General features: G+C 39.9%; 2 protein-coding genes and 1 long non-coding RNA gene across 6 annotated transcripts; 2 read left to right on the top strand and 1 right to left on the bottom strand.

Annotated features, from left to right (window-relative positions):
• Positions 1–2826: 2826 nt before the first annotated feature.
• On the top strand, positions 2827–52601 carry SYDE2 (synapse defective Rho GTPase homolog 2). Of its 4 annotated transcripts, none has more exons than XM_037163954.2 (8): positions 2829–4383; positions 12193–12615; positions 12733–12885; positions 20264–21366; positions 30114–30240; positions 42188–42369; positions 45357–45588; positions 50567–52601. In XM_037163954.2, the coding sequence occupies exons 1-8, from the start codon at positions 2880–2882 to the stop codon at positions 51043–51045; spliced, it is 4203 nt and encodes a 1400-aa protein (XP_037019849.2). In that variant the 5' UTR covers positions 2829–2879; the 3' UTR covers positions 51046–52601. The 4 variants fall into 4 exon arrangements, with proteins under 4 accessions (XP_053511491.1, XP_037019849.2, XP_037019850.2 ...); XM_037163955.2 differs by adding an exon at positions 49955–50002 and having other exon boundaries at positions 12193–12885; positions 50567–50652; XM_037163953.2 differs by having other exon boundaries at positions 12193–12885.
• Positions 52602–68407: 15806 nt separating this feature from the next.
• DNAI3 (dynein axonemal intermediate chain 3) lies at positions 68408–141597 on the bottom strand. Its single transcript, XM_037163965.2, has 23 exons — positions 141519–141597; positions 132137–132232; positions 131695–131733; positions 122384–122565; positions 121022–121126; positions 118444–118602; positions 117231–117430; positions 111702–111818; positions 108291–108481; positions 107369–107493; positions 105360–105449; positions 103193–103279; positions 102233–102361; positions 99505–99578; positions 96017–96161; positions 94649–94736; positions 86303–86433; positions 81704–81767; positions 77062–77207; positions 75055–75259; positions 73886–73977; positions 72680–72802; positions 68408–68639 (listed from the first exon to the last, which is right to left on the bottom strand). Exons 2-23 carry the CDS (start codon positions 132216–132218, stop codon positions 68496–68498), a joined length of 2718 nt encoding a protein of 905 aa, XP_037019860.2. The 5' UTR covers positions 132219–132232; positions 141519–141597; the 3' UTR covers positions 68408–68495.
• Positions 103239–109810, top strand: LOC119062895 (uncharacterized). The gene is made up of 3 exons (XR_005085069.2): positions 103239–103404; positions 109408–109514; positions 109730–109810. It is a non-coding gene; the product is annotated as an uncharacterized LOC119062895 (long non-coding RNA).
• Positions 141598–144179: the final 2582 nt, after the last annotated feature.

Raw genomic sequence — 144179 nt, 5'->3', positions numbered from 1 at the left:
TAAGCAGCAGTGAGACAGAAATGCGCTCTAATTGCCTAGAAAATAACCGTAACATACCTAGACATTTTCTTCCTATTACTTTTAAACTTAGTTCTGTGCCTCAACATGCCCTCCCTCCCCCACCGCCTCTCCCAGATTGTCAGTCCTGCCCGGTGTCTAGTTTGGCTCTCTGCTGTACTGGAGCTCTATTATCCCACAGCTGTTTCAGCTTTTGTGACAGTGCCGATGCATAGCTGTTAATTCGTGGGGCATCCAAATGATTTCTAAGTCGATGAGAAAGAAGTACAAACACTGGAAAATGAATCCCTCCACCCACTTCAGTCTTCATAGGGATCCATTGATTAGACATATATGAAAATTGAGCTAACAAAAAGGGAGAGTAATGCACACATATATAAGTGGGATTTGCATTTTAAGGTTATTAAATGGTTTCTCATTGTTGTGGCTGCCGTAACTTCTGTTGTGACCCAAATACTTGTTAATTTATGTCACAGAACATTCTCGGCTTTAGTGTCATTAAATTCAGTTGTGCTGTGCAGTAGCATCAGACTAGTTTAAGTAATGCTAGAACAATGCATAATATGTTTTATTGGCTGTGTTCTTTAACTCCCAATGTGGAAGTTGTCAAGTTGAATTAAGAATATTTTTCTATTCATACATTACGTAGATATATAGATAAAACTTGTGTTAGTCTCAACAACTATGTTAACCACAAAGAATAAAAAGGACTTGCAACTAGGAGGTGAAATGGAAATAATTTCTGAGCTAGAGATAAAATTGTGTTTATAGACACCATTTTTGGCAGCTTTACTATCAGTCCTTTCCTGTGGGAATATTTCACTGGGACATAATTTTATGCCTTCGCTGTTCATTAAATAGCCTTGGTTCCATGGAATAAAAAATACGGTGGAACTAAAAATAGTAATGTATGCAAATTACAATGTAACATTTCATGGTATTTTCCTAGATCAGAATTAAGATAATTTAACAAACTGTGTTCCTCTCCATCACTGAGAGAATTTTAAAACAACACTGCTGCAGTATGGTCTAGTGGAGAGTTAGTCAACAGACTGGAAATTAAAGCCTTTTATTTCTTTCAAATTAAAGTTGACATTAATTTAAAAATATTTACTTATCATGTCTACTATATATTACATTAAAAAGGGGGAACAGTTTTCAGAAACATATATAAAGAACACATGGACAAAACCAAAGGGGGGTGGGATCACGGTTGGGAGGTGGGGATGGCTGGGGCGGGGTGGACTAGAGGGGAAAAATGGAGACAACTGAACTTAAACAATAAAATGTGAAAAAGTTATTTATACTGTGCAAACAATACAAAAGTCTAATTTTGTCTCTGCCCTTCAGGAGTTTATGAATTTTGCTCTACAGGAGAGAGTATGTTTTGAATAATTCAAAAACCCCAATAAATACACTTTGTGTGGGTACAAATAAAGTACTGTTGAAGTTTGGAAGGATGGGGGATTATGTCTATTTGGGAGATCAGAGATGACTTTATAAATAAGGCAGTTGGATGGAATCTGGTTTTTAAAGATTTTATTTATTTATTTTTAGAGAGAGGGGAAAGGAGGGAGAAAGAGAAAGAAACCTGGTTGCTTCTGACACCCCTCTCAGGGACATGCCCTGATGGGGAATCAAATTGGCGACCCCTTGGTTCCCAGGCCGGCACTCAGTCCACTGTGCCACATCAGTCCACTGTGCCACATCAGCCAGGGCTAAGTGGAATCTTAAAGGATGAAAATCTTTTCAGAAATCTTAAAGATTTAAGGACTTGCAGAATCTTGAAGATTTCTGAAAATAGAGATGCCGGTAAAAATATTCCGAGGCAGAGACCAAGTACTAACAAAGTTAGTATAGATCAAAGCATATTTAGAGATGAGACTTCGGCGGGGGGGGGGTGGGGGTGGGAATCTCACATAGAGAAAATATAGATGGAAATGATAGAGATAAATTCTCTTATTCAGTTATGTAAGCTTTTATTCAACAAATTTCCTTGAGTACTTACTATGTGCAAGTACTGTGCTAAAAGTACATTCATGAGCTATGCAGACAAAGGCCCTTTCTAATATGTAAACAATGAAAAATGTTGCTGAAATCAGGGATGATGCAACACACTGATTCGATCAGAACATACTTCAGTTTATAACTGTTACAGAGAACATGTTTTTGAGCGTTGGTATTTCCAATTGGCATTGTTTCTCAATTTCAATCCAATAGTTCCTCGACCCAGCTTTAATAAAAATGAAGTGTTATTTAGGTGATGGAGGGGACATTTGTGGCTCCATTTTACAAGTTCTGGCTCATGTCAGAATTAATGGTTTTAGCATTAACTGATTGGAAAAAAAAAAAAAAGACTTGAAAGAGAGATACCGAAGGTGATTTTCTTACTTTTAAAAGGATTTATCCTGATTGAAAAGGAATCGCTGCAAATATCCTTTAGGTAGCTATCTCTCTGTGCAAATAAAATGATTTGGAACGTTTCTAGAACACATGGCAATGAGTTACACCTGTCTTAATACTTTGTCAGTCACAGCAATCTTTGTTTGCTCTTGAGCTAGGGCTTGCTTGTGCAATGGTGGCAATGGGAAGGGTGGTGAAAATGATGCGTGGCGGCCAGGAAGGCACTTTCCCTTTCTGTCTTCCTAACCAAAACTTTGCAGCCTCCAGTCCAGACAGACTCACTTCGTCTCTTCCTGCCTCCCCATTACACTCCCACGCTCCGCCAGCTGGCCCTCCCTCCTTCGGTGTACTTAAGCTCACCCTCACCCACGCCCCGCTCGCCCTCCTCCCGGCTCAGCGCCACAGAACTACCCGGGTCCGCAGCCGGCTCGCCCCGTCGCGGCCCGGGACCCTGGGGCATGCGCTCTGCGGCCCGCCGCCGCCCTCCCCCACCCCTCCCAGCGGCAGAGTTATGCCAAGTATGTGAGGAGCTCGCGAGGGCCCGTGCCGGCCATGGGGAGCCGCGGCCGCCTCCGCGAAGGCCGCTTTCTCCCAGAGCGGGGCTCCGACCTCTCCCCGAGGCGGGAGCGAGCCTGGCTCCTGAGGACGAGGGGATGGCGGACCCTCTGAGGAGGACGCTGTCCAGGCTCCGAGGAAGGCGAGGGCCCCGCGCCGCCGGGGTACTCGGACTCCGGGCGGCCGCTGCAGCTACTGTGGCGGCCTCCTCCGCTGCCCAGGGAGACGCTGGGGGTGCTGCGGCCGGAGCCCCAAGCGAGCACGCCGAAGGAGCCCCGCAGAGCTTGGAGCCGTCCTTGCGGTCGCTACAGGCGTGGGGTCCGCAGACGCGGGTCCCGGGACGGCGTCCGGAGCAGTCGGGGGCGCTCGGGCCTCGGCCGCGCGGCGGAACGGAGGCCACCCCTGGGAATCGCGGGCTCAGTCCCGCTCCTTTGCACGCCGCGCCGGGCTCCGAGGGCAGCGGAGAGGACGCCGACGAGGACGCCGCGGACTACTACGAGAACCTGCCCGGCGGCTCCCAGTCAGCGCTGGAGCCTAAGGGGGCGGAGGCGGAGCGGTGGCCCCCGCCTCTCCCGGCGGCGGGCTCCTCCCCGCGGGCGGAGGGCGGCCGCCGGGAGACGGGCAGGCTGCAGACCCAGTTGCGAGAGGCCTATTATCTGCTGATCCAGGCTATGCACGACCTGGTCCCTGACTCGGGCGCGCGGCAGGGCTGGGCGGATCGCGACCGCCCTGGGGGAGTCCGGGCTCGGGGCCAGCCGCCTTCCGGCTGCGGCGCTGCGGACCGCCGAGCCTGCCCCAGAGACTGGGAGCGGAGCGGCGGGGGCCGCCCTTGGCAGCAGGTGTTCCCGCCCTGGTCGCCTCCGAGGGAGTCTGGGGGAGGCCGCCCGCGGACTCCTCGGAAGCGTCTCCCCTGCAGCAGAAGCCTCGAGAGCCTCCGGGTAGGCGCCGAGTCCACTCCTTTCCAGCGGTGGCCGAGCGACAGCTGGATCAGGTGCGGCGCGAGGGAGGACCGGGACGAGCCCCCGCCACGTGGAGGCGGGATGGACGGCTGGAGCGGAGGCAGCGCCCGGGTCGCCGAACCCTCTGGCCTCCTGAGTCCGCGCTCCAAGGACCCTGGCCATACCCCGGAAATCACTTTCGGGGATCCTGCGGGGTCCCCTGAGATATGCAGCAAAGGAGACGGCCAGGAGGGGCTCCCCTTCCTCAAGCCGCCCGCGGTGACAGTCAAGAAGCTGCAGAAGTGGATGTATAAAGGACGTCTGCTGTCCCTGGGAATGAAGGGTCGCGCCGGTGGGACACCCCCGAAAGTCACGGGAGCGCAGGGCACCTCTCCACGTCTGGCCGCTTTGAAAATGTGTGAAAGCCAAGTCCTCTCGGTGCCTCCAGACGAAAGAATTACGCTGACAGGTAGAATAGTTTGCAATAAAAATGCTAACACTTCGAGCCTTAATGTTAATTAACTGGGCTTCTGCGTTTAGAGGGATTTTGCAGACTGGTACGTGCCCGTGCCAAAGTAAGTGTCATGTAAGTGGCAGCTTAATGCAATTTCGAGGTTACTTAGTATAATGAATCCACTCGTTTTGCTTTTTTCCCCCCAAGACAGTGGCATGAGGAACTTGTTTCGTTGTTGTTGTTGTTGTTATTTCTTCTCTATGAACCAGTCAGTGTGCCTACTTCTTAAGTACAACAGTGAGTAAAGGTTAAGTTCACCACACGCTTTTACTAGGTTTGGAGTTGGGCGGTGCCGCCTTGATTTTTATTCTTTGTAGCTGTAGGCAAATCCGTAGACTTGTGGAGTTTGTACATTTGAATTTGATCCAAGGTAGGCTTTACAGACTTCATAAACTGTCATTTTACTCATTATACATCCCCCCTCCCAGCTGCGTGTGCACGCAGACAGACACACATACACCAAAAACCAAAACCCCAGCAAAACAAGAAAAAATTGCCATAGTAAAATTTATTTTTAATCAGGTAGGATTTCACGTACTTCTCTCCACCTTTCCCTCCCCTCCTAACAAAGTTAAGTAATTTTGTTTATTGTGGAAAAATAATGGCACTAATATTTTAATCAAAAGAAAAATGCCCCTTACGCACTTAAGAAACTGCAGACATAAACGCATTTGTAAACTTAAGTATACTTGTTCTCATAATAGGATTTTGATACCAGTTCTAGAAATCTCTTGTTGTAAATAGCAAAAATTCTCTTCTGAAAGAACTATAAAACCTTCAGACTGAGCCAAAAACAACACGGCCTTTTGAATCTCACTCTTAAATATGAGGACTTTTAGTGAAAAATGACTTACATATCAGTAATAACTTTTAAAACATGAAATGCTGAAAGAGAAAATATATTTACAGCATTTGGCAGTTGCTGTGGTAAGAATTACAAATTCCACAGGACTGGGTTTGTACACATTAACTTTGTTTAACCAATAAACACAAAACAGTGAGGAGAAACAAAGTTCCCAAGACTTCTAATCTCACAATGAGGGATTATTGATTTAAGGTGTATAGAAACAGGAAAAGTTTCTTTGGATCTATAAATCTGTAATTCATGCCTGTCAAAAATCTCCCTCAAATGTATTCCATTACACTGCAATAACAGGGTAGTAGTAGAATGTGATTTTTTGTCGCTGTTGTGAAGAGAGGTGTACCTTATGTTAAGTTCAAATTAAAATATGTATTTCAGGAATAAAGTATTTATAATCATTTATTACATTTTATTGCCATTGTGGCTGTACCTCCCCTGATTTTGGTTCAGTTAACTCTTTTGTAGCACAGTTAAATTTGAGCCACAACAAAAACTGTATAGAACTTCAAGTATTCTTTTATTCTTTGTTGCAAAGGTTAAACTTTTACCATCTGATGGCTTTTAATGCCCTCTGTTGTAGTGTAACATTCAAGGATTTTAAAAGTAATAATAGATGTAATCTTTACAAATAAATTCATTGATTTTTTAAATTGAGAAACGAATTAAATGAAACTAAATATTTTAATTTAATTAAAAGAAATTAAAATGAAACATTAGAATTACTATGTTGTGGTATTGTAGATATTTTACAAGAATTCTAAGCAAAAGCTTAATCTCTGGCTTAAGAAACTTTCTCAGATGTCACTTCTTTGCATATCATTAATTCATCTTTTTACAAAAGATAAAAGTATTTTGTGCAGTGTTTACATATCTAGTATAGATTTGGAGAGTTTATTTTTTGAATAACTTTTTCATGGAGGTTAAAGTTATCAAAACATCCTGGATACTTTATGTGGTTCCCATATAATCTTTATCTGCACCCCCCTCCCCCATCTTTGGTGGTCGTTTACTGTCATGTCACTGTTAAGAAACAGAGAGGTTGAGTAGTTTGCCAAAGGTCACTGCTGGATTCAAACTCAAGTCTTTACGACTCTAAAATCCCTATTTGTATAAAGGTCAAAGAAACTAAAGTTCTTTTGAGGTTTGATTCAATTAATTCTATTAAATTATTTGGATTGAGGAGATGGATGAAGTTTCAACAGTTTACAAGGGTCAGCAACTTCCTCAAAGTTGCGAAGAAGATGGGGGAATTCTAGAATAGGTTTTAAGATATTTTTTTTGATCAACCGCTATATCCATTTTAAACATTTACCTTTAAATGTTTACTTAGTTCAAATTGATGTTACTTGGATTCTACTTTCAAATATGTTTTCTGAAAAATTAATTGGGCAGTCCAGATGAATCAATACATTCTTGATGATATAAAGATGTTAAATAGCTAAAAGGTTTATATTCATTTTTCTACACAGTATTTTTATGAGTATATTTCCTTTAGAGCAGTTACACTTAGAATGTGTAACACAGAATGTGATGAGATAAGATACCTAATCTATGTAGGTATTTTGGAAATGTTTGACCCATATGATATATGGTAGCCAAAATGATACTGTTTTGGTTTTTGTCTCTTATTAAGAACCACTGAAATTTATGGTAATATCGTAATGCCAATGATTTGTTGCAGTTGGGGATGTAGGATTCACAGATTGGCCAATTTGTTCCTAATTGAGATGATTATTTAAGAAATCTAAAGCCATTACACATAGTAAATATTGTCAAGTTCCTGCAAGTCTCACGACTATGAAGGAATTTTAACCTATTTGCCAACTGTACTTCATTATGTGTTTATAAATAAGTTTTCATTAGTATATAGTACACAGAAATAAATTTGAAGGCTCCACTCTGAGACACGTTGTCCTTTTACCACTTTAAAAAATAATTAGCCTTACTTCGACTCTATTTTTCTTGCTCCATAATCTGTGGAAAAAAATTTAGGACATGTAACTTGTTAATATTTTGTCTATAATCTTTAAAGAATTCTTTAAAACTAGTATTAATTAGTAGGTATGATCTTGTGCATTATATCTTGAAGTGCAGTTGATACTTAAATGCAGTTCTTTTCTATTTCCTCTCTTTCCTCACCTAATTTCTTACATTTGTGGGATACAGTTTTTATGTATTTTTCTAAGAAGTTCTTTCATGCATCCACCCTTTGAGATTAGTAGCTATAGGCATATAGTTTATGACTGTGTTCTAGCAGTAGTTTTAAATCCCTCTCAGAGAAATTCTGCCATTGCGGCCCTAGAAGCAAGTCCAATTTTTGTTTTCATTGTGTGTGTGTGTGTGTGTGTGTTTGGGGAAGGGTACCATAGAATACTGGAGTTTCTGGTGGTAGAAAAACTCTCTCCCTCCCTCCCCACCTCACCCAAGGGGTTTGTTCACTGATTCTAGAGACATAGGAAGGGAAAGAGAAACATCAGTGTGAGAAAAACATTGATTGGCTGCCTTCCACATGCATCCCAACTGGGGATCAAAGTGCAACCCAGGCATGTGCCCCGACAGGGAATCAAACCCACATCTTTTTGGTTCAGGGAAAGATGCTGCAACCAACTGATTCACCTGGCCAGGGCTGGAAGTCCCACATTTCTAAGTAGTGTTTTTATTTTGAGAATCACTAAGGATATTTTCTAGACCTTTGCCACTCACTGTGTGTGTGTTTCACAGTTATAGAGCAGTGCTTTTCAAGTTTAATGCGCAAATGAATTCCCTGAAACTCTTGTTAAAATGCAGACCTGAGAGTCTGCATTTTCACTCCTAGTGAGGATGCTACTGTTTCATACTCATTTTAAGTAGAAAGTTTCTAGAATTCTCAATCCTTCCAATCACTTCTTTTAATACATTGGTTAAACTTTTGAAAAACCATTATACTTTATTCTGATAATTAACACTGACTCCTATTAGAGAAAAGCACTTGAGCTCTTTCTGCTTTAATTTTGTGTGTATGAATTTATACTTACTACTTATATATAACAAGTTTAAGCAATTCTCTCCATATAGGTCTGATCTTGCACCAATAAAAATGGGAATTTGGAATCTACAAGCCATATAGTATGGTAGTAAACAGAATAGAGGTTCTGGGTTTCCGATTAGATCCACCACTTACTAGGCTTGTGAACTTGGACAAGTTACTCAATACTGCATAGCCTCAGTCTTCAGGTTGCTATAAGGATTAAAAAAGATAATCCATTTGGTACAATGCCTGGTGCTTAGCTGTTATCAAGAGAAAGGCAGGCAGGCTTTGTGAGAATACTGCCTTGCCAAAGATCATTGGAATTCTGGATGGATAGTGAAATAATCAGAGATTGAGGAGTAGTCCCTTGCCGGGAGTGTAGGGAATTATTGAACTAGAGTAAATCCCTTTAGGAGCACTTACTTATTTTACTCATCTTTTCTTTTGTCCTTCTTTTTTTCTTGTTCCTCCTCATTACTTTTGTGGAACTGAAGATAGTCTCAGTGTTTTCTTCTCTACTTTCCTGTCACAAAAGCTAACACAGCTTTTTTCTTAAGGGTTTTTATTGCTAATCACAAGGGAGGAAAAGTAAAAGATAGAAAAAGCACTTCTTTCCTTTTCAGTGTACTTCTCTCCCCATTTAGATTTATCTGGAAAAGACCATATATATACTTGTATATACACCTAAGGTAAAACTTAAGCTTATTCTAGTCATTTCTTTTTGGCTGCCTGACTTGACTCTATAAGCGGGGCTGCTAGTATTTATTTGAACTTGAATACAGTATGCATGAGAACACTTATATTTAGATTTTTAAGAGAAGTAAGCAAAAGCAACCATTTGTTTATGTAGTAGAAATATTAAAATGATGAAAAGATATCTGTAGACATTGTACACTTTCAATGAAGGTTGGAATACATTATTTCTCAAAGTGTTTGCTGATGATTTGGGGCACTAATTAGGTGTTCAGTAAAAATGAGTCATATAGATTTATTATGCAGTAGAAGTTGAGAACACAAAGTTGGCTTGAGTAGTTCACCACTATGTAAATATTTTTCTGAGTAAAATATTTTAATTACCACTTCTGGATTTTCTTATAGGTATTTAAAGTAAAAATGATTTTAATTAGAACCTGATAATTATAACATGTCATTGTAAAAGAATAAAAACTTTTTTGCCTTGTAACTTTGCATACTTTATATATTTTACTTGTGCTTTATATATTTTTTACTTTTACTTTATATATATGTATAAAATCTGAAGCTAAAGGTAAGTTTTAAGTTTATATAAATAAGGCTTAAGATTAATTTTAGCATAAAAAGGGAATGAAGGGAAGATTGCAACTAGCTTTCCATTTCTATATAATGTACATTTATACACATCCATTTAACTAACTGTGGTACAAGTGAAATAATTTAAATTATTTGTAAATAGTTGCTCAAATAAAATTTATTGCCCTGAATATGTAGCTTATATTAAGCTTTTCAAAAAATTATATTTTATTGATTATGCTATTTCAGTTGTCCTGATTTTTCCCCCCTCACCCCCCTCCACCCAGCACCCCCACTCCCTCAGGCCATCCCCAGACCATTATTCATGTCCATGGGTCATGAGTGTAAGTTCTTTGGCTACTCCATTTCCCATACTCTACTTTACATCCCCATGGCTACCTAGTTGTACTTCTTAATCCCCTCACCTCCTCACCCATTCCCTTATATTCAGTTTTAATAACTGAATAAATTTGGGCCTTATCAGAAATTATAGTAATATACTTATTTATCTAAATTTAAGCTCCACCATCATGCATTTTGAAATATTAAGCAATAGCAATGCAACCTTGGTTTCAAGTTTTTGAAGTTTGTAGTCTAAGGAAAAATAATGTGTCTCATGAGACTACAAAAGGTGTAATTATTCCTTTTACTATTTATTACACATTCATTAATGCTTATGTGAAGTATTAAATTTGCTTAAATATGGGATAGTAGTAGCTTTATATTTCTCATTGTAGTTCCTTATAGTAGTTAGTAGTACAAGTAGCAGTATGTTGATAGTGTATGTCAAAAAACTCCAAATATGTCAAGTTGTTTAAATTTTTTTGCATGTTTTTAGAGATATTGAGAGAAAAGAAAGTAAGATGTGGCTCATAGCAGTTGTGAATAGTATAATTTTATACTTCATGCTTCAAATTTATAATATGTGTTAAAACTACATATAATATCCTAGAAGGTCTGAAATACTATTAAATGATATGGGATTTGGGTGTACCGTAAATGTGAACTAAATCTAGACTGCAGTTCATTCGGCAAAAGGATGTAGTCTCTAAAAACCTGGAAGCTCCAGTGATTCTTCCAGTGATTGTATACGTGCTGATTTTCAGTTCCGAATTTTAAGTGTAAGGGAGACAGAACCAAAGAAATACCTTCTAATCCTCAGAGTTTTGTTAATTAAATTAAACTGGATCAATTCAAGATATTGAACATCTGTTACATGTTTGCATATTAAGTCCTGGAACGTGGAGGCAAGTATCCCAGGTGTACTACGACAGACTTTGAAGTAACAAAAGGGTTTGAGTGCTGCCTCTTCCATTTTCCTATTGGGTGATCTTGGGCAAGTTACTTGACTTTTCTTAGTAGTATTATATAGTTTTTTTTCTTTAAAAAGTTTTTATTGTGTTTTTTTACAATTATATAGTTTCCTAATATTATTTTCCTTAATCCTTACCAGCAGCCAACACCCTGTAAGGTTAGCTGGGTTGATAGCTCACCATGTTCAGAGAGGGTTGCCTATCTCTACTTTTAGTGAGTAGCATGATGTTGGAAAGACTGGTAAGAGCATGGATTTTAGGGTTAGACAGGCTTAAATTTGCATTCAGGGCTAGTATCTTAACTGTATTTCTCATATTTTTTGAGGCTTGTGAAAGTAATTATACTTGTCTCATAGGATTATTATGAGGGTTAAATGAGGTTAAGGTCTTTCTTATTGCTCTATCTGTTGTACCTGACACAAATAGGCACTCAATGAATGTGTTGCGAAAAATGTCTGGCCATAGTAAGCATTCATGGGAGCTTTCTTCCCTTCTGATTTGCCAGTCTCTTCATGCCTCTGGGACTAATTGAACTCGAAACCCAATTGTTTAAGGTTTAAAAATATTTTATCTGTTCATTAATTTTTAATCTGATTTGGTAATGCTTATAATTTAAAGAAAAATTTACATTTTTTAAGGATTTTCTTAATTTTGTGCCTGGCCAGTAATAATGGCTGTTTTGTATTTACTGTGTGACAGTTTTTGGGTTCTAATACGGGGCCTTCTTAAGAGATTTTTTTTTTGCCTTAGATATTTAGAACTTAAACCCTGCATAAGATGCTACTACAACATATGGTTAGGAAACAAAATGTTGAAATTTTAATAATCAGGCATGTTAATAATGAATAAGGTTCACTTATTTTGAAAGATTTATTCAAAGTTAATCTTTGTAAAGGTAGGAATATTACTTGTGTTTTCTAAAGACTTCTGGTCCTTGTAGTTAGTTGAAAATTATTCAAATATTAATTAAAAGTATACTGTGTATAAAGATTTCTGTATAAGCTTTCTTATAGAGTGTGTTTTTCTTAAAGTAAGGCTTTGTTAGCCCTGTTATGTTTACAATGGCAGTCTCATAGTGTGTTTATCCTTTTTTTTTAGAATTCTTATGACACTTATATTCTCAGTCTTTCTAAATAATAGAAATAATTTTTAGGCAGAAAATCCAGCATTTTTCTTGTTCAGTTTTAATTTCTGAATGTGATTAATATTACTTTTCTATCTTTTTAGAAATAATATTTGAATAACTGGTCTCAAGGACCATTTTGTTCTTTGTGTACCAGGAATTATAGTCTACCTTTTTTTTTTTAAAACAGATTTATTTGAAAATGTTTATGGGTCTACAATGAAGAGAAAAGAACTCGATGATTTGAAGGGTAATATTGGACTCAGGGGTCATAAGCCACTTAACAGCATCACTGTGTCAAAGAAACGTAATTGGCTGTATCAGAGTACTCTGAGATCATTTAATTTGGAAGAAGAAGCTAAGAAATGCCAAGATATAAGCCATTTATCCATCTCACCTGCTTCTCTACCTAAACATCAGCTATCACAACCTTTCCTTAAATCATCCGAAGAATATTGTACATATGTGGTGTGTAATGCTACAGATTCTTCGTTATCAAGAAACTGTTCTTTAGACTTCAATGAGGAAAATGATGCAGATGATGAAGGGGAAATATGGTACAACCCCATTCCTGAGGATGATGACTCTGGTATATCAAATGCTTTGAGTTTGGGTGAGGCAAACTCTGCTGTTCTGAAGTTTCCTGCTGTCAGTTTGAGAGTATTATCCAGTAGTGACCTGAAAGCGGAGCAGCGTCCTGAAGACTTGTTTTGCTCTTCTGAATATACAGGCAGTGTTCAGACCACACAATCAAATGAAATGAATCCTGTAGATTCCATCCATTCCATGGACTTTGTGCAGCAGTACAAGCAAAGGCTTGGACACAAGATTCCAGATGGTGTAATGGTGGATGACACTCCTGTGTTGAAATCTCCTTTTGCAGGTAAAGATGATTATATATCTGCCATTTCTTTCTTCTCCCATTTTTGAATTCTTTGGTGGCAGCTAAAACTAAATATAGATGTCTGTTGTAGCTATGTACTTTTCCTTACAAATTGAATGTATTTCCATGAAAATCAAAATCAAAATCATTTATAAACTTTTTATATACATGGTGATTGACTATTTTACCACACACTTGAGTTTGTTAGTGTGTTGATCTTTTGAGATACAATTATCCCTCAGTTGCAAGAATCACATGATGGGAGGTAGAAGAGAAAGATATTATTTTTTTAAAGGTTTTGTTTATTTACTTTTAGAGAGAGGGAAAGGGAGGTAGAAGAAGGAGAGAGGCATCAATGTGTGGTTGCCTCTTGTGTGCTCCCAACTGAGGACCTGGCCTGTGACCAGGGCCCCATGTGCCCTGATTGGGAATAGAACTGGTGACCCTTTGGTCCGCATGCTGGCACTCAATCCACTGAGCCACATCAGACAGGGCGAGAAAGATATTCTTCTTTTTAAAGGAAATAATTGAACTTTGATACATATTGGATTGAAGTATATGAAATTTCTGATATTTACCTGTTTTTGATTTGCAGGAAAACAGTATTTCACATAGCTTAACCTAATGGTTTTAGTCTTCCTTGATTGCTTTTTGTTTTTAAAAAATATTTTATTTATTTATTTCTAGAGGGGGGAAGGGAGGGAGAAAGAGAAGCAGAGAAGCATCAGTTAGTGGCACCCAGGCCTGCGCCCAGCCCAGGATTAGAATTGGCAATGCTTGGGTTTGCAGTTCGGCACCCAGTCCACTGAGTCATACTAGCCAGTGCTGCCTTTAATTTTTTCATGTGCTGCTTTTCAAATTTAGTTACAGACATACCACCCAGGAGGAAACAGAGAATAAGGCATATCTAGTTGTAAATACCAAATATTGGTAAGAAAGCAGTTCTGTTTTACATCATCATTTTAATTTATAGAATTTCAAATGGTACAGAATATTTAAAGATGTGGGGTGTAGTGATGCCATCAGCACCTTGTCCATATCCCTTGGGTTTTATTACTTATTGAAATGGGGGCAGCCTACTTCCAAAGATCAGTGTCTGCATCTCTGCTTGAGGCTTCTTTCAAAGTGTTAGGCAGTCTCTGCAGGGCAGCCTGGGAGCTGCAAGCATTGATGACAGGAGCTGGAGTAGGACCACTCCAGCTCCCTCTTCCTTGGGTGGGATAATTCTGCATGTTTCCCAGAGTTTTCTCCTGAGGTTAAACTCCAGTTGTCCGTAGTGGTAGCAGTCTTCATAATTCACCTTGAACTTTCCCATGAATTTTCTCACTTCCTTGCTGTTGTTTCAGTACTTTATAAGTAAACTACTTGCATTTGAGTCCTTTTCTTAGGGATATGAGGAGGTGGAGTAAATATTATATTGTTAAGAGAAAAATCAAGTTACAAAACTGTAACTATCTGATGCCAATTTTGCAAGAAATGTTAAAAAGTTATACTGGAAATGTTAATGGACCCCCTCCTTCTGTTTTGGGGTTGAAGGTAATAAAAAATTTTTGCGTATGCATTTCTAATTGTATACTGATTTTCCACAGTAAGTTTGTGTTTCTTTTGTAATTTGGGTGGACAGAATAAATACTATATAAAGTAATAGTTAGGGATTTAGGTTGTGATAAAGGTAGACTGAGGGGGAAAGCTTACAGGTGTGTGGCAAACAGTGATGGGTATGGGATGGAGCAGAAAAGGCAAGAGGGCATGGGGTAAGAGCAACGTTAGAAAGCCAGTGTCTATAAAGTGTTACACACTTTAAGTTACTGTATTTAAACTTTAATTTTTTTCTGTCCATGACAAATCTTGAACCTGGGAAGACTAACAGACATTTAAAAAAATATGGTGGTAATGTCATTTATATCTTTTTCCTTAGTGTCATTTTTCCCTTTAACAGTGATTTTCAACCGGTGTGTCATAAGAGTTTTTAAAACATGCAATACCTGACTATTTAGTCAGGGGGCACTGATCTCTTTTCCCTTAAATTGCCAAATTAAAGAATGACAACAGCCAACACAATAGCCATCCAATGTGAATGAATCAAAATTATACCTATTTCTTTGTCAGATTGGCCAAAAATATACTTTTTTTGGTGTGCTGCAGAATTTTAGTAATAGTTTATGCCATGAAGTGAAAAAGGTTGAAAATGTCTACCTTAACATATTAAAATGTAATAAACACATTTCTAAATTTACCAAAGGAAATATTTAGCTTATTTATATTCCACGTTTTTTTGTTTTAGTTTAATCAGAAAGGTTATATAAAGTGACCTGTTTTCTTTAGCAATGTTGCCAGAAAGCTTTTGAGAAATAGGCAAAGAGAATGGTTGAATTTCAAAATAAGTTTTGAATTCTGGCTGGGTAGCTCAGTAGGTTAGAGTGGGTTCAATCACTGGTCAGGGCACAAACAAGAATCAGTTAGTGAAAGCATAGATAAGTGGAACCACAAATCAGTGTTTCCCTCTCTTTTTCTCTTCTCCCTTCCTCTCTTTCTAACATAAAATCAATAGCCCTGTCTAGTGTGGCTCAGTGGATTGAGTGTCAGCCTGTGAACCAAAGGGTCACTGATTTGATTCCCAGTCAGGGTGTTACCAAAGGCTGCACCCTGTTACAAGGGTACACACCTGGGTGGCAGGCCAAGTCCCTTGTAGGGGCCACACGAGAGGCAATGACATATTGATGTTTCTCTCCCTCTCTTTCTCACTCCTGTACCTTCTCTCTAAAGATAAATAAGTAAAATCTTTTAAAAAATCAATAAATAAAAAATTTAAAAAGCAATAAAAATGTTAAATTTTGTTCAAGGAATAGGAAGGCTGAAGTATTTGAATATGAATGACAATTTTTAAATTATTATACTCCAATTATGACTTGTGTTTTTTACTTATTAACTTCTCAATGTATCTTTTACATAGTTGCAATCACAGTGGGCTATTTTTGATTGCTGTTTCCGTGTTATATCTTCATTTTGTACATGTTTAACGTTATTATTAACATTACTGTTTCCCAATCAGTCTAATGTTTAATTGGGTTGATGTGCCCTAATATGTGTGATTGGTTCCTTGATGGGTGTTAATAGATTGTTTTCATTACTATTGCAGTGATTTTTGTCATGATCTTTTTTGCTTCATTAGGATTGATTACTAGTATCACTACCTTTTTTTTTTAATCCTCACTGAGGAAATGTTTATTGCTTTTAGAGAGTAAGGGGAGGGCGAGAGGAGAGGGAAGAGAGAAAGGAAGGGGGAAAGAAAGAAACAGACAGACATCAGTGTGAGAGAGAAACGTGGATTTGCTGCCTCCTGTAGGCAGCCCTGACTGGGGATGGAACTGGAAACCTAGGTGTGTGCCCTGACTGGGGATGGAGCCCACAGTCTTTCCGTGTGTGGATGATGCTCCAGTCAACTGAGCCAACTGTCCAGGACTCATTACTAGTTCTTTATAGCTGGTAACTACTGTAGGTAACTCCTACATTGTTTTTCCTAAAAAGTTTACCAATGTATAGGCAACGAACAATTGGTTGTTGATTTTATTTATTCAGTAAACACTGAATTTCTGCTGTATGCCAGTTACTGAAGGAGTGTGCCAGTTTCACTTGACTTTAGCCTGGTTCATAAATTCATATTTAAATATTTTCATTTTGTATTTTCCCCTTATTGCTAGTCTGATTTGATTAGCATAATTGTGGTTTAGTTTTGAGTGATTGTTGAATTTGGTAATATTTCCACTCTTAGATTTTATTTAAAAAAGCATTTTTGTTTTAGTAAATTCAATGTTGTCTGCAGCAGAAACTGCTAACATCTACAGTATTTTATTTCAGTTAAGGACTTCAGTAGGAAATAGTTAATGCACAATTAAATACCTATACAGTAAAAAAAGTAAGAATGTTAGATTAACTCCTTTATAATTTAATAAAACTAGGGCAATTTAGTATCCTGTGTAGCTTTTTTATGCTGTGACCAACTAGATTGTCGACTAAAGCAGGACTCCAATTACTATAAAATGTTTTAGAACAGTAAACCAGTAGGATTGTACTACGATTTACAGTACAAGGGAATGCTTTGTCTGGTTTATCAAACACTTCATTTCTTATTAGTTGTTTACCAGAAAAGCCTAGCAGGCATACTTAAAATAGTACTTCTTTTATAAAGAAACCACTTCTTTGTCATTGGGAGAAATAAAGAAGGGTGGAGGGAGAATGTTATATTAATACTTTAAAGAAATGTCATTTAATCTATTGATTCTTTAAAAGAATATTTCTTTCCAGAGAAAGGGGAAGGTGGGGAGAAAGAGAGGGAGAGAAACATTGATGTGTCAGAGAAACATTGATTGGTTGCCTCTCATGTGTCCCCAACCAGACTCACCTGCAACCCAGGCATGTGCCCTGACCAGGAAGTTAACTGGCAACCTTTTGGTTCACAGGATGGTGCCCAGTCCATTGAGCTATATCAGTCAGGGTATTGATTTTTTTAAATGAATAAATACTTTTTTCCTCATTTCTAACATTGCACAGAGTAGCTTCTGATATTAGGGTTATCAGGGATTTTTATAAGGAATACTAGGGTCAAGTATGAAAAGTTCATTTAAATTTTAAATAATTGGGATAACAATTGTTTCTTTAGTGGAATAGTTAATGTAATATGTTTTAGAAGATATTTTCATTTGCTTTATTAATTTGAAAATGTACTAAAACCAGGTTCAAATTTAAAAATAAAACTGATTATTCTATACATTTTTTTAAAACTGGGGTATTGAAAATTTAAGGTTAAATAGAGTACTTTAACTTCTTAATAGTTGAGAAAAGCCTTTAAAAGTCAGTTAGAAATATATAGGGTGGTAGGGCAAAAGTAGTTTTATCCTATATAGGGTAGGGCAAATATATAGGGTAGGGCAAAAGTAGTTGTTTGTTTGGAAAATAATACAGTGATTAATAAGTAATAATACAAGATAAATTCTGTATTTTGTGAACTCATAACTGTAAACTTACCTTTGCCTCATCTTGCATATATGGACAGAAAAATTTTTAGAAGGCTGAGAAAGCCTAAAGTATAGAATTGAGGAGCATAGGTTCTGAAGGCCTATGGCTAGGTTTGAGCTGTGGCTCTGCTACTTAAACAGCTGTGTTATCTTAGACAAATTAGTTATCTCTGTGCATGCGGTTTCTTATCTGGAGAGTGCAATGCTAGTGTTGTTATGAGAATTGAATGAGGGTCTATGTATACTATTAAATTAATTTTTTAATTTTGTCTAGCTCAATAAATGTTGGCTGGTGTTATTATTTTAATAATAATTAAATATCCATAGTGTTATATTAAACTACTTTTAAAATTACTTTCACCACAATATTTATACTGATTAATCACTTGCTATAGTGCAGTTTAGGCTGTTATTTATTTTAGTTGTTCATTTTTGTATTGAATATCTTTTTAAAACTTTTATTGTAAACCTGAATAATTCTGACATTCAGAAAAAATTAAAGCTATTTTTGTGGGGGAAAATTTTAAAAAATATTTCAATGTTTTACTCTTTATGAAAAATGAAAATTGTAAGAAAACTTGTTTATATATCTGTGTTGTCTGTTAATATGTTGAATTTCAAGGAAAGGCCCTGATTTAACTTTTGAAGTTCTAGAGTATTGCATAGAAATAATGAAGAAAGAAAATGGCTTTACAGTTTTGAAAATTATTGAGTTAGATTTGATATTCAATATTCAATTCCTTTTTTTATGTTTTATTTTTATTTTTTGACTTTAGAGTTGGGGGAGAGGGAGGGAGCAAGAGAGGAAGAGAAACATCTGTGTGAGAAAGAAACATTGATTGGCTGCCTTCCATACCCCAACTGGAGACTGAACCTGCAATCCAAGCATGTACCCAGACTGGGAATCAAACCAGGGACCTTTCATTTTGCAGGATGCTACCCAAACAACTGAGGCATGCTGGCTGGGGCATTCAGTCATTTTTGATTGACTAGAGTTTATTCTGTATAATCTATATTGATATGTTCTAATAGAATTTTAGCACAGGAGGGGCTGGCTCTTAGTTGTCAAAATTATAAACTTGTTTGGTCCTTAACTTTAACTTCTTTTTTAACTAGCATTACTATGTGAGAAATTTTATTTTATTATTTTAAGAGGAGATTACTTTTATTATAAATTGATTTCTTAAAACACAAAAAGAGGATTTACTAATGGCTCCCTGATACATTTTCTGTTTATTACCATATATGTTTATATATTTACTTAAAATTTTTTATTGAATTTATTGGAATGACATTGGTTAATACAATTATGCAGGTTTCAGGTACACATTTCTATAATATGATCTGCATGTTGCATTGTGTGTTCATCAACCAAAGTCAAGTCTTTTTTTGTCACCATTTATCCCCCCTTTTCCTCTTTTACCTCCCTAACCCACTTTCCCTCTAGTAATCACAATATTGTTGTCTGTGTTTATGATGCTTTTTTCCTTAATCCCTTCACCTTTTCAGCCAGCCCTCCAACCCCCCTTTCCCCTCTGATAGCTGTCAGTCTGTTTTCTGTATCTATGAATTTCTTTCTGTTTTGTTTGTTTGTTTATTTTATTCATGAGTGGAATCATACAGGATTTGTCTTTCTCTGACTGGCTTATTTCGCTTAGCCTAATACTCTCAAGTTCCATCCATACTGTCACAAAAGGTAAGATTTCCTTCTTTTTTATAGCTGAGTAGTATTCCATTGTGTAAATGTACCACAGCTTTTTTATCTACTCATCTACTGATGGACACTTGGGCTGTTTCAAATCTTGGCTGATGTAAATAATGCTGCAGTGAACACAGGGGTGCATACATTCTTTTGAATCAGTGTTCTTCTTGGGATCTAGTCCCAGAAGTGGAATCATTTGGTAAAAATATTTTAGAGGACTGTAAATATAGAGAAAACATTCTTATATTAGAGCAGCATTTCTAAATAAACATTTAAATAAGAAATATGTTAAAATAAATATTTCACTATATTAAAATATGAAACTTTCCTAGTTTCCTCTCATATACGCTATAGTTATAAAATAACATACTCACTGAAGTATATTACAGTGGAAAAGATCTCATAAGAACCTGTATTACCCTCTTCAAACCTTCAGGATAGAAAAGCAGATGCAGAGGGAGATGCTTCTTTCCCTTAGAAGGCATTTGGAGATCCTTCATATTCTGCTTGAACATGGTAATGAAGATTCACCTAAACTTATCACTGAAATGAGGCAAGGGAAGAATTTCTGTTTATGTGAGAGGTTGGTTGTTAAGTTGGTGGTTTATAAAGTAGCGATCAAAATATATAACCTTATGATACTTTTTTTCTTTTTTTAAAGGTCCTGGGATCCTAGCTCCTACAAATAAAACTGAATGGGGAATTATAGAACCATCTTCTCCAAGCCCTAGCCCTGTGAAAAAAGGCAGTTCAATTAACTGGTCTTTCCCAGATAAAATAAAATCTCCACGAACTGTGAGGAAACTTTCCATGAAAATGAAAAGGTTGCCAGAACTTAGCCGGAAACTGAGTGTTAAAGGAAACTTGAATTATATAAACAGCCCAGATAATACTCCTTCCTTGTCTAAATGTAACTGTCAAGAAATTCATCATACAGTTATTCTGCCTTCTGGGAACACAACCACAGCTGCTAAGAGGAATGTTCTAAGTCTGTACCATCTCGATACCAGTGTATCTTCTCAGCACAGCTACCAGAAGAAAACCTCTATGAGTTCTAAGTATTCCTGCAAAGGTGGTTATCTCAGTGATGGAGATTCACCTGAACTTGTAGCTAAATGTAGCAAACTTGGATCTGAAAACAAATTTGGAAAGGGAAAAGAAACAATTCCAAGTAGCTGCAGCAAGAATGAAATTGACATTGATGCTTTTAGACATTACAGTTTTTCTGATCAACCTAAGTGTTCACAGTACATATCTGGGCTCATGAGTGTGCATTTCTATGGTGCTGAGGATTTAAAACCACCTCGGATAGATTCAAAGGATGTCTTTTGTGCAATTCAGGTAGATTCAGTAAATAAAGCGAGAACTGCTTTGCTTACATGTCGGACAACATTTTTAGACATGGATCACACTTTCAACATAGAAATCGAAAATGCTCAGCATTTGAAATTAGTAGTATTCAGTTGGGAACCCACTCCAAGAAAAAATCGAGTGTGTTGTCATGGAACTGTTGTTCTCCCCACCTTATTCAGAGTAACAAAGACACATCAGTTGGCTGTCAAACTCGAACCCAGAGGTCTTATTTATGTGAAACTGACTCTTTTGGAACAGTGGGAGAATTCTCTTCATGGACTAGATATAAATCGAGAACCAGTGGTGTTTGGTGTTGATATTCGAAAAGTTGTAGAGAAAGAAAATACAGGATTGATGGTGCCACTCCTGATACAGAAGTGTATTACGGAAATTGTAAAGAGAGGCTGTCAGGTATTATTTTATTCTGTTTCTCTACTATCCCCTTATCTATCTATCTATCATAATGAATTAATTAGTTAATTAAATTTAATTAGCTAATTAAATTTTGGGGGAAGGAAGTAAAGGTAAAGAAATCTAATTTAGACATTTTTCTTTTCTTTTTTAAAAATATATTTTATTGATTATGCCATTACAGTTGTTCTATTCCCCCTTCATTCCCCTCCACCCTGCACACCCCCCTCCCCCACCATTTCCCTCCTTTAGTTTATGTCCATGTGTCACAAGTTCTTTAGATTCTATATTTCCCATATTATTCTTGCCCTCTCCTGTCTTTTCTTCCTACTGCCTATGCTACTTATTCTCTGTACTTTCTCCCCCCTCTTCTCATCCCACTCCCCTGTTGCTAACCCTCCATGTGATCTTCATTTCTATGGTTCTGCTCCTGATCTAGCTGCCCTCTTAGTTTGCTTTTGTTTTAGGTGTGGTTGTTAATAATTGTGAATTTGCTGTCATTTTACTGTATGTGTTTTTTATCTTCTTTTTCTTAGATAAGTCCCTTTAACATTTCCTATAATAAGGGCTTGGTGATGATAAACTCCTTGAATTTGACTTTATCTGAGAAGCACTTTATCTGCCCTTCCATTCTAAATGAAAGCTTTGCTGGACAGAGTAATCTTGGATGCAGGTCCTTGCCTCTCATGACTTGGAATACTTCTTTCCAGCCCCTTCTTGCCTGTAAAGTCTCTTTTGAGAAATCCACTGACAGTTTGATGGGAACTCCTTTGTAGGTGACTGTCCCCTTATCTCTTGCTGCGTCTAGGATTCTCTCCTTCATTTTAATCTTGGCTAATGTAATGATGATGTGCCTTGGTGTGTTCCTTCTTGGGTCCAACTTCTTTGGGACTCTCTGAGCTTCCTGGATTTCCTGGAAGTCTATTACCTTTGCCAAATTGGGAAAGTTCTCCTTTATTATTAGTTCATATAAGTTTTCCACTTGTTGCTGTTCCTCTACCCTTTCTGGTACCCCTATAATTCGGATGTTGGAGCGTTTAAAGATGTCCTGGAGTTTCCTAAGCCTCTCCTCATTTTTTTGAATTCTTGTTTCTTCATTCTTTTCTGTTTGGTCATTTTTTTCTTCCTTCTGGTCCACTCCCTTGATTTGAGTTCTAGTTTCCTTTCCATCACTCTTGGTTTCCTGTGTATTTCCCTTCATTTCAATTAGTTTAGCCTTCATTTGTTCCTCTAATTTGTGACTAAAATCAACCACTTCTGTGAGCATCCTGATCACCAGTGTTTTGAACTATGCATCTGATAGGTTAGCTATCTCTTGGTCACTTAGAAGTATTGGCTCTGAGGCTTTGAGCTGTTCTTCTTGAACCATAATGTTTTGGTCTGTTCACGCCTGTTACTTATGAGGGGCAGAGACTTAGGTGTTCACCATGGTGGGACGACCCAGTCGCTGGGTTGTGATACTGTATGTGGGGGTGGGGTCAGAGAGGGACAATGGCGTTTGCTGTGCTCTCGCTCAGATTTCAGTCCCCTTTGCTGCTTCCTGCAAGCAAACCGGGCCCCCCTGGTGCCGGCTCCCGGGTGTGTGGGCCTGTGCACCCTCCAGGACCCTGTAGGTCTCTCCAACAAACTCTCTGTGAGCTTCTCCCGTCACCTTGACCCCACAAGTTTTTCCAGGTGATGCTATTAGGCTTTAATTCCCATCACTGGGGACCTAGCCTGCACGGTCTGTCTCACTGCTCGCTCATTTGCCTGGTTTATTGGTCTGGCTGAATGGTTCGTTGTTGTCGGATTTCCGTCCAGTTCAATTTCTGTGTTTTGGTTGCGTTTTTGTTACTAAAACTTTGTTGTCTTTAAACTTGGTTGTACTAGGAGGCAGTGTTTCCACCTATGCCTCCATCTTGGCCGGAAGTCCCCTCTTTTCTTTATTTTTATTACATTACTGTTTAGGGTATAATTCATTCCTTAACCTATGTTGGCAATGATTGAGAGCCTGCTAGATGGTTCTGCATTTCATGTTGTAATCAAGAGCTGATGGGCCTTATACCTAGAGATCAAGATTGCTTTACAGTGGCATTCCTAGAATAAGCCAGAGCTGATAACATAGGCAAGTAATTAATTAATTTAGGCAATGTTTCTCTATGGTTTGGTTCCAACAGAGAATCTAATTACTCTGCCCACTCCTAGAATTAGCTTCTGCCCTATTTCCTTCTCTCCCTTAGTCCCACTCTGTGAAAAGCATAAGCTTTTCTGTCTCATAACTTTGGGATAGCATGGAGGATTAAGAGTGGTTTCTACTAATGAAAACACATCTTGTTCTCTTTTTCTTTTAAATAAGAAGGTAAAAGCAGCCCATTAAAACAAACAAAAAGCCTGGTGCTATTTTTAATAAGATATGCAAATATTAACCAGTTAGTTGAACTTATTTTTCTTTATTTGTATTAATTCATGCAGACTATGACAATGAGAAACAGCATATCACTGAGGATATTATTCTGAGGTGTAGGTAATTGTGTATACTCATTTTTGCAACATAAATTAAGCCTAAAAATCATTACATTTTGAGTATTTCTACTTTAGTGCTATCAGAATTTTTAACATTGATTAAAAATGTCGAGTAGATATCACAAAATCTGAGGTTTCTTTATATATAGAAAGGAATTTAAAATCTTATGAATTTTTGGAAAATATAGAAATAGTATAAGTTAATGGAGTTTTGTGTTAAGATGCAGGAAACAGATTCCAGTTTCTTCTTCATTAATAGCTGTGTTTTAGTGGGTAAGTCATTTCATCTTTGTGTCTTACTTGCTTACTTCTGTGAAAATAGATGCACTAGCTTCCTAAAGCTGAAAGGTAGAACATCTGAACTTTTGAAATCTCTTCTCAGGTATATGATACATCAAGTTGAGTTCATGTTGACTATGTAGGAGTGAGGCCTTTAGTTGCTAATGCAACTTTTGGTCCAATTACTTTTTTCTTAAGGTTCTCAATTTTCCCTCTACTTATTTTTCAGGCAGCATATAAACAGGTCAGAGAGCTTAGGCAGACTTTAAAGCTAATTATTAAACAGAAACTTTTACAGTTGAGTATGAAAGTAAGTAACTCAAATAGCACTGTGCTTTTATAGTCTATATTCTAAAATATTTTATAAAGACCAGGTATATAAGACTGTTGTAACTTATTTTAAATGCCAAGAAACCATTTTTAGCAGTGTCTTTTATTTCTATATTTAAAATTCAGAAAGACTGATTTTAATAAAGACTTACTTTAAATGAACTAAAAAATAAGTTTCAGTTGTACTTTGGAACTGTACTTTTTAAAACTTCTGTTGTCTCTTTTGCTTCTCCTCACACCTCTCCATCCAAAAAGAGGCATATTCTCCCTGTATTTTACAGACTAGTATATTGTTTGAATTTTGTTTACCTTTTTAGCCAGTATTTATTCTTGTTTTTTCACCATGAAAATCAGCTATTGATAGTCATGCAAAAAATATTCCATGGCATCTTAAAAATTCTTGAAGGCTGCCCATCTCTTGCTTTCAATGGAAAGTTTACTACAGAAATAATACTCATGGTCTACCAGTACAGATGGCATCAAGCATGTACTTTAAGTGTTTGACTTAAGAAGTTAACCTCTGAAGTTCAGGATATATTTTGAAATATCCTTTCCTTGAAATATTTATATTAGATTTTTTTTCCTTTAAAAATCTAATAAAAAATATGGTTATAATTTCAGGTTTTGGAATAACACATTCCATTTATTACTATTGAAGTATTACTTTCTTGACTTCCAGTCAAGATGGTGATATAGATAAAAATGGGTCATCTCCTCGCACACCCACATCACAATTACAATTAAAATATAGAACATCCATTGCTCAAAACCATCAGAAATCCAGTTGAATGGAGTCTGACAACTATGGAATTAAAGAAACCACATCCATCCAGACTGGTAGGAGGGGTGGAGATATGGAACGGGCTGGTCTCACATCCATGTGTGGTGGATAAAAATTCAGAAGGGATATCTTGGGAGTGAGGAGTCCCAGCCCCACACCAGGCTCTCTAGCCCAGGGTTCCAGTGCCAAGAAGAAAAGTCCTTGTTACTTCTGGCTGCAAAAACCAGTGGGATTGAGTGGTGGAAGAAACTTCTGGAGACCCAAGCAGTTCCCTTTCAGGAACTCACACAGCGACTTACTCAGCATTCACTCCATCTGAGCTCCAGCGTCTGGGTAGCAGCTCGAAAGGTACCAGTGTCATACAGGGAGGAACCAAAGTGTCTGGCATCAAGGCAGGGGCTAAAGGACAGTTTTCTCTCAGACAGAAAGTTGGTCAGAGTCTGCTGTTGCTTTTCTGTGCCCTCTGTAACCTTCCAGTTTAAGAGACCACCCAAACTTTTGCCTGTGACCGTTCCATATGAATGGCTGGTCTTGGCTTATGCTTTACAACTTCCTAAATCCTATCAAACAGGCAACAGCTGACCTCAGTGAGCCCCGGCCCCTGCACATCTTGCTTAGGGGCAACCCACCCAGCACTAGCAGCAGCCAGCCTGGATTCACAGCTTGGCTTTACCTGGAAATCCCCAAGCCCAGCACAAGTAGCAAGAATCTCAGACTCAGGCAGGATGGCTCTGGACAGAACGTAGGTGGGGGCTGACTTTGGTTGGCCTGCACCACCTCTAAACCACAGAGCCAACACACCCAGTGGCAGCTACAGACTATGTCAGAGTACCACCACCCTGCCACTGCACAACTAATCCTCCACAGAGTGCATTGTTGGTGGCCAGTGGTCACAGCCAGTCCTTACAGCTGCCTGGCCTGGGTAAATCCCATTGACCTGTAGTTGAGCAATCAAGGCCCAGCTACAAGAGGAGAGTGTACTCAGTCCACATGGAGGGTGTACCTTGAATATTCAACTTGGATGATAGTGCCACTGGACCCTACAGGATACCTACTACATAGGCCATGCTGCCAAGACCTGGAGTCATAGCAGCTCTACCTGATACATAGAAACAAACAGAGGGAGCTGCCACAGTGGGGAGACAAAGAAACATGGCCCAAATGAAAGAACAGATCAAAACTCCAAAGAAGAACTGAACAAAATGGAGATAAGAAATCTAGCAGATGCAGAGTTCAAAACACTGGTCATAAAGATGCTCAAGGAACTTAGTGAGGACCTCAACAACATAAAAAAGACCCAGTCAGAAATGCAAGGTACACTAATTGAAATAAAGAATAACTTACAGGGAAACAAGTAGAGTGGATAAAGCTGAGAAAAAAAATCAATGATTTGATTTAACAAACTGCAGAAGATGGGTCTCAATATAGGGTAGGGTCAATAAGAGACACAGAGAAATGTTACCCAAAATATTTGAGGTGATAAGCTATTAAGCAAGCAAACAAACAAACAAACAAAAAACAATCAGAATAACAAGAAGAAAAAAGAATATAAAAAAACAAGGATAGTGTAAGTAGCTGCTGGGACAACTTCAGAAGATCCAACATTTGCATCATAAGGGTGCCGGAAACACGAGAAAGAGCAAGAAATTTGGAATATATTTGAAAAAAATGGTGAAAGAAAACTTCTCTAATTTGGTGAAGGAAAAAGATATGCAAGTTCAGGAAGCATAGAGAGTCCCAAACAAGATGGATGCAAAGAGGCCCATGACAAGACACATTGTAATTAAAAAGCCGAAGGTTATAGATAAAGAGAGAATCTTAAAAGCAGCAAGAGAAAAGAAGTTAGTTACCTACAGGGGAGTTCCCATAAGACTGTCAGCTGATTTCTCAAAAGAAACTGCAGGCTTGAGGGAATTGGCAAGACATATTCAAAGTCATGAAAAGCAATGCTCTACGGTCAAGATTGCTCCACCCAGAAAAGCTATCATTTAGAATCAAAGGGCAGATAAAGTGCTGCCCAGACAAGAAAAAAAGAGCTCATGATCACTAAAGCATTATTATATGAAATACTAAAGGGACTTAAGAAAAATAAGATCGTAACTATGAACAGTAAAGTAGCAATAAATACATATCTATCAATGATTGAATCTAGAAAACAAACTAAGCAAACAGTGCCAGAGGCAAACAGGAAGAACAGAGACAGAATCATGGATATGGAGAGCATTTAGATGGTGCCATATTGGGAGTTGGTTTGGGGCAATGGGTGAAGAGGTGAGAGAATTAGGAACTACAAATTGGTAGTCACAGAATAGCTATAAGGCTGTAAAGTAAGTATAGGAAATGGAGTAGCCAAAGAACTTATGCACATGAGCCAAAGAGCAATGTATACGTGTACACTGTTCATGGACATGAACAATGGTGTGGGGATTGCCTAAGGGAGTGGGGGTGCTGGGTGGAGGGGAGCAAAGGGGTGAAAAGTGGGACAACTGTAATAGCAATAATCAGTATAATTGACAAAAAATGCTGTCAGCGTCTGTCAAAAAAAGAAGCATTACTTTGTTTAATTTGTTCTTGGTTCATCTCCTTAAGTTCAAGGTGATATATCTGTATGGGATTTTGTGGCCCTTATTGTGCCAACACAAGAAGAACTCTTCTTAAATTAGTTTCTTTTAAAGTGGTGGTATTTTCTTTGATTCTGTTTAATATTTTAGTTTTATTTTCTGGACCATCTACAGTTCTACCATGTTTTTCTTGCAATGATGTGATTAGCAGAGCACATGCTATTCTCAGTATGAATGCACTGTGAATGTGGACAAGAGTAGGAAATCTGAATTTTCTTCTCAGTTCATCACTTGGTTTCCCATATTATGCTGATCCTTTTGAATATAATGGCACCTTGCATTACCTTCTTTTAGAAATAAGTGTAGGTTCCTTACTACCTTTCAGTTTATACTTAATAGCTTATCACCTCAAATATTTTGGATAACATTTCTCTGTATCTCTTATTGACCCTGTCCTATACTGAGACTCAACCTCTGCAGTGAGTTCCATCAGTCATTTAATTACTCATAAGAGGTTAGTGCCATAAGGAAACCTGGAAATTTCATTTGTGTCCTTCCTCTAGATCATTTGTAACATTTTTAAAAAAGATTTTATTTATTTATCTTTAGAGGGGAAGAGAAGGAGGGAGAGAGAGAAATATCAATGTATGGTTGCCTCTTGTGTGTCCCCTGCTGGGAACTTGCCTGCAACTCAGGCATATGCCCTGACTGGGAATGGAACTACAATCCTTTGTTTGCAGGACTGTGCTCAATCTACTGAGCTAACACCAGCCAAGGCCATTTGTAACATTTTAAAGTGATTTCTAGTTCAAGTTCTATCAGTTATTTTTACTTTATTTCTGCCTTGACATAATTTCTTTATCCATAACTTTCTTCAATTCAAGGTGATGGAACTTACTAAATAGTCTTTGATGTGGAAGTATAGGTGCCAACCACTTATTTTCCTTAATTTTCTTTTTTCCCGCCTGTTATTTATTTACTTACTTAAAAGATTTTATTTATTTATTTTTAGAGAGAAGGGAAGGGAAGGAGAAAGAGAGGGAGAGAAACATCAGTGTGTGGTTGCCTCTCATGTGCATCCTACTGGGGATGTGGCCTGCAACCCAGGCATTTGCCCTGACTGGGAATTGAACTGGTGACCCTTTGGTTCCCAGCTCACGCTCAATCCACTGAGCTACACCAGCCCAGTCAATTTTCTTGGAGGTTTATTTTTTTAAAGAACTTTGATTGCTTAATCTGGTATGCTTTCTCTATACAGATACCATGTTGACTTTTTTCCTCAGTGAATTTATGGTGATATTCTTAAGACTTAATATTTTAGAACTTGTATGTGCTAGTGGTGTTTAAAAAACAATCCCTTGTAATATAAGTTGAGGGGAGGATGCGTAGTATCTGTGCATCTTATATACATTTTGAACTGGAGGTTTTATTATTACCTTTAATATATTTCATTGAATTTCCTCCATCACTCTGTAGTCAATTAATTTGATAAATTAAAAAAAAAATCCTAGCCCTGGCTGGTATGGCTCAGTGGATTGGGTGCTGGCCTACAAACTGAAAGGTTTTCAGTTTGATTCCCAGTCAGGGCACATCCCTGGGTTGTGGGCCAGGTCCTCAGTTGGGGGCATCTGAGGGGCAACCTATTGATGTATCTCTCACACATCAATGTTTTTCTTCTTCTCTTTTGACCTCCCTTCTTCTCTCTAAAAACAAGTAAATAAAATCTTTTTTTAAAATCCTAGGTTTGTTTTTATTTCTTCCTGAGAATCTTTTTTTTCCCGAAAAGATAATTTTATACAAATAGTGTATTGGAACTTTATTTCTGCTAATTACTGTTTTAAATGGATAAATAAATTGAATTTTGAAGAGATTATATAACTTGCCCAAATTTACCAAGGAAGGAGTGATAAAGTGAGGCTTTATGAATTCAAAACCCTTGTTTAACCACTGCGCTGTCTTTCAGTCCAGAGCAAAGATGTCAAAGGGCACGGTCTTAGCATGGAGATACTGGTTGAACATATAAAACTAAAGGGAATGGATTGCATTTTTGCATAAGATAAGGTAGACAGCACTACAGAAATGAGTATATTGTTTGAATTTAAGTGAAAGAATAGAATGTTTTCATTAAAACTAATCAATGTGGTCTATGGTGAAATTTCAAAAGCTGTATTTGAGGTATTTTTAATGCCATTAGAACATACTTGATTGCCAAACTTGCATGATTTATACATACTGTACTGTTATATTTTCTCTTTGTCAAATTTACCACAATATGGCCATAATTTTATTTCTAGGTAGTCGGCCTGTACCGATTATGTGGTTCGGCAGCAGTCAAGAAAGAACTCCGAGAGGCTTTTGAGAGGGATAGCAAAGCTGTTGTTCTCTGTGAAAACCAGTACCCAGATGTAAATGTGATAACAGGTAATGAATAGGTTTAACTTTATGTACACATTTTGGAAAAACTGTATCTGCAGGAAAGAGAATTGAAATACTATTTTTAGCCTAACCTTAATTTGATTTTATTCTGAAATCTTAACTTATTCTGGGAAAATTAGGGACAACTTCCTGGAGGAGGTGACACCTCAGAATTTAAAAAAAATTTTTTTGAGGTGAATAACCTTTTTTTGGTTATTCTTGTGTATTTAGAAAAAACTTTAAAAATTGTTTCTTTGTGTTATATTGCTAAAGGCGAAAATCTGAAAGATTATTTCTGATTTTTTTTCTCCAAATCAGAGCTGGCATTTTTAACTTAACACTGTATATTTCTGGGTGCTAGCATGATAGTGGTAGTAGATTTTAAAGTGAGAATCCTAAAGGAGAAGGGAAGTCTGTGCATAGGAATGACTAAAATTCACTTAATCACTTACCCATCCATATCTGGAAATTATTTACTTAATAAGTATTTATTGAACATTTATTACATACCAGGCATTCTTCTAGGCACCAGGGACAAATGAACAAGATGAACGGTGTTTCAGTGGGGGAAAATATCAGTAATCAAACCAATGAATAATAAGATGTAGTAACTTATTGGCGATAGTAGGGCAACAGGCATGATGCTGATTGGAGTTAGTAGTCAGCTTGGTGACTCTGGTACCATGGTGGTCAGAGAAGAAACTCTGAGAAATGCATTTCAAGCTGTGATCTATTTATATGATACAGAGTTATAGCCATTGGAAGATTTAGGGACAGAGCTCTCAGCAGAGAGAACAGGGTGAAATTTGTGATGGACTAAAACAAAGGTACTACAGACTAGCCTGCCTCCAGAAGGTAGAAGTAGTGTTAATGATTAGAATGGTTTTATATGTATATAGTGGTGTGTGTGTGTGTGTGTGTGTGTGTGTGTGTATATATACACACACCCCCAATATATATATATATATATATATATATATATATATATATACCCAATGTATATAAAAAGTGGCATATATATAATATATAAAAATTTATATATAGTGGAATATATAAATTATATAACTATATGTGCTTAATATTTATACATATATTCAATATATGTGACATTTATATATTTAAATATATACACAAATATTCATATATATAAATATGTATATTTTTTAGTGCGATGATACCTGTACTCCACCATCGGATGAGTAGAGTTTTCCTGTGTAGCTAGTCTTTGTGTTTGGATGAAGGCGAGAGGCATGTGGTTTCATAGTGTCTTATTACAGAGCAGTTTCAGAGATGTAGTCAGAACCATTTCTTTATTTATTTATAATTGCCTGAATTTTCAAGTACATGATAAAAGTTTACTGTGTTGCACTAAATAAATGGATCATACATTTCTTCCAAGTCTCCCTTAAGTAGCTCCTATAGAGTTAAAGATTGTCATATAGACTTAATTATCTTAAGGTTTTTATGTCCCCAAAGTGTTTGAAAGATATTAAGAAGGAAATATGACTTAAGTTGTTCCTGTCTGTCACTTAATTTTGGGGATAAGGCAGGCCATAGAGCTAATTTCTAGGTTGATGAGTAGTTAAAATTTTTTTGGTCACAACATACATAAATACGTCTTCTCTGTATCATTTTGTAAAATTTTTAAATTTTTCCCTATGAACCCTTTGCTTATAGAAAAGAAACTTTTACTTCATGGAACATAATGTGCATTGAGCATACTTTATGTGCTTAGTATTTGTTAATGATAATTCTCTATTATTTGCCCTTAAATTATAGTGAAGTAAGTAATCTTGAACTTAGATTCATTTAAAATTCCATTTATATTAGTGATTGTTTAAAATATTAATTATATAAAGGATAATGATATTTGAAATGTATGTTTCAATAAGTTATAACATTATCTTTTCTAGAGATCATTTAGGTTTTAATTTAATATAAATGCATGATAGGGCAAGTCTCACACTCCCAGGGAATGTTGAGTTCTGTTAGAACTAACAAGTCTTGTTTTGTTAAGGAACACATGGAATCGTTTTTGTTTTTTAAATTATGGGCTAGAGGGTTAGTAGTTTTTTATGTGGCAGCTACAGAAAATTTTATTTCTACTGATTGTAATTCAGCTGTTTTCTTTACACAGAATGTTGCTATTCATTGTAGATAATTTTCAACTGCAAAACTAATGATGGTAGTAAAGATCAAATGGTACAGATTAAGGAATGGGAATAAATAATTATAGCATGCCTGCTGTTTACAAAGTGTTTTATCTTTATCATCACTGTACATCTAACAGGTATTGATTGCTATGAAATGCCGTATGCTGTTTATATATGTCATATATCTTCATTATGTCAAAGAAGAAGTTTGGTCAATATTTCCTTGGTTCCCCAGTGCTTTTTCCAGATTATTACCTTTCACTGTTTAGTAGAAACTTATACTCTCTTCAGGAATGAAGCTTTCTTTTTTTTAAAATAAACTTTATTTAGTTATTTTTCAAGTACATTTTAGGAATGAAGCTTTCTTGGGGCTAATGGCACATTCCTACGTCACCTTAATCTTCCTTATTTAACATCATCTACAGAACTTCTGGGCATTCCCATTTATTCAGTAAAGACTTTGATAATCTTTTCTACTGTTATATTTTCAACCAAAGTCTTATCATCCTAAGCTGTTTTAATATATAAATGACCAATTCAGAATCCATTTGTTAAGACATCGGTCTTTCACCATTAAATTGTTTTTGCACCTTGTCAAGAAACAATTGACCATCAATGTGAGGCTTTATTTCTGGACTCTAAATTCTATTTCATTGATCTATATTATATGTCTGTCTTTATGCCATTACCATACTGTTTTGATTACTGAAGCTTTGTAGTAAACTTTGAAATTGGGAGGTATTAGTCTTCCAGTAATCTTTTTTTTACAGGGGTGTCCAACCCATGGCCCATGGGCTGCATGCAGCCTGGGATGATTATTAATGCAGCCCAACACAATATCATAAATTTACTTAAAACACTATGAGATTTTTTTTGTGATTACATGTTGTAATGTATTTAATGTGTGGCCCAAGACAACTCTTCTTCCAGTGTGGTGCAGAGACTCCAAAAGGTTCGACACCCCTGTTTTTTGTTTTTGGTTGGGTTTTTTTTTTTGGCTCTTTTTGGTTTCTTGCATTTCCATATGAATTTTAGAATCAGCTTGTAAATTTCTGTGAAAAGCTATCCGGATTTTCATTAAATCTATAATCAATTTAGGAATATTGCTACAATAACAGTATTAAGTCCTCTGATTTATTAACATAAGGTATTGCATTCCATTTATTTAGATCACTTTTTTCATCAGTGCTTTTTAATTTTCAGAGTACAAGTTTTGTACCATTTTGTTAAATTTCTCCAAAAGTAATTATTTTTTATTGTTATTCCATTACAGTTGTCCCAATTTCTCCCTCTTTGCCCTCCTCCACCAGTCCACCCTGAATAAGTATTTCTTTTTGATACTGTTGTAAATGGAATTATCTCATTTTTTTGGACTGTTCATTTTTAGTGATAGAAATACAACTGATTTTTGCATATTGATCTTGTACCTTCTAGATTTGTTTACTAGTTCTATTAGTTTTTTAGTGAATTCCTTAGTATTTGCTCTGTATGAGATTGTCATTGGCAAATAGAGTTTTACTTCTCTCTTTTTGAAATGGATTCTTTTTATTTCTTTTTCTTGCCTAATTGCCTTGCTAGGACCTCTAATATATAGTTGAGTAGCAGTGGTAAGAGTGAACATCCTTATCTTGTTCCTGATTTTAGGAAAAAGCAGTCCATAACTACTAGTTATGACATGAAATGGATTTTTCATAGGTCCCCTTTATCAAGTCAAGGGAGTTCCTTTCTATTGAAATAATGATGTGGTTTTTGTCATTTATTTTATTGATTTAGTATATTACATTAATTGGTTTTCAGATGTTAAACCAGTCTTGTATTCCAAAGATAAATCCCACTTGGTGATAATGTATCCTTTTTTTAAAAAAATATCTTGCTGGATCTAATGTGTTAGTATTTTTTTAGTATATTTTATTGATTATGCTATTACAGTTGTCCCAATTTTTCCCTCTTTATTCTTTCTTCACCCTGCACCCCCAGCCTTCTAGCATCCCCCACCCTTAGTTCATGTCCATGGATTGTACATACAAGTTCTTTCCTATGCCATTTTTTATCTATCCCTGTCTATTTTATGCCTACCAGTTAATGCTGCTTCTTCTTCTCTGTACCTTTTCCCCTCTATACCTCACTTACCTCTCCCCACTGAAATCTTTCCATGGGATGTCCATTTCTCTGATTCTGTTTCTGTTCTAGTTGTTTGCTTAGTTCTTGTTCTCGTTTGTCTTTTCTTTTAGGTTCATTTGTTGATAGTTGTGAATTTGTTGTCATTTTACAGTTCATACTTTTGATCTTCTTTTTCTTAGATAAGTCCCCTTTACCATTTCATATAATAAGGGCTTGGTGTTGATGAACTCCCCTTTAACTTGACCTTATCTCAGAAGCACTTTATCTGCCCTTCCATTCTAAATGATAGCTTTGCTGGACAGAGTAATCTTGGATGGAGGTCCTTGCCTTTCAAGACTTGGAATACTTCTTTCTAGCCGCTTCTTACCTGCAAGGTTTCTTTTGAGAAATCAGCTGCTAGTCTTATGGGCACTCCTTTGTAGGTAACTCTCTCCTTTCCTCATATTGCTGCTTTTAAGATTCTCTCTTTATGTTTAATCTTGGGTAACTTGATGATGTGCCTTGGTGTGTGCTTACTTGGGACTCTCTGGGCTTCCTGGAAGTCTATTTCCTTCACCAGATTGGGGAAGTTTTCCTTCATTATTTGTGCAAATAAGTTTTCAATTTCTTGCTGCTGTTCTTCTCCTTCTGGTACCTCTATAATTAGGATATTGGGACATTTCAGGTTGTTCCAGAGAATCCTCAGCCTCCCTTCATTTTTTTTGAATTCTTGTTTCCTCTTTCTATTCCAGGTGCATGTTTATTTCTTCCTTTTGTTCCAAATTGTTGCTTCGAGTCCTGGTTTCCTTCCTGTCACTGTTGGTTCCCTGAATATTTTGCTTTATTTCATTTTGGGTATCTTTCCTTTTTTTCTTTCATTTTTCAACCAAGCCTAATCAGTTCTGTGAGCATTTTGATCACCAGGGCTTTAAATTCTCCATCACATAGGTTGGCTATCTCCTCATCACTTAGCTCTCTTTCTGAAGCTTTGCTCTGTTTTTTCTTTCTTTTTTTTTTCAAGATTTTATTTATTTGTCTTTAGAGGGGAAGGGAAGGAGAGAGGGAGAGAAATATCAATGTATGGTTGCCTCTCATGCTTCCCTCACTGGGAACTGGCCTGCAACACAGGCATGTGCCCTGACTGGGAATTAAACCGAGATCGTCTGGTTTGCAGGCCCGTGCTCAATCCACTGAGCCACACCAGCCAGGGCTGTTTTTTCATTTTGGCCCTATTTCTTTGTCTGGGTACACCTATTAAGTTGTAAGGGGGCAGGGCAGCCCTTCTTGCTGTGCTGCGGTGCTGCCTATAGGGGAAGGGCTAGAGAGGGAACAGTGCAGCTCACCTGCTCAGCTCTGGCCCACTTTCCAATGATCTCTTGTGTGAGACTGGGAGTTTCTCCCACCGTGGCAACCACTGTAGTCCACAGTCAGCTGAGTCTCCACTCCTGTTCAGCCAGCCGTGCCTGCGCACGCAGTTTCTTTCAGCTGACCCTGCGTGGTTCACGGCCTTGCTGAGGGTTCTTACCAGTCTGTTTGACTGTTCCTTTAATACCTTGGTTGTCAGACCTCCATGCAGTTTGATTTTATGGCACTTCTGGTTGTTTATTGATTTTAGATTGGTTGTTATCCTCCTTTTGGTTGTGTGAGGATTTTCTGTGAAAAGTGAAGGGTTTCTAACTATGCCTCCATCTTGGCTGGAACTCTTAATGTGTTAGTATTTTGTTGAGGAATTTTGTGTCTGTATTCCTGAATATTGGTCTGTAGTTTCCTTGTGATGTCTTTGTCTGGTTTTGGTATGAGGGTAATACTGGCCTTGTAGAATGAGTTGGGAAGTGTTCTTTCCTATTTTGGGAAGACTTTGTGAAGAAATGATACTAATTATTCCTTTAATATTTGGTAATATTCATCAGAAAAACTATATGGGCTTGGCTTTATTTTGTGGAAAGTTTTAAAATTACTAATTCAAAGACTGCCAGCCAAGATAGAGGCGTAGGTAGATACATCTTCCTACCACAACTAAAAGAAGGACTACAGCAAATTTAAAAACAAAAAATAACCAGAACTGCCAGAAAATCGAACTGTATGGAAGTTTGACAGCTAAGGAGTTAGAGAAGAAACATTCATCCACACCCGTAGGAGGGGCGGAGACAGGCAGCCAGGGCAGAGAGGATGTGTGGCAAGGCGGCGGCGGGTGGCCTGGGTAGGTGAGGTGGCAGCTGGCAGACCAGGCAGTCCCACATTTGTGTGTGGATAAATTGGGAGAAATAACTGGAGAGTGAGATAGACCACAGAACCCAGGGGTTCAGCGCAGGAGAATAAAGCCTCAGACCTCTGGCTGTAAAAACCTGTGGGGGTTACAGCAGCAGAGAAATTCCCATTCTCACGGGAGAGTTCGTTGGGGAGACCCACAGAGTCCTAGAATATACACAAACCCACCCACATGGGAATCAGCACAAGAAAGACCCAATTTTCTTGTGGGTAGCTGGGGAAGTGACTGAAAGCTGGCCAAAAGTGGAAAAAGAGGCATCGTTCCCTCTCCGACCCTTCCCCTGCATACAGTGCCACAATGCAGCCACGTGGGTTGCCCCACCCGGCAAATACCTAAGGCTCTGCCCCTTACAATGTAATGGCCCCCTGAGACAAAAAATGTGGCCCAAATGAAAACAGATCAAAGCTCCAAAAACAGAATTAAGCAATGAAGAGGTTGCCAACCTATCAGACACAGAGTTCAAAACACTGGTCAGGATGCTCACAGATATGATTGAGTATGGTTGCAAAATAGAGGAAAAAGTGAAGGCTATGCAAAGTGAAATAAAGAAAAATATATAGGGCCCTGGCTGGCATAGCTCAGTGGATTGAGCACGGGCCTGCGAACCAGAGTATCGCGGTTCGATTCCCAGTCAGGGCACATGCCTGGGTTGCAGGCCAGTTCCCAGCAGGGGACTCATGAGAGGCAACCATACATTGATATTTCTCTCCCACTCTTTCTCCTTCCCTTCCCCTCTCTCAAAAAATAAATAAATAAATAAAATATTTTTAAAAAAAAAGAAAAATATATAGGGAACCAACAGTGAAGGGAAGGAAACCAGGACTCAAATAAACAAACTGGAGCAGAAGAAAGAAATAAACATTCAACCAGAACAGAATGAAGAAACAAGAATTCAAAAAAATGAGGAGAGGCTTAGGAACCTCCAGGACATCTTTAAACGCTCCAACATCTGAATTATTTAGGGGTACCAGAAGGGGAAGAGGAACAGCAACAAGTGGAAAAGGAGAATTTCCCCAATCTGGCAAAGGAAATAGACTTCCAGGAAGTCCAGGAAGCTCAGAGAGTCCCAAAGAAGTTGGACCCAAGAAGGAACACACCGAGGCACTTCATAATTACATTAGCCAAGATTAAAGATAAAGAGAGAATCTTAAAAGCAGCAAGAGATAAGGGGACAGTCACCTACAAAGGAGTTCTCATCAGACCGTCAGCTGATTTCTCAAAAGAGACCTTACAGGCAAGAAGGGGCTGGAAAGAAGTATTCCAAGTCATGAAAGGCAAAGACCTGTATCCAAGATTACTCTGTCCAGTAAAGCTTTCATTTAGAATGGAAGGGCAGATAAAGTGCTTCCCAGATAATGTAGAGATAAAGAAGTTCATCATCACCAAGCTCTTATTAGATAGTGTTATTAAAGGCACTTATCTAAGAAAAAGATCAAAACTATGAACAGTAAAATGACAACAAACTCACAACTATCAACAACTGAACATACAAAACCCCAAAACAAACTAATCAAACAACTAGAACAGTAACAGAATCACAGAAATATGGGTCACGTGGAGGATTATCAGAAGGGAGGGGAGGGGTGGAATGGGGGAGAGAAGGTACAGGGAATAAGAAGCATAAATAAATGGCAGATACAAAATAAGACAGGGGGAGGTTAAGAATAATATAGAAAATGGAAAAGCCGAAGAACTTACATGTATAACCCATGGACATGAACTAAGGTTGGGGGGAGTGCGGGTGGGAGGGGTGGTGCAGGGTGAAGGGGAATAAAGGGGAGAAAAAAATGGGACAACTATAATAGCATAATCAATAAAATATCTTAAGAAAATAAAATTACTAGTTCAGTATTTTGTCTATGCAGGTCTTCTGTTTCTTGCATAACTTGCAGTAGTTTATCGCTCTGAGTTCTATTTGCATGTGAGTTGTCTAATTTATTGGCATAGAGCTGTTCATAGTATTATCTTTAAATTCTTTTTATTTCTGTGAGATGATAATGATTTGTCTTCTCTCTTTTTTTTCATGGTCAGCCTAGTTGAAGATTTGTCATTTTCATTGATCTTTTCAAAGAACCAATTTTTGGTTTTGTCGATTTTCTTTATTGTTCCATTAATTTCTACTCTGATCTTTATATTTTTCTTTCTTCTACTTACTTTGAGTATAATACACACATTTCTTTTTTAGTTTCTTAAGCAAGAAAGCCATTGGTTTAAGGAAGCCATTGGCTTGGTTGAGTTGATCATGCACTGGAGAGTGTTCAGTATGTGCTGGGAACACAGGGGTCAAAAGAGAGAAGATTCCTGTTCTCATGGAGCTACATTCTAGTGGTGGGGGTTGGAGGCATAGAGGGAGGTTGGAAGTGAATATAATAGACAAAAGAAGATAATGAAAACAAAATAGTTAATAATTACTTTTCTTATTCTCTCTCTCTCCCCCTCCCTCCCTCTCTCCTCTCTCTCATTTTTCAGTGTCTTTTTAATATCGTCTCACTCTCCTCTATTCTTATTTCAATGACACCATTCTTACTGATGACCGTGCCTCTAACTTCACAGAGAAAATATAAACTATCAGGTAGGAACTTCCTCTACTTCTTGTCACTCAACCTGCCAACCTGCCTGCTTTTCTATCTTTTCTGCAACATTATACAAATGGTTTTCCTCACATTTTGGATTAATTTTAATTCTTTTATGTGTTCTCAGGAGTCTCTTCTTCCTTCTTCTTTGGGGGCTTTCCTCTTTCCTGGGCAACCCCCTCTTTCCTTCTTTGGGGGTTTACCTTAAAAACAATTTTAATATTTTCTTACATTAGCATTTAAATGTTCAAACCTCTCCCATCCTTAAAAAATAATCCTACTTTACCCTGGCTCTTTCTGCTCCTCTGTGCTTATTACCTCTCAAAGCCAAATTTCTGGAGAGGTTGCCTATCTTTTTCCCTTTTTCTCTGTTTCCTTAATGTCTGTTTACTTCCTAATCCACTCCAGCTTGACGTCTGTGTCCTTTATTGTCCTGAAACTGTGCTTACCAAGGTTGCTGATTTCCTTCTGTAGTGTACATTTTTTGGTCCTTGTCTCATTGTTTCTTATCCCTATTTGTAACACTCTGTTGCCTTAGAACCACAACAGGAATTTGTTAAAAATACAGGACAGGAGCCCTGACCCATGGAGATTCTGATTTAGTAGAACAGACATGGGCCTCTGGAATCTGTTGTTTTAAAAGTTCTTCAGGCTATTTCATTGTGTAGTCAAGTTTTAGAAACACTGTTCCCCATAGTATTTTAACACAGTTCTTATCTAACCTAACTGTTGTTGGGTATCAGTTGATACCTGGACTCTTGAAACATTGTCTCCTTGACTTCCTTGGCAGCCTGTTTTCCAGTCATCCTCCACCCCCTTCTTCACCTCTTCTTGCCACTAATACTTCTTTAGCCATTTATTCTTTAGTCACCTTTTGAAGATGCTCTTCCTGACAGCCCATTAAGAGCTTTCTTCAGGGTCTTCTCTCTTTTTAAAGATCTTATTTATTTATTTTGGGGAAGAGAGGAAGGGAGGGAGAAAAAGAGGGAGAGAAACATCAATGTGAGAGAAACACTGATCATATATGCCCCACCTTTCATATATGCCCCACCTGGGGACTGAGCCCACAGCCCAGGCATGTGCTGTGACTGGGAATTGAACCAGTGGCCTTTGGCTTTGCAGAATGATGCCTAACCAGCTGACACACACCAGTCAGGGACAGGATCTTTGTTTTTCACTAGGCCCTCTTATACCACTCATTATGCCTCCCTGGTAGTCCATCATTCTTAGGCTTCCAGTTACCGTCTTTAGTTGGTCATTCTTAGGTCTGTGTCTCTAGCCATCTCTTTTCTGAGCCTCAAATTTTTATATCCAGCAGCTTTGAATGTTGCATAGATACTGTCATGTGTTCAAAATAAAACTCCTTTTGATCCCTGAAAACATGGTTTTCCTCCTTTTTCCCTGTTTCAAGTAATGGCACTACTATTCACCTAGACACTGCAGCCCCAAATCTAGGAAACAGCCTTACTCCTTTTTCCTCAAAAGTACAAGTGCATTTTCATACTTAGCAGTCCTGTTTTGGGAATTATTCTACAAAGTAATGATGTGCAGGATTATTCATTATAGCATGTTTTAGAATAACAAAAAATTAAAAGCACTCCAAGTGCCCATCTGCAGCAACTGACTCTGGGACATCCATGCACTGAAATAACATGATGTGGCTGTGAAATGTTTGAGGAGTCTATGTGTTAAAAAGACCTCAAGCATATGATGCAAATAAAAAGTCAAGTAACAGAACAGGACATATATGCTATCTTTTATGTAATAAAGAAGAGTGTAATAATATATAATTTATTATATATTATTTCTTGATCACATATGGTAATATATTTTCATAAAACTGGAAGGATGCATAAGAAACTAATGAAACATGGTTACTATTATAATTTAAAAGATTATCATATCAGATGGGGAGTTTTCTATATGATCATGTTTAAGTTCAAACTGAGCTTTCAAACTGAGTTCCAAGCTCAGAGCATGTTCCTCATCAATTTTGTCTATACTTATGTTCTTGGTGTCAGAAATACCTCTTGTTTTTCCTTATGATCACATTCTAGTCTTTGACTAAAAACTTACCTACCTTTCTTATATGTAACAACCCTTTCCTCTACTACAGGTGATATCTCTTAGTTCATAACCACTTATGATGTGTTTGAAATTAACTTCTTTCCTATTAAAATAACAAGTTTGATGTTTTCTGTTTTTGACTTTTGGTTTTGTTTATATTTGATTTTAGGAATGATTTTTTCTCTTCCATAGTGTAGTATTAGAGATAATCCAGCCAGCCACCTGCCTTTACTAATGGCTTCTTAAACAGCATAAATCTAGAAACTGCTTTTTAAACAGAATAAATAAAAGGACATGTGTCAGACATATGTCCTGTATTAAAGAGAAAATATATAGCTCACTCATTTGCAAAGGATTTGGACCATTGGTACTCTTTCACTAGCAAATAAAAATCTAGAAATTCAAAATTCATATAATTGGAATAATTGTGAAATGCCCTGCTTTCTTAGCTTTTACATGTACAGAGAGGAGCTTTTTATGAAGGGTCAGAATCAATAGTGTATATATACCAAAAATGACTTATTTTATGAACAACAGACCTAATGTGTGTGATCATTGGAAATTACATTATGCATTTTTAGCTTGGGTTCAAAACTAAAAGTCAGTTAATGAGGCACTTAATAGATACAAAATGCTAGTGTTTTGTTATAACACATTTTTATATTATTGCTTTTATGATTTTCAGAATATTAAAAGTTAGCTGTAATAATACTTAAATTTTTTTAAAAATCACAGTTTTTTATTTCACTTTGAAAACCAATGGCTAATTGTCTCTGGTTTGTTTTCTAAAGGTGTTCTTAAGGATTATTTAAGAGAACTCCCTTCTCCTCTGATAACAAAGCAGCTTTATGAGGCTGTATTAGATGCCATGGCAAAAAATCCCTTGAAAATGTCATCAAATGGTTGTGAGAATGATACAAGTGACTCCAAGTACACTGTAGACCTACTGGACTGCCTGCCTGATGTTGAGAAGGTAAACATAATTGGCATACATTTTTCTTGAAAACCAGCTAGTGAATTATATACTTAGCTACAGTATAGATAATTTTTTAGCCATTTTAATATTTGTGGCACTCTTGAGTTTTAGCTCTGCCTTTACTAATGGCTTCTTAAACAGCATAAATCTAGAAACTGCTTTTTAAGCAGAATAAATTTAGAAAAAATGGTTATCCTTTCTGTATTATTTTTGCCTGGGCATAAATACTCTCATAAGTTTTAAAAGACTATTATTATCTTATTATTATAGTAATATGTGTTCATTATAGAATAATTGGGAATATATAGAGAAGGATGGAAAAATTACAGTGATCAAAACCCAGAGGCAACTATAATTAATATTTTATTTTATTTCCTTTTAGTATTTTTAAAATATGGCAACTATTTTGGTGTATATGGCTTAGCCTCAACTGTCAAGGAACCCCTGGTAGCATTTCCTTCTTGCTTGCCTTTTCCCATTATTCCCCTCCCCACAATCTCAATCTTGGGTCCCATATCTTCAGGTATGCCTGCAGGAGAGAGAGAAGGATGGCTGGATGTGCAGAACCAGTCTTAACCTAGCTTTAGCTGTTGTTTTTTAGAATAAAAGGAAAAATAAGGGAAAACCATGGGGTTGGGCTTGTCTAGGTAAGGTTGACTGCCTAGATTTCTTATGTGAGGGCAGACTGGTCAAGAGTTAGTGGGTAGACATGTTAAGCTCAATAGCTTCATTCACTAGTTTACTGCAGTCTTCTGATTGCCCCGTACTTTGTCCAATTAGATTAGCAATTACTACTCCTTTTGGTGGAGGGAGGAGAGTAGCTGTAAAGAGGTGAGCAGATGCAGAAGGGTGCAATGAAGGGGTAGAAATATTCCCTCACCAATACAATGTATAACTCTAAGTGTCATTTTACGTGTAAGTTGAAATTTGTGTCAGGGAATTTAAATCACTTGACCAAGGCTAGGCAACTTTTATGAGTATAATAGTTTGTCATGTGAATTTATGTCTTTCTGACCCTAAACCTCTTGCTATTAATATCCTTTCTAAAAAGGCTGCATAATATTCCACTGAGTGGATTTGACATAATATGTCACTATTCTCTTTTGAATGATATTTAGGCTTTGAATCTATTTGTATATAGTCACAGATTTTTTTTTTCAGCTAGAATGATTTATATGAGAATCTCAGAGTGGAATTGTCGATTTAAATGATGTGAACATTTTAAGGCTCTTAATACATGGCTTATATTAGTTTTCAAAAGGGACAAAAGAGTTATATGTTTTTGGCCCACCTTATTTAATAGACAAAATAGATTTCTTATTTTAAGTTGCATTTTTTTGTTTGTTGAGATTGGAGCTAATATTTTTTAAGTATTAAAAAAATTATTTTTACAAAGGGGGAAGAGAAGGGGAAAGAGAGAGAGAGAAAAATGTACATACATGTACATACAAGAAATACATCAAAATGCTTCTCAAAAGCTTGCAGCTGGGGACCTGGCCCCTCCACCCAGGCCTGTTCCCTGACGGGGAATCAAACCAGCAGCCTTTCATTTTGCCGGCTGGCACTCAATCCATACCAGCCAGGTCTGAACCTAATATTCTTAACCAGTTAAAAATGTACTTTGTGTGTGTGTGTGTGACAGAACTTTATTTCAAAATATCAATTTATATTCTTTTCTAGCTTTCATTTTCTCTTCCTTCCTTCCCTTCACAACCAAACACTGAAAGAACATTTATTCTGGCTCTCATTATTCTTTACCACTCATTTGTTACTCAACACTTTGTAATCTGGCTTTCCACCCCATCTCTCTGGACTTGTTCTTGCCAAGATTACTAATGACCTTCTAATCACCAAATCCAAGTGTCACTTATAGCTCTAGGAATAAATATTTCATTTTGTTTGTTCTTGTAATTTTTTAAATGTACAGTTTTAGTTGGGATTCATTTTTTCAGTACAATTATGAAGAAGAAATTATGCACTCATTGTTAAATGATTTATTGTGTATCACTAATTTTTTAAAAATCATTCCTTTTCATAATTACTTAAACCTAAATAATCATTTCATTTCTTGAGCAAATTCCCCTTATTAGTTTCTTTAAAGATTAGTGATTTTGGGGTTAGTTTTTTTTAAGGATTTTTTTCAATAAATTTGCTTTGATTTGTAACTATACTGCTTTTCCCTTTTCCATGGTTTGTCAACTTAAAATATCAATTAGTTAAGAAGCACATTGGTCTTTTTCCTAATGCAGGTCACAGTAGAACCTGGCCATGTTCTGAAATGTTAAGCTTCCTAGATTTAAGGATGGCAGCACCCTACTTTTGACTACAGGATTTATTTGTATTTAAAGACAAGCACATGAGTCCTCTTTCTGTAACAGTCTTTTTCCTCTTGTCATTGTAGAGGAGGGAAGGGAGGGAAATGCCGATGGTATATTTACCTAGGGATTCCAGCTGAAATTTGGGATGCATTATGAACATTTTATAAAAAGTATATATTTTAACCACTTAATAGATCAAATTAATGTTGTTGGAACCTAAGGGTCCTGTGTAACATTTCTATAATAAATTGTTTCAAGTTCTAAATGCCCAACTTATAAGCAGATCTTTGAAATGACCTTTTATTTGGGGGGTTCTGTTTTCTAAATTTTTAAATTAAATTTATTGGAGTGACATTGGTTAATAAAATTACATAGGTTTCAAGTGTACAATTCTATAGAACATCGTCTGTATGTTGTGTTGTGTGTTCACCACCCAAAGTTTAATCTCCTGTCGTCATCAAGTATTTGACCCATGTTGCCTTCCGGTAACCACCGTGCTGTTGTTGTCTGTGTCTCTTAGTTTTGTTTGTTTGTTTGTCTTGATTGTTGGTGAAGTAACTTTTTAAAAGTAACAGAATGCTTATTTATATTTTTTGCTATGAATTGTGCCCTTGAATTTTTTCTTATATAATTATATTAAGTGCAACTTAATTTAATTTAATTTAGGCAACCCTAAAGATGTTGTTGGATCATTTGAAATTGGTGGCTTCTTATCATGAAGTGAATAAGATGACCTGCCAGAATTTGGCCGTGTGCTTCGGACCAGTATTATTAAGCCAGAAGCAAGAGGCTTCCAATCATAACAACAGAGTCTTTACCGATTCAGAAGAACTTGCAAGTGCTTTGGATTTTAAAAAACATATTGAAGTTCTTCATTACTTACTTCAACTCTGGCCAGGTAAATGATTCTGTGGCAGTATTTTTCTCTTTCAATGATAGGGTATTTGAATTAGCTAATCATTAAATATACCGTATGTGATTGAAGAAAATCTTCTCTAGACTTTGCTATCTGATACCTGCCCTGTAGGTTTCTCCAGTTAAACTTTCTACTTTTGCTGATAATATGATGTTTTGGATTTGGTCAGATCTGGATTTGAATCTGGCTGTGTCACTTATTAGCAGTCTGACCCTGGGCAGGTTCCTTAACATCTTAGAGCCTCAGTATCACCCTTTGTCATATGGATTTCGTATGTTTGTGGAACTTAAAGGAGGACTAAGTAAAAAATTATATATATAAGGTGCTCTGCACAGTCCTTGGCACATAATAGGTACTCAATAATTTATTTTTCTCCTTAAATCATTTCTTCTTTCTGACATCCTTATTGTATTTACAGTCATTCTTCAAATTATCCAGGCTTGAGTTGACAGTTATCTCTGACCTTTTTATCTTTCTTATTCCTCCCTGTAATAGACAATAACAAAAGGCTGACTGTTATTTTCCATGTATATCTCTTATATAGTTTCAGAGGTAAAAGAAACATGTATTTAATTAGATGTTCCATAAAGGATCCTGTATTTAAGTTCCAAATTTGTCTTACCCTGAAGTTCCCCTCCTCCCTCCCCAGCAATGCACGGTATTTTACTTAGAGGCCTAGTGGAACACACGGTGATAAAAGTGCCTCGGCCCTGGATTCAGGTTTGGGTTCAGATTTGGATTGTGGCATTCACCAACAGTGTGGGCTCAGACAAATACTTTAGTTCCCCCAGATCTCAGTTTGCTTCTTTGTAAATAGTGCTTTCCTCAGAGTTGTTGTGGAGGTTGAGATAAAGCATCTGAGGCAATGAACAGAATGTTTGGCACAAAGCTAGCTCTCAATAAATATGCTTTGGTATTCTTTTATAGACATATATGAGAAGGAGAGATTAAAGTACAAAGGAATGCCTGATTTAATCTTTTAAAATAAATCTTTTTAGCCCTGGCTTGTGTGGCTTGGTGGATTGAGTGCTGACTGGTGAACTAAAGGGTCACAGTTTCAATTCCCAGTCAGGGTACATACCTGGGTTGCAGACCAGGTCCCCAGTAGGGGGCGCATAAGAGGCAACCACACATTGATGTGTCCTCCAAAAATAAAAACTTTAAAAATTAATCTTTTTAAAAGTGAATTAAAATTTAAGCTAATAAAAATTTTCAACTTTTAAATTTAGAAAGTAAAGTTTTTAAACATCAGCTTAAAAATAATTTCTATTGATATTTTAACCGAATTAGTATGTACTATTAATTATTTTAAAATTCTTAGTCAAGATTCTCTGTATAATTGGTCTGATTTCTGCATTTGGTGCCCCAATAAAAGGAATCACTTAGGTTAAAGTTTTAAATGTGTGTTTCCTAGCTTTTCCTAAAACTGTTTTAATTCCAATAAACATCAGGAATATTAACATCATATTAACCACAAATGAAAACTTGCTTGCCTGGATGTGTCATTAGGTTTACTTTCAGCACCTGAGCCCTTTATCATTAATTCTGTACCAGAGGTTCATGTCACTTCATTATTTTGTAATAGCCACCTTTGTTTTGGGTGTAGAAGCAAAAATTAAATCATATCCTTTGTTATAGAAAAAGCAGGTTTAGATTTCAGATTCACTGTATTTCAATGATAGCCTTAAACAACCAACTCTTAGTGCGTTAATACGTTATTCCAAAGATTTGTGTTGTTGGATTTAAAAATAACTGTCACTTTTTCTATAATCTTTTATTTTTCATTAGTTTTACTTCCTCGGACAAATGACAGAACAGGGCACAAAGATAAGAGGAAACAGCAATTAGTTTTGCCCTCTAACTCATTTGCTGTTGGAGTCAAGAAAAGGCAGAAGTCAAGTAAATAAATGTAAGGCAGTTACTGAGCCTGAGAAAATTCAGGGGATAATAGAGAATGGGCCATAGCTTATCAACTTGGTGAATGCCCATCTCATGAATTCAACAGGTTTTGGCTCTCCTTGCTATGCATATCTTTCTTACTTTTCCTTTTGGAATTTCCTCCGTTGCAGAGGTAAAAAGAGTTAGTTCCACCCTTTCGTTTTGCTTTCTTAGCTTTTTGTTTTGTGTTATTTTTTGTTTTATTCATTTTGAATAAGATTATAACTGGCTTTGAGCTTTCCATTTGATAAATTTTGTCTTCCAAGTGGTCAGTTAGAACTCTAGCCTATTTGCATTGGAAGGAGACATCATCCTGCCAATGTTTTTCAGATTTTCTTCTGCCAAAGCCCTAGGGTTCTTTGGAAGCAGCTTCAGGGCCAGATTGGTAGCTTGTTAAGGAACAAAATATAAACTCACTTCCCTTTTGACCAAAATAGTCTTCTTTTCATATTTTCTTAATGTAGGTTTGTACAAAATCGTTGTTTTTTAAAAATAAGTATGCTGTTTTAAGAAGAATGTTGAAAATTACTAATGGGCCACCCTTTCACTTTACAGATAGGGAAATAGCTTTAGAGAGAGTGTAACTCCAGACTAGCTGTTTGCTCTACCACATTTTCTGTGATGAGTAGATTTGGGGCAGGGTTTTTTGGAAACACTATTGATTTTTTCCCCAATCCTTTTTGTTTAATTTTTCTCACTAGATAAAGCTTCAGGAGGGCAGGGACTTATATTCCCAACTCCTAACAGAATGCTTGGCACTACCAGCCAACATATTCTGTTAAATAAGGCAATTATACTGTAGATAAAAGGCCAATAAAGTGGTTATTAAAGATAGAAACATAGTGGTAGAAAACAAGATAAAAAAATTAAATTTCTTAGTACTTATCATTATATTTTGAAACTTTTCCAGAAACCATAATGACTGCAGTTTTTATTTTATTCTGTTGAAGGTAGGTAGTCAGCAGTGCTGGGAAAACTAGAACTTTTTTTGGAGTGGTTAAAATTAGCCATTTTCTGCCTTGGTTGGGTAGCTCATTTGGTTAGAATGTTGTCCCATACACCAATGGTTGTGGGTTCGATTCCCCTGATACCTAGGTTGCAGGTTCGATCCCCAGTTGGGGTGCATGTGGGAGGCAGCCAATCCACGCTTCTCTCTCCCTCCCTCCCTCTCTCTGCAAAATCCTTGAGTGAGGAGTTTTTTTAAAAAGCCATTTTCTCTGCGTTATTAATAGGAAACCATTCCACCATCAGTAGTTTAGAAAGCCAGTGAGATTGGTTTTTCAGAAATTGAATTTTTAGTCTAAAAGATATAAATGTCACCATAATACATTTCCTAAAAATTTTCCAAGAAAATATACAAAAATAATGGTTGAATAAAGATTTGGTTAAACAACTTAGTAAAATAAACCTGGTTTTTACAGGTAAATGTCAGAAAATGCAGGCGCAGTCCACAAGCTCAAACGCAGAGTCACACATGTTTTAGTGTGGTTGCGTCACAAACCGGATGACCTTCGGGTCAGCAGGAGACCGTGATGGGTTGGTGAAAACAACAAGCATGACACGTAGGCACCAAGAACAGAAATAGCACAGAAAATGCAGAGAGAAAAGGAAGGAGATACAGTGGAGATAAGAAGCTAGAGGAGAAAAAGGAATATGAATAATTAAATAATTAAAAAAATTAGATATACACTGCAATTATATCAGTTAATGGTGTGGGATATTCTTTATTAATACTGTTATTAAAGATCAGTTTAAAATAAATACCAGACATTTATTTTCTAGAAACTTTAAATCAAGAGCTTTTAGCTATTATAATATAAACCACCATAAAAATGCAGATAAACAGAAATGTTAAAAACATATCTATACACAATTATTATTTTAATAAATAAGTAAAAAAATTATGTGATCTCTGGAAAATGCTATAATATCACTAAGTCTGGAAAACTAGAACCATATACATGTTTGTATTATTTTTCAGTTATCTTATTTCATACACTAGGGAACAAGCATTCAGTGTCTGTTGGAGAGTGTCAAGTTGCTGCATTATCACTGATGATATGTTCTCATTACCTTATTAGAGAAGGGCAGTATAAATGGAGAGATACTAACGGAGAATAAATAAGCAGAAAGAGAGAGGTATTATGAAAAGGTTTTTAATAGCTATGCCTCAATATTTAAATTAAGTTTGTTTTATATACAGAAGAATCTTAGACAAATCTTTTGTTCAATATACACAAAAGTAAATGCTGAAGCCTTGGTTCGTTATGAGATACTGTGCGTTTCTGTGGTTATCTGAATAGTCAGCATGATGCATACCCTTAGAAGAAATTAGTCTTCTTATGAAGAATGTTTAGATTGTTAGATACCTAACCAGAATGGGAAAATAAAATATCTGTACTATTTTCAGGCAATAAATGAAGACTATAAGTAGCTAATGCTGTATAATCAAACTCAGGTAACATGTGGTCAAGTCTAGTATGTATTTGTGCATTTTATCAAAGTGAAATTTTGGCTGCTTGGTAAAGTAAATTATGACATTGCTGCTAATAGAATTGCAAAAAATCACAAAGGTCAGAACTTTTAGAGTGAGCATTTTAGATGCCTTTGCCTCATTTCGATATTTGCAGACAAAGGAACTTTTTCTTTTGTTTTGTTTGTATATCAACATGCCTTGCCTGCTTTTTGCTGCAGCTTTTAATTTAGAAGCAGCTACCACCTTAGCTACTGTGTGAATTATGGGTAGATAATTAACAGACATTAATCAACATTGGAAATTTGATTTGTTTGGGGATGTTATGATATAGCATGAATTAGCATCACTGTACATTCTACTAGCTTCTGTCCCTAATCTTGATTATGTCTGGTCATAGAAAAAATAATTACGGAATGCTTTCTTTGATAGTGCGCATGTTTTTGTTTTAATGCATGTTTGTAGTTATTAAATGCCTTATCCTTAGCTCTGTTTTTTAAAGGCCAGTAGGATTATCATCACCAAAGCAAATTTATTATTTGTTTTTAGTGCAACATTTAACTGTCAAAGAATCAACAACAGAGCAGAAATCTTCTCTGAATTATTTGAGGAAGAAGAAGGAACGACCCTACCTGTTAAATTTGAGTGACGCTAACTCATTGAGAGTACTGAGGCCACGGCAAACCAGGTTGGACAGTCCACTTAGCAATCGCTATGCAGGAGACTGGAGCAGCTGTGGACAAAACTACTTTGTAAATACAAAAGAAAACTTAAGTGATGTGGATTATGATGATGTCCCTTCAGAAGATGGAGAAAATTGCAGCAAAATGTATGGATCTGATATAATGATTAAACAGCCAATTTCCTTGTCCAAAGAGTGCACATTTCAGACATATTTGACAATGCAGACAATTGAGTCCACTGTGGATCGAAAAATCAATCTCAAAGATCTACAAGAAAGTATTGATACATTAATTGGAAATCTGGAGCATGAGCTTAACAAAAACAAGCTTAGTGTGAGTGTTTGAGATTAAGAGTTTTATTTGTTTTTTCATAATGTTTTGAAGTTTCAAATCATTCTCACAGCGATGTTTTTATTTTTTTATTCTTGAAGGCTTCAATTAACTTCTAATAAGTTAATGTGATTCGATTAAAAACACTATTCACTAATATAACTTATCCCACTGGAAAATTTTACGTCAGGTAAAGATAACTTGGACTTCTTGGATATATTTTAATAAGTCTTGTCAATTCTGTGGAGATAACTTTAAGTGCACTTAAAGGGTTCGGATAAGTTATTAGCCCCTCAGGGTTTTGTACTTTACAGGAACCGCTCCTCTGCAGCTGACACGGCTGCTGCTTTCGGAGGCCCTTGCGGCTCAGTGCGCTTGCTCTGCTCCATCATTTGATCCCATTCAATTTGCAATGAAAATGCTGCTATAAGAAAACCTTTTTATAAGTGAAAGTAAAATTATACAAATATTAATGTATTCTGTATTAATAGTAATTATTTAAGCTTATAAAATTAAATATTTTTATAATCCTGAAATATGTGTATGTTTATAAGTTCATATATGTGTAGTTATTAGAATGGGGGGAAGGGTTTGGTTGGAAAATCACATGTATCTTTAAAATATATATGTCAAGGGGCCAAAGTCATTAGCTTAAAAATGTCTTTTTCAGGGAGAGAACATTTAAGTTAAAGGAGGTGCATAGAAATACACAAACCAAAACACTAGACACATGTGAATACAAATACTAGACTATTTTTTCACTTACAGAAAGTCACAGTATTCCCAATGAGAAGTCATCTTTTTAATTGAAATTCTCTAATTTAAAGGATTAAGTGCCCAGATTTCTGCACTGATGACTTAGATTATAAAAATTTTCATCTGTTCAGTGCAGTTTGAAGTTCTACTTTTTTTTAAAAAAAGTAATTATAGATAAAACATATTTATTTGTAATAGAACATTTATAACATTGACGTTATAATTACCCTTGTTTCTAAAGAAATCTTGCCAGCATACTATGTTACTGATTTTTAAAAATTAACTTATTTTGGCTAAGTATATTTACAGGGTAGTCATTATAGCAATCATAGCAGTGTTTGAAAATATACATTTAGAAGCCTTTTTAAATTAAATTGGAATGTATTTTAAAATTTTTTATGCCTGCAGAATGTATAATTTTAAAATTATAAGTAAAATTTGAATTACCAAGTTAAAGATGTAGCAACCATTAAAAAACCTGACTTCTTGATTTTTTCTAAATATTAAAATATTTAACTGTTTCTATGCATATACATTGGTAAACAGAAAACCTTTTTATTTAATTTGAATATTCAATTGTCTAAAAAAACAGATAAATAACTATTTTTATGTGAAATTTTCAGTTTTTAAGCCTTCTATAACAATTCAGAAGAATACCAAAAGACTATGTAACAGGTATATATATTGAGTAAACAATCAAAAGAAATGTACTTTAAATAATTTGTAGGAAGACTGTCTCAGGCTTCTTTCTTTTGTTTGCTGTATCATGTATATTGTATTAATTGAATAAGTTGTTCCAGAAATGTAAAATTTTATTAAAATATTATAATCTATTATAATGACTTTAAGGGTCACTTATTTTAATGCCACTCTTTGAAAACAAATGTGTTGAAGTATTGGTCCATTAATATGTTATCCATAAATATATGTAATAACTTTTTGGTCAAAAATTGAATTTCCCAGAATCTGATATATTTTAAGAGTCATATTAATTTTGTTATATTAATACTTTTTTAATTTAAAAAATATTTTATTTAATTATTTTTAGACAGGAGAAGGAGAGAAGGATACATCACTGTGTGGTTGCCCTTTATGCGCCCCCTACTGGGGACCTGGCCTGGAACCCAGACATGTGCCCTGACTGGGAATCGAACCAGCAACCCTTTGGTTTGCAGGCTGTCACTCAATTCACTGAGCCACACCAGCAGGGCTATTTTTTAAAAGATTTTAAGTATTCATTTCTAGAGAGAGGGTGAGGAAGAGAAAGAGGGAGAGAAACATTGATATGTGAGGGAAACAGTGATTGGTTGCTTCTCGCACACACCCCAAACAAGGACCTGGCCTGCAACCTAGGCATGTGACCTGACCAAGAATCAATCTGGTGGCCTTTTGGTTTGTAGGCTGGTACTCCACTGACTGAACCACACCAGCCAGGACATGTTATATTATTGTGGATGGAAATAATTTTCAAGTTAATCTCTGTCATTTTAAATAGAAAATACTAAACATTTTTTGGTGTCTGACTCACCGAGACATAACTATAAATCTCATCAATTGACTTTTGCTGTACTCAGTAGTGCTCAATAAGTATGTACCTTTACTTTTTATAAGATTTCTAATTTATGTTATTTTTAGAGGGGGAGCAAGGGAGAAAGAGAGGGAGAGAAACATCTGCCTTTGGCCTGTCCCTTGCTGGGGACCTGGCCCACAAACCAGGCATTAGCCCTGACTGGGAATCAAACTGACAACCCTGTGGTTCACAGGCCAGCACTCAATCCACTGAGCCACACCAGCCAGAGCTCTTGTATTTTTCTAAATGAGCTCCTTAAAATGGATGTTGCTATTATTAATAGTTATCAAAATGCCCTATAATGCCCTGTTAGCCAAAAGTACTAATGTTTCTATACCTGGTGATGATGCCCTCAAAGTCACTGTAAGAATAAGAACGTGAGAGGACTTCGTGTATATCTAAGCCAAGTCCCACATCATAACCACCTGGAAAATGTCAGGTTGTGTAGCTTCATCTTAGTGCTAAAGAAATGGGTTTTGGCAGTGATATGATTCCTGAAAAGAATTTAATTTCCAGACCGTAGAATGACTTCGAGTCTTAAGATTTTATCATTTAATACTATCAGTTTTTAGATTCTTGGGTAGTGATAACGTCGTAGCATGTTTAATAACAAGTACTTCTTTGAGTCTTTTGGACCTGGGGACTTTGGGACAAAGAAGAGTGCTCCCTCCCTCTTCTCCCTGCCCAGTGTTCCTGTGGGCTTCAGTGAGGCTCACATCCGATACACATCGAAAGCCCAGAAATCAGCGTTCTTCATCGCAGTCTGACTCAGCTAAAAACCGCCTAACCCAGGCAGAAACTGAATTTACTTAAAATACAATACTGCATCTGAGAGAAGGCTGTTTTAGGGCACTACACTATTTTATGCTTTGATCTAGGCAGAAGTTTCACAAGTGTTTACATATCAAGTTGTACATTGAAGAATTGTGTCCTTTACATATATTTATAAATATTTACTTTATTGGGATGACATTGGTTAATAAAATTATACAGGTTTCAGGTATACAGTTCTATAATGTATGTATCCTTTATATATTTTTAAGTAATTTTTTAAATGGGAAAGCTAGGGAAACAGGGCTCAGGCTAGGTGACAAGAATGACAGTCGCCAAGGGTAGGCTTGACTAGGGTGCTGCTGTTGGTGCCACTGCCACTGCCACCAGACTGTGGACACCCCTGGAATTAACTGTAAAACATCCTTGCTCCTCTGCATGGTTCTGGATTGATTCAGAGTCCCTGACAGAAGCATGGCACCGTGTCCCAACTTCCAGGAGTCAGAACAATTAGTTCCCAGAAACTTATTACACCATGGTACATTCTCTGAATGTAAGAAGGGGATTTAGCTATGGAGCAGGAAGAGGCTGAGCAGTGACAAATATCCACAAGCCTCCCCTAGTTTTCATCTCTTCCCGTCGCCCCCCCCAAACTGGAGTCTTTCTCTTGCTCTCCATATCCAACCCATCAACAGTTCGGACTCTGCTGTATCCCGATACCATGCGCTTGTTTGTTACTACTAACACCACAGTCCAAGCTCAACCTGTCTCTTCCTGTTTCATCTCCTTGCTGTTCCTCTCTGTCCACACCCACAGTCTGTTCTATCTATCCACAGAAGCAAGGCGATCTTTTAAAATGATAAACCACACCACTTCCTAGGTCCCTCCCCTTGCTGCCCGTGCTCCAGCATCACCGAGGACGTATTCCTCTCTCTGGATCTTTGCACTTGCCATTTCCTCTGTCTGGAAAGCTGCTTCTCCAGCTCTTACTTGGGTAGCTCTTTTTTGTCATTTCACTTCTCTGCTCAAATGTTACTACAGAGACTGCTCTGAAAACCCAGTCAGCAACCTGCTTTGAGAATTGAGGGAGGAAAAAATGGAGATTTCTATTTCCCCTAACAAGGACCAAATAGTTACGGTACTATTTGATTAAACTCAAAACATGTATACCTTTGGAAAATGTTTACACTTAACTAAATTTGAGAAGGAAAACTTTAAAAAGTCCATTGTCACCCTTCTTATCACCCTGGCTCATTTTCACAGGCTTTTTTGTCACCATCTGAAATTACCCCATTGTATTACCTATGTTGACTCTTCGAGATGTCGGCTCCATGGCAGCAGAAACCTTGTGTTTTTAGTTCATTGCCACGGGCCAAGAAACTGTGAGATGTTGAGTGACTTATTAATACAGGAATAAATATAAAGGGATTCTCAGAGAATGATGGTCTTTTTATCAGAAAAAGACCAAGGATGATGAGATGCCATGTCTACATTATTTTTCAAGTATTCGCTCCTGAGTAATAAATTATCTGTGGTTAGGAAAGTAACATTACCTTAAAAAAAAACTTACGTTTCTTTTGGAACTAGAATGGTATTACAAAAATTAGTGACTTAAAATGTTAGTGGGTTGGTAAATTTTGGGTAACATTTTGTGATTTTTTTTGCTGCAGACTTCAGGAAAAATTATTTAAATAACATGTATGAAAAAGTGCATCTCACCATAAAAAAGGAAGGTCTCTAAAAAAGCTTTTGTTAAAATGTATCATTTATTTCTTTACAGAAATTGCAGGCAAATAATATCCTCTTAATTTTGGCCTGATTGACTTCAGTGTGCACTTTTTGCTAGAACTAGAAAAACCTCTTTTTCATGTTATTAACTTCCTAAAGTTGACTTCCTAAAGTTGAATTAACTCTGTAAATAGAACTTTGATGAGAAAGAAAAGCAGAGACCACTTTGGGAGACAGGCATTATCTTTAATACTTCCATTTTTCTCGATATCAAGTGTTTGTTTCAAGCAAGTGAGAAAAATGCCTAAATATTGACCCCTGAGCTGGGTCAACTTAATCCTCATTGTCTGATAAGACCACTTGCAGGCTTTTAAGTCATTTGAGTTCATCTTTCTCTTTTTGCTTAATGGAGGTATTTATGTAGTGTGAGTTGGCCTTGATATTCCCTGTACTTCTTTGAACGTTGTCTTCAAACTAAACTCTTACAAGGAGAGTTTAAGATGCCAACTTGAGAAAAGCACAGTGGATATTAAATCAAGAAGTTGGAAAGTCCCTCGCCTCCCAAATGTTTTTGTGCAAGTGATGAGACAGCAGAGCCTGCTGCTCACCTTTCACAGCTGCAGTTGCTGAACAGTCACCCCTTGTTCTTGACCTTTGTACATGAAAAGGGAGGCAGGTGGCCAGCCTGTTGTATCTGTATCTGTTCTAACTCTCCCCCCCCCCAGCCATTGTAAAGCCCACATTTTAACTGAAGAGTAAGTTTGAATCATCAGGTAGGTGAAACATGTCTAAACTGGTAGATAAGAAATGTCAGAGAATAAAGTGCTGTCTGTCCAAGGTTATGAATTTTTGTTTGACCTGTACCTGATGTCAAAACTCATCTGTAGCCCTGGCTGCTGTGGCTCAGTGGATCGAGTACCCGCCTGCAAACCAAAGGGTCACTGGTTCGATTCCCAGTCAGGGCACATGCCTGGGTTGCAGGCCAGGTGGTCCCTGGTGAGGGGCGTGCAAAAGGCAACCACACATTGATGTTTCTCTCCCTTTCTTTCTCCCTCCCACTCTGTCTAAAAATAAATAAATAAAATCTTTTTAAAAATTGTAAAAAGCTAACCTTGAGTGTGGCTTTTTTACTTCTACTACCACCTGTTTTAATGTTTTCTGTGTGACCAGCATGTGCAGTAATATTCCACACGACCATCTGAAACAGAAATAAATGTTATTACATATTTTCAGGCTTAAAGATTTTTAAAAAATCTATTTGTATTGGTATGCACTCAGATGAATCAATCACCTTGGGGGATAAATAAAATAATTAAATCTTTAAAACACAGCTTATCTGTAAAGCCAACCAAACCATAAAAGAAGCATTAGTGTCTTTTTCTATCAACATTTTGTTATGAACATTTTAAAATATAAAGATAACTGGAAAATTACACAGTGAATACCCATAAATCTACCAGCTAGATTCTATCATTTTAAACATTTTGCCATATTTATTTGGTCATCTCGCTACCCTCCATTAACTGCCTTAATTTTGGTATATTTTAAAGCAAGTTGAAGACTTAAGTATATTTCACCAAGTGTCATTTCAGAAGCCGGGGGAGAAAAAAACACCTGAATTGGAGCTGAACTTTGTATGAATGTAATTAACCTAAAAGGAGTCACATAATACATACTCACCACAAATCCTAGGTTTCATCATGGTTAGAAAGATCCAACATTGCTATTAATAAACTCTAAAGAGTAACATGTGTTTTGGGTCTCCTGTGATCCTTTCCGCATTACTTGTAGCTCTCCCATCTTCCATCCCCTAACCGGTGTCAGGAGGGCTGTGAATGCAGCCCAACACAAAACGATACATTACTTAAAACACTGTGAGATTTTTTTGTGATTATGTGTCACAGTGTATTTAATGTGTGGCCCAAGACAACTCTGCTTCTTCCAGTGTGACCCAGAGATGCCAAAAGGCTGGACACCCCTGCCTGAGTCTAAAATACCTTTTTTTCAATTAACTCTTTAGAGTCAAACTTCATATTGCTGCCGTAAGTGCACCTTTGTCATAAACAACTTACTGGTCTTTTTTCTACATACTAACAATAAATTTATAATGTACATCTTGACCTGCATTCTTTGCTTGGGGAAATACTGAGTTACGGTCCCCATCCTTCCCCCTTTTTTATCACAAATACTGGACACAGAAGAGTCAAAACTGCATTGGAAGTTGAACACAGATGACACCAGGCTACTCTCCTTTTCAGGGACAAAAGTGCCAGATGCAGACGTGCCCGGGCCTGAGCGTGAGCTGGCTATGAGGAGAGGTGACGGCTGCCCCCAGCAGGGCCAAGAAGGGTCTGCAGCCTGTCTCAGGTGGCGCCCCAGGAGCCCTCTGTGGTTGAGCCCAGCTGCCCTGCAGGCGCCGCACTAGCAGGGACAGGACCAAACGCCCAGTCCTTGCATCCTGAGTTGCTACTTTGTGGACTTCTCAGAACTTTGGCCCTGACCACATTTTCTTTTTCTTTTGGTTTCCTCTTATATTTTGTCCCTCTGCCACTAGCATAGCTTCTCCAAACTACCTCCATGTGATCATAGGTGTGGCGGAGACCACCACACACCCATCTTTCCTTCCTGAATTTAGAACCAAGATACGGGAGCCAGACATGAAGGTCGAAAGACCAGGGTTACTACTGATAAAGGTAAACTGGAAAATATAGCTTGGATCTATAGCCAAGTGGGCTTCTTTCTACAGCCTGTGTGATGTGATCATTTCCATCCAGTAACTGGCAGCGTTGGCTCAAAACAGGCCTCCCCTGGCAGGGGTGGAGAGCCTGTCAGCGCTACAAAAACACGTGTGCTGGCACTGTGGGCGCGAGAAGCCAGGAGGCTTCCAGCCAAGCGTGAGCAAGCCCTGCTCAGTTCGCAGCTCAGAGGAGCCAGTCTTCCATGACTTGAACGTGGCAGGCAGGGGGAAGGGGGTTGTGGGGCAGAGAGAGGCTGGAAGTGACCCTCCGAGTGCTTTCCTCTAGAGAGGTGGAGAAGTTCCCTCCCTTCCGCAGCAACAGGAGAAGTCCGGAGTGCTATCCCCTAACAATTACCTCCTATTGCTTCCTCCCCCGGTGACCCTATGTCGCAGGATGAACTTTGGGGCCCTTCGTCAGATGGAGCAGGAAATGGGAATGCCAAACTTTGAACTGCGTGTTGGCTGCCAAAAACAATGTGTAAAGACTTTTCAGATAATTGCTAGGCAATTACTGCCATTGGGCACTCTGGCTGATCTGCAAAATGGCCAAAATTGGGCATGTTCTAACCTCCCTTAATAAATCTTGTGCCATGGCCAGCTCTGCTGCCTCAAGACTGCTTAGGATGCCTCAGCTTAGCATCCTAAGCAGTCTTGGCCTTTCCTTCCATTCCCGGCAGAATCTACCCCCCGCCCCGCTTCATCTGCCTCCTCTGCCTCCAAGGCAAAGTTGCCTTCCATTGATTCTGTGGTCTCACCTGTCAGTTCATTAGTACTTTAATTTAAAAATGGGAGAAATAGATTTAAAAAATGTACTTGAAAAGTAACTAAATAAAATTTAATATTAAAAAAAATAAGAAAAAAATGGGAGCTTATTAAACCACTTTTAAGGAATATACATAAGAGAATATCATTGGAACTTCTTTAGTTTCAGTTCTTTCCGTTCACTGGGGTCCCTCCATGCTGCTGCCACACCTGCACGTCATGTTCATTTCTAAAAGATTGTCGACTTTCGTGTTTGCCGTCGCAGCTTCCCGAAGCTGCTTGCATCCTCAGCCAATACAGAGCAGCACTTACGCTCTTGTAAATGCACTGACACACGCCCTGGGTAACGGAGACACTGGGCTTCTAGCAAATCACCTAGCGGAAATCTTACGAAAGTCATAACCACATATGAAAATTAACACAGATATACACACGAAGGGCCTAGATTACCCAAAACAACTTTGGGGAAAAAAGAAACAGTGTTGGAAAACTGATACTGCCTGATTTCATGATAATTTCTAAAGTGACTGTTATAAAAGCAGTGTGGTATTGGCACCCGGAGAGACAGACAAGCCCGTGGAACACAATGGAGAGGTCAGAGGTAGATCGCACACAGTGGAACTGCTTTTTGACAAAGGCAGTCCGGTGGGGAAGGGTTAGTCTTCCTAACAACGGCTCGGGAACAACTGGACAGTCCTATGCAAACAAACAAATGAACAACTTTGATTCACACCTCATCCCACATGTAAAAAATCAACCTGAAATGATCAGAGACCCTTAAGCTCTAGAAGAAAAGCTTAGGTTATGCAAAGATTTCTCAGATAGGTCATCAAAACCATGGTTCCAAAAAAAAAAAAAAAAAAACAGACCGACAAACTAAATGTCATCAAAATTGAAAACTTCAGCCCTTTCACAGACATGGATAAGAAAATGAGCTCATGGTTAAGAAGTAAGACCACAGTTGGGGAGTGAATGTTCGCAGGTATCTGGCAAAGGACTTACAGTCAGTATATACAAGGAACTTTCAAATCTCAGTAATAAAAGTAACCCTACAAAAACAAGGAGCAAAATATGTGGACAAACATATTGCATTTCATTAAAGAAGCAACGTGGCTAAAAATCAACAACATGAAAATAATCTCAACATTATTAGTCATTAAGGAAACGCGAGTTAACACTGCAATGAGATGCTACTGCACACTGATTAGAACGGCTCACTGCTGAGCCCTCCTGTCAATGGTGAGAACGCAGAGCACCTGGGACTGCCGTCCACTCGCGCCGGTGGGAAGGCGAAACGGCCCGGCCGCTTCACAAACGTTCGGCAGTGTCTTAAAAGGGTGGACACGTACGCGTCACGCGATCCAGGCATTCTGTTCCTAGATATTTACCCAAGATAAACGAAAGCATCTGTCCATAAAAATACTTGCAAAAATGAGCTTAGCAGACTAATTTTTAAATTGAGTCTTTATTGTATTTTTTCCATTACCATTTTGCCCCCATCTGTTCTCCACCCCCAGCAACCCCCACACTGTTGTCCACGCCCAGGAGTCTTTTCTTCCCCTCACTTCACCCCCTCGCCTCCCTCCGCTATTTGTCATCCTGCTCTCCAACTGCAAGTCTGTCCTCATCTTCCTTGTTCGGTTTGTTCATTAGATTCCACATATGAGCATAATCATATGGTGTTTGAACAGACTAATTTGAAACAGCTCCAAACTGGAAACAATCAAACCAAATGTCTAGCAAATACACTATGGTAAGTACAGGGTGGGGTGCAAGTCCGTTTACACATGCTCATATGGAAAACAACACAATAATTAATAAATAGTAATACGAGAATAAACTGTGTGTGCTCACAACTGTAAGCGGACTTTTGCCCCACCCCGAGTATCCATACGATGGAACACTACTCAGCAATGTAAGATAATGATACCAATACACACAATGTGGATGACTCTCAAAAGCGAAAGAATAAGACAAAAATAAGTAAATGCCACATGATTCTATTTATATAAAATAGAGAATGCAGACAGACTGCTCTACAGTAACGGAGAGCCGGTCAGTGCCGGCCTGGAAATTGGGGGAGAAGTGTCAGGGGGAGCTATTACGGAGGGGCATTCAGAAACTTGTATGGGGGATGGGGATGTTTACCTCTTGGATTTCGGTGTTAATTTCATGTCTGTATACATACGTCAAGTGTCAACCAGTTGTATACTTTAAATATATGTGGTGCACTTTATGTAAGTTATCACTCAGTGGCACTATTAAAGTGGCTCCCGCCGCGGTCCCGCGCGCAGGAAGGGCAGCTGACCGATGTTTCTTTCTCCCATCGCTGTTTTCTCCCTTTCTTTCTCCCTCTCTTCCCCCTCTTTAAAAATAAATAAAATTTAATTTAAAAAAAGTGTGCATGTGTGTATTATATATATAAAACTCATAGGGGAGCATAACGTTGCCGCTGAAAGCGGGAGCTCTGGAGCCAGATGGTGTTGGTTCGTGTCTTGCTATGTAGCTTGGGAAGGAACCTATTTTTTCTACGTCTCAGTTGTTTAAGCTGTAAAATGGGCATAACCATAGTGCCACTAACCTTACAGAGTTGTCGAGGCGATTAAATGAGTTAATGTATTTAAAGCATTCAGAACAATAGCTGACACTGTAGCAAAGGGCACATGAAGTGTTACCTATTGTTATTACTAGTATGGCAGCCATTGAGTTTTCAGCAGTAAACAGAACCACTGTCAAACAAACCATAAAGGCCTATTGTAAAATATCCAAGTAATACAAGTAAATGCAAGTGATTCAGGTAAAACTCCCTTTGCTTCAAAATAACCTGGAGGGAAAGGTCAGAAGATTAAAGATTAGCCCTGCCCTGATCTTTCTCGGGGCTGGGATGGAAGAGCTCCCGCTTTGCCTTGCACACGTTCCCTCTGCTCCCACTCCATCAATGAGCGTTTTGATGGTTTTACTTCTGGACCACTTGGTACACATACAGTGACGTATACATATCTACGTATTTGCATAAACACATATACAAATTGACATATGTGCTCATAGTATACAAGTTATTGTACAATTTGGTTTTTCCCTAAATAACTTGTGGATGTCTTTCCTTGTCAGGATGAATACATCTCAGCTCAGCTAAAGACTAGGTAGCTCTTTTTGTGGTTGAATATAATCTGTTTTGTCATTTTCCTATTTATGGGCATATGGATTCCTTCTATGCATTACGTTTTTGTTCTGGTTAATATTCACTCTTTTAAAGTGAAGTTTACAGTTTATTTTAGCAACTCCATGAGCACTCTTACTAACAAGATGCTTATTTGTCTTGTGTTGTCATAATAAGTGTTCATTACAAAACTAGAAAATAATAAGGTTCTTGTGGAAACAACTTTGCCCACAAAGTCCCCCTGTCCTCCATGTATGAAAGGGAAACTACCAAGACGTGACCTGCTTGTGGAGGAGAGGTAGTCAGTCTCTCAGAGATGAAAGACCAAGAGCCCCTTGAGGAAGGGAGAGCCCCTTTTATTTGGTTTGTTTGCACAAGAATACAGGTAAGGATCAAATAATAGATAGCATTCAAAGAACTATAAGGGCTTATTCTCAGTTAGGGTCAGATAGCTAAAGAGCCATAAAACTTTGAGGAACAAACTTCTTCCTTGGACCTTTATCGTTTAAATGAGAGCATTCTAAACAAAGCAGGTTTCACAGGATTTTACATATTCTTTCTTAGGCCTGATCACCCTGGATCCTGCTCTAGCTGGCAAAGGGCTGCACTGCCTTCCTCATCATAAATTTTCAGGCTTAAGTGGATTAGAGCCAGGAAGGGCTTCTCCCAGAGGATGTGGGGACTCGGGCTATGTCAGAATAGCCTGGGGGCGAGGGTCCATCACTCCCTCTTTGTTGCAGCCACCCCCCACCCCGAGTCCTTACATGATGGTCTCCCAAGTGATCGCATCTGGCTTAGGTTGCCCCGCACCTGAGGGGACTTACCTGTCTCTGACTAACTGACCAAGCACTGGGGGCAGGGGGGATGAAGCAGAAGCAGCGCCTGCTGCCAGAGACAAGCTTTGTCTCCTTAGTGGCTCGCAGTGCCGAGGTCACTCACTCAGCCTTAGCCATGGGGGGCAGTTATAACTCCTGAAACCAGGCAGGCAGAATGGTTCCCAACAGGTTCTCATTTTGGTTGTTAGAGTTCTGGAAAATTTGAATTTTGTTCTGTTTTTTTTTTTTAGTTTGTTATATTTAGATTCATGCAGTCTAGCAACTTCATTAAAAGTGAAAAACAATCATTAATTTCAATTGTTAATTTAGTTTGTTTATTAAGGCTGAAATAAAACACATTGGTCATATTTTAGGTTTAACTTAGTGCTGTTTTCTTTTTAGAATTATTTGGGGGGGGATTATTCTTTAAAATATGGCTCCTAAAAGGGGCTGGAAAGTGTTTTTAGTTGACAGGGAAGAATGCGAAATCTTCTACTTTACATTTTCTTGCCTTCTCTAAGGAAAAAAATAAAAACAGCCTAGAATATCACATGTACAGGGGACTTGGAGCAAACTGACTTTCCGTGCTTTTAAATTGACTTTATTGCAGGAAAAAACAACCTATATTATTTACCACATTCACTGTGTCTATTTTTAATGTCCTATTTGTGAACAAGAAAGCATTTGGAAGCATTTACGCTTATTTTTCCGAAACCATTGTTTCCCCCAATAAAATTGCATGTTGTTTTCTTTGGTGTTTGGGATTCTTGTCTGATTGTGTGTGTAGTCGTTTCGCACAAGCCTGCCACCCCCCAACAGCTCATCCGCCACGGAAGGAAGAGATTCATCAGACGGGGCTTAATTCGCCCTTTGCTGAGATACTGCATTTCCACTGTGGGTCTTTGCTCAGTTACACAGTATCTGACCCAGCACTTGGCAGCCTAGCAACCTGGTGGCACTCCATCTACCCCAAGCGGCCTGGGCTGAGGGCCGGATGAGATGTTAATGATTTACAGTGGCGGATTAGTGAAGCTGTGGAAGTGGACCCCCGCCAGCATCTACTGGAGTGACTGTCTTTTCAGCTGAAGTGCACACAGCTGAAGTGATAATGTTTATCTGAGGACCTGAAAATATGCTTACTTCTACAACATACCTTGAGGAGTAAAAAGCAATTTGTAAAGTTGAATGGTAATGAAACTTAATCTAAATAAATCAAGCATTATTAGAATGATTAATTTTTTGAGAAGCCATAAGCGTTTTGAGTTATGCAAAAAAGAAAGCTACTGCTCAGATTTTAAATACTATGTCCACTATAGCTGGTCTCCTTGAAGTAACCAAAGGCCAATATTAAACCAGGCATGCAGAGCCCCTGCGTAAGTCCTGTTTGAGAGGGAGAGACACTTTCATTATTATTAATAATAACAATGTTAAAGTCAAAGATGTTACATAGGACAGAGGAAACATGTGGTTTACGTGGGGGGGTGTACCTGAGACCAAGCAGGAAAAGGAGGCGCTACGTTTATTAAGCACCAGCCGTGAGCTCAGTATTTTACATACATTGTCTTTGTATGCTATTTGTCTGAGGTAGGCAGAATTATTATCCCCATTTTACAGATGATATAACTAAGGCTCAGGGAGAGTGCAGCTTGCCTAGGGTGATGAAGTTGGGATTTGGACTCAGGTCTGGCAGGATCCCGAGTTCCCTTTCCTTCCAGTGTGTCGTACACCAGACCAGAAGACCGAAGGGCAGGAAAAGGGGGCTGGATTGACCCCAAGGTGCACTTGGAAAAGGGTGAGGGTTGGGGTTAAGGGGAATGTAAGGAGGCGTACCAGGTTATCCCATTTTTATTCATGCCCAGTGTTCCTACATTTTCCTCCAGTGCCTCAGAGTCAGAGGGAAGTGAATGTGCGGAGTGAGGAATGGTCCCGACATTTGACCCCTTCCTCTTTCCTTCCTGTGCTCCTTCCAAAGGCACCAGAGCTGCAGAGAGGGCCAAGGCTCTCCCGGCTTCTGGTCTCTCTCCCAGTAAATCTGTTACACCCATAAGCCTGCCTTGGCATCTGCTTCTTGCAGGACCTAAACTAGCACAGAGGTGTCGTCCCAGCACCTTCCCCAGGTTACAGGCCATATTGAGAGATGGGAGCCTTGAGTGCCTGGTGGTTGCAGGTGTGTTTTTAAACATGTTTATTGAACACCATCTTCATCCCAGGGTCTACAGGACACACCTGGGGGCCCTTTGCAGCGGGAAGAGATAGCCAATAAGCAGGTGGGGCAAGAGCTGTTAAAACTTGGGCTATGGCTGTTTTACGTGACCCTATTTGTGGCCGTAGGCTGGCGAGCTGACAAGACCTGGAAAAACCGAGGATATAAACATACAATGCAGGTATCGTACTGAATCGGTAACAATTGCTATCATAAGTAAGACAAACCTCATGTTTTAGTTTCTATAGCAAAGATATTATAATTATGTTGCATTTATAAATTAGATGAAGTGTGATAGCAAACATACTTACTGCTTGCTGTATGCCAGGTGCTATACTAAGCTCCTCACTGGATAAAAGGCAGACACTCACTCTCCATTACCTGCTTCTTCTATGCTAATAAAACCTTGCTTTTGTTTGAGACAACATTGTGCCAGCCCCAGGTAATAGCTTATGCCACACAATCCTGATGCTCCTGTTTTCTGTAGTCCCTGCTTCTTTTGCACGGAGGGGCGCCCACACAGCCCAGGTCTGTCCAGCAGACCTAAGCAGTGGCCGGCTAGGGTGGCGCTGGGGCACCGGGTGAGGGAGCAGGCTTCTCCCGGGAGAAAACAGGGCAAAAGCCATCATGCTCGCAGGCCTTTGCCTAAATGTCGCCTTCCCCGTAAGACCTAGCCTGAGCATTCTGTTTACCACGGTAAATCCGGGCACCTAGTTAGGCATTCAAAATATCTTTTTTTCTCTTTGAGTGAATGCATGAAAAGAAAGGAGGGAAAATCATCAAAGAAAATTCGGAATAGCAAGCACAGCTGTGCTGGGGCAGACACACGCCTGCCACGTATGGTGAATAGGAGGCCAGCGTGACCGGGTGGTGTGGTGGAGGCTGGGGAAGGAGAGGTGTGGCCAGGGGGGCGGCGGATGGCCCGATCACACGAGGACTTGCAGGTCACAGGAACGCCTTCGTTTCTGCTCTGAGTGCCCTGGGACGCTGAGGAGGAGGAGGACTGACCCCGCTGACTTCCATCTGAAATCACCATCTGGCTGCTGCTGAGAGACGCTGAAGTGGGTAATGGAGACGCAGGGAGAAGAGTCAGGAGAGCACTGCAGCGACCCAGCCGGGGTGAGCGGGGCTTGGTCCATGGGTGGCAGTGTGAGGGGAGAGGAGCGACCAGGTTCTGTGTGTCTTTTAAAGATTCACACACAGATTGGGTGTGGATTGTCAGAGAAAGAGAGAGATGAAGGGTAACCTTAGGGTTTTTTGCCTGAGGAACTAGAAGCCAGGTGTTTGGGGAGACGGCAGGGAAACCGCGTTTTGGAGGGAAAACCAGGCACTCACTGTTGAACATATTTAAACTTGAGATGCCTATTGTACATTCCAGTGGAGATGTTAAGTGGTTGAAAGGACACAAAGCTCTTGATTTTATGGGAGAGGTCCAGGCCAGGAGCAAAGCTAGTATTTAAAGCTGTGAGGCTGGATGGGTTTACCCAAGACATGACTGTGTTAAAAAGCAGAAGAAGAGAAGAAGATGTTCAAGTGCAAGGATGAGTCCTGGGACAGGCCCACAGGGAGGGTGCCAACGTGCTGGGTCCTTGTAAAAATGTTGCAGGGTAAACACTCTCAACCTGCCTTAAAAGGAGTGGGATTTGTTCAGTGAAAAACATCTGTCCAAAGGCACGCAGATGGTTAAGTGCTGCTATCTATCCAGCTTTTGTAGAATTAATAAATAAAGCGTTGGGTTCATTTCCTCTAACAACCGAATTTATAAACCTTGGCATCCTCCTTCCCTCCCTGATCTATCACTTTAAACCTTCCCGATGGTCTCCTAATGGGATTTCCTGCCACCACTCTCCCTCCTTGTTCTAATCCATCCTTATCTCCCTGAACACAAAGCTGATCGTGCCACCTTCCTGCTTGGCCCCTCTATTAACCCCTCATTATGTGCAAACTATGATCCAGCTTTTTAAACCTGATTTACCGGAGCCTTTACAATCTGACTCCAAGCTTCTCTTCCAGTCTCATCTCCTGCTAGCCTCCCCCGGCCCCGAGTCCCGAGTCCCGTGTAGGTCACTTTTCTGACCTGGGATCTCTTACTGGGATACACCAGGCTCTTTCACAGCGGAGTTTCACACGCTGTTTCCTGTTCATGCCCACGCTGCGGCGGTATTGCCAGCACAGGGCCGTGGGCATCCTGTCTTGCTCCACATGTCGGGGCCCAGCTTTCCACGTTCACCCTTCAGGACGCTGCTTGTTGCAGGCTGTTTTAGATGCCCTGCGTCAGATTGAGAAACTTCCCTTCTTTTTGTAGTTGCTAAGGATTGATTATTGTTTTTTATCAGGGATGGATATCAAGTTTTATGAAATGTTTTCCTGCATTTATTTGGTGTCATAATTTCTCTCCTTTAATCAATCAGTGATTTATTTTCTGTGGATAAATGAACTATATTCCCTGGATAAACCCAGCATGATCTTCATACATTATCCTTTCTTTACACATATATTTCCAGATTCAATTTGCTAATATTTTGTTTAGCATGTGGTCCTAAAATTGGCGCAGTGGCCCAAAGGGAGTACTTTTGGGGGCGGTGACCAAAAGCAATCAGATAACTAGGAGCAGAGTTTAGTTTCCACTTCTGACTGGGACTGGGGTTCTGAATGGATGTCGAGCTCGGGCTGGGAGTGGAGCGGGTGTCTGAAGCTGTGTATTTCTAAAGGGAAATGAAAGTTTCATTATCCGTGACTTTCAGAGTTGGTACAAAGTTCAGTACAAAGTCAGTCTAAAGATCAAAACAGGTCTTACTCATTGTTATCATTCAAAAACTTTAATAGCAATGAAACAAAGGCCTACTATTTCTAAATAAGCCTATTTGATGCTCAGTTTGCTAGTTCACCTTACATAAAAAATAATGAATGAAAAGGAAAGAGGGGCCCATGAAGCCTCCGAAACACCCCCACGGGAAGGCTTCCTACATCATCTCCATGAATGGCAGTGTGTCGGACGCTTTGAGCAGGCCCAGGTTGATGAGGGTGGTCCTTTCCAGTTCCAGATAGCTCTGGTATTCTTCTTTCAGTTCAGCCTCCAGTTGTTCTTTTGTCTTCTGATATGTTTTCTGGGGGGAGAAACAAGTCATCCCTATAAATCACTGACAGTTCCAAATATCAAAGGGTGACAAGGGGCTATTTTTGAACAGTAGGCCTGGCTGCTGTCTGTGGGTAGGGGGTTGCAGGAGGGCAGGGGGTGGGTGGGCAGGGGGCAGAAGGGAGGAAGGTGGGGGGGCATCTCTTGGACAGTCAGGGAGAGGAGCTGCGGGCTCTGAAGGCAAGTGGCAGAGACAGAGTGGAGAAGTGTGGTGGACTCTAGGTGGCTCCTGGAGGCAGGGCAGACCTGGTGCAGGGGGCTGGTTGTGGCCTCTCAGGGGCCCTGGGGAATCCAGGCCGGCCTGCAAGCTCCTGCCTCTGACTGAAGGAGGAGCGCAGTGGGAAGGGAAGTAGCAGTAACAAGGGACATTTATTCAGCGAATGTACCCAGTACCACTTGCTGAGTAACCTGTCTGGGTCTTGGACCTGTCGGTGTCTGTGTTAGTGCTGTTCTGGTGTAACGGCTGTGGCATTGGAGTTCATGTGACATCGGCCCGGGCAGTCATGATCTTCAAGAGCTGTGTCCTTTTTCTGGACACAGAAATGTTAGGTGTGTCACCCTCAAGTGTCCTTTGTTTCACCTCCTCTAGTTGTGCCTCTGCTCCTTTGTCACAAAGCCCCGCCTTTGTGGCTTCCATCAAGGGGGCCAGTACTCTAAGTTTTTATTCTAATGTTTTTAGAGAACCATCTCTAGTAGATATTTTCTTTTGTAAGTGTTCCCAGTGATGGGTGCCCCCTTCCCCTTGACGTATTCTTTCCTCAGATTTGCTTTTTCTTTCTTAATATAGCTGCTTTCCCAGATTCCTTGCGTCTAAACACTGTTGTACCCACTTCACAGTACTATGAAGATTATATGAATTGCTAAACACATCAAGTCCTCAGAATAGTGCCTGACACCCAGTAAGCACTGTGAAAATGTTAGTGACAGTAACCAGTTCATAAAAGAGCAGGACTTGGTAGGGTAAGAATGGGAAAATGCTATTCTTCCCACCCTGGTCCTTTGCAACATATGTGACAGATTCCCCTAGCACTTTCCATCACTTTAAGGTATAGGAATAGAGTCATTTTTAGATAGTTGTAGATATTAGATATTTGAAGACAAGTCTAATATCAAAGTGGAGACTGCCCCTTGGGGCCTTCTCACTACACTGTGCGCCCACAGCCTCTTTCTGCAGAGGGTGCCTCGCCTGGTTAGAAAGTCCTTGTGGCACTTTTGAGGCCTAGCTGCTTCCCAAAGGTCCACTCGGCCCCAGGAAAACTCAGCACCCTCACTCTGCCATCAGTACAAGTTCATTGCCTCTGTCAGAGCAGTTGAAATCAGTGCCTTGCCTCGAGATTTTCCAGCCTCAGGAGTCCAGGCCCTAGTCTTCGGGTTTCCCACGCTCCCCCTGGACGTTTTTACTCTGGTCACTTGGTAACTCCTGGCTTTTGGATTTCTGTGGCTCAGCAAGCCTCCTGCCAGGTGTCAGGGGCTGAATGTCTATCCTGGCCACTGGGCTGTCTCTAACAAGTCTGCTGTTGCAGAAGTGAAAAGTGGGGAGTATGTGGCCCTCTGACACCCCTCTCCAAAAAACACACCCCTTCAGTCTTCCCCGTGACTCTCGCTTCCATTTTGCAATCTGGAGAGTGGGTGCAGAATGCCCTTCTAAGTCCCAGAGAGAGGGCACAGCTGATGGACCCCATGGAGACTGCTGCTTTCCCCAGCTTCGGGTCTCCAGCAGAAATTCCAGTTAGGAAAAGTCCTATTTCCTGTGCTGTTTGAGCTATAATGACTATTATTTTTTAAGAAATGAATTCAGACTCAATGTTTACAAGGAGGTGGGTGTCCGATTTCCCTCATATCATGGGTTGTGGCATCCAGTGTAATCCCTGCAACTGGGGGTTGCCCCTAAAGGCCAGCCTCGCTGGACGGATGTGTGGTGTTCTCCTGCCCTCTGTAATGGTACGGACAGCAAAGTTTTAGTAGCACTTTCTGTGTGCCAGTCCCTGGCAAGGTGCTATAAATATATGAACTCCTTTAGTTCTCACAGCCATCCTCTGGGGTTGTTACAGTTGTTTCCATGTTCCCTTTTATCGGCAGTTGCTGATAAAAATATATTTCTGACTAATGCTAGTTGTTTTTCCTCGGTGACCTTTCCAGTTCTGTGTGCTAACAGAGGGGCCCTTTAAAGTCCACGGACGGAGCCACAGCCCAGTTCCAGAGGACATAACCGAGACGCAGCAGCTCTGCCCAAAGGAGGGCACGGCGTCAAAGGGAGACAGAGTCACAGAGGGAGTTGGAAAAGTTTTGGAAACTTGAACAACATGAGATACTATGATTATTATAATGTTTGGATGTTTTAAAAGTATTTCACAGGCAAATTATTTTTTTATCATCCACAATTTTACTTGCTTCCACCAATATGGATAAGCAGGAGCTGTTGCGATGGTATTTAAAAAACACATAATAATCAAGAGATAATTGGCACAGGGACAGGGGGGCAGATTACCTCCTGCAGCCAAATTTCAACAGTATTTGTGAGTGCACAAGAAAACCAGCCGAGACCACTGTTTGCAAACTGGGGAAGCAATGAGAAGCTAGCTAATTGGTATTCTTTTGGGCCTGTCACTTCAAAGCGGTTTTGGAAATGAGGCCCCCTGTTTTTATTATACTAATTGGTGTCTACCAATATGTGGTCATGTTCATCCAGTGGTTTTCAACCTGTGTGTGGCAGGGATTTGTAAACCTTGCAGTACCTACCTGACTGTTTAGTCAGGGGCACTGACCTCTTTTCCTTTAGGTTATCAAATTAAAAAAACGACAACAGCCAACACACTGATAACCATTGGTGTGAATGAATCAAAATTATAACTATTTTTTGGTCAGATCAACAAAAAATGTATGTTTTTGGTGTCCTGAGGAATTTTAGTAATTAGTTTATGTGTGCCATGACATGAAAAAGATTGAAAATCACTAATTTTAATCGATTTGTTAATTCAGCATGTTGAAATATTTGCACCAGCTCATGCTCTTGAGACCTAGGACCTCAAGCGAGAAGTTAGGTCAGAGGAGGCCCGTTTCGCTGCTGGGAGACCACATACAGGGGGGATCGGGGCGGAGACGCTGGTGAGAGAAGGGCAAGGGAGAGAATGAGCAAGAAAGAAATAGCAACAGGGGCGGAGAGGACCTCAAGTAACAGAGAAAGGCTGAATACACATCGTGTGCAAAGGCCTCATATTCCTGTGGGCAAGGGAAGACCGACCGAGTGACCGAGTCCGTGTCAAACAGAGAGGCTGAAAAGGAGGGGGGCGGGGGTGAGCACTCAGAGCTGGAGGGCGTTTGAAGGTGAACGGGCACCGAGACAAATTCTCCTCTGTCTTAGATTTCATACCATCAGTACTTTAGAGTGAAATCTGTATCTGCCTGCCTGTCTATTTGTACACTAGCTTCTATTTAATGGAAGTGCACCATTCCTCAGGTTACTTAACTGAAAGCCTTGCAGTCATCCTAAAAGGTAGTTGCTAGGATTCCCATTTTAAAGACAGGAGAACTGAGGCTCGGCCAAGATATGAGCCTGGCTCCCGATCTCATGGTAGGTAAGTGGCAGAGTTGGCACTTGAGCTCACGTGTCTGGATTCCATATTCCACTCTTTGCACTACCCGTTTCAATGCATTGGTCACCAGACATTAAAATTCTGTATAATGAAAGCATTCAGATTTTGAATTATTGTATGTATAAGTGGTCTTTGGATATCATTGTATCTAGAAAAACTTTGATGTCATAGAAAATTACAGAAACTTCAGTGAGGTAGCATCTTACTAGGTATCTGATGGTCATTGCTCAGTCCTGCATGGTAAGCTAGGAAATCAGACAAATGCCCTCTTGACTATTACAGGGATGAGAGAAGAATGTGAAAAAGTATAATTTCCCTATTCAAACTGTGGAATGCAAGTGTGGAAGCCAAACAAACTTATTTCCACTGGGAAATAAGTTTAGAGGAAATCAAGTACCATTTCTGAAATTCGACTTACAGTTTTTTTCTTCTCCATCTCCAGCTCCATTTCTTTTTTTTCTTGTTTACGAATTTCCTTGCGCTGTCGCACATATTCCAGGTGCTTGACTTCTCTCTCAAAGTAGTGGCTTACACTTGATACCTGTTGGAAGCACAGGCCCGTGTGAGGGGGGCCCACAGACACACGCCATGTTCTTTACAAAGCTCTGGAAGACTGCTCACAGCTTGTGATTCACCAGATATGCTGCCTATTTTGGCGTACCGCCAACAGGTCCACTACTTAAGTAACACAATTTGGGGGCTTCTGTGTTAACTAGTTTTAGGACCCTGTGAATTAGGGTGTTCTAGGAAGGGAGTGAGCTGGAGAGGAGAGAGCTGCAAAAAATTTTTGGACTTTTGTAGAAGGAATATTCAGGAATTACTCATTTCCCCTTTTCTTCCTCCTCACTTCTGCACTAGAGGACGTTTTGTCTCATCAGCAGAACTTGGAAAACCCAGATGAGGGTATCAAAGTAGACCCGAAAAGGACTGGGAGCAGAGTGTAGCTCCTGGTCCCCTGGAGGGCTTGGCATGTAGGCGTCAGAATAGCAACAGGAGAGGAGGCAGAGACCTTGGGCAAGGCGACCAGGGGAGGGGAGGCATTTTGCCTGACAGTGACTAGGCTGATGTTGAGACTTGCCACAGATTGCAATCTATATATTTAATGTTGGGTGTATGTGTGCTTATGTAGTTCTATTTATTGATCTTTTTATAACCTCCTTATTAACATTGCCTGCAACCCTTGGGTGGCGGGTATGATGGGGCAGAATATTGCCACTTCAGACATGCTGCTTGTTGTACACCAAGTCGGGGGAGGATGAGGTGGCGATGGGCAATGGGAAGATGTGTACAAATGTCAAATGCATCTGCTGGGAAGGGCATCACTGACATAAGGATCCCACGTTCAGTTACAACCCAGGAATAACATCTTATGATTATGAATCTTCAAATCATTCTTGTCTGGATCTGGGTTTTATTTACTTGGCCTCCCTCTCATTGCATGCTTGTTTTTTTTCCCCAGCTTCAAACCATTGAAGTCATAAAACAAAAATACATCCCCTTATTTATGACTGGATGAGTCTTTAGTTCTTTTATAAAGTAAAAATGCTGTCTTTTCTGAACACACTTTTAAAACATGCCACAGCAATATCAGTCACATAAATTCTCAAAGCTAAAAATTACTGACCTCATTGGCAGAAGGGTGACTTAATGTCCAAGGAATTTCTAATATATGCAGAGTCCCATAATAATCAGCTATGGCTATAAATTGCTGCTTAGCTGGAAGATTAAAAAATAGGGGAAAGAAACAAGTCAGCAACCAGAAAGCCATCTTGGAGGATAAACAGGAGATGTGGTTTTGTTTTGTGGTTTCCCAAAGGATTTGCAGTGACCTTGGTTGGCATCTTTGTCAGACATTCATGAGTGGGGACCATATTGACATTGAAGTCATTTTTTCCAGTTGATGAAATGAAAGCTGAGACCCTGAGCCTTTGTCAGCCACCCTGCCTGCCTCAAATCTTCCTTTCTTGGTGTCTGTCGGCAGAGCATGGCCCCTTGCTGAGGCTGACTGTCTCTGTGGCGGGGCCCACGGAGCAGACCTGGGAGGAAAGCGGGGAAAACACATGGAAAGATTTCCAGAGAAAAGTCACAAAGCCAATGGTCACCAAAGACACAGGAAGGGCTAAAGGATACCATTATGCAGATGAATTTCAGAGGCACAGCCAGAAGCAGAAGCTAGAATGAACACCAAATTGTTTCCTTTGAGCATTTTCAGGTGGATACAAAACACAAATGTGTTTGAGCATTTTTATTTGTTATTTCATCATGTGCGTGTTTTTCCTTCTTCTCATTTTCAGAAAATCTGGTTCAAATTGCTAAATCCTAAACTTGTAATCCCTGCATGTATGCAAAGGCAATGTTTTGTAGCAAAGAGAGGAAAACACACTTTGGTGTTTTTAACTTCTTTTAAAAGAGGCACATATATCAGATTAACGTAGAAAGTAGTACTTGGTTGAAACTGGGACAAAGGAAATAAATTACTAGGAGAAGATAAGAAGGATGCTTTTTGTTGCGTGATTCAAAATCACCTGCTGCGTGGCGCACTACATATGTCTCAGAAATAATTGATGAGGAAATTAGTGAGAGAAGCTCAGATGATATCCAAGACAGTGCAGGAGAGAAGGGGCAGAATGGGAGGAAAGGCAGGAGGGGGAGGAGAGAAAGAAGAGGGAGGAAGGGAAGGAAAACAGGAACCTGAGAAGCAATACTGGAGGCTTTCCAGGTAAATGCCAATATTTTCTTGAGTTACACAAAAAAGGCAAGATGACTTAGAGTGTTTGATCAGAATGAACGTACCCGAAAAGGTCCAGGGTTTGATGCAGGTGATCATAGTTATACAGATGTTTTGTGACTGGGCTGGTTCATGGGTTTTCTCTAGGAGGTCCCAGATATCGATGTATCCGTCTTCTCGGCCAATGTAGAAGACTCCGGGCCTTGTCAGAGACCAGTGCCCTGTGGTGTACCTTTTTGGCGCACAGGATGACTGGAGGAGGGGTCCGATCTTTAAGCAAAATTAACAGACCAATTAAGCTTGCATTGTTATCAAATGGATATTCACTATGATTTTAAATACAATTTAGATAACTATGATCATGTAACAGCAAAATTATGCCTACTGAGAGCTCTTAACTTCTTTTCCTTGTAGGATTTTTATATATTGCCAGTTCTTTTCTTTCCCGTATATTTTTATAATACCCTTTTCTTCTTATTTTAATTGCTTTTTACAAAAAGATCAAACCTGCCAGTCAAGCCACTGATGATCTTAATAATCCAACTGCTACTGAAGTCCATTGATATTCCTCTGGAGATTAGTGTATGTTGGATAAGTAAGGACTATGAAATTTTGCTTGCACCTTTATTTTGCTCTCAGGTGTCTGCTTCCCATGGAAACAGCTCTGGTAGCCAGGACAAGCAAATGAAAAGTCAGTTCCAGCAATGAGCTCTATCCAGTACTTTCCCCATATTATCAGGAAGAGACTGCAGACCAGCAGGGCATCATAAGATCATCTCATCCTTTCTCTACCATGCGGTGATTTGCCTTCTGTGGGAGGCTGTCACAGGGATGGAAGATTAGAAGGTGCTTTCCTCCCACTGCCGTGCTCCACCTGGCAACCAGGTACACTCATTTATTTATTTACATGTGCAGGAATGGAACTAAACAGCAGAACTGTCTCACACCCTCCATAACATGCAGAAGAAGCAACCTTTCCCCTGGGGAAGGAGGAATGCCTCAGAGGCGACCTTCGAACCTGACCTTGCCCGCTTTGCCCAGGCCCTGTGGTTTCTGTGGGTAACCTGCCTCCTGCCCCTGCATGGTCTTTGGGCAATCTTGCCTAGATTTTCTTTTTATTTTTCTTCAATTACAAAACTAGCACTTGCCAACTGTAAAAAAAAAAAAAAAGAAGAAGAAGAAGAAGAACATATAGAAGTAATTTGGTATAAAGCAGTTCTTTTGCAGATAGGCACTGAAGTAGTTTCTAATTTGTTCAATGAAGAACTTGTACATATATTCATGCATTTTTCTTCTTTTTTTGAGATTTGTGTTACAGTCCCGGAAGTGAAAGTGTTAGGGCAAAGAAAAAATATTTGTAAAAATTTATATATATACATAAGTACATTACATAGATTATTTATTCAAAGCATAAATAAGGTTGAAATATATATATTTCAAGGTTTTTATCATCTTAAATTGCTCACCGAAGGGACATACCATAAGGATTTCTCCACACCCTTATCTCACTGGATTTTCTCAATCTTTCTAGTTTTTGGCAGTTTAGCCTCTGTTGCTCAGGACCCGGCCTTCTCTAACTCTGACTGCCAGATCTCCACTGCACGGTCTCACTTTGACCCGTGCACGCCCCTGGTCTGCCTGGGACAGACGCTTCAGCTTTCTGACCCCCACTTCCTGAACCTGCTGACGTACTCCTGGTGCGGAAGCAAGGACGACAGGCTTAGTGTTTCTGCTTGGACTTCAAATAGCAATCGGCACCCCCTCTTGTATTTTAAGGGGAGGAAAAATACTAATCATCCGATCATTATATATATATTTCAAAGAAAAGATTGTTAGCTTTCAGAGAACAAGTGACTTAAAAATGCTTCCTTCCCTCAGGGAAGAAAAGCAAATGGTTGGGGTTTCAAAGGGCTTACAGTAGTTCTGCTGGAGCCCAGCTGGAGCCAGGCCATCTGTTTCAATTTCCCTAAAAAGTGCCCCAAAGGCACTGTTATGTCAGAAGGGCCTATTGTTCCCATTGTATTTCTCAATAACAAAGGACCACACACCCATTCCTCCTCCAAGCAACGTACCATGACATTTTCCTTCCAGATGGCCACGTTCCAACCCCCAACAGTGAGGATGATGTCCTTGTAAAAAGGTGACCTCTGAACGGTGTGGACAGCACCATCGTGGACGGCACTATCGTGGACAGTGTAGAGGCTCACTGGTTTCCTTGCTGTTGGAGTAGAAAAGGCCATTTCACCTTTCATAACATTGTATACATTGTAAAAGAATGAAGCGGCTTCCAATGGACAAACAGGTCTTGATGAATGAGACCCAAGAGTAAAGGACCAGAGGTCAGCTGGGGCAAATGAATGAAGGAATAGCTCCTCTTCTTTTTTATAAAATGTCCAAGGAATTTCCCATCAAAGCCACTTTTTAGAGGAATACTTCATGTTCTCATTCATTCAATTGGTCAGTAAAAATTTGGGCACTGCCTTTATGTACCAGGTACTATAGATGGCTGAGTAAACAATGGTTAATAAACAAACACGGTCCTGCCCTCATGGAGCTCACAGTCTAATGGGAAAGACAGACATATGCTCTCTAGACAAATTCCAAACTACAGAATACAAAATGTGAAAGTGTTACAAGGAAAAATATTACAAGAAAAAATAAAAAACATACCTATAAATTAGACTGAAAGCTCAGAAGAGTCTTCTCTGAAGGTGAGTCATTTAGGCCTCATAACAGTTTGACCAGGGAGGGTTTTGGTGTGGAGGGGCATCCTGGACAGAGGGAGCAACGTACACCAAATTCCTGAGAAACGAGTGTTTTGTGTCTTAATAAATTTGAAGAGGGGCCCTGGCTGGTGTAGCTCAGTGGATTGAGCACGGGCCTGCGAACCAGACAATTGCGGTTTGATTCCCAGTCAGGGCACATGCCTGGGTTGCAGACTGCTTCACTGCAGGCCAGTTCCCAGCAGGGGATGCACGAAAGGCAACCATACATTGATGTTTCTCTTTCACTCTCTTTCCCTTTCCCTCTAAAGATAAATAAATGAAATCTTAAAAAAAAATTGAAGAGGGCAGCAAGATCGAGTCTGGCAGTCCCAGGGCAGACATGTAAAACAAACAGGGTCCGGGCGCTTCCAGACCATACAGGGCCTGGTAGGAAAGGTGTTTAGGTTATATGCTAAGTGTCATATGTTTTAATGAGTGCTTTAGGCCTAGAAGACAATCTGATCGACATTCCAAAGCATTCTCTGGCCGCTGTGGGAAGAACGGACGAGTGGCAGGCAAAAGCAAAGAGGGAACACCAGAAGAGGCTTTCGTAGTTTCTGGTGAGAGCAGGTGTCGGCTTGGACGCGGGTGCAATGGAGAAGGGTAGATGATCAAGACATTTGCAGGCTAGGCGGACAGGGCCTGGAGATGGCTTAAAGAGGAAGAGCGAGAGACGAAGTGCTGAGAATAACAGGCAGGTTTCTGGGAAAAGCAACTGGCTCCGCTGAGTTTCTATTTATGGAAACCGCGGAGACTAGAGGAGGAGCAGGTTTGGACTTGAAGATCAGGACTTCCCCTGCAGTCTCGGCCCCTGGCCCCGGGGCCTTCAGCTTCTCCGGCCTGTTTACATGCCATTGCTTGGGTTTCCTTCCTCCAGGCCGTCCTCAGAGCTGGGTGTCTCTCGCTCCTTGCTGCCCACACCCACGAGCCTCAGAGATGAGTGTTACACTATCACCAACAAATTAATCCAGCTCCTGTCCTCCTGCCAGAGTGATTTTCTGATTATTTGGTGGCTCTAGGATGAAGCCTGCAGCAATTAGTAGGGCACCCAAGTCTCTTTGCCATGTGGACCTGGATGTCCTTCCTGGCATCTCTCCTTTGCTGTTGTCATCTTTATTGCTATGGTTTGGCCCTGAGATGTCCGTTTCCTCACTGTCCCCTGGTCTCTTGGGCTTCCATGGTTTTGTACTTGTTACTCTTTCTACATGAAATGTCTTTATCTGAAGAACTGCAATGTATGCTTTAGAATATAGCTCAACTGCATCTCTTTTTAGCAGAGCCTTTTTTAAAAATTTATTTTTTACTGATTTGAGAGAGAGACAGAGAGGGAAATGTTAAATTTTTTTTGTTCCACTTATTTATGCATTTATTGGTTGATTCTTGCATGTGTCCTGACTGGGGATCAAACCCGAAACCTTGGCATATCAAGATGATGTTCTACCAACTGAGCTATCCAGCCAGGGCAGTAGGGTCTTTTCTTAACAGCTCAAGAGCATCAGTCGTCATTCTTCTATGTGTTGGACTTTTCCAATAGACTGTGAAACTCCTCTAGAGGAGGATAGTATCTTGTTCACCTTTATATCACCAGTGCCTGGTACATAGTAGGCTCTTAGTGGTGCTTTGGTGAGTAAATGATATTAAGAAAGAAAAAACAAATACCAGGGAGGTTCAAATATAAAACTTTTGGTTTTTAAGTTTATTGTCATTGGTTATTCTATAAATGGAATAAAATTCCTTAAAAAATAACGAAACCTGTTTATCTTGGGCCTTTTCAAAAGCAGTTCAGGAAGCTGTGGGAGGAGGAAAGGCCTCCAGAAAGATCTCTGAAAGCAGGAGGAACCAGTGTCCACCTGTGTGTGATCAGGTCCCAGCCTCAAGCTTGTGTCCCCGGGCTGTGGTGGGGACTGCTGCCACGGACACGGTGCCTGGCGTGTAGTACGTGCACAGTGCACGCTAGTAAAGTACCGAATAAATAGAAACATGAGAAGCATAGAGGTAGCTGATTATAATTCATTATATCCAATAGATAATTTTGCAGTCAACTTCTAATCACAGAATTGGGAGTAAATTGAAGGTGGAAAATCAGTCTCAGCTCTGCATGCACTTGACCCTCACTTGGGTCACATATAATCCTCTCTCAATGCCCTAGTCCCATCAATAACACGCTTTTGGGTTTCTGTCCAGGGGACCCTATGCCAGAAAAGTGGGAACGCTCATTTCCAGATGAAGATGGCTCCCTGGAGGCAATGCTGACTTAGCAAGCATTCCCAGGTCTGAGCAGGTTCTAGTCTAGGAACCGGACTCAGCAGACAGAGGGAAGGGAATGAAGTTAGAGGCAGAGACCTGAGTCCCAGCAGCCCTTCCCTGCAGGCTGTGGCTCTGACCTCTGACCCTGTCAGTCACTCACATCACTTGTCCAAACACTCAGGGCATTGACCAGATCCCCTTGTGCAATAGCAGGCCCGTGGCTCCACCCCGCTGCTCTCCAGTGTTCTATCGCTCCTGGGAGCTGCCTCTTCCTTTGCTTGTGGTTACTCCCTGCTTTCAACTGTGGATCATACATACTTTTGTGCCATGAAAACCCCAAAGCTTTAAGCAAGTAGTCACTGTAGGAAACTCCAAGGCTTTGAGCTCTGACAGGAAGCTTTCCTTACTGGAGCATGAATCTTGACTGATTCCTACTCACCCCTGAGTGCACCCCTAATACCTCTGCTCAGCTGCCACAAGTCTGGCCCTGGGATCAGGGAACACATGGGCACTGCCAGTCCCAGCCCCAAAAGAGGGTCTTACAGGTACTTCTCCCATACTGCCCCGAGGTCTTCAAGATCATCATAAATTTAGCCTGGAAATTCACATGGACTCAGATATTCCACATAGATGAACTACCTTATTGCTGAGTTATTGAAACAGCATTGCTACCGGACAAGGGCCTGGCCCTGAGTGGGTGTGTCCAGGCCAGCTGTCGTGTGTGGGTTCTTAACTTTGGGAAAGATTTTACCGCACTAGTCCATGTGACTGTGAGGGTACATTTATCGAAGCTGGGACAGTGAAACGAGGAAGGGCTTAGCACAGAAGAAGCGACAGGAGAGCCCAGGCTGGGCTGCCTCAGCTCACTGGGAAGTCAGAGAAAAGGGGTCTTGGGGACAGTTCAGGAGGTCAGCCTGGGACGAGCTGCCCCTGTCCACTGCTCCCCTGACTGTACATCTCAGGGTCCCTTAGACTTAGGAGATGCTGTGCCTTGGGGGAAAGAAGAGAGAGAAAGGGGATGGTGCGGCTGCTCCCCTGAGGGAGAGGGTGTGCACTGGGTCCTTTGTCCTGAGGCCTTTATCTCTTGCAGGAGGGCATCTCAGGGGAGGGTTTCAGTTGAACAGTCATCTGTTCTCCAGGTGCGCCCTCAGGGTCATGGTCTCCCCTGATTGGTCAATGACAGGACAGGTGTTGTTAGTCCTTGCAATTGGTTCTGGTGTTGCCCACCTGATTCTACTGCTTTCCTGTATTTCAGCCTGGAGCAGAAGTACAACTGAGGCCTGGACATTATCTCGAGGGAGGTGACCTTGTGTATTGGGTTGTAAATTGCCAGGACGGTTTGTTCAGCTGTCTGTCTCAGGTTTCCTTTTCCACTTGGCAAAGAATTTTCCTAGCTCCTTACTATCCTGTCTCAGCATGATTCTTTTAAAATTGTGCTCGAGTTTTGGTGTGAAAACAGGTCACCTGGTGAGTTTCATTAAAATCCATACTCAGATTCAGTGGGCCTGCGGTAGGGCCCGGGACTCTGTATTTCCAACCAGCTCCCAGTGACACCCATGCTGCTTGTCCGGGGCCCTCACTCCAAGTGACAAGTGTGGCATCAAGGCCCCAGGTGCCCTCCATTCCATTAGCAAGGCCATGGTTACTCAGGACTTTGTGAAAAAGGAACAAACTTGACAGTGGCACACACATCAAAACTTACTCATCAGTCGGCCAGTTTCAGGGTCTCTTTCCGGTTTCCAGTCTGTGTAGATCACTTCACCTTCCTAAAAATATCACAGGTTCCTGGTGAGTACAGTGACCACTTCAGAGACAAGAAAACACCTCATAGTCATGTGCTAAGGCTGATTGTAGTGAACACAAAGCAACAGGTCAATTTAATCTAATGATAACGCAGTACAATGTTGAGAAAAGTCTTAACATGATTACTTGATTTTATCTTAAACCAAAAGAAAATGAGTTTGTTGAGCTTTTATCTACACACAGTGACTTGGAGAACTCCTACCAGTATGGAGATGATCTATGTATATGAGTTCCAGCTGCTGGGTTTCCAAAAGCTTTGTTGTCAATAGGAAATTGTCCCAAGGGACCGAAAGCTCTAGGCGAGGGATCTCGTCCAACTTACTCAGTGATTTATTCTCAGCATGTTACAAAACAGTACTGAATAAATAATTGTGGGATAGGAGAGAAAGAAGGAATATGGATCCATTATATGGTACATATTACCACTTACACTTGAGAACAGGCACCATAATATCCCATCCAAATAACATGGTAATAATATATATCCCAGCTCCACTTACAGCCACTTTAAGCGGAGGGGAAGGCAAAGGGACCTGGGTGAAGAAGAGGCAGAAACAGCCACACAAATGGGAAGGACAGAACCAGTCCATGGCAGAGGAGGGAGAGGTTAAGTGAAAAGCTTTAGCCCCCTCAAATTTAGTCTTGCAGATGCAAAATGCAAAACCTGAGACTCGGAGAGGTTTAGTGACTTACTCATGGTCATTCAAATGCAGTCTCCTCATTTCAACCCCCCCACCCCCACTGGATAATAAGAGAACAACATAGAGGAGGTTGTATAAAAACAGAGGTTGAGAGGACTGGGAGGAAGAGATGGATTGGGATGTGTAGGTGAGGGAGGGGAGCTGGGAAGGCATTTGATTTATGCAAAGTGAAGGAAAAGCTCACCAGGGCCAGGGCCCACTCATGCACTGATCTGCGCTTTTATTCATCCTGTTAATGCATTTAACACAGAAGGACTGCGCTCAGCACTGGAAAGTCAGTCAGAGGACAAGCACACCCTCTACTCACGGTCACAGTCAAGGGCATAGACAGGCTGTACACGGCTAGCCTGTCATTGTTAGCATTCACTGAGTATCTAGTGTTTGCCAGAATTGTGAGGAACTTTATGGCTGTGGCCCCAGCCCTCCCCAAAGTCCTGTAAGAGAGTTACTATTGTCTCCTGGGACTCATGGCTGGTACATAGAGCACTGAAATGAATCCAAGTCAAACAGGAATAGTTAGAATCAGCTCATTTAGTTAGTGTGTAACAGGGTTCAGCCAAGAGGGAGGCCCCAAATAGGGATTTGGAATGGGGTCCAGAACTCAAGGTGTCCAGGAAATATTAGAAAAATATATAGGATGTCCTCACCCCTTGCCCCCACAGGGTTGAGTTGGGAGAAGAGGCACATGGAGCAAGAACATGCAGAGCTGTTTTGTACAGCAACAGCTTGGCAGCTAACCTCTGGCACGGTCATTTAACATATCTATAACCTCTAACTGGATCCATAGATATGTTGAATAGCTGTGGCCATGCTTTGAACCAGGGGGATAGGAGTGACTTCCACCCAAGTTGCAACTGGGGGCAGCTCCCCCTGGTTACAGTGCCTGTGTGAGATCTTGGAGAAGATTGACTCCATGCCATGGGGCCACACCTGCCCAGACTCATGATGGCAGCCCAGTAAACCTGGAAGAATACAGGAATGCTGGCAGGTATAACTGATTGTAGGAGCAGTCGGACATGGGAGTGCAGAGGAAGGTTGTCTTGGGGATTTAAACCCAGACGTGGCAGCCATGCCAAGGGAGAACCATGTGGCCCTGGCAGAGTGGGGACCACGCAGCTTTGGGGTGCTCCCTTTCACCGTATGGCTTAGGAAGCAGAAGAGACTTTGCCTGGAAGAAAAGGGGTGAAAGGACTCTTGCCGGTGGGCCATAGAGGGTGCCACATGGCTTTGGATTAGCTGGAAATCATGGCGGTGACACAGCTGATGGTGCCAGGAGCCCGAATCAGGAACTTCTTCTTTTCCTGAGATACGGTACCTCAGATTAGGGCAGAGGGAGAAGGAAGGGCTGTGTGCGTCTGTGGGTGTCCTACAGGACTTCAATATTTTAATGAAGACATTAAGTCACTACTCTAAGTCTGTATAGCTTTAAATAATTATTTCCTTTCCTTTTCACAAATCTCTGGCACTGAGAGACGTCTTTCCTCTGGTGACGGGCATAGCAAACCTAGTGGGGGCGCCTTTCGGTAATAGTATATCGTAACACCCCGTGGTTCTGTTCTGTAACAAGTGTTGAGTCTTCATCAGCCATGTAGTTGGAAAGCATCACATCCTTCTCCATCCGGTTACTTAGTTCTGACAATTCCAATGTCCTCAGACTCTCTAGTGTTGTTCTCGGCCTCCTCGGTCAGGCCCTCTTTGTCTCTGGGTTGGTCCTCTCAAAGCCTCACCAGTGTGACTCCTCTGCGTTCCTGCTCAGCCCTGCACCGGCCACCCAGGACCCAGAGCAGAAGGATTAGCCGCAGCACGGGCTGGGCAAGATCCTTCCACTGGCTTGCCAGCCCCACAAGGGCAGCGAATTTTGTTTGTTGTATTCACTGCTCTGTTCCCTGGGCTAAGACCAGTGCGGGGCATGCATTAAATGCTCAGTGGTACCTGATGGATGAAGTTAATTCCAAGCAGGGCAAGGGCTAGATAAGCAGGAAAGAGTCTGGTGTATAAGAATACTGAAGGAAAAATCAGAGCAGCTGGAGTGGTTGAGGGAGACTGGTGCAGATGGGATGGAGGCACTGGAAGGGCCCGAATTGTGCAGAATCTTATAGGCCCCAGTGCGAGGTACTCAGATTTTATTCATGTTCTCTGAAGTCATCACTGAAGAGTTCAAGCAAAGGGCATTACGCTTTAATTTCTGTTGTAAGATTTTGCAGTTATTTATCTTTCTAAAGCTGTCTTCCCCTACTTTAAAAGTTTGGTGAGCACAGGGACAAAAACTATATGATTCCACTTACACGAGGTGCCTAGTGCAGGCGAATTCAGAGAGACAGGAAGTGGAACGCTGGTTGCCAGGGGCTGGGGCGGGAGGAAGGGCATCACTGTGCTGGTGGGTGCAGACTCTGTTTGATGGCGAAACAGTTCTGGGAATGAATGGTGCCCCTGGTTGCTCTGGGACAGGAACGTGTTCATTACCATCGACTTGGACACTTAAAAGTGGTTAAGATGGTAAATTTTATTATGTGTTTTTCAAAATAAACCCCCCTCCCTAAGAACTTTGGTGTGAAGCCCATGTTATAAAACATAGGTCTGTTCAGTCCTGCTCCAATTCTCACCCAGTGAAGTTCAGGTCACTTAATGTGGCAGAAAAGGCCCTTTGCTGGGCCCTGACCTAATATTCCAGGCCATAGCTTTGCTTCCTGCACCAAACTATCCCACTGTCTGCAGACAAACCCCAGCCCCTCCTAACTCCAAAATACAGTCCAGACTGTTGCATCTGCAAAGCAATGGAACTGCTGCAAAGTGTACTCTCGCCCTGACCTTTCAGGTGCCTCCACAGCCTCCAATGTCATCGGCTCAGAGAGCACCTTCCCCAGCCTCTTCTTTCCTGGCCCTTTGGTCCCTGGGCTGGCTCTGGTGTGCTGTGGATGTGTCTGCCCCTTAACTAGGCAGTGAGCACCCTGAGGACAGGGACCATGCTATCGATTCCTTTCTGATCCAGGGCCTAGCGCAGTGCCTGGCAGGCAGTACATTCGAGAGCTGGTGGAACCAACTAATCCCCTTGTAATACTGAGGTGGAAAAGCAAATTGGATTCGGTGAGGCTGAGCTACAGGTGAGACTGAGCTACGGCATTTCCCCACAGAGGCATGGCCTGAGAGAAAAACCCTTTATTTCAGGAAAATGGAGTCATGACTGACCAGGCATCTCTGCTGATGTGTGGCCGTAGGATAAAGTTCTGAGCCTCGTTTCCTCATCTGGAAAATGGGAGTAGTGATATCACTCTCACGAGATTATTAAGACTAAATGAGATGTAATTTGGAGAATACCTGGCACAGAGCCTGCTGTATAGAAAATGTCTAATAAGAGTGGGCCCACTTTGGTTATAATAGTAAATACTGAAAAATGGCAGCTGTTATGTTATTATATCCAGCTGTTATTCATCTTTTAAATTGAGTGAGTTTTTTTACTATCTTTCTTAGTAGATGGTTGTTGCCTAACAAAACAATATATTTTCTTAGTAAATCTCTAGCAGTATGGTTTCTTTTATGGTAGTGGAGCTTGATAAGATTTGCAGGCTGATCAATACATTATTAGTAAAAATCACACTTAATTCTACAGATTTTTCCGGGGACATTTTAAACACAAATCTATACGGCACTGTGGCTAAAAATGTCAAGTGCAAATAAGCATTTTAAAATGTGAAAATGATATAAATAAGTTTTCATAAAGCAAAGGTGCAATAGAGGTTATCATCATGTATTTCAGTGTAATTAAAAATATTAATTTAGAAAACATAATTCCAACTCACCTCTGTGCCCACAAAGAACTTTGTGCAGAAGTCCTCTATTGGCTTGAGAATGTTGGCCAGCCCACTTTCCAGGTTCTGGTAGGGGTTCATTTCTCCCGACTTCATGGCTTTGTTCTCAGCTAACGCTTTGTCTTTCAGAGAAGGGTACATGGAAGAAGCACATATTTATAGCAGATGATCTTTTAAAATATAGTTCATTTATATTTATACGACTGCCCCATTTTCTCCACAGTGTGGCAGGCAAAAATCCAAGCCTTTTTAGATTTCTAATTTAGCAGTAGAAGCTTACGCAGGACGCCAGTACATAAAGCTGACAGAAGCTGCATTGTTCTTTGAAGTGTTCCCTGGGAGGTACCGGGGAGACCCCACTGTTGACCTTGCGGGGGTTCTGAAATGTGTCCGGGCACACAGCTTGGAAACCACTCCTATATATTTGCATCCTTTCGAAATCCCTTACAGTAAATGTTGGACACAAAGTAGACCCCCAGGTTCTATCGCCCTTGATATTCTCAATATGATTTTCTAATGAGAAACTCATGCCATTTTTATTCAGTTGGTACAGATTAGCCTTTTATGTGGAAAAAGTTATTTAACTTCTAAAAAATAAATTAACTTAAAATGTATTCCTTGCTTGTCACAAGCACAGCGTGTAGAATATTACTTGTTTTTTGGTTAGCCTGGATCTATTGCTGACGAACATCAGGGGCCGCACCGTTTTGCAGCTATAGCTACGCCTACGAGCAGAAAAGCACAGCGGACGAGGGGGCTGAGATTCAAGTGTTACCTGTTTCCTTTTCAAAATATCTCATGTCATTTTGTTTTAAAACAAACATTTTTATGATCTCAAATTGATGAATGTGATTTATTGAAAAGGGAGAAAAGCATGAGGAAAATTATGGAACTCACCCATTATTATATCTTACAGAGGTAACTTGCTATGAAAATATTGGTATATTTTTCTCAGTTGCCTTTCTGTATGTGTGTGTGTGTGTGTGTTTAAACTGGGTATTTTAGTGTTATATCTCACGCTCCTATTCTCTTAATGATATATCTTAGACATTGCTTCAGGTCACTTACTAGTTTTTAAGAATTTTGATATTTAATTTTGGGGAAAGATGGTAGAGAAACAATGCCCCCAACACTCTCCTCACCACATCTTCTCAATATACCCCCCAAGTTACATCGCCCCAGGAAAACAAAAAACAAACACAAACCAAACAAACATACAAATAAAAACTAAAATAGGAGAAGAAAACTTCAGCTACACTAAACATATATTTTTGCATTTCAAGAAATCTTTAGCATAATTCCAGCGGAAAACGAAAAATAATGATCGTGACTTAGTAGGTGAAGTCAGCCAACACTTGCATTGTCTGGGATCAGCACGTTTCATTTTCCCCATTAGATGAGACGTTAAAAACAACACCCAAGTTAAGCCAACCACAGACCCACATCTTCAGGTAACTGGGTTACCGAGTGTCTGTCAGCATTTCAGAAATATCTAGGCACATTGGAACACACTGTTCTTCCGAAAAGATACTCATAATACATCTAGCAAGAGCAAAAGGTACTCTGTACCCATTTAAGATATAAAATTAGAGTCATTAACCTATTTATTTTAAATACATAATTATAGGATCTCACACGTGGAATCTAAAGAACAATACAAACAAGTGAACAAAACAGACTCATAGGTATACACAGAGAACAGAGACCGATGGTTGCCAGGGGCCGGCAGGAGGCACTGGGTAAAAAGGTGACGGGATTGAGAAGTACAGATTGGTAGATGCAAAATAGTCATGGAGATGGAAGTACAGTGCAGGGAATATAGTCAGTAATATTATAATGACTATGTGTGGTGCCACCTGGGTACTGGAAATATCAGGGAGAACACTTTGTAAAGTATGCGACTGTCTAACCACTGTGCAGTACACCCGAAACCAATACAAAATAATATCGAATGTAAACTGTAGCTGAAAAAAAATTTAGAATTAAATTAAATTAAAAAAAGAGTAAGCCATGTTTAAAGTAAAACAAGCTGTAAGAGGGTTAGAGACCAAACCTAATAAAGCTGGTATACAAGTTGGAAAAGAAAGTATCTACTAGTAAAGTAGGACATGTATATAATTTATAAATAAACACATGTTCATTGAGAATATGTGCTCAAAATGGTTTCCTGAGGGGGTGCAAAATGTGAAAATTTGGAGCCCTCTGATGTAACAGAGGAAGACAAAAGCATGATGCAGGGGTCACTACTAGTAATGCAAAGGAAGAGGCATGTGTGAGACACACTGTGACTGATGACTTCATGTTCTGGGAGAAGGACCGGACACGCGGCCCAGGAGAGAGTCCGGGTAACTCCAGTTCTGTTGTGCAGAAGGAGAGAAAGGAGGGGGGGGACCCTTGGCAGAGATAAAAGGGTAGACCACATCACAGTGGTGGGGGGCGGGGGGGGAGGAGAGTGTAATGATGAAAGCACACAGCTGAAGTTGGAATCTGAGGTACAATTCCATGACGAGGGCAGCAAGGTAAAAATGGAACCAGGGAAGAAGGCTGAGAAGAGAAACTAAAGGAGTATCAGAAAAATCACAAAAGCCAAGAGAAGGGGCTTAGTGGGTAGTGTTTAATGTGGTAGAGTCAAAGAGCAGGTGGTGAAAGGAAAATGTTATCATCAACGGGTTTACTCAGTCTTGACAGAAGTAACTTGGGTGTTTATTAAATTCAATGTCATCCTCACAGTTCATGGATTTTCCACCCCTGAGGAGAGTAGTGATAATAGCAGCTAACATTTATTGAAAGCTTACCACATGCCAGGCACTAAACTCTGTGCTTATGAACCATTGCATTCAATTCTCACAATAACTCGTGGTGGTTAAACATTAATCCGCCTTCAGGAACCAGTCAGCTGAAGCTCAGAGGGGTTAAGAAACTTGGCCAAGATGTCACACCTGGTGGCTAACATGCGTTGTGAGATGATGTGCTGTTGTTAGAGTTGTGCATGTATCAACTCATTTTATCTTCACAGTACTCTATGAGGTACTTATCTCTATTATTTACCCTGCCCTGCTTCCTCCTATTTCCTTTGGTCTCTGGGCAAACAGGTTAAAAAAAAAAAGTAAGGCACACAGTGGTAAAGTAATTTAACCTGGTCAAACAATAAATTGTGGTTTTGGGATTTAAACCGAAACCATGGACTCCAGACTCCACACCCTTAACCATTATGCCACATTGCTTAGAAGAATATAACACAGGCTCCAAAAGTAATCTCAAATGAGGAATTCCAAAACCATTTACAGCAAAGTTTTCTTCTTTGGAATAAATGCTGAACTTCTTAAAGCTACTTAGAAGGGCACTATTACGACCTAACATGGCAGGCAAAGGGTGAGTGGCCACTAGATGGCGACAGAGTACCAGACGCTGACACCAAGGTGAGGGAGGCCTTCTGAACAGCCTGGATTTGTGATTGAGAGTTGATGAACCACTACCAGGTCAATAAGCAAAATGTGGTGAAGAAGCATTGAGTGTTTTTTAGTCAACAGGCCCAAGTCAGGCTAGAGGAGGTGGACAGCTGTCAGTGTGTGTGTGAAGGAGACCCAGAAGACCATAGTTAGATTTCAAGTAAGTCCCAAAAGCTGGCCATCTGCACAAGAGGTAGGACGTGGCCACAGTAACAGCCTAAGATCAGAGGCAAGTCAGCCAGGTCCACGGCATTACCAAGTGAAATGTCATTCTGTCCGGACCTGTGGAATTGTCTGTAACGTGGATGTCAGGACACACCTAAGGGGACACAGCCAATTAGAGTTTCAGCTGAGAATCTAAAAACATGTCCATTCTCTTTATGAACTGAATTAGCCAAATATGCCTTTCTCTAAGAAACCCCCAAAATGACTGTCTGGAAAGAGAACATTCATTCGATGAGGAATATTCCCGTCTGATACCATTTGGGACATGCTTCAAGGTTCTTCAGTTGGAACAGGCACTTCCTTAAGTGGAGGTAGATGTGTGCTGGTCACGTAGTTCAGTGTCTGTCCCAACAGCATGCAAACCCATGGCAGGAGGGACTTGCCTTTTTCACAGCTGTATTCTCAGAGCCTGGCACTCTGTAGAATTTTAATGAATGTTTTGAATAATAAACACATATATAAATAAGGAGATAACAATGTAAACATTATTCTTTTAAACACGAAAGGATCACAACATTTCTATCTTAAGTTTCTGGTCACATTTAGTATTATGTGTCTATTCCACAGTGTTAGCAGTCCCTATACCAAAATAAAATGTAATGTTCTTTAAAGCGCACACCAGGCCTCTGTCTTTGGAAATGGCACCCTATTTAGGCAGACTTCAGGAAGACAGTGCCTAGGACCTAGTAATACTGGTAAAGAAATGCAGGATCAACAGAAATTACACTCACATTAAGGACATTGAAGTTTAGATACATTTGGTTTCAAAAACTCATATCTCATAATGATTTTTTAAAAGCACACTTTAGAGAAATTTCTGCTGTGACCAAAATGGAGCAATTAGTGCCGGACTTACACTCTCTCATGTAAAACAACCAAAAACAGACAAAATACATAAAACTATCATTTTTTAAAAACTGGACATTAGATCACAAAGGACCTTAATCCCTGAGAGATGGTAGAAAAAAAGATGGTAGTTTCAAACCTAATCATATGAATAAAAAATTACATTAAATCTAAGTGTTCTAAATGTTCCAATGAAAAAACAGAGATTACCAAATTGGATTTTTTAAAAAGCTAGACCTACAAGAAATGCATGTCAAATATAAGGCACAAATAGGTAAAAAGTCAAATGATACAAAGGGTATACTGTGCTAATGTTAACAAAAAAACAAAAAACAAAACTGAATGGCTATCATAATATTAGACAAAGTAGATTTCTGGGTAAAGGATATAACAAATTTATCACAAGGATATAATAATCCTAAACATTTATCTATCTAATAATGCAACACTCAACACCATTAGTCATTAGGTAAATGCAAATGAGATATCAATAGTCATCTTTTAGAATGATTAAATTTAAAGGACTAGCCATACTAACTGTCGGTGAGGATGTGGTCAGACTGGAACCCTCATACACCGCTGGCTGGCGTGTGAAATGGTACAACCACTTTGGAAAACACTTTGGCAGTTTCTGAAAAAGTTAAACATACACTTGCCCATAATCTAATTGTTCCATTCCTAAGTATTTACCCAAGGCAATTGAAAGCATATGTCCAAACAAAGACCTGGATATGAATGTTGATGGAAACTCTATTTCTAATAGCCTTAAGCTGAAAACAATCGAAATGTCCATCAAGAGGTGAATGGGTAAATATCTAGGGTATATTTATACAATGAAATACTATTTTGGAATAAAAAAGAATAAAGTATCCATACACACAACAATATGGATGACTCCCAAACTAATTAAGCTGATTGAAAGAAGCCAGACCAAAAAGGAGTATATATTGTACAATTAACATAAATTTGCAGGAAATGTAAACTGACACACAGCAACAGAAAACAGACCAGTGGTGGACTGAGGGCAGAGGTGGGGGAGGTGCTGGAGGGATTACTGGGGGGGGATTCCTATAGAAGTTAATTTGGGGAGTGATGAGTATGTTTGTTACCTTGGTCATAGGGATGGTTTCACAGGTTTTTACTATGTCAAAACATATTAAATTGAATGCTCACACATGTGCATTTCATTGTATGTCAACTACATTCCAATAAAAATGAGTAAGGAAAAAAACACCCTTTAAAACATACAATGATATCCTCACTATAAACTGTGTAAAAGCAATAAACATGCTCCTAACCAACTCTTCTAATGAGGTTAAAAACTAAGACTGGGGCATTTAATGCTTTTTATAAGTTACATTAACCTCTCTTGGTCTTGGTTTCCTGAACTGTGAAAAGGGAACGAAAATTCCCAGCTTGCAGGACTTTTGTGATCATTAGCATCTGTTTTACTCACTGTGGTACCCCCAGGGCCTAGTACTTTATAAATACCTGCTAAGTGAATGAAAGCATGTGCAGTATTAGCACAGTGCCTGGCCCTCGGCAGGAACTCAATAAATGGTAACCAATAATTGAATACAGAGAGGAGGGGATGGGGGAGGAGTCTCACCTACAGTCCCCCTGGAATGAATAAATCCAAAATAAATTTTAAAATATGCACTATTTTTAACACTGCTTTGAATAATGATTCCAGTTTTCCCCCACAGATTTTAAATGTTTCTGTAATTATATGTGTTATTTTTTTCTTCTTTTATGGCCTCTGGCTAATGTGTGTTGTTCGGGAAGGTCATTCATACTCCACGATTAGAAACAATTTTCCTTTAGTATTTTATATTTTAGTTTTTACATTTATATCTTTAAACCATCTAAGTTTTCTATTTTAACAGAGTCTGAGTTGGGAATCAAAGTTCATTTTCTTGAGGGCTTTATTCTTATTTAATCCAGCCTTTCCAACAGACCCAAATCATTTAGTATCAGAACAGTATTATTACTGATGCAGTATCAGCAGCAATTGCTGAGGACAGCTTCATCCTGCAGGCCCCTCTCCTGTGTGCTGTCTTTGCCAGGTGGCTACTTCTCTTCTGGACCTGCGTCCTTCCTTGGTGGTGTCCTGCTGTCTGTGGCTCTTCTTCCCATGTCCTGGCTTTTCTACGCCCCCTGGATCCACCTGGGCCTCTCTCTCTCCATTCTCTTTGTAGGACCCCCCCCATCCGCGTGATGCGTCTGCTGCGGCGCTGCTAGTTGCTCCTCTCCGCATCCTGCTGCGGGGACCTTCTCCTGGGGCCTCGGTCTCCAACTCCGGCCTGATGGCTGCGGGGCGGCCGGGCAGCCGCATTCTTTCTGCGCTGGGCTGCAGGGGGGCCAGCGCCGTCTCCTTGCATAGGTGGGCTTAGAAGCCACAGAGTTTGAAGGAAGGGTCGTGATTTTGAAATTCCAATCTTCGTCTGGAAGGATGAATTTTGGACCACCTCCCACTATTCTTAGCCTTTTGTAGGAACCGGGAAACTTGGGAAGTGTCTGAGGGAATCTCTCTGCTCCAGCACGAGAGGTTTGGGGCAGTATGGTCCCTTTCATCTGTAAGCACATTCTTCTGTCACCTTTCTAAAGCAAAACTCTGGTTGTAATCCTCTGGTTTTCTGCTTTCTAATATAGTCTTCAAGTTTATGTTAAAAAGCACGTAAGTCTTGGAGTTTTCTATTGTATTGACTGTGGACTAATCTCTCTCCAAGCCTACAAGTCTTTGGGGTCGTGTAAGCAGTTCTGCAGGGCCACAGAGAGCAGATGTTCCCTGGGAACCTCTAAAGATAGTCTTTGTTCTGTGTGTGTGTGTGTGTGTGTGTTTAATCCTCACGGAAGGACATCCTTACTGATTTTAGAAAGAAGGAAAGGGAGGGAGAAAGAGGGGGAGAGAAACCCTGGTTGCCTTTTATACATGCCACCAATCCCAAGACTCAGGCCTGAGCCCTGACGGAGAATGGAACCTGAGACCCTTTGGTTTGCAGGTCGACACTCAACCAAATGAGCCACACCAGCCAGGGTAGGAAGCTTTTGTGTTTGTTTTTAGTTTTGTTTATTTTTAGCATGAGGTCTTGGCTTATAGGAAACACATGCCTTCAAAGTAAATTTTACCCAAGGTGCATATTAGATGTCCCCTCATTTAACAGAAGGTTGAAAAATTTATGCGTGGGAAAAAAAGAAAAATTTATAAATAGAAATCATTTTGATCAGGCAACTATTTGAAAAATACTTTCGTTGCTAGTGATTCTTGTGCATTTTCACTATGCATTTTTCTCAAGGATAGTCAAGCCCACTTTTTAGTAGCTTTTACAGTGCACCCTTCAATTGCTACAACAAAGGTGTATGGTTGAAATGGATTTAAAAGTTTATTATTATTCTTCATCAGTTTTGTCATGGTGCTGTAAACATGTTAATTTTTCTGTGATATTCAGATTGAGAATGGTAATTTTGTTTCTTAGTACTTCATAAGTTATTTTGCTAGACTTGAGAAATGTCCCATTCTACAGAATTACACTTAAGTGGGCTTCATTAATTTTGTTTATGTAGTAAGCTTTCTCAAATACACAAATGAGCTCAATAAATGTGAAATCAAAGTGAATATTTTCAAATCTTTTTGTGTGTAAATGCGGTTCTAATGTGTCGGTTTCGGCTGTGATGGCCATTATAGAGTTCTGCACCGCAGAGTTTGACTTTTTGTGCTCTTTTTACCAATTAGACTATCCCAGCAAGTAACTTCAGACATCAAAAGCTATTAATCCTCAGACTCTCAAATGCTTTTTCAGTGACCCCAGGCAGTTACCTTGTGTTTTGTAGAGGAGGCGCTCTTCACCCAGGCTTATTTTGGTCGGGCAGTGGTCTAAACTTGTTTCCCCTTTAGATAGTTTCAGCTTTGGGGAGAACACACGAGAAAGGTGATTTGCACATAGCCTTAAGTTATTCTTGCTTTCCCCTTCTGCCCCCAGGTTGCTGCTTCCCGCCTCCCCCTCTTTCCTCCTTCCCCGCCCTCCCTCAGGTCCTGGTTGTCCTTCCCTGGGGAAACCACCGTTTCACGCTGCTGAAGGGGGCTTATGTGGGGGCTTATTTCCTAATCCCAAAGTCTTATGTGTTATATAATTTCTGAACATGCTTTGTATTCTATTTCCTAGTATGTTCTTATTGGTTTTAATATAAAACAATGGCTCATTCTTCTGTTCCCTAAATCTTTCAGTTAAAGGAAATTCCAGAAAGATGTTCCGGAACCTTTCATCTCCCAGCACTGCCCAGTCCTGTGGGGGGACGCATGTGCCCTTGAGTTCCAGAGTGGCCCTGGGTCTGCACCACAGTGGAAAATGGTCCCACTTCCCACTTTCCCCTCTTGGCTCCCTGACAACTTTTCTCAATCAGGATGTTTGTCCATATGGTATACATTTATTCTCAGGTGAGTTTCTGCTTGCTCCTTTCTTTTAAAACTATTTACAGCTCTCGAAATCCTAGCCCAGAAAATTTTTATCCTCTCTTTCTAATTTCTAATCTCAGTTACTTCTCTTCTATTGGGAAAAAATATAAAATAATGTAATTCTAGTGATACTTGTAAGTCAAATTTTCAAAAAGTATTAAGTTTGGAGTTAGATGTTTCAAAGGCAGATAGCCATTGACGTCAGCAGTTCATTTGTACTTTGCACACATCACACTACAGCCTTATGTTCCTTAAATTAAAATTGTTTTTCTTGGAGCCCTGCCATTCAAGATAAGTACAAATAATTTCTTGTTCAATTACTTTTCATTTTTATTTGATCATAGGTATTACAATACTCTTTCCCTACTACCGATGTGCAAACTATCCAGAATTTGCGCTACACTAGAGGTAAAAGTAGATTTTCAGGGTTAACCTGGGAGTGTACCCACTGGCAAGCAACTGATATGCAATTGATTAATTATTATGCAAACCATTTGTAAGTTGTGGCTTGCTTATACATGAACAAACATTAATTTCAAGTCACGATGATTGTGGTTTTTGGCTTGATGAAGGCAGGCATGATAATAACTGAATCAATGGGTTTACTGGGTGCATGAATACATGAATTATAAAGGCCTGTGTGAGTCCGAGCTGCTCTACTTTTAGGGTGTATGTGTGTATGCCTGTGCACATAAATGATATAGAATATAGAATAAACCCTATGTCACCTACCTTAGCGAGGGGTTTCCAGGAGAGATCCAGATGCAAAAAAGTAGATGGTACATCAGAGGGAATTTCAATAGTTTCTTCTTTCTTTTTGTCTGTTGGTTGAGGGGTTACGGTTTTCAGTGGTCTGATATCCCAAAAACATACTGTGCTTTAAAAAAAAGTTTACATTTTAAAAAATAAACACAAATAAGAGGTGTAACCTCAGGATTACGATTGTTGCTGCTACACATTAGCAATGTGGTCATGATCATATTTAATACCTCTGAAAGCAGGATTTTTATTAAATGTATTTTTAATATTTTATCAAATTATGCAGTTCATAGAGTTACTTAATAATTTTGCTGGTCTCGAGACTAATATTATTGAATATGAGAATTGAGTTGGGAGAGTGACACAATCTTGTTTTTAACATAACAGCTTTTTTTGAAATATATCTCATATTCCTCCAAATTTACCCATTTAAAATGCACAGTTGAGTGGTTTTTTAATATATTCACAGAGTTGTACAACCATTACCACAATCAATTTTAGAAGATTTTTAAAAAGATTTTATTTATTTATTTTTAGAGAGAGGGGAAGGGAAGGACAAAGGGAGAGAAACATTAATGTGTGGTTGCCTCTCATGTGTCTCCTACTGGGGACCTGGCCTGCAACCCAGGCTTGTGCCCTGACTGGGAATCGAACCAGCAGCCCTTTGGTTTTCAGGCCAGCACTCAATCCACTTACTGAGTCATATCAGTCAGGGCAATTTTAGATTGTTATCACCTCCAAAAGAAACCCTGCACAGGCTAGCAGTCACTCCCTATTCATATATACATAGTGAAAACACCACGTATACAGATGGAGTTGGATTTAATATGCTTTTTACATAGTTAATGTCCAATAAGTGTTATTTCTCTTCTTGTTTCTCCTTCCTCACAGGTGGATTATAAAAATCAGATGATATAATGTATGTGAAAATTCTTTATGAAGTTCCACACATATATAATTTTTTTTAGTGCAATAAACTTGGTAAAAATTTATAATGAAACTTGTACAGTGCTGTAGTATAAAGGGTATTTATATTAATTATGTAAAAATATATGATAAGCCCTGGCTGGTGTAGCTCAGTGGATTGAGTGTGGGCTGTGAACCAAAGGATCACCAGTTCAATTCCCAGTCAGGGCACATGCCTAGACTGTGGGCCAGGTCCCCAGTGCAGGGCACATGAAAGGCAATCACACATCAATATTTCTCTCCTTCTCTAAAAATGAATAAATAAATCTTAAAAAAAAACCCCAAAACATATGATAAAAACCACAAAAAAGTGTGCCATATTAGCGCCATAATTTCTATTACTGATGTTATGAGTAATCTGGTTTAATAGACTTAAGATATTATTATGATTGATATCTATATGCATTTAGATAAATGGATGGTAACTAAAGAGAAACAAAACTTGTATTCATTTATGTAAATTAATTAATATTAATACTTTATTCATCTTAATAATGAATAGTTAGATTAAAATTAATTGAATTAATTTTGATAAAATTATTAAATTTTAAATGAAGAAATTATTAAAATTAAAATTATTAAAAATAAAAATTATTTAAAATAGTAATAAATTTTGTGTTGTAAAAACCATAAATTTGGGGGGAGTACCACAAATGATGAAATAATATTTCTTTTAAAATATAACTATAGTTGATTTAAAACTGTTTCAAAATTAAATAGGTCTTCTTGAATCTCATTTATGCCATTACTTTACATTATTTGTGAAATGGTTATGTTAAATATGTAAAATTTCAGTTGAACTTCTGTATAAATTAGTCACACATTCTTAATTACTGGAACATTACTTTATCTTATTCTAGTATATTATAAGACTTTAGCATGGAAGTATGAAGGTTAGGACTAATTTGTTTTCCAGATAATGAAAAGTTAGCTTTTCTAAATGCATAAATGTTTTTTATTGTAACAACTTTTCAAGGAACTATTCTTAGGATATTTCTAAATTCAAGGGACATCATTATAAATAATAATCAAGGATCTGTATGTTCAATACAGAACATGTAATATTTTTAGTCTGCTAATTTTTTCTAAATGTTTTCCAAGGCTTCTGAAGAACAGTATAGTCTGTCTTTGTGGTTTACAATCAACGTTATACTGTAAGCATTTCTCCATGAAATAATAATATAATAAGAATTGATGTGCAATATTCCACGTGGCCCTATAGATGCCATGCGTTGCTTTTGCCTGGGGAATAATCACCCTCTCTTCACCTATTTTTTGGCAAAAGCCTTCTAATTGTTTGGAGGAAACTGCTTCTTTCCTATTGGATGCAGTCAAATTGAAACCTTGAAACCGTCCTTCCAAGTGCTCTGCCATTCCTGCCCTGGCCAAAGGGGTGAGTTCACAATGTAAGGGAAGTCAGCCAGATTCTCCAGTGACACAGGGGCGGGACTAGGTCATTCATTAAGAAGGGACTGACCGTTTACTCCTGATACCCAAATCCCTGGGGCTCTTTCTGAGACCTGAGTTAGCTCTTCCTTTTATCCAGTAACATCATTACTTACTAGCTATGATATAGGATATAAGTACATATATAACTCGCTGTATATAGTGAACTTTACCTTCTGAGTCTTATTTCCTTTATAAGTATTTTTCAGGGTCGTTGCAAGTATAAAAAAGTTAACCCATTAAAGCACCTAGTAGAGTTTTGGCATACACGTCCAATTAATGTATTTCCAGTAAATTTATTCTGTCCCCTTAAGTTAGCCATTGTCAGTTTCTATTGCCTGCAGTCACAGAACCTTACCCAGTGCATGCCCACAGGGTTAATCTTTTCTCCTCCACCCCTCGTCCAAGCTGATGTTACTGAAGACTTTGCCTGCCACTCCACACACTTCTGAAGAGCCTATGGCTTGAGGTGTCATTATTTCTATTGGGATCAAAGCTATTTGGAATGGTAAAATTGTATCAGCATTTGGATGCTAGGCAATACTATTATTTTTTATATTTCCTATTTCATTATGATTTTGAATTATATAAATTGGGAGATGTAATTTTTAAAATAAACATTCCTCAACATAGTTACCAAATTATTTATAAAAACACTTTTTATAAATATGCAATAAAAATCTAAAACTCTTTATAAAAGCTTTTCAAGTGAAATGTTATACTCTTCATAATTGTGAGACAAAATTGAATGTAAACAATGCAAACTGCAAACCTACAAGAGAATTTGAAGAAGCAGAATACCTGTGGATAATGCTATATAACAGTATCAATCATGAAATCTAGTTAATTCTTTTTACAACATAGGTTGTATTCATAAATATATTTTTAACAAGCAACAATCTATAACATTCTTTTATTTAGTTATACAAGGTTTAATGACCACAATAAAGATTATTTAAGGAGCAGAGGAAGACAATGATCTTTGAAACATCTAAGAAAAGAATATGTTGTATGAAAACATATTTGGTGATGTTTAAGATAAGACATACCAATCTGCTGAACAGGTAACAAGTTGACAGCATATTCCACTTCGATTCTCAAAGACGGAACCCATTCTGTTAATCTATTTTTTTTTAAAAAAGCAAGAATTAAGTTCTGTGAACTAGGACAGTAATGACTTTCTTCTCATAGTTGTTTTTAAGGGTTTTGTTTTATTCTTATTCAAGAGAGAGGGTAAGGGGGAGAGAGAGAGAGAACCATCAATGCGAGAGAGAAACACCAATCAGTGGTCCGCCTACATGTGCCCCAACCAGGGATCAGCCCACAACCTGGGCACCTGCCCCAGCTGGGAATCGACCAGCAACCTTTCGGTTCTGGGATGATGCTCCAACTGACTGAACCATGCTGGCTAGGGCTTCTCACAGCTTTTTACATTTTTAATTTTTCTTTTTTTGTTTTAATTTTTATTAAAAGGGCATAACAGTATCAGAGAAACTTGGGAAATATAAGGTTTTAAAATCAAATACAATTCTGCCATATATCTTCCAGTTTTTTTTTCAAAGATGCCTTTTTATGTAGTTTTAATTAGTATGCATATAAATTTCAATGCTAAGATTGTAATTTGAAAAGCTTACCTGTGTATTCATGAATCATTCTAATGGGTTTATAATCTATAGATGATGTTTCATAATTTCATTACCCATTATTATTAAAATGTAGGCTCTTTCTCTTTTTTACTATTGTTTGTGGAGCCAGAACAGGAGCTTTTATGAGACTGTGGAACAGGTAGAGTCAGTGAGGCTTGTTGTGAGATCAGACACCAGCATCATGCAGTGGATGTCAAGGTACCTGCATGTTTTGAGACATCAGTGGCACAGCTCTGCTAGCGCTCACAGAATTCCAAGGAGGATTGGTGGTCCTTGGGGGCCTGGAAGGTCCAAAATCCCAACAAGCTAGCTCTCAAATGAGGTGACAGGTTCTGGGACAACCTGTGAAGCTGCCACTCTCAAACCAGAGGGAACATGACTTCTCCTATTAGGGCCAATGAGCAGAACAGCAGAGACAGGGGTTACGGCAGCAAATCAACGGTAAAGTTGGGGGTTGGACAAAGACCACAGGGGCTGGCAAGGCCTGTTGGCATCCCAGGGGCTTGGATCTTGTAAACCTGGCTGACACCACTGTGGCTTGATTTGCTTCAGGCTCAGCAATCTCCACTTGCATCCAATAAACAATCTAGAGACCACGTTGCCTCCTCTTCTAATGAGCTTCCCTAGTGTAGAAAGCGTGATACTCCAGAGACGTGCTTGCATTGGAGTTTTATGTTTAGATTATTTAAAAAATATATTGTACAGGTTTGGAAAATAGGTTTTAAAATAAAATACAATTCTACCTTGTATTTTTTCCAATCTTCTTTTATGGATATCCTTCAACATGATCTGTCAGGGTGTCCATATAATTTTGTATTTTGAGACAGGAATTGCATCATTTCTTTGTATGAATTCCCAAAATATAAATTACTGGTCAAAAGTTTGAACATTTGGATGCCTTAAGAAGCACATTGATTAATTATATTCTAAAAGTTTTATGTTGGAAACAACAATGTTAGAATTTATTGGTTGCACCATCTCGTATCTTATACAGGATATTATTTAAAGTTTTTAATAAAAAATGTAAATGGTCCCGATTATTGTTGCTCTATTATTCATTTATTTGGTGTTAGAAAGGCTAAATGATTTTCATGTTTATATACTAATTGTTTTCCAGTCAGTATATGTCTTTTCCTTATTTACTGGAAATTTTGTATTTACCATATTCGGAACAAATATTTTTCTTCATTTTGTTATTTGCTCTTTATTGTTTCATTGAGAAATGTACATGTATACTTTGAATTTCTTTCTACATAAATTAGTTTAGGAAACTATCTCCATACCATAAATATGATATCTTAAATCTGATGTGCTGTAATTTTCCTGTAATTTGTTACTTTTATTTAAATTTATAATCACCTGAATTAATGTGTGTATGGTGTGAGTTAAGATGGAGTTCCTCCCTTGGGTTGTAAATTCCGTTACTATATGGTAAACTTTTATTTTTAACAGAAACTATATCTGGGCTATTTGCTTTGCATACCCCATCAGATATCCTTTTATATTTTCACTTGTTAGTTCTTCAAAATACATAGTAGACCTTTAGCACCATTGGGTGAAACATCTGGGGATCTTACCAGTTTCGAAGTTCACAAAAATGACTTTATGAGTCAAGAACAGAACCACAGAGCCAAACCACAGCATGGGCGCTGGGCAGTCAGCTGGGCTCACTCACTGCACAGCTAGTTCTTGCCCCCCCAGAGTCAGGGTGCGCTCAGTTCAACACTGCTGGGCAAAATGACATCTTCCTATGGCACAGATCTTCAGAACTGCCTGCTCCAAACAGTTGACATTACAAATTTTAAATCTGCCAAGGCTAAGGGTGTAAAATATTTACACTCTACTTATACATATCAAACCCTCATCTTCTCCACTATTGCATTGTATCAGTGTTGACACCAACTGCATTTTTAGTGCCTTTTAAACCATGGTGGTTGAAACATTGACCCTCCTCTCGTCTCCAAGTCAGATGTGAGTCTGGTAAAAGTGACACCACTGACTGGTGCCTAGTTCCTGGCTGTTTCACAATTTAAATGTACATGGATTATTGACTTGAAACCTTCTCTTTGAACAAAATCTTCCAAATGTTTTCAATCCAGCGGAAGAAAACTGTGAAGCCATTGAGACTCACCTCGAATGTGTCAGGCAGCCAGTGTATATCAGTAATTACTTTCTTATGTCCGTTTTCTATTGAGGAGACAGCGCAGTGTCTGATATACATTGCTTCTTTATTCATGTCTGGTTCGAGGAGAAACATGGGCTGGAAAATTGGTAAAAGAAAGTCATGTGCTACCATCAGAGAGCTGATGAATAGAATAAACTCATACTTGTCTCATCGTACCATTGAAAATGAATAACTTGGAGAAATACCAGTTCAAAGAAAAACAGAAATTAGTGTGTCTATGTATCATATATTTTAGGTAATAAGATTATGTACTTTTCCCCTTCAAAATCACTGCCTAGGGAATGAGTGAGATCCCGTCTTCAAAGGAGTATTTCCTTCTGTGCACAGACGACTGCGGCCCTGTGTTTCCTGGTGAGAGACCAGTTGACATTTAGGTTGAAGTGCTGGGGTGGAGCCGCGCGAATGGTGGGTAAGTAACGAGCTGGGAGCCAGGGAGCTTTCCCCGACCCTCCTGGCAGAATCCACAGGTTGGCAAAATCCTAGTATATTATTACCACCTTCATTTTATACAGGAGAAAATCAATGTTTGTTGAGGTGAGGGCAATGTCCAAGCCTCCAGGACTCTGGCCCAGAGCCTGGGTACATGGCCCTTCTGTCCAATGCTCCTCCAACTACATCACTTTAGGAAATGCACTCAGCCCCTTTGTTTTATTTAATGGCAATACCAACAAAAAAATTCAACAGCCTGGGACAGCTGGTGCCAGCTGTTTTGCGGTTTTTTAAATCAAGGGCCTATGAGAAGTGATTTAGAACAGTGTTGTAAGCAGATGTGAAGGTTTGGGAAACAGCACTTTTTTTTCCCTATTGAGTCTTCGTTTAACTTGGCAACTCTGTTGTGTACTTTCTGATAAACTCCTGGATGGAAAAAAAGGTGAAAGAGAAAAAAATTGTAAAAAGCTAACTAACCTTGAGTGTGGCCTTTTTACTTCTACTACCACCTGTTTTAATGTTTTCTATGCGATCAGCATGTGCAGTAATATCCCACATGACAATCTGAAACAGAAATAAATGTTGTTACATATTTTCAGGGTTAAAGATTTAAAACATCTATTTGTATTGGTATGCACTTGGATGAATCAGTCACCTTGGGGGATAATCAAACTCAGCCTACCTCTTAGGTAAGTCAGCAACTTTTAAAGCTCACATTGGGTTGGCCAAAAAGTTTGTTGTTCTTTCCTCTATAAGATGGCTCTAGTAGCATTTACTTGTCTTTAACTTCATTTAAAATAATATTGTTAGATTGTATTGTGACAGCTGTCATATCAGTGTGCATAAAAAAAGCTCATCAAAATTGGTGAATTTTTGTGTAGCCATTTTAATATTGAAGAGGGAAGAAAATATGCAATGTTTTTTGGCATATTATACTTTACTATTTCAAGAAAGGTAAAAAGGCAACTGAAACATTGAAAAAGGTTTGTGCAGTGTATGGAGAAGGTGCTGTGACTGATGGAACATGTCAAAAGTGGTTTCTGAAATTTCATGCTTGAGATTTCACACTGGACGATGCTTCACCATCGGGTAGACCAGTTGGAGTTGACAGCAATCAGATCAAGACATTAACTGAGAACAATCAGTGTTATAACAGGCAGGAGATAGCTGACATACTCAACATATCCAAATCAATAAAGTTGTTGGCAAAAATGAAACAGGTGTTTTATTTTACAGAAAAAAACATACAAACTTTTGGGCCAACTCAATGTAAAACAATGTTTTCTTCCATATAAAAGTATTTTCAATACTTTGATTTTAGTGCTTGTGTTAAAAGTGCCAGTAATTTTTAAAATCCAAGGTAAACAGCATGCAATTCCCCCTGCTTTGGGAAGAGTTCGCCCTCTGTTGGGGGGAATGTGCTATGACTGTGGGGCCAACCATTTTAGACCCAGGAGCAAAGGGCCTGTCCTCCAGAATCAAATACACTCAATTGTCCAAAAAGTCTAAGGAATGATGATTTCTATTTAAACAGATGTTATGGCCAACTCCGAATTTGCACAGTCATGGTCATTTTTTGAAAATCGGAATGAAGTATAACATGCAACACTAATTAGATTAATTTTTAATGATTAAATTCATTTCAGCACACTAAAATGTTAACAACATGTCAGGATTACAGACCTGTGAGTGCTTTTATTGTCATCATTTGCTTTTCTACAATACTTTAAAACACAGTAGTACAACCTGCATAGTGATTGAAAAAGCTATTTCAGGGTTTGCTGGGCTTGGACCATGGTCCCTGGGTCATCGTGATGACTGCCAGCTGTTGTTGGACAAAACCCTGGGAGAAAGTTTGTTTTCTTGGAAGCATTTGGTTTTGGGTAAATGGGCATCGGTGCTTCGGGCATTTGCATTTCAACCACCGGAAGTTTTCCTGGCCACACCAGGAAAAACCACATACCCTGTAATGGTCAGATTCCCTGGATCACAGTAAATTTAAACTTTGATTATAAAACAGCCTTATGAGTTGTGTTTTCCTTTATTGGAGAAACAGGCAATTTAGGATGGGATCTAAATTTTATGTAAATTAGATAACAAAGGGAAAACATGATTTTAAATCATACACAAAAAATTCTATGATATATGTATGTTTTCCAGATAATTTCTATTTAAATTTCGTATCATCTGCTATCCCCTACCTCTAGGAAAATTTCAAAAGAGGCCTCCTGACTAAGAGGCATTAATGCTTGTGGTTTGTGTTGTTCCATGAAATCTGGTCCAACGTGTGATTTTATCTCAGCAATACAAATAGATATGACCTGGTTTTGTTCCAGTTATCATGACTGGGTCACCCTGTGAATATCTCCAGCCCTGATACCACATCTAATATATATTTATTTATTTACTTACAGCAGGCAGGGTTTTTAAATTTTTATTTTTTTACATTCCCATCCCCCAACTTCCTAACACATCTTTACTTTCCAGTTGCTGGCATGGGGGGATGGGGGCATGGGGGCGTGGCACACAGCTGGCATGCCTCCTTTCTGCTCAGTTGGCTCCTTAAGTTCAAAAACCAACCAATCAAAATGTATTACAGAATGTTGTCTACATGAATAAATACCTGGAAAAAATCTGTGCGTACCTGCCCATTTATGCAGCCTCCAGCAATAATATTAGTGTTACTTGGACAGAACTTGAAGCAGAAAATGTCTTCCGGGCTCTCCAGCATTAGCTAAAGGAAACCCCCAAAATTCAAGAGAGTGAGAAAATCCGAGATCATGGCTAGAAAATAATGTTGAGACAGTTAAAAGTCTAATTTTATAGCTATCTATAAGAAACATGCACAGAGGGTCCATTCCCAGAATTCTACCCCTGAATGAGGAGTTGCTTTTGTTGAATTTTATTGTGGACATTGGCCATATGTATGGGAGCAGGTATATTTTCAAGGGGACCAGGTCCACCCTCACCCATGCTCCATGGGTCATTGTTGGGACATCCTATAATTTTTCATAAACAAAAAGACTATGAAATCAATGTTTTTTTAAAGTATGGAAAGTAAGCTCCAGAAAGATGGGGTACTTGTCTGTTTTGTTCTGTGCTGTGTACCTAGCCTGGCACATGGGGCCACATAAAAATAAAACACGTTGTGTGAGAGAAGGTGAAGGTGTTGCCAGTGATAAGAGTTTACATTTTTAAATAATACAGAACCCAGAAGGTAAACAAACTCCAGTGCTTGTAGGGTAGGGAGGGAGCTCTGCAAGGAATATGCCAGCGTGCAGGAATAGGTAATGTGAACCATAGTTAGCGCCGGCACTGTTGGGTCACCACCAAGCAAAACACATGTGTGGCTACTGCTCTTATATAAACATAACTGCCAAAAACAGAGGCCCCAAGGCCATTTGTTTGCCATCCCTGAACTAAGGATTGTAAACCGGAAGTGGGTTAATTATCTTGGTTAATTTGGTACTCTGTGGATTCTAGAGAAACTCTACTTATGAAAATAAAATCTTTTAACAATTTCCTATAGTTTTGATAAGAAAAAAGACCAATAAATCATTTACATTATTTCTTTAAGAAACTGTTTGTCTTTTAAAGCTATTCTTCAAAATAGAGGAGAGTCTTTCCTCTTGCTATTTGCCTGGAAGGTCAGGCAGACTTCAGGTCACGTGGCGGTGAGCTGAGCTACTGGACTATCAAATGATAGAAAGCAAAAAGACAGCTCTCTAGTTATTTCTTATCAGCCTACTGAGCACAAAAAATGGTGCCATTCTCTTGCTGTGTTTTCTGAGTCTATAATAATTAAAATATCTAGACATTATTACAGAAAAACTGACTTAATTCAAATGCATTAAGGAGGAAGGAATAAGACAGGGCTAGGGTTTATTAGGGAAAGCCTTAACTACCCAATATTTTATAGAAACAAATTATTATTACACTTAAGTACATTGAAAAAAACTTATCTGATCCTGTGAGGCGCCCTCCCCTTGAGCAGAACTGTCCTTGAGCAGACATTGGAAAGAGAGCCATATGGGGCAAACTCAGCCTTCAGCCTTGTTTTATTTGGATTGTTGAGTGTTTTGGTTTGGTTTGGGTGGGTGCTTTTGTGTGTTTTGGTTTGGCTCTAGAATAGCTATTTAAAAACTTGGAGATTTCACATAAAATTCCCAGGTACTGGATTCTCTTGATAAGCGGGACCGCCTGGCAGTAGGAGAGCTGAAGAGCAGCTGTCCATACACTCGCTCTCCTACACACTCATCTTTACTCATTATCAGCACCTACTGGTGATCCGGGGAATTGAGGAAATTCCTGTGAAACTAAAATCTACTTGCATTCGAAGAATTAGTATTTAAATAAAGCCCATAAAAGAGATTGCTCTTTAAAATCAGTTGACTATTGCTCTTACAATCTTTTTCAAAAGAATAACATGATTTGTTTCACAAACCTTTTCAGTAAATTAAGTGTAAACTTTGTGTTGCTCAAATTGATCCCAAATTTCGAATTGAAGAAATCCCGATTTTATAAGGTTTTTTTACACTGTAAACTTTACAACACCGAGAGCTATAAATCACTTTGTGATTGAAACTGCTAAAAGTGACACATGGAAGTGACATTTGAGATTTTTAGACTTCGGGGACAATGCCCCCTTGTTACCTGAGGGTGTATGGGGTCGGAGAAGCTCCAGAAAAGAATCAGTGATGGCTGCAGCAGTAATTTGCCGGAAAAGTGAACTCTATCTTCGAAGGAGAGTCGCACGGCCACTGCCACAGCTATTAGCCCTGATTGGAACACAATGAAAATGGAGGTCTGCAGCGGCTGGGTGTGGCGAAGAGCTGGTGGGCTTTGTGCTTCTGCGGGGTCACTGTTCATTTCCCTTCAGGTAAAACTCGAGGGAAAATATTCTACAGGAGACCAGGAGCTTTTTAGAGCTCCGCTGTGTAATGTGGTTGCCAGCAGCCACACGTGGGCACAGCTGAAATATGCCCACTCCAAACTGAGATATATGATAGTACAAAATAAACAGAAGACTTCGAATATTTAGTATAAAAATTGTGTGTGTGTGTGTGTGTGTGTGTGTGTGTGTGTGAGGAAAGGGCCAATGTGAGAGAGGGAAGGAGGAAGAAAGAGGAGGGCAATGACTTCCCCCTCCTCTGAAGTCCCACCTTCACACAGGCCTGCTGCCCTTGGCTGCTGAGAGCTCAAAAGCAGGTGCAGCTCCTATCTGGTCCGGTGACCAGCCAGGCAAGTGTCGGGAGAATAGAGTTACCCTTCTGTGCCCCGGAGGCTTGAGGCAAATCCAGATTGGGCATTGCACCAGCTGGGGACCTGAGCCAAACACTTCCTTGAGTTAGCTCTGCCCTGTCCTTGTAAAGCGGAGGTCCCAGTGGGTACCCCAGAGTTGCTCAGAAGACACACAACTGAGAGAAGGTGCGGAAAGAAAGTGCTTAGCAGGTGCCTGGCACTCAGCAAATGGGAGTCGTCTTACTGAAGTTGAGCTGATTTTCACTTTTACGCATGAAAGCAACAGACCAGTGCAATGTCATCCCAAATGGAACTGCAGTCTTTTCCATCTTACCGTAGATCTGTGGATGCCATGAGACACAGGTGACCATTTTCTCCGTTAGGTTATGAAGGTCAGTAAAGGACTGGTACTCCTTCAGGTGGGTGTCGCTCTTGTCCCCAAAGGTGCTCTCTTCTTCTGCCAGGCATTTCCAGTCATCAATGAATGTGTTTGTGATTTCATTTTGTTGCAGGGCTATTTCAACACTATTTTGTAAAAAAAAGAAAGTAAGAGCAACGAAGACATTGGATTTTAGTACTCAGTGATATGCTTTCACGAGCTCTTCCTGCTTCATTTGCACCCCCTGTAATATTCTCAGTTATATTTGGTAGCGAAGGGTTAACCTCCTGTGAAATAAGGATGTGAGAGAAAAACATTCAGGCAGCGTGCTACTCAGGACTTCTAAGAGCCTGCTGTTCAGCTTCCAGGATGTGGTTAGTGGACAGCCTCTAGCACCTTCCCTGCCTCGGTCGGTGGGTTCCCAGGCCACTGAGCATGGCAGCGGTGAGGACACCAGAGCCCCGGGCTCTGCCTCCAGCCGGGCTCCCCCTGCAGCTCCCAGCTGGGCTGGCTGAGACTCTGAAGTGCTCCCCACGGAGTCCTCCTTCCCTTTCTTTGTTTTTCACAGTGTACCCCCCAGTAAGCCTCCACTGTGAACTGGTCTTATTCGCCTCCTGAAAATCCCAAACTGACAAAAAAGGCAATTTTCTTAGCTATATATTCAGTACCAAGTGATCATGTGTACTCATTATTATATTAACATATAATTAGAGTTATGTGTGTGTATAATTCAAAACAACAAATTAGAGATTCTTAAGGGGCAATTTGCAGTTTAGATGTGTGTGTGTGTGAAAGAGAGATTGAGAGAGAGTGTGTATAGTGGTAGTGGTTTTAGTTGTCAACACCTGGGAGGATCTAATGTGTTTAATCCCATTACTAAACCTTCTGAAATGCATTAGATAGTCTATAAAAGGCAGAAGTATCCTGCTAAAAATACTACACTTGCTTCTTTAAGAAACAATCTCTGTGCTAGGCTCATCTCCTAATAGTCTAAGGTCCCTGTCTTGACAGGTTCCTGTCCTACAAGCTACACTAAGTTACTATACTGTTTCTTGTTCCCTCCTTTGCGTAGGTTTGAAAGCTGCACTCACTCCCAAGGCCCTTAGGAGCTGCCCCACGAGAAGAATTTCATCCACAGTTTTACCCTAATGATTTAAAGTCCAAATACCCCGCTGCATGGTAAGCTGAAAGAGTGGCTGTAAATTAGGAATTTCCTAAAATAAAAAAAAAATTTTATTTAGACAATCACACATAAATACCAAATATCATAGTATATATGCCTCAAAATTAAGCAAGGGCACCATTTAATACCTCTGTCACTAAACAGTAACACTACCATTCACTGCTCAATTGAATATTCTGGGTTAAGTTCTTCTTACCCTTCATCTTTCCAGCGAGAGCATTTCCTAGGACCTGGGAGCTGTAGGAAGTGCAGAGTCACAGGCGTCACCCCAGACGACCATGACCGAGGCAGAGCCTGCTTTTTAACCAGGTACGTGGGGGGGTGCATATGTATATTAAAATTTGAATAACCTTAGGTAGGGTAGGTTGGCACCCTGGAGAAACCGATTTCAAGTAGAAGTGTTTGTAAACATTTAAAAAATCTTATCTCTTTTTGTTTCAGCCAGACTGAGAATGGAATTCTGAGAGAGGAGTTAGAGAGAGGCCCTTTGCTCCGGTTTCCTGCTTCTTCCCTGTCGGGCTGAACGGGGAAGTAATCTATGGGGCCGGCAGGAAGACAGTGTGCTTCTCTGGTTTCCTGTCCTGAATCCCCTGCACTCCGCCTCCTGGTTCCCAAGGGTGATGAATTGAAGGCTGGCAAATCTGTTGTCTGAGCTAAAGTCCATGGGTGTCTTTTTTTTTTTTAAATTCCCAAATAAAAGTTTCTTAGTTGCTTTGAGAATCTCCTGGAAGTTTCTCTCCTCTAACATAATTTCCTTCTTTTGCAAGTCCCTTAAGTTCACTTTGGATAAAACTCTATGAAAAAGAACTCTTTTATGAAAGAGCTCTTTTCCAGAACAAAAGGCTTATATTAATTTAAATTTTTTTAAAAATAAGCCTTAAGCAGTGCTGTAGTGGGAAGAATGGCAGTGTATAAACATGGATTTCTTATTTATTCTTGGCCAGTGCTATTTTAATTCTTGTGCTCCTTTCTGCTCTCTTCTTATAGTTCTGGCTTCTAACCACATCTCAGGGAAAGAATTATGCTCGTCTCTTCACAAACACAGCAATTGAAAGGGAAGAACAAAACTCCAGACTAAAGATAATATACAATGTGGATAATTGAGAAATGACTACAGGCCATTTTTTTACTTGAAATAAGTTACACAAAAACAGACTTCTCATTTTTAATATTCTTATTAGGAAAAAGTTAAATACTTTATTTTGATAAAGGGAAAAAGAAACCTTAGGTTTTCTTGTTTCTTTCTTTTTGCCCACATAGGAGGAAACTATAGCATGCTTCCCATGAGTGGCAAATAATTAATGCACTCTCTGCATCATTGATGAGTTTTTTAACTAGATTCTCTCAGAGCATGGATAATTTTCATGACATTTAATACAGCTGAAAGAACTAACGATGTTTTCTTAAAAGTAAAAAAGCTTAACTTGGACCATCTCTGAACTTGACCACCAAATATTTAATTATGGAAAGAAATGGAAACCAGCCTATTGGGTACAACTGGAAAACCTTTGCGTCATTGGTTATACATCTCTAAACTCTGGTATCAACTTGATGAGAACTTGTCAAGGTCTCTCTCTGGTCTAGAAGCCACCGGGCTCTGCCCAGGGTCCTAGTGCCACTACAGAGGCATTCTGAAGACACCTCTCATCAGCGTCAATAAGGGTAGTGGCAACAGAGGAATTAGAGATAAGGATGATGCTATCCAAGAAGTACCTCTGAATTGAATTCAGGTTCTTATTTACAAAGATATCTTTGTAAGTTCCTGACATCATCATTGTTAAGGATGGTCATTGTCATCCATGGCATTTTCATCTTTGTAATCCTACAGAATTCAATGAAGCTAAGAAGGGGAGCGCAGAGCGGAGAAAAAACTTAAAAGAAACCATGGAAAATAAATGTTAATTTGCTGTTAGGAAAACATCCTCACAAGTTCCATGGTATACTTCTTCCAGGTTTACACTGTTTGGTGTGGCCCTCGCTTGTGAGGTTTGAGATGCTGTTCAGCAATAGAGGCGGAAGAAAGACCAAGGATCTGTAGACAGTGTCATTTGCTTGTGCACATCTGGTAACTGGCTTCATACTTGTGTAGATACCATGTATGGAGCTGTTTTCAAAGACTATTATTATGAACTAAAAATACACATTTTATGTTTTATATTCAAAATTTAAAACACAGTTTTTACCTTATGCTCATGTTGTTAAGAAAATCAGCTAATGGCTTTGATTGTCTGAGTATTTCTTTTTCTTCTTCTAAAAATTCTCTTGGATGATATTGTGTAATAGCAGTTTTGGGATATGCCCTAATACATTGAAAGAAAATTGAATAATAAATATTGGATCAAAGAAAAGCAAGTATAGTCATGACAGGTCAAAGATTTATCTCTGTGACAGTTTTAGGAGATTATTTTATGTTTAAATTTTAAACATTGAATTTTCCTTTATTGTAGACAATTGTTATAGACCACCATTCAAACTATATGCATATTTCTCTCAAACATAATCAATAATCTCTTATTTAAAATAATAACTTAAATATCATTCTAAAGTTACAGGAAATTTATAAGAAGGGTATAAGGAATTCTCATGTACCCTTTACTCCCATTTATCAATTATTAACAAGTTGTCACATTTCTTTATCATTTTCTTTCTCTTCATTTCATTAAATCAGTGTTTCTTTACCAGTGCAATTCTGTTCTGCCCTTATACCCTGGGAACATTTGGCAACATTTTTTGTTGTCACAACTAGGAAGTGCCACGGACACCTAGTGTCTGGAGCCCAGGGATGCTGTTAACTGCCCCGAGACACACAAGGCCCCTCCCCTCTACCAACAGATAATTACGCAGCCAAAAATGTCTGTAGTGTTGAGGTTAAGAAACTCTGCTCTAAATGTACAAAACTAGGAACAATTTATATGTGGGCAGCAATGGCAGCACAGTCTCTGGAGGAAAACTTACTCCAATCAGGCCGAGTGCTCGCAGAGCTCACCCTCACCCTCGAACACAGCACGTGGTATCGCACCTCTGGGCTGTGTCAGTCTCGCCTGCCAGACTGGGGAAGCTCCTTGGTCTTAGGGTCTGGGGCTACAGAGAGGTCACACGACACAGCCCTTGAGAGTGTGCACTCTGCTTGGCTGCCTGGCTGTGAAGCCCGATTCTATCACTTACCAGCTATGTGACCCTGAGCTCATTATTTAACCTCTCTGTGCCTCTTCTCATCTCTAAATAAAATTCTTCAAGTACCTTCTTCATAGGTAGGGTTATTGTAAGAAATGAATGTGTGAATATAGACAAAGCTTTTTAAAATCGCGCTAGCATATTTGAAGTGCTTAATAAACTATTAGGTTGTATTCAATCTGTGCTTTTAAAGCAAATGTCAGTAAAATGTCTCTGTGAGAGGTACATGTATTGAATGAGAGTAGTCAAACAGAGGGCTAAAAAGAGATTTACTTATACTGAATACAATAATTCATCCTTTTCCCCCTGCCTAGATCAGTATCCACAGCAGAGGTAGAGTGACGCAAAGAAAGAATGTTGGTACTGGAACTGAAGAGACTTGGGTTCAAATCTTAGCTTCACCCTTTAAATTCTATCTCACAGGATTAAGAAATTATATGGCACCTGGCACTTTCATCAAAGTAGCAACATGGCTAAGGGGTCACTCTGATTTTTTAATGTGATTTGTGTTGTTGTTACTCAGCAAATCTATTCATTATTGATTCAAATTTAAATTGTTCCAAATATTGAGTTTTCATGTTTAACCTCTCTGCTTCTGTTTCTTTATCTGTAAAATGGGGATAGTACCTACCTCCAAGGGCAGTTGTGAAGATTAATTGGGTTGATGAAAGCAAATGCCCGTTACGTGGTAAGAGTGCTGTAAACACTTGCTTTCATTGTCATTATTCTTCGAACTTCATCTTTGATTTCTTTCCACTTCCTTCATCATATATCCCCCATCTGCTCTTCCTCAGACCAGCTAATTTCCCAATCTTAGTAAGTGGTACCAGCATTCTCTGTCACCTGGATTTGACCCGTTTGAGTTCTTTTGTTCTTTTTCACTTTGTAGGTCAAGACCTGCCCTTATTTCTCATCTGTTCACTCCAGCTGTATAGAAACGACTGTCCATTACTATCAGCCAGCATCCACTGAGAGCCTGTTAAAGCCCCTGTTGCTGAAGGTTCCCTGTCTGTTTCTGAGCCCACCTCCTGCGTCTGCCCTGGCTGACTCAATCTTGTCACTTTCCTGTACCCTTGTAGGAACAGAAAAGTCTCTAGCTGGCTTGGCTAAGAAATTTCTTCCAAAATCTAAGATTTGTTGGTACTAAGGTACCGTCTCTCTCCTAGTCTCACCCTCACTTCTTGGTGTTAATGAGTCTCTGACGTCCTAATTCTCTGCTTAGACTCGACTATCAGTCCTTGCCTTTCTCTTCAACTGTTTGGTTCTGGGCTGTCTGTTCATCTGCCTCCTTGGTTTCTAACCCATTTCTTATCCCAACCCCTGGATTCTACGTATGTGTGCCTTGACTTTAACTCTGCACTGTGCACCACATAATGTAGCTTTGGAAGCTAGTTTTCTTACTACACTCCACATGCTGAGCCTGATTCTCCTGGCCACAGTCTTTCTTGCTGATATCTCAGGGCTCTTCTCTTCTTTTCTTCTTTTTTTATAAGTATATATTACTCTTCTTAAAATATTTTAAATTTATTATTTATTTTTAGAAAGAGGGGAAGGGAGAGAGAAAGAGAGGGAGAGAATCATTGATGTATGAGAGATGCATCCATTGGTTGCCTCTCACATGCCCCCAGCTAGACACCTGGCCTGCAACCCAGGCATGTGCCCTGAATTGAACTGGTGACCCTTGGTTCACAAGCCAGTGAGTGCTCAGTCCATTCAGCCACACCAGCCAGGGCTCATGGCTCTTTTCTTAACATTGAACCCAAGCCAGTCATCTACTCTGACATTCTTTCTTAACTTGATTCCTCTGCTTCTTCTTTGCTTTAACATTTCTTTATTCCCCTCATTTAATAAATCTGTGCTAAGAACTGTCCTAGAAGTTGGGGATATAGCAATGAACAAAATAGACCCAGTTCCAGTCTAAATTTTAAGTGGTAGGTGGAAAGAAGGTGAGAAAAGAGAGACAAGTGATAAAAGTGCCATAAAGAAAAAATACAGTAAGGGGATAGATAGAAATGGAGGTTGCTACTTTTATAAAGGAATATTGAGGAATTTCTCTTTGAAGAAGAGATCTGAATGAAGGAGGAAATGAACCCTAAGGAGGAGAGAGCAGCAGCCTATGTAGAGGAACTGTGAGCACAAACACAACAGGTATGAGTATGGTTGGTGAATTTAAGGAGCAGGGAGCCAGTGTGGCTGGGAGGGGTGAGCCAGGGGAATTATGGGAAAGGAGGGCAGAGGGGCAAGTGGGACCCAACTTAGTCTGGCTCTTCTATGGAGAACAGAATGCAGGAGGGCAGGGAGGGGTAGAGGAAGTCCAGTTCTCAAGCATTACAATAATCCAGAAAGGAGATGAGGATGACTTGGTACAGTATGATGGCAATAAATGTATTTTGAGGGTAGACCCAACAAAATCCAAGGTTTTGGGTCTGAGTAATTACAAGAATATCATTGCCACTTACTGAAATGAGGAACATTCAGTGACTTTCAGATTTGGAAGTAGAATTTTTTACAAAGAGTTGTTTTGGGGCGTGCTAAATTTGAGACCCTTATTAAGACATCCAGCTAGGAATAGAAGCATGTGGAGTTCAGGAGAGAGAGTGAGATTGAAGGCATAGATTTTGGGAGCCCGAGCAAGCAAAGAACAGGTGACAACAAAAGACTGGATAGATTCACCCAGGAACTAAGGGTAGTTAGAGAAAACATCTAAAGGAGTTAGCCTGGGGGACCCTCAAATATGTAAAAGCTGGCCAGAGAAGGATCCAGGGAAAGAGACTGAGGAGGAGCTGCCAGCGAGTTAGGACGCACACAGTAAGCGCTGTCGGTAAGCCAGATGGAAATGTGTCTGTGTTGTAAGGGGAAGAAAGAGTAAACCAGGTTAAATGCTGCTGAGACGCGGAGAAAGAGGGGGGTATTACAAATGGACTGGCAATCAGACCATTCTCCAGTGGTGACCTAAAGACCGTTTGGAATGGGCTCAAGACAGAGCGGTAGGTGAGGGAGTGGAAGCAGAGAGTGTGGACAACTGCTGTGAGGAGTTTTGTTGCAAAGAAAAGCAGAGGAATTAGATGGTCGCTGAAAGGGTCAAGACAGTTGGGTCTTATTTGTTTGTTTGTTTGTTTGAATGGAGGGAGTTACAGCACTTTGACCTTCCATGTCTCCTTTCCACTGTTTCCTCTCAGTTTACTGCCACCACATTATGTAGAAACTGGTCACATTTTTACCTGTTTAATGACGACCGACTCCCACTTGGCCAGTTGCTTCCACTCCCGGCCTGTTTCCCGCCTGCTTTCCAATACATACTGCCTGGCTCATCTGATTTTAATGCCTTACCATCTCGCCTCTCTCTCTCACTTCAGAATCTGGCAAAGTGCCCTACTGTCTGCCACAGAGAAACCACTTCTCTGTCCACCTCCGCCACCCACTTCGCTGTACTGAGGCCGGGCTCCTCCAGGTCCCAGGCAAGCTCTGTTCTTCCCGTTCTCTTGAATTTAAAAAATTGGGGCTGCTTTCCCTTTCTCTATTTCTCCAAATTATATGTAACATTTGTGGTTTTTCTTCTATAAATCTAAAATTATTTCAAAATAAAATGTTTTTTAATTCTAAAATATACAGCTTAGCTAAATATACCTCCAAATTCATACAACATTCAAAGCTCAGCCCAAAACACTCCCTTGACAATCCATTTCCCTTCAATTAACTCACAGACTATATTTAAATAAGAGCTTGATGCGTGAAATGATGTTGTTTGTAGGCTCCAAGTGCTCCGGGTCTAGGCCGACAGACAGGTAAGCAGATGAGTACAATATGAGTCCTCAGTGCTGTGATAAAGATACCGTGAAGGTCTAGTGGGGTCCCAGAGGAGGGAGCAATCAACTCTACCTGGTGTTCCCAGGAAATCACAGAGGAGAGGGCACTGAACTCAAAGGGTCAAGAGGGACAAGTTGGACAAGGCAGTGAGGGGCATTTTAGGCGGAGCAACAATGCTGGCAAAGGCAGGAAGATGCAGAAGAGGGGGTGTTCTGGGAGATGGAAGCAGAACAGGGCTAGAACACGGAGGACTTGTTTGGGAATGGGGTGGGGAGGGGGAAGAGGCTGGCGAGGCCAACATACCTCGACAGGGAAGAGGAACTTTATAACGCTGTCCCAAGGGCTCTGGGTGTGATGGGGGCGGGGCAAAGAGGAGATTTAGGCAGTGAAGTAACACAACCTGATTTGGTGTGCAAAATGATTTAGGTAGAATGGAGCAGGTAGGAGGCAATTGTAATATTCCAGGTGAAAGCAATATTGTAATTATTAACAACATCCATCATTTTCCCACTACATGGTCTTACAGTCTTATATACTTATACCACATTTTCCTATTAAGATTTTAAAAGGCATAGTTGAAAGCAATTTCAACTTCCTGAACTGACTCTATAGAGATCTATGTCATCATTGTCAATCCATTTCTATTATGAAGATCTCTCGAAATAATCCTGGACATTGCTAGATTTTGCTGTAATTGCCTTTGAAAATACATAAACCCACTGCATACTTACCATCTTGTCTGAGTGCTTGTGTCCATGACTTGGGGGATTGCTTGCATGCCAACATCTTTCTCAAGTTGCTTAATAACAAAATTTTTATCTGGGTAGGCTGTACATTCAATATAGCCATCTTTAACACTGGAAGCATTCTGGTCACTAAACTTAATCGGTGCACCAAATTCATGTCGTTTTCGAGAAATCATGTATGTAATCTGCAACACAGGTAAGCAGTAAAGGTAACATAATCAGTTCCCTGGAGAAAAATGGCTGCGTGGCAGCCCATGAGGGTGCTCTGCCTACATGAGCTCTGTGTATAATTTCTTTGTACCCTCGAGCCCCATGTACTTTTTGTTCTCTGGCCACCACCTGCTGCTGTTCTGTGAAGCACCGCTCCAAGGCTACAGGGACCATTTTTACCTCAGGTACAAAGAGCAGAAAGTGACTGGCTCTTCACATCTCAACCCATCATGGACTGGTAGGAGACAACTGGGAAGCTCATCTCTCTTGCTTCTCTTCCTGACAATTCTGAGCTGTCATTTACCATCCAGAGTTCCCCGAGGGGCTCTGGCTGAAGTCTTCCCTCTGCAGAAATTTTGCCTGAGATTGCAACCTTGCAGGGGTTTTGCCAGGGCCCCCTCCCATTGCTATACCTGTTTTCTCATGGGATGCTTTCACATCACTCACATCCAACACCTCTTCTCAGGGGCTGCTCTGGCAATGCCTCTTTGTTACAGGGCTGCTATAACCAAATACCACAGATTGGGTGGCTACAACAACAGGAATTTATTCACTCACAGTTGTGGAGGCCAGAAGTCCAAGATCAAGGTGTTGGATGTTGGTTTTTTAATGTGGTCCCTAAGGGAGAATCTGTTGCTTGTCTTTCTCTAGCTTCTAGTGGTGACAGCAATCCCTGGTGTCCCTTGCCTTGTAAATAACAGCACAACAATCTCTGCCTCCTTCTCATATGCTGTTCTTTCTCCCTGTGTCTCTGTGTCTTCATATGGCCCTCTTTTTATAAGAACCCCAGCTATTGAAATAACACTCTCCCACTTCCCAATAGGTCACATTCTGAGGTTCTAGGGGTTAGGATTTCATATCTTTTGGGGGGTGGAGATAGCTCAACCCATGACTACAGCAAATATGGGAGCCTCACAAGTCCTTCAGGAATAAATGTTATTCAGCTACAGGGAGGTGATGACTAAAGGTAACAGTTCAAGCCTCTGACCTGCTTTGTAGATTCCTCAACTGATTCCTCCTCGATCTCTTTTTCGCTGCCCAAAGAAACCCACGGTTTAGAGCAGGGTGGCTTGTAGATAAATATGTCTTCAGGAACAAGCTCTTTAAATTCTTTATGTTCCTCCTGTTCTTCTGGAACTTCTGGGGGCTAGAGTAACATAAATAACATTCCAAAATATATGACCAAATTTAGGTTATAGCTGCATCTATATGTTTTGCAACAAAGTTTAGTTTTATATAAATTCACTAAGTGCTTCTGTATTATTATTCTTCTTTGTTGGTTCCTGCTTTTCAATTAAGAGAAAGCAAGCAAGCAAAAAAAAAGGAAGAACAAAGAACAAAAAAAAAGGTATCAAGGATACAGACAGAACATGACAGAATAAAAAGATGGGAGAGTAAGAAAGCAAAAGATATGCAATAATAAGACAGCATTTACTGCACATCTTTATAAATATGGAATACTAAAACTGAATGTTAAATATAAAACTAGTTCTCTCTGACCTAATGAAATTTCTTTGATAACAGGATTATAAATATGAATAAACATGATATACATTAAATAATAAGTGAACATTTTAAAATCAAGATGTCCACAAGAAGATACATGGAGACACATGTCGATATATCAAAGCCTATATCTATGTCTCTATAATCTATCTATAAGTTGAGTAAGTATCAGTAGAAGTGAACTGATACATTGTGTCATCATCATAAGATAAAATCCCATAAAGCAGTTGCAATTAACAAACTTAATCTGTATTTATATATGATATATAAATATATCAACATGAATGGTGACCTAGAATTTTATAATTTAATGAAAAACAAAAATTGGAGAATGATTTGCATAATTTTATGTGACTTTTAATAAAAAAGTACAATAAAATACATTATTCGTGGAGCATGCATATGTGGTAAAAACATAAAACCATGGACAGGCAGAAAATACAACAACTTTTGAATAATGGTTCCTTGTAGAGAGAAGTGGAATTCCAGAGGATACGAGGGGGGAGTGAAGCCTTATCTATTACATTTTATTTCTTTAAAAGTATATAGTAAATATGATCAGACATTTAATATTTGTTAATTCTGGGTAGTGACTGTGTGGGTATTTGTTATTCTACTCTCTGTATGTTTGAAAATATTTCACTATACACAGTTATGCGCTGTATAATGACATTTTGGTCAACGATGACAGTCCCATAAGATTATGATGGAGCTAAAATTTCCTATCACTTGGCGATGTGGTAGCCATGGTAAAGTCATAACACAATGCCTTTCTTACATGTTGGTGGTGATGTTGGTGCAAACAAACCTATTGTGCCATCACATATAAAAGTAGAGCACATACAACTATGTACATGATACTTGCCAATGATAATAAATGAGTACTATGTTACTGGTTTATGTATTTACTATACTTTTTATCATTATTGTAGAATGAACTCTTTCTGCTTATTACCAAAATAGTTTGCTGTAAGACATAACGTGTCAATGTGGTACGTTGACAGCAATGGCAAACATCTTGCGTTTACTGCATGTCTGATTGCATCATTTTGTCTTGTGCTTGATTTAATCTCATGTCGTTTGTGTGTTAATGGTAGCCTAGTAGCAATAGGCTGTACCATCTGGGATTGTGTGGTGTCGCCTGTGATGTTCCCATAATGAGGGAATCACCTAACGACACATTTCTCAGTTGTGTGTGTCTCTGTGTTTGAGCAGCACAAGACTGATGGAAAAAAATTAAACACAGAGAAAAACAACCATAAAAATAAAATTGAAAATGTTAAGGCTAAGTAAAATATTACTTTTAGTTTAAAAAGTATTAGATATTTTGGAACTGTATGCTTTCCTTTATTTTTCCTATTTATTGAACAACCACTCAAAACCCTTTGTCTACCTCAGTTTTACCAAACCTCCCCACAAGAATGCCAGATCAGAAGGTGAGTCTAGAAAAATTGTTCCCTTCCATGACCACTTTTTAAAAAAACACCCTAAAGGTGAACGGATTTTTTTCTATAGAAATTACCATTCTTTTATCTTCTGCTTCCCTCCCCATCAACTGCCCACTGACAAGTCGTCCTTTCAAAATCCTGCTTTTAAATAATCATGGCAAATATTTATGGAGTACCCAGCTCTTTGTCAGGCACTATGCGAAGGCTTTACCCTGGATTCATTCATTTAAGTTTCACAACAGCCCTGGAAAGGGATATTCCTGGCGCCACTGTTTTTACAGGTGAGTGGTGCAGCGACGTACCCCAAGGTATGCAGACGGTAAGAGGAGAACCAGGAATAAGGCCAAGGAGTGGCCGAGGGCAGTGGTACTCCAGATTACCTGTTTCAGCTCTCACGGGGTCAGTAAAGCAAATAAGTGGAGTACCTGCTACCCTAAGATGTTTGACTTAGTCCATCCCAGTTACTGCTCACCTCCTCTAGGTGCCAGAACCTGGTCTAGGCCCCAGGGAAATGGAGCTGAACAAGAAGGATCACAGCCAAGCATAGGTGTCCCCCACAGGTGCTGCTTCCTCCTGACACTCCACAGAATACAAAGGCTGGGGTGTGCTTACATTGAAATAGAGTTCCTTGCCCTCTTCAGTTCCAACTATATAAAAGTTAAGTCCATATTTGAAGTCCTTGTCATGAACAAGCAGAATCTCATCTCCAGGATATGCCTAAAGGAATTTAATCAAAAGAGAAGGTTATAGAACATTCCATCCAAAAGCAACAGAATATACAGGAGTCAGCAAAAGTAGCCTTATAGTTGTTTGTATGGAAAACAACACAATAAGTAATAACTAATAATACAAGAATAAACTGCTTCATATACACCTGGAAACCTACTTTGCCCACCCCTGTACATTCTTCTCAAGGGCACATTGAACATTTTAAAGGCTAGATGATATGTTAGGTCACAAAATAAGTCTTAATAAATTTAAGAGGATTAAAATCATATCAAGCATATTTTCTGATCACAATGGCATGAAACTAGAAATTAATTATACAAGCAAAACTGGAAAATTCACAATATGTAGAGATTAAACAGACTACATGCTACTGAATAGTAAGAGAGAGCCAAAATGGAGGTTAATGGCATCCACTGGCCATTCAATTTATTCAGACATCAGCACAAAATTGATATTTCTCTCTCCCTGGCTGGCATAGCTCAGTGGATTTAGCATGGGCCTGTGAACCAAGGGGTCACTGGTTCAATTTTCAGTCAGGGCACATGCCTGGGTTGCAGGCCAGGTCCCTAGTAGGTGGCACATGAGAGGCAACCACACAATGATGTTTTTCTCCCTCTCTTTCTCCTCTCTCTAAAAATAAATAAAGAAAATCTTTAAAAAATTGATATTTCTCTAGTCAATCACTTATAAAAGGTAACCACAGTTACTTATGGTTATCTTATGGTTATCATAGTTATCTATGGTTATCTTAGTGCTAATCTATGGCTAATAAACCCAAATTGCAAACTAAAAAAATGAGTTTTTATGAACTCTAAAATGCTTTTAAAACACAATAGGTCTAAATAGAAAAATGTAGTAAGCAATGATATTTCTAACAGGAAAAAAAAAAGAAGCATCTCTTTTATTTGGCTTTATGCTCTGTTGCATGCTAGCAGACAAATGAGGACCAAAGTGATGAACTAAACAATTAAAGCAGTATGGGAACATAAGAATAGATCCCTACTCCAGTTAAAACTGGGCACGGATCAGTTTTCCTGGGTGTGGAATAAGGCAGTCACTAGTAAGTGTTTGCTTTTAACACAGAAACACCAAGCAGGATTCCCAAGGAGGTGTGGGCAAGCTAGTATTTGTACTAAGTCATGGCCAATGCCAGATTTGAATGCAGCAATCCCTGCAACTTTCGTTGTTATGCACCAGGAACCCCTTGAAGCAAGATTGAAAAATAAAGAGGGATGTTGTGCTTACCTGGATAATTTTTTTGACTGGGTAAAAATCAGACACTGCAGCTCTGTTGGAAAAGTCTGCCAAAATATCTTGTTTTTTGAGAAGCTTATAAGGTTGTTCATCTGTCAGGTCTTCCTCTATGCGGCAGTTAAATATTTCTTGGGTCTTGGTAGTTAGCACTAATGGATAAATTTCTGGATGACCTAGGGAAGACAAAGTCGAATTTTGACATTAAATAACCATTTTAAATACTAGCAATGGGAAACATGCAATTGTTTGTTCTAAATACTTGGTTAAAATTTTTAAAAGACTTTAAAATCTTCCTTTGAAAGCAAGTCTATCCATTACAAAAAAGTAAAAAAAAAGATAAAAAGGAAAATAACACTCACCCATAATACTGCGTCTCAAGGGAGAACCTGTATTTCCCTCTAGCCAGTCCATGTGTAGTATATTACATGAAACTTTACATTCTGCCTTTAATACTTATGTCACAAGAATTTTACTATGATATTGTGTAATCTTTCTAACATATTTTAAATTAATATAACTCTGTAGCATAGTTTATAATTGTTCTGTTTTTGAAAAACATTACATTCCCCCCTCATTTCTTTAGAATGATTGTAAACAACTCTACAAATGGGTATGTAATGTATAATTTTTTTAAATCACATTTCAGATTTTCTTAGGATATTTTTTAAATTGAAATTATTGGTCCAAGGGCGTGATCACCTTTTCAGACTCTATCAAGCCTGTATTGCTTTCCTAAAGCATCTCCCCCACCCCAACCCCTCCCCTGCTGCTCTCTCTCACTAGGTGACCTCACTTCCTACCTCGAAGAAACAATTCTGTGTCTGTACAGCACAGGGCTCTGGCTGTCCTGCAGCCCTGTCTCCCAGCTGATTGGTGCCGCCTTTCCACCCTCCCCTCCTCTCGAGGGACCTGCCGGCCCCTCTCCACCCTTCGTAGACTTCGAGGCCCATTCACTTTTCCTTGCCCTTCAACTTGTCCTGCCTCTGGGCTGTTTTCCCTCAGCATGCAGATTTGCCCAGTGGACTCCCATTTTGAACAAACCTTCTCTTGACCTTATATCGGTACCTCTGCTCCCTAGGGCACCTTCTTTTCACAGTTAAACTTGTCACTGCATTCTTCACATCTTAAAGCTACTGACTTCCCAAATAAGTCGTCTTAGCAAACCCTTGGAAGTGGGGAGAAAGGTGGGGTGGGGACTCCCTTTTCCGTCCTGTGGTTTCTCGGTCCCAGGTTTGCCCTCCAAAGAAGAGGGAAGCGCGGTTCAAGAGGCTTCCACTCCTCTCTTCCTGTCGCTCTTTCTTTCCCACCCCAGGCCAGTCCTTGGCTGCAGGAGGCCCTTGGACAGGGGGGTGGAGGAGGATAGGTATCCTCTCGCCTGTTGTCATCCTCTCTAACAAGCCTTCTTCTCATTTTCTTATCACGTCAGCTTCAGGCACCCCAGTCTCAGCTCTGCACCTGCCCCCAGATCGCCCTGCCCAAATCCCTTCTCCCAGGGTCCCGCCGTCACTCATTCCCCTCCAGGCCCTACACACCTGGATGCCCAGATAGGCCCCCTCCCACTGTGTCAAGGGGACAGTGCATGTGGCCTCTCACATTGGATTCTGAAGTTTCCCACACAAACATTTACCCCTCACTAATGGCTCTGAGGTATAGTTATCCAGGTAATGTGGGGGTTTCAATGACTATATGCATAACACTGATTATATATATGGAAATGTATTCCAAATTGCAATCTGTTGGCATAATAAACATTTGGAATACAAGTTGTTCATAAATTACAGGCAACTGCCCATTTTCATCTTCCTCAAAGTGCTAACCCTAACTTTCGGTGTAAAGAAGACACTCCATAAACAACTTGAGTTTATTAGTTTATTCACATACAGATTATCCCTGTGAAAACATTCTGCTATGATAATTTGTAGTGTCTAATGCACAATAAAAAGTTCTGCAGTTTTGCCTTTCAAAACCACTAGGTGGAACTGTGAGGCCCACGGACGGAGGCATTCACAAAGGCCGGAGGGCCCTCTGCCACCCAGGAAACAGAAGACAGTGACAAAGGTTGTGCTCGATGTCACCTCCCCCCACCAAACATGCTTCAAATTCCACTAGCTGGACATTTTTCCCCTAAAATGACCCTTTCACACTAATTGGACTCTATCAAGGAAACTTTAACATAGGCTCTAACTTTCCTTTATCTGGTAGTAAAACTAATAGACTCTTTCTTGCTGCAGTTAGCAATCAGTGATAACTTTAGGCAGCTGGTAGCCAATAGACCACACAAACTCCCGCAGTCTGCTACCTTCCAGCACCACCTGCACCATGGCCAAACTACACGCAGGTAGGCCTGATGCTTCTGGCCACTCCCAAGGGTCTCTGGCAAAATTCAAGAAAGAATGTTGTTATTCAGGCTTCGAGGTCTACACTGAAGACAGCACCCCAGGCATCCAACAGTGAGGCTGTGGTGATCAGCAGTGAGGTAGGCTAAGTGCTACTGGCCCAGGAGAGTGGGATGCTGGTTGCTCTAGGCGCGTCAGAAAGATGATGGGGCAGAGGAGAAGGCCTACAGGGCCGCCTGAAGCTTACAGAGTCAGGGTCCTGCCACAAGGGCAAGACCTGCTGGCTAAGGTGCCAGGCTAGGCTGGCAAGTGCATAAAAATGTGGATGAGTAATAGCCATGTTAATTATTGTAACTTGTTGTTTTATTCTTAGTCTTGATTTTCCACAAGCAAGATCTGGACACAATTTTTTGAGGCAGGTACAACACATTTCTTTGAGGCAGGTACAACACATTTTATTGCAAAAGTAAAAATTTCTAAGCCTTCGTGTCAAGAGATGCTGTGGAGAGTAGGTTTTCCCAGGGTTTTTTTTCTTCACATTTTTTTTATTGTCATTCAAGTACAGTTGTCTCCATTCCCCCCCATCACTCCCCCAACCCCAGCCATCCCCACTGCCCATCCTTGACCCTACCCCACTTTGGTTTTGTCCATGTATCCTTTATACATGTTCCTGAAAACTCCACCCCTCCACTTCTCCTCCACCCCTGTTATCCCCTCCCACCTCCCCTCTAATTACTGTCAGTTTGCTCTTAATTTCAGTGCCTAATTATGGTAACTTCTGTAGAGCACCTGCTGCATGCCAGGCGCTGCTGTCACCACTTTACACGGATGGTCAATTCATTTAATGTTCACAACAGTCTGGGCTGGTTACTGTAATTGTCTCCATTTTTTAAGCTGAGGAAACAGAGGCCTACAGAGTTCAAAGACCACATTCAAGGTCAGGAGCTAGGAGTTGGAAACAGGGGAGCTGGGGTTCAAACTGAGGTCCCTGCACCCTTACTGCCATGCTCTACTTTCTGGCTGATGTGCGAATGACAGGGGACCCAGCAGCTGAAAAGTGTTAGTTTAAGGTTAATAGGAGTAAGTCTGGTAGGTAATGAATATGTTAAAGCTACTGTTTCAGAAACTGCAGGGTGCAGCCCACCCTGGCTTCCGGGGAGCCTGGTGACCTCCTGGGGCACAGGCTAGAGACATCTGAGCCATTGTGTTCCAGGGAGAGGCAGATGACGGCCCACCCAGAGACAGCTGACCACCCAGGGCGACAATGCTGCAGTTTTTTAATCTAATTTTCCCTGAATTTCAAAACCTCTCACTGCGCTTTGTTCTTTGTTATAAACGGGCTGTTTTGGAAGGAAATGTAGGACGGTCAGTTAGGGTGCGAACCAGGGTCTTCTCTGATCACCAGCCATCTGAATAAAGTGCCCACAGTGATTCAATCCCTGTCTCAGCTTATTGGGTTTGGTAGGTGACAGGCAGCATGAACACCACCAGCTTTTCCGGTTTCATGAACACAGCAGAGCACAGTGGAGGGTCCTGCTCCTTCTCCACACACAGTCAGAGGTAATAGGGGTTACATTCCACAGGATGCAGTGAATGGCAGTTATTTACCTAGTAGACCAATGGAGCAGGGGCCAAAAACAGACTCAAAGTCTACACAACTCACTCAGAATCTTACAGTGTAACAGGGAAGAGGCCTCGGCAATATACATTATGTCCTGTACATTGAAACAGAATTCATTGAAATAACTTCCATGCATGTCATCTGTATCTTTTCAAAAACATTTTGGTTGCTGTTTACTTTTTCAAAGACAGTTTTATTGAGATCTAATTGACAAATAATAAACTGCATGTATTTAAAGTGTACGATTTACTAGATAAATGCATGTACCCCTGAAATCATCAGCACAATTGAGATAAAGAACACATCCGTAATGCCCCAAATTCCTCTCGCTCCTTCCTCTCAACACCCCTCCCCATCTCCAGGCAACTAGTGATCTACTTTCTGATACTATAAATGAGTTTTCCTATGGAATATTTATAAGTGCAATCACAAAGTATGTGTTCTTTTTGTTTTGTCTTCTTTTACTCAGCAGAATTATTTTCAGATTCATTTATGTGGTTTCATGTAGCCATGGTCCACCCTTTTGTGTTTCTAACTAGGATTCCATGAAAAGAAAAAGTTGATTAGGCAAAAATTTAAGACTTATAGCTTTGGGTGTGGTATCTCAAGTTCACAAGACTTTCTCCTATGTTGTCTTCTAGAAGTTTTGTAATACTTGGTATTGTATTTAGGTTTATGATCCATTTTTTTTAATATTAAATTTTATTTAGTTACTTTTCAAGTACATTTTTTTTAATCTATTTCTCCCATCCCACCCCACCCCCCCCCGCCCCGGTCTCCCCCCTCCCTCCCATTCCCCCCCACCCCCCCAGTCCTCATCTTTGTGTCTTTCATACTTGTTCCTCAAAATCCCTCCCCCTTTTTCCCCTTAAGTTCCCTTCCCTCTCCCCTCTGGTCGCTGCCCACTTGTTCTCTATTTCAGCGTCTTTGTTTTTATTCTGTTTGCTTGTTTGTTTTATTCTTTAGCTTCCTGTCAAAGGTGAGATCATATGGTATTTGTCCTTCAATGCCTGGCCTATTTCACTCAGCATAATGCTTTCCAGTTCCATCCATGTTGTTGCAAAAGGTAGTAGCTCCTTCTTTCTCTCTGCTGCATAGAATTCCATTGTGTATATGTACCACAATTTTTTGATCCATTCGTTTACTGATGGGCACCTAGGTTGCTTCCAACTCTTGGCTATTGTAAATTGTGCTGCTATGAACATTGTGGTGCATAGGTTCTTTGAAATTGATGTTTTAGGATTCTTGGGGTATAATCCTAGCAGTGGAATTGCTGGGTCAAAAGGCAGGTCAATTTTAATTTTTCTGAGAAAATTCCATACTGTTTTCCATAATGGTTGTACCAGTCTGCAATCCCACCAACAGTGAACTAAGGTCCCCTTTTCCCCACACCCTCTCCAACATTTGTTGTTTGTTGCTTTGTCTATTATAGCCATCCTGACTGGTGTAAAGTGGTATCTCATTGTGGTTTTAATTTGCATCTCTCTGATAGCTAACGATATTGAGCATCTCTTCATGTGTCTCTGGATATTCTGTATGTCCTCTTTAGAGAAGTGTCTGTTCAAGTCCTTTTCCCATTTTTTAATTGGGTTCGATGTCTTCCTAGAGTGGAGTCGTGTAAGTTCTTTGTATATTTTGGAGATTAAACCTTTGTCTGAGGTATCATTGGCAAATATGTTTTCCCATAGACTTGGTTGTCTTTTTAATTTAATACTGTTTTCTTTAGCCATGCAGAAGCTTTTTATTTTGATGAGATCCCATTTGTTTATTCTTTCCTTTATATTCCTTGCTCTAGGGGACATATCCGTAAAAATGTTGCTGCGTGGAATATCTGAGATTTTCTTGCCAGTGTTCTCCTCTAGGACTTTAATGGTGTCACGGCTTATATTTAAGTCTTTTATATGATCCATTTTTAAGTATATTTTATTGATTGTGCTATTACAGTTTTCCCAATTTTCCTCCCTTTATTCTCCCCCCTTCATTCATGCCATGGGTTATACATATAAGTTCTTCAAGTTCTCTGTTTCCTGTACCATTTTTGACCTCTCCCCATCTATTTAATGCCCACCAATTATGCTTCTTCTTCCCTGTACCTTTTCTCCCTTATTTCTCCCTTCCTCCTCCCCACTGAAAACCCTCCATGTGATGTCCATTTCTCTAATGCTGTTCTTCTTCTAGTTGTTTGCTTAGTTTCTATTTTTGTTCTTTTTCTTTTCTTTTAGGTTCATTTGTTGATAGTTGTGAGTTGTCATTTTACTGTTCATAGTTTTGACCTTCCTTTTCTTAGATAAGTCCCTTTAACATTTCATGTAATAAAGGCCTGGTGATGATGAACTCCTTTAAGTTGACCTTATCTGGGAAGCACTTTATCTGCCCTTCCATTCTAAATGATAGCTTTGCTGGAGAGAGTAATTTTAGATGTAGGTCCTTGCCTTTCCTGACTTTGAATACTTCTTTCCAGGCCCTTCTTGTCTGTATGGTTTCTTTTGAGAAATCAGCTGATAGACTTATGGGCACTCCTTTGTAGGTAACTCTTTCCTTTCCTCTTGCTGCTTTTAAGATTCTCTCTTTGTCTTAAATCTTGGGTAACTTAATAATGATGGGCCTTGGTGTGTTCCTCTTTAGGCCAAACTTCTTTTGGACTCTCTGGGCTTCCTGGACTTCCTGGAAGTCTATTTCCTTCGCCAGATTGGGGAAGTTTTCCTTTATTATTCATTCAGATAAGTTTTCAGTTTCTTGTTGTTGTTCTTCTCCTTCTGGCACCCCTATAATTAGGATATTGGAACATTTCAAGATGTCCCAAAGGTCAAAAGTCTCTCTTCATTTTTTTGAATTCTTGTTTTTTCATTCTGTTCCAGTTGGATGTTTATTTCTTCCTTTTGTTCCAAATTGTTGCTTTGAGTCCTGGTTTCCTTTCTGTCACTGTTGGTTCCCTGAATATTTTTTGCTTTATTTCATTTTGGGTATCTTTCATTTTTTGACCTAACTTAATCAGTTCTGTGAGCCTTTTGATGGCCAGGGCTTTAAATTCTCCATCAGATAGGCTGGCTATCTCCTCATCACTTAGCTTTCTTTCTGAAGTTTTGCTCTGTTCTTTCATTTTGGCCCTATTTCTTTGTTTGGGGCCCCTGTTAAGCTGTAAGGGGGCAGGGCCTTAGGTATTCACCCAGGCAGGGCAGTCCTCCTGGCTGCACTGTGGCAAGCCTGTTGGAGAGGGGCCAGAGAGGGAACAATGCAGCTTGCCTGCTGGGTTCTAGTCCACTTTCCAACAAACTCTCACGTGAGACTGGGGGTTTCTCCCACCATGGCAACCACCATAGTCTGCAGCCAGCTCTGAGTCACAGTTTCCCCTTAAGTCAGCCCCACCGAGTCAGATGGGGAAATGCTCTGCCATCTTGTTTCGGCTCTCATACTGGAAACAAATGTCTTTCCCCCTGTCTAGTTAGTGCCACATGGTCCACATTTTTGTGCTTTTTATTGGTGATTTTGTTATTTAAATAGGATACCCAAGTGTGGTGCTGAGGTGCTGTATAATGTTCCTAAGCACAAAAAGCCTGTGATGTGCTTTGCAGAGAAAATAGATATATTAGATAAGTAGGGTTAAGGCATGAGTTATAGTGCTGTTGTCTGTGAGTTCAGTGTCAATGAATTAACAATGTATATTAAATAAAGTGTGTTTAAAAAGAAACACATGTAAAATATTATATATTGCTTGGTTATTGAAAATGTTATGACCAGAGGCTCATGGGAGCCTAACCCTGTATTTCCCCTAAGAGCAACAGCTCAGTATTTGCTCATTCAGTGTTCACAGCAACTGTATGGACCTTCCATAAATAATGAGAATTAACTATACTTTAACTTCAGAATTATGGTAAGTGCTAGGAAGGCAAGGGTACTAGGTGAAAGGTCTTCGGGAAACGCCTCTTCCAGAGATGGGTTTGGAGTCAGGATCTGAATGATGAGGAGATAGTGGCATAAAGATCTGGAGGAAAATCTAACCAGGCTCCTGAGGCAGAAGCAAATGTAGTATGTTCTGTGCCAGGCAAGACTGGCAAACCATAGGTAGGGGCAGAGAGTCGAGAGAAAAGATCAGAGAGGAAGGCAGAGCCAGGACCACCATAAGGATAAAGAAAAGCCACAGGAGAGCAGGAAGGAGACATGGCAAGTTCCATGTGTAGAATGGATCGAAGGATGCTGAGTGGAAGCAGCGATACCAGGTAGGAGCTAAGCAAGTCATCTAAGTGAGACATGTGGAGGCTTGGACTGAGGTAGTAGATGCGGAGATAATGAGAAATGGATGGTTTTGAGATATACTTTAGAGGAGGAATTGACAGGAGCCAGGATGGTTTAAATGGCAGTGAGGAGGTGTTGAGGGAGAGAATGGGGTCGAAAATGACTCCCACATTTCTGGGTGGTACATTCTCGTCAATTCCATAAATATATGGAAATATATGTTGGGAGGCATAGCCTGCTCCAACGCCACTTACTGTTCACTGACATCCTCCACTGTCTCCCTGCCTCTACACTCCACATCTCCACCCTCTCTGCCCCCAGGCCCAACCCATCCCCTTCTCATTCTCAGACTAACCATTAGTGCACTAGTTCCCTAACCATTTTCTGCTCTGCCCTCGCCATTGCCTTTCTCAACAGAGTAGTCAGGGTGACCCAGTCAAAACAAAAGTCAGATCATGTCACTCCTCTGCCAAAATACCTTCAAAAGCTGTCTATCCTGTCTATCCTATTTGGTTAATAGCCAAAATCTTGACAATGGTCTACAAGGTTTCAGAGCTTTCTCTTTTCCACCCTCACTGTTTCCAGATGTGAAGAGCATTATCTAGTTCAAGTCTAACAGAGAGTTCCAACAACAACAAAAATAAAGACTTGTTAGTTATTCAGCCTCTAAAAGTAGGACCAACATTAGTTTGGTTGTCTAAGTTCTAGGGGGTTTTTTTTGCTTAAAAATCAGCCTTCCTCCTTGAAATAGTAGAATCTTACTGTGAAGTACAGATACATATTGCTCATGAACCAGAGTTTTAAAAAATATTGTGCTACTAAAAGTGATAACTTGTAGTTTTATACTTTATAATTACAAAAGTTCTCTCAAAAAGCATTCAGTTTGGATGTTGAAGGGACTAGTTGCCCGAGTCTATTCCTCGGTTTTTCTCTCTTCCACTCTTGCTTTTTATTCTTTCTTTAAACATTTTCATTGCATATTCTAAATGACCGGATGTAATTTTGGTCCATGTACATTTTCATTAATCACTTTAATTTACAATATTTTCACTTGCTTACTGCATACTGAAATATTGTAACTGGGGACAATTTCTACATTGTATTCCACTTACCCATGCTCTCCATGTTTGTGGGTTCTTCCTCTTCACCGACTGGAATATAATAAAATGATGTCAAATTTACATTTTTTGAATCAAATAAATATCTTAGTTTATTATTTTTTAACCAGGTCTCAAAACACAAAATATAAATGCAAATATACAATGAATTCTTAAACGTATTTAATGAATAACTAAATAGACAGAATCTGAATAATTGCCCTTTCCATAGAATTATCTCTTAATGATGTGTTTTCTATGGTATTTATTTGGTAGTATAATGAAATAAATACAAAGTAAGAATAAATGCCCATATTTGAATTCCACTTATGTTAGCTTTTTTAAAACCAAAATATTTAAGTTTATTTGATACATAAAACCATGAACATTTTTGTTGCCAATATATGTATAAATACTAAAGCCATTAAAAATTCTATTAGTGAAAAGGCAATCCTACCAGGAAGCAGCTCCTTATTTTTGTCACGTTTTGCCGCTTTTTTTGAACCTGATTTCTTCCGTTTTTGCGATTTTGGAGCCATGTCTGTGACTTGGGCTGCGCAAAGAGACAATGTCATTAGGAAGTATCTGGTTTACAGTTTCAAATAGTAAGCATTATCATTTAGTAAGCATGAGAATATGCTTTCTAAGTTTAGCCTAAGCTAAATCAACATATATCTTCATAGAATGGGTTTTCTGTGGGCAAAGGTGTATTGCAATGATGGCCTTACTGACAGATCTTGCCCTTGCAGCCCGCCATTCAGCTGAAGCACCAGGAAGTGACCTGCCAACACCTCACGGTTTCAGCCCCAGGCACCACAGGGGATGCTGCTGCCCGGACTGTCGCTGCAGTTCTGCACCCAGGGAGTTGCTCTGTGCTGTCCAGGGCCTGCCTCCCTGGCAGGTGTCCCAGCTACAAAGACAGGTTTAAAGTCTGTGGGCAGACACAGGGTCGCAATGCGCATATTTGTGCATAATTTTTAAATTAACATAATTTAAATAGTACTTCTGGCCTAGCACGTGTGCATGTGGCCACTTGTCCTTATTTACGCTGTCAGAGAATGCCTCCGACAGTTTCTCCGGAATTGCTCAGTGGTTTTGACAGTACATAACACTGGCCAGGGGCCTTGCCGTGACATCAAATCCTCCTCATCTGCTCAATGCGCAACTCTGCCCCGTCTTGTTAAATGGTTAGGGTCGTGATTTCAGGAGTCTAACCAAGGCAGGAGACAGCATGGGAAGAACTCTGAGTCTGCTCTGCTGTTACTGGCCAGCGTCTGGCATCCTGGTTTCCAGGAAATGCCTCTTAGCACTTAGGTAGAATGAATGGCACGCCAAGGTAGGGAGAAGGAGCCGGAGACATGTCTCACCCACTAACTCAGCAGTCCTGAGCCAGGTCCGATAATATTGCCAGGTGTTCCAAAAGCACAAGAAACACTATGTTAGCACAGGAGGAGGGAAGTCCTTGAAATTCTGTGTATTGTTTCCACTACCTGGGGAAGAAGGCCTTGAAACAGTGCTTTCAACCCCAGGCCTGAAAGGTAGGAGAGGGTCCACAGTGCCCAAAGGAAGAAGCCCATAAAACAATTTTGGTTGTTTGCCTACCTCTGGTCACTATCTGCCTTTGAGGGAGTCCCAAATGCTTAAAAAAAGAGCCCATAAATAACTTTGGGTAACTGCCCCAACTTTAATCAACTGCCTCCCGTCATGTATCTTTTTACAAACAGATGAGCAAATGGAGTCTAGAGCAAGATAAGGATTTGGGCTGACAGACCCCCACACATACCTAAGTTTGGGTACTCAAGTTCCCCCGTGAACACTGGCACCACTTTTACCAGTCAATCAGTATGTAACTTCTTGACCCCATCCCGCCAACTATGTAAGTCCTCAGAACAAAGGACCTGCCGTGCTTCCCTTCCCCCCCGCCCCCACCCAGCCTTTGGCTGCCATTACTTTCACTGCCCTGCTTTGCCCTGAACCTATGCCTTTCCCCCCACATCCTGACCTTAGCTAGGCCCGTTCTCTTTCATGGCAATGGATCATCAATAAACCCTGATTGCATGCTAATAGATTTGCTAATCTGTAATCCTTTACATGCGTGGGCAAAAAGAACCAGGTGTCTGCCATTAACATAAACAGCAGGGTTTAAAAACAAGCTGTCCCAGCTGAGTAACCTTGGGCAAATTGTTGACCTTCTGATTCTCAATTGATTCATCAGTTTAATGGCAATAATAAAACTTATCTCACAAGGTGGTTGTGAAGATATCATGACATAAAGTTACATCAATATCAACTCAGTCATCTTACACTGTTTGACTCATTTTAATAATCCAACACAGACTGATATTCTTTCTTAGTATGGGAGAAAATGAAACTTTTCTCTGCCCTCAAGGCTCTTTTGGTTGGTCTAATAATCAAATAGGTATGAGACAGATTAACCAGAGGAAATAACCAAATTTAACATGTATGTTTGTATGGGAACCCTGCATACATGAGAGTCAGAGATGCCACATGCACAAGAGTTTCAGAGACAGAAAGAGAAGTTGAGGTACATATGACATTCTGAGCAGGGCTGGAGGTAATGCATGCTGGTTTCAAAGGGTTATTTCAAGAAGAGCATGTGTTCAGTAACTATTAGTTTGCACTGCCACACAGACAGGTAACTTAAAAAGTCACTCTTCGTTTTAACTCTTCTTGTGGGTCAGGCTCCTAATTTAAATTCTTCTAGATAGTTAAGGGTGGAGAGCAGAAGTTTCTCTTGGGCCTGCAGGGTTTTGGTTGCTTTTACCTCAAAACAATCCACACACCACTAAAACACACCTAGAGGCAGCTGGGTCTGCAACCCTACCATTGCCTACAGCCAAAACATGCCTCATGCCTTGATTACTAAATCTTGACCAAAGTGTGTGTGTCTGTGCATAAGTGTTTGGATATGCACATTTTTTCCTTCAGGTTTTTCACATGTATTTTTCAAATTATAATAATGATAGCTCATGTTTGTTGACTGCTAGGTGTCAGGCATGATTCGAAGTAATTTGCATGTATTTTTTTAAAAATTTTTATTTCTTTTTTTTATTTTTAGAGAGTGGGGAAGGGAAGGAGAAAGAGAGGGAGAGAAACATCAATGTGTGGTTGCCTCTCACGTGGCCCCCACTGGGCACCTGGCCTGCAACTCAGGCATGTGCTCTAACTGAGAATCAAACTGATGACCCTTTTGTTCACAGCCTGCATTCAATCCACTGAGCTACACCAGCCAGGGCTGCATGTATTTTGTAAATTTATTTTTAGCCAACCTTTTAGGTAGGCATTTTATTAATGCTGTTATCTGCATCTCCATTTTATGATGTGCAATCAGAGGCCTCAAAAGAGACCAGGTAACTTGCCTGAGGGGACACATAAGCTGTGAGCAAGAGGCCACGTGTGAGCCCCAGTGGTCTGGCTCCAAGGTCTGCGCTCCTAACTTTGTACAAGACTGTCCCTTAGCTTTGGCGGGCGAGGCTCAGTGGACTGAACACGAGACTGTGAACCAAAGGTTGCAGGTTTGATGATATTTCTCTCCCTCCCTTCCCCTCTTTCTAAAAATGAATGAATGAAGTCTTAAAAAAAGAAAAGACTACGCCTTGAATTTCAGGAGTAATTACTTACTGTGCTTCAGTACAAGTGAAGTTATTTAAAATAATTTTACCTAGAGAGTTATGGTGTGATTAGCATTTTATGTTTAGGAATTTCTACTTTTTAAATACTCTGCAGTGGGTGGCTCTGACCCATCTCTTCCACTTGTCAGGTGCCCATTTCCCTTTCTAGCTGCAGCATAATTTCATGTCTGGAACCGAATCCTGTTTTCAAAATATTCTTTGTAAAAGCACTCCTCTCCATATTCTATTCCAGCTGCATTTGACGTACAGTACTCGAGAATACCACCTGGACTCACTGTACACACACACACATGCACACACACCATCACTGTCACCACCATCACCCCACCCCACGGCCACCACTGTGCCTTCCAGAAATACTTATTGAGAAAGTGTTATGTACCGGGTGCCGTTCTCGGTGTTAAAAATACAGCAGCGAACAAAAGAGGCAGCCCCTTGCCCTGTTAGAGCTCACATTCTTGGAGGGAGACAGGAAGCAAAAAAATAAAGGAGTAAAATAATTAGTAATTTAGATGGTGATAACTATTAAAGAGAAAAATCAAGTAAGAAGGGGAGAGGGATTGTAAGGGTAAAGACATTGCAATTTTATATTGAACAATCAAGGAAGGCCTCACTTAAGCAACATTGGAGCAAAGACCTAAAATGCAGAGAAGAGAGGAAGGCAAAAATGCAGATATTTGAGGGAAGAAGGGGGATCCCGGGGGAGGAAACAGTAAGTGTAAAGGTCCTGGGGCAGGAGTGTGCCTGGCACATGTAAGAAAACAGCAAGAAGGTCATGCTGGCTGGGCTAGAGTGAGTGCGGCGAAGACTAGGGAATGAAGTTGGTCAGAGAGGTGATGGGGGTGTATAGTAGTCAGCCTGGCTGCAGTAATGATATCCCCCAGGTCTCAGTAACACACGGCAATCATTGATTTCTTCTCATGTTCTGTGAGTGAGTTTCTGCTTCAAGTCTGGTTCTGGGACCTGGGCTGAAGGAGCAGTCCCTATCTGCTACCATCCACTTTCACGGCGGAAGAAAAAGCGAGAGCACTTACAGAACCATGTTATGCCTTCTGAGTCTTCCCCTTGGCACTGGCACGCTGTCGTTTCTGCTCACATTCCACTGGCCCAAGCAAGTCATACAGCCAATCCCGATAAAGGGCGGAGACTATCTGCTTGCTTGACAATGGTGAGAATATGTGATCCTCTTACAGAGAAAAGAGGTGACAGTTGGGTGTGATTATATGATACGCCACAAGAGATCTAGGTCATGTAGAAGGCCTTGAGTTTTTACTCGGAATGAGGTGGAGAGCCGTTGGGTGATATTGAGCTGAGGGGTAACTATTTGATCTGACTCGCATTTTAAGAATCACTGTGGCTGCTGGGTTGTGAAGACAGCAATGAGGAAAGGGCTGAAGCCAGGAGTCCGAGCAGGAGACATTCAACCACCTGAGAGAGATGATGGCAGCTGAGCCCAGGGAGGTGACAGTGGGATGGAAAAAGTGATTAGGTATTTTAAAAAAAAATTTTACTCATTTATTTTTTAGAGACATGGGAAGGGAGGGAGAAAGAGAGAGAGAGAAACATCAAATCAGTTGCTCCTTCCCCTCACCCCAACCGGGACCGAACCTATATAACCCAGGCATGTGCCCTGAGCAGGAATCAAACCAGTGACCTTTTGCTTTGTGGTATGTTGCTCAACCAGCTGAGCCACACCACTGGGTCAAGGTTCTGCGTATTTTTTGTAAGGAGAGCCAGTAGGATTTGCTGGTGACTCAGATGTAGGGTCTGAGAGAAAGAAAGGGATCAGGGATGTCATTAACGAGTTTTGCCTAAGAAATTGAAAGCATGGGCTTGCTGTGTGTTGAGATGGGGATTCCAAGGGAAGATTCGAAAGGCAAGGTCAGGAGTTTACTTTTGGGCATGCAAAGTTGGACTGTAAAGTGGACTGTAAACTCTGGGGGGGGGGAGTGTAAGCTTGGTAAGTGGCATAATTGTGCATACTTAAAACATTGTGGAATTAGTAATTCCTTCTTCCTTTCCTTCCTTTCTACCATTCTTACCTTATGAATTTCTAGTCTAAATAAAAGGTTTTTGACTAATGGCCTATGGAATAACCTATATGTATACTGAGTTAGTTTTATATTGCTGTTTTAAAAATTACCACAAATTCAGTGTATTAAAGTAACACAAATTTATTATCTTACAGTTCTGTACTTCAGAAGTCTGACATGAATCTCACTAGGCTAAAATCAAGGTATCGGTGGGGTTCCATTGTTTCTAGAGGTTCTAAGGGAGAATCTGTTTCCTTGCCTTGTCCATTTTCTAGGGGCCACCAGCATTTCTTGGCTTGTGGGTTCTTTTTTTCCCATATTAAAAACCAGCAATGGTGGGTTAAGTCCTTCTCACACTGCATACTCTGTCTGACTTTCTCCTCTTCCTCCCTCTTCCACTTAATAGGACCCTAAGTTTACACTGTGCCCACAGGGAGGAGATCAGCTGATTAGCAACTTTAATTCCTCTTTGCATATGGATGCTAACATATTCAGTTCCCGGGGAGTAAGAGATGCTGTACTAGTATTAAGACTGACTACGTAGGTATCAGTTTAACACAATCATCCCAAGAAATAAAGTGATCACTGTGCCCAGTTCTTTTCAAATACTGCTATTAAATGCTCTTTAGGTAATTTGGTTCAGCTCTCAGTTTTTAGGGGAAAACAAAGTCAATCCATCACTACAGTGGGTGACAACAACTGAGAAAACATTAAATGTATGCTACCTTACCAGAACAACTGACTTTGTACTTTCACAAATATTAACTCCTATGTCTAAAATGCTGACTAGCAACCAAGGAGAAAGGAAGACAAAGTTGTTCTACAGGATTTTGGAGTTCCCAATCCTTCTTAGTAAAAAAGCACAGTAGCTCAGTTGCTAGGTATCATAGTTGGGGAAGTTCACTCACTGCGGTCAGCCTGGTGAATATAGTCAAAACTGAAAAGAAAGAGACTGCTTTGGAAGTAGCTACCTTACATTGCATTTGCATTTCATGTGAAAGTGTATCATTTATATTAAGAATCGCAAATGATAAAAACTCTACCAATATTGTGTCTAGAAAATTTACCACTTTAAATTGGAGATATCTAAATGAAACGAATGATTAGTCTGAATGATTTCTAAAAACACACTTACTTAGGTTTATCTTTATACACATTTCCTATTTAAAAATAAATCTCAAGTAAAAGATACTGCTTTTAAATTATAGTAGGGCTTAGATTTTAAATACAGATTTCACTTTACTAAGATTACTCCAAAATGCTGACCAGCTAAAGTAAATTTATTATTAAAAGTAGCAGAAGAGATACCTCATCTATTCCCAAAATAAAGTTTATGCTTACCTCACTGGCTTGTATTACAATTGGTTTGCAAAAGTACTACAACTGGTTGAATTGCAAAACAGAATTTGTGAAAGATAACACATAAATATTCAAGAATTCTACTTAAATATTTTTGTGTTAAAACCACGTATTTTCTTTGTACATTAATTGACCTCCAGAATACCTTTCTGCTACCACTGTAGCAAAGGACACACCTTCCACCTTCCACATTAACAGCAAAGACATTAGAAAGCAACAAGAGAATTGCGTACAGGGTAGGGCCACCTCCGTGTAACGGTCAAAACCCGTGCACTCCAGTGATTCTGAGGAACATTGTATTCAGAACTGTCCATGACCTTGTTCCAAACTAACTTTCAAGACTTGTCCATGACTATATCTTTTTACGAACCTTTTATTATTTAGAAGGATAAGTTCTGCCTATGAAGAAATATGTGAGGGATTATAATTGATATAATACAGCAATTTAAACAGTTATTAGTGCCTTCACTTCGTTTGGCTATAATGCACACACCCGTGCACACGTTCCCCCTGTTACCCATATGCATGCGTGGCTTACTCCCAGTCCTGAGTAAGGTCTGTAGCACGGGCACATTCCCTTCAGGTAGCAACTTCCTTAGAAAGTGTTATGTCCTGAGTCTTCCTCAATTAGCTGACTTTGTCTAGTGGTCACCATCCTCTTTTCTCTTCCAAAAGCATTTGTGAACTCATCATACTTGTCTCCCATCTTTTCTTTTTTTTAAACAGTGATTTAGACTGTGATGTAAAACTAACATCTTGGGAGTCTGGTAGATATATCTCTGGTGATTGACCAAGAACTGCTGCCTCTTGGTCAGTCTCCACCAAGACCCTGATTCAGCTTCAGGATTCTCCTGGGCTCTTCAGTGGTCTTCCAACAAGTACACAACACAACATCTACCCCTCAGAAATAACTGTTCCTACACTTCCAATTAGTCTGTTACACTTGCTCCAACTGACCTCCACCTCCTTCCAAGACAGAAGGCTCATTTAAGTAGATGCTATTCTTTGAAATGGCTCCTCAATTCCGAGCCCTCATTTCCATAGCCTCCATGTGTTCAGGCCTTTAACACGTCCTGCGTACCAGAGCCCCTACCTACTTGGGGCCAGGAACCCCTTGGCAGCATGGTGAAACCCCATGCGTCGGATAAAAACATGGAATTCCAAGGGAGACCAATTTTATCAAAATGGTACAGTTATCAAAATACTTTTAAAATTATGATATAATAATTTATGTATATCTTTATGAATACATTAAATAACAAGATCTGGCAATGATTCTAATTACCACCTTAATTTTGAAGCTGTGAGGAGAATAAGTCAGATATCTATAACATCCATAATGTCATATAAAAAGAGCTATAATTTCTCTTAGTGACAAACCACTCACAGGTCTCGTGGTTTGTTATGAAATGCCTACATTTCAATGATCAGTTAGTAAAAATAAATGCGATTTGATTTCTCTGCCCTCCCCTCAGCCTCCGCCTGGTTCGTGGACATTTTTAACTGGCCTCCCCAACCCTGTTCCAACCAGAATAGTCACCCTCAGGACAGACCTTCAGAGCCCTCTTTTTTAAATGCAGATCTTAACAAGTCATTTCCTTGTATACTGGGGAATATAATAATGCGAGTCCACAGCCACATTCTCCTCCGTTAGTGGAAAAATGGGGCTCATTTGAAATGTACACTTCCTGGAGCCACTGTGATTCTGCAAGTCTGGGCAAGCCTGCATTAAAAAAACTACTATGAAGCAGTCTTGCACAATGGTCTGCAGACCAGACTTTGAAAAACAAGAAAAATGTGTAAGCATCACCTTTAACACCCTTCACAGTCTGTGTCACCACATCCACTCTTTGAGTTCTACTCCAGCCTTATAGCATTACTCTCCAATCTCTAAACAGTCCCCTTGTCTCCAGATAGTCTTCCTGTCTCCCTTTGCAGGCACCCCTCTCCCTCCCAGACACACCTGCCCCACACCATGCACACATTTCTCTGCTTGTTTAAATCTCGCTCATTCTTCAAACTTCAACTCCAGTAGGACCTTCTCCCTTAAGCCTCCCCAACTTTCTCACTCAGAGGTGTAAACAATTTTGTTCTTGATGCTTTCTGATCACACTGTAGGGCACATGCCAGGCTTTTGTAAAGGCAGCCGGCCTGGAAGTTGCTGTGAATTTATTCAGCATTCAGCATACACCAGGCAGAAGAAGAGAAAAATTGAGCAGCAGTTAGGGACTGGAGGTCACTAGATGAGCAAGATGAAGTCCTTCCTGTCAAAGAGTTCAAGTTTTCCCCTTCATTTTCTTTTCTCTTAATCTACTCCAGCTCCCTCTTAACGGCCCTGAAATCACCTCCCTAATTACGGTACTTCAGCCAACATTTATCTTTTCTTTTTTGATCTCTGATACCGCTACCAATGAGTAACCAGGATCATTCTGCTTCCTCTCCATCCATCCATCCATCCATCCATCCATCCATCCATCCATCCATCCATCCAGTATTTATTGAGCTCCCACTATGTGCCAGACAACCTGGTAGACACCGGGAGTAATACGACTTGTGAATAACGCTCAGTACCTTCTCTGAGAGTTCTTAAGAGTGTCGTTAACTGCTATCTTGTTGTTATTTCTGTCTTCTAGCTAGGCTAGAAGTTTTTTAAAGGCAGGAAGAATTTTGTACTGTTTTGCAGTCTTCACTGCTTTTAGCACATAGCTGGCACTGCAAGTGTTTCGATGCTCTTGAAAAAGTGAGTAAAATACTTGTTTTCCAAGCCTCCTTTCCTATTCAGAGATTCCCTTACCTGATACCGCTAAACTGAAGAGAAAAGCAGGCTCTTTGCAGTACCCTAGGGAGAAACTCCTTCTGGGGCTGAAGGTGGAAGTGTGACTCTCCTCTCAGAAAAACAAGAGCACAAACCGCAGCTCCTCTACAGGCTGTTGCTGTGACGCATCCGTTGCTAAGAGAAAAGAGGCGGTGACTCGGCAGAGATTGACAAAGCTCCAGTACCAATACAGTCTCCGTTCCCTAACAGTCTCTCAGAACAGGCTTGTGATTGGTTGCTATGATGAAAACGTCACGTACTGTGAAAGAAGGCTAGGCCCGCAGTTTCCACTTGCAGGGAAGGAAGAAGTGCAACTGATGTAAGGTTGAGGACTGTCGCTCTGCCAGACCCCAGGTCTGATCAGCTTGGCACAGTTCTAGCATACTTAAAGGAGAATCCTTTTCAAGAGGATTCTAGACTAGGTGTGGGCTCCAGCAGCAGGGAGAGCAGTGTGATGGGAAGATTGCTGTGTTAGCATCTTAAGGCAGCTGCCCTGCTTACCCCAGCTGCCCCAGCTGGGCCCTCCCAGATACCTGCTTTAGATTCCAGTGTTAAAGAGAGATAATTGATTCGATTATCTTCTGAAATGTTACCTTTTGTTCTTGTCTATCTTCTGAAATGTTACCTTTTATTCTTGTCAAAGTAACTTGTGTAAAGAGTTTAACTCAAATCGTAAGTATGAGTTTCAGGGGAAGAAGATTAAACCCCTGAGGAACACCGAGGTTCATTTTATCCGCTGTTATGAGTCCTATGGGATTTACACACCTCCTCTCCCTGAACACTGTTTCCCGTCCTTGAAAAAATAATTGTAACTGATTATTTGTAAGCTGGCAGAATTTAACAAAGCAATGCAATTGACTGCTATAATTGGTCCAAATTAATTTTTTTACACTCAATTTAAATGAAAACACTTCATTTCAATGAGACCAGGCTTGTCGACATATCTGAGACTTAATGATCCTAAATTAGATAAGACTTTGTATGATGTGTACAGTGATCATATACATTATTTCAAGTTTTCATTATTTCAAACTTCTGAAGAATTTGCGCTTGCAAAAATGCAAATAAATTTTACTAAAGCAGTCACTTTTTAAAGTCACTTTTGCAAAACAAAACAGGAGGAGGACTTATCATGAAGCTTTCCCCAGGCTCCTCCACTCCTCACATTGAACAGTAGGTTTCCCCCTGGGCTCGGTCCTGATTCTTCTCTCACTCTTTGCACTTCCTGCTGCCATCACATCTACTCCCTTTGGTGCAGCCATCTCTCTGAACCCATCGATGACTTCCATTTCTGTACTTACTCTCCATCCACTCAATTCCAGACCTGAATTCCCACTCCCTACTGGACATTTCCAAATACAGGTTAGTTCACCATGTTTGATGGTTGCTAAATAAAGATACTGAACGCAGGAGTGCATGAGTGAACTACTGTACTACAGGCATCGCAACTCAGCAGAGTCAACTCATTGTCTTTCAGCCATCTTTCGAGTACCTTTGGAAACTTTTTTCCTCCTTTATTTTCTACCTTAGGTAATAGTACCCAATGTCCATCAGTTTGAAGAGCGAGAAATCTCAGTCATCCCCTCTTCTACTGCTCACAGTCCACCTGTCACTCTCTTACTGTTTTCATACTCTAAATAGGTTTCAAACAATTCATCTCTTCTTGGCCATCTGTACTGCCACTGCTTTATTTCAGGTGTGCCTTGTCTTTCACCTAGAGGGTAATAACAGTTTGTTGATTTGTGCTGTCTCCTCCTTTCTAATTTATTTTGCCAAATTGCTGAAGAGGGTTTTACTACAAAGATTCAGTCCTGACATCACCTGCTTACATATCCTCCAACTGGCATATGAAACCCTGCACAAATAGGGTTCTGAAGGGTATCTTAAAGATATATGGATAATGAACTATTTTTTCTAACCTCATTTCCTGCCTCTTTCCCCAGCTTAACCCAACATTTTAGTGTTAATGCTTCTCATGTAAAGTCTGTAATAGCTGAGGACTATGAAACCATAGGGGTAGGGAGTTGGCCATAGGTTGATGGAAAGAGGTGTGATAGCGTGAAACAGATTTCTGCAAGTTACATATATTTATTTCATATAAATAAGTTATGCTGCTTTACAACGTATTTGTTTTAACTTTTAAAAATGCCTAAAATTCCTACAAAATGTCATTTGTCATTATATCACAGTAAAATTGAAAACATGTCTAAAATCACTATTAACTAAAATTGATGTGAAATTGAATACACTCAGTGAAGCCCCAGGCAGCTGAGACATGCTCGCTCTGTGTTTTTCCACAGCACACTGCTACACAGCCCAGGGGCCTGCATGTCCCGGGGTGAGAGGCGGAGTTCTGGTTACATGGAGCTCTTGAGCACCCCCGAAATGTACTGTATCTTTCACATCTGTGCATCTGTCCATCTTGTTATTTCTACTTCCACCTCCACCTTACTCTAAAACTCCTTTTTTCATCTTCATTACTTGATAAACTCCTATTTATTTTTCAAGATCCAACTCAAATATCACCTTTCTGTAAAGCCATACAGGCACCCAACAGAATTAGTCACTCTTTTCTCTGTCCACTATAGCAAATATTCATTGCGTTGCAATGGCTTGTTTATATGGATGTCTCTCCCACTG

This window comes from Artibeus jamaicensis, unplaced genomic scaffold (assembly GCF_021234435.1).
Source record: "Artibeus jamaicensis isolate MK-2021 breed Jamaican fruit bat unplaced genomic scaffold, CSHL_Jam_final scaffold_1019, whole genome shotgun sequence".
NCBI lineage: Eukaryota > Metazoa > Chordata > Mammalia > Chiroptera > Phyllostomidae > Artibeus > Artibeus jamaicensis.
The sequence above is the reverse complement of the archived record's forward strand: the minus strand, read 5'-3'. Positions and strand labels throughout refer to the sequence as shown.

What these genes read in the sequence shown, in the direction of transcription:
- SYDE2 (XM_037163953.2), top strand. Translation starts at nt 2,880, where the DNA reads ATGCGCTCTGCGGCCCGCCGCCGCCCTCCCCCACCCCTCCCAGCGGCA. An exon ending in GTTGAAATCTCCTTTTGCAG is followed by an intron (nt 12,886 to 20,263) that starts GTAAAGATGATT and finishes CTTTTTTTAAAG; the next exon opens with GTCCTGGGATCCTAGCTCCT. An exon ending in CTTACTTCAACTCTGGCCAG is followed by an intron (nt 45,589 to 50,566) that starts GTAAATGATTCT and finishes ATTTGTTTTTAG; the next exon opens with TGCAACATTTAACTGTCAAA.
- DNAI3 (XM_037163965.2), bottom strand. Translation starts at nt 132,218, where the DNA reads ATGGCTCCAAAATCGCAAAAACGGAAGAAATCAGGTTCAAAAAAAGCG. An exon ending in GGCTGCCTGACACATTCGAG is followed by an intron (nt 99,579 to 102,232) that starts GTGAGTCTCAAT and finishes AAAAAAAAATAG; the next exon opens with ATTAACAGAATGGGTTCCGT. An exon ending in TGAAACTGGCCGACTGATGA is followed by an intron (nt 77,208 to 81,703) that starts GTAAGTTTTGAT and finishes CTACTCCAACAG; the next exon opens with CAAGGAAACCAGTGAGCCTC.